This window comes from Sander lucioperca, chromosome 11 (genome assembly GCF_008315115.2).
Source record: "Sander lucioperca isolate FBNREF2018 chromosome 11, SLUC_FBN_1.2, whole genome shotgun sequence".
NCBI lineage: Eukaryota > Metazoa > Chordata > Actinopteri > Perciformes > Percidae > Sander > Sander lucioperca.
Window position 1 is genome coordinate 13,054,131 of NC_050183.1, and position 123,107 is coordinate 13,177,237.

The 123,107-nt window shown below is 39.8% G+C and overlaps 8 protein-coding genes and 1 long non-coding RNA gene across 14 annotated transcripts; 3 read left to right on the forward strand and 6 right to left on the reverse strand.

Moving 5' to 3' along the window:
* Positions 1-723: 723 nt before the first annotated feature.
* On the reverse strand, positions 724-13,279 carry arrdc2 (arrestin domain containing 2). 2 transcript variants are annotated; one of them, XM_031303900.2, is made up of 8 exons: positions 13,085-13,279; positions 11,307-11,561; positions 3,962-4,179; positions 3,756-3,858; positions 3,401-3,657; positions 3,113-3,275; positions 2,490-2,650; positions 724-2,117 (listed from the first exon to the last, which is right to left on the reverse strand). In XM_031303900.2, the coding sequence occupies exons 2-8, from the start codon at positions 11,554-11,556 to the stop codon at positions 2,064-2,066; spliced, it is 1,206 nt and encodes a 401-aa protein (XP_031159760.1). In that variant the 5' UTR covers positions 11,557-11,561; positions 13,085-13,279; the 3' UTR covers positions 724-2,063. The 2 variants fall into 2 exon arrangements, with proteins under 2 accessions (XP_031159760.1, XP_031159759.1); XM_031303899.2 differs by lacking the exons at positions 11,307-11,561; positions 13,085-13,279 and adding an exon at positions 5,956-6,394.
* A 2,198-nt stretch (positions 13,280-15,477) lies between these two features.
* Positions 15,478-19,926, reverse strand: LOC116053038. Of its 2 annotated transcripts, XR_004105727.1 has the most exons (8): positions 19,024-19,926; positions 18,700-18,809; positions 17,545-17,633; positions 17,121-17,221; positions 16,562-16,680; positions 16,213-16,402; positions 16,058-16,137; positions 15,478-15,718 (listed from the first exon to the last, which is right to left on the reverse strand). XR_004105727.1 is itself a non-coding variant. In XM_031303901.1 (7 exons), exons 1-7 carry the CDS (start codon positions 19,541-19,543, stop codon positions 15,693-15,695), a joined length of 1,167 nt encoding a protein of 388 aa, XP_031159761.1. In that variant the 5' UTR covers positions 19,544-19,926; the 3' UTR covers positions 15,478-15,692. The 2 variants fall into 2 exon arrangements, 1 of the variants encoding a protein (XP_031159761.1); XM_031303901.1 differs by lacking the exon at positions 16,058-16,137 and having other exon boundaries at positions 16,201-16,402.
* A 1,179-nt stretch (positions 19,927-21,105) lies between these two features.
* uba52 (ubiquitin A-52 residue ribosomal protein fusion product 1) lies at positions 21,106-23,131 on the forward strand. Its single transcript, XM_031303913.2, has 5 exons — positions 21,106-21,221; positions 21,659-21,770; positions 22,053-22,139; positions 22,372-22,474; positions 22,975-23,131. The coding sequence occupies exons 2-5, from the start codon at positions 21,668-21,670 to the stop codon at positions 23,066-23,068; spliced, it is 387 nt and encodes a 128-aa protein (XP_031159773.1). The 5' UTR covers positions 21,106-21,221; positions 21,659-21,667; the 3' UTR covers positions 23,069-23,131.
* Positions 23,132-23,445: 314 nt separating this feature from the next.
* On the reverse strand, positions 23,446-26,194 carry LOC116053046. Its single transcript, XR_004105728.2, has 2 exons — positions 25,355-26,194; positions 23,446-25,193 (listed from the first exon to the last, which is right to left on the reverse strand). It is a non-coding gene; the product is annotated as an uncharacterized LOC116053046 (long non-coding RNA).
* A 1,430-nt stretch (positions 26,195-27,624) lies between these two features.
* homer3b (homer scaffold protein 3b) lies at positions 27,625-70,431 on the reverse strand. Of its 2 annotated transcripts, XM_031303908.2 has the most exons (11): positions 69,993-70,431; positions 67,128-67,173; positions 53,075-53,231; positions 51,130-51,261; positions 50,343-50,450; positions 44,679-44,687; positions 42,393-42,529; positions 38,368-38,524; positions 31,822-31,932; positions 30,394-30,474; positions 27,625-28,068 (listed from the first exon to the last, which is right to left on the reverse strand). In XM_031303908.2, the coding sequence occupies exons 2-11, from the start codon at positions 67,148-67,150 to the stop codon at positions 27,883-27,885; spliced, it is 1,101 nt and encodes a 366-aa protein (XP_031159768.1). In that variant the 5' UTR covers positions 67,151-67,173; positions 69,993-70,431; the 3' UTR covers positions 27,625-27,882. The 2 variants fall into 2 exon arrangements, with proteins under 2 accessions (XP_031159768.1, XP_031159769.1); XM_031303909.2 differs by lacking the exon at positions 67,128-67,173 and having other exon boundaries at positions 69,993-70,430.
* A 3,473-nt stretch (positions 70,432-73,904) lies between these two features.
* Positions 73,905-81,135, forward strand: ddx49 (DEAD (Asp-Glu-Ala-Asp) box polypeptide 49). The gene is made up of 13 exons (XM_031303907.2): positions 73,905-74,180; positions 74,860-74,983; positions 75,879-75,964; positions 76,123-76,244; positions 76,324-76,511; positions 77,195-77,335; positions 77,735-77,810; positions 78,214-78,290; positions 78,472-78,569; positions 78,672-78,746; positions 79,456-79,544; positions 79,813-79,884; positions 80,375-81,135. Exons 1-13 carry the CDS (start codon positions 74,066-74,068, stop codon positions 80,549-80,551), a joined length of 1,440 nt encoding a protein of 479 aa, XP_031159767.1. The 5' UTR covers positions 73,905-74,065; the 3' UTR covers positions 80,552-81,135.
* A 469-nt stretch (positions 81,136-81,604) lies between these two features.
* Positions 81,605-99,710, reverse strand: LOC116053040 (regulator of nonsense transcripts 1). 2 transcript variants are annotated; one of them, XM_031303906.2, is made up of 24 exons: positions 99,298-99,710; positions 98,793-98,935; positions 97,523-97,612; positions 96,892-97,059; positions 95,051-95,231; positions 94,636-94,797; positions 94,125-94,209; positions 93,739-93,837; positions 93,457-93,565; positions 93,009-93,168; positions 91,789-91,907; positions 91,504-91,668; positions 90,361-90,475; positions 89,811-89,954; positions 88,478-88,691; positions 88,218-88,335; positions 86,618-86,774; positions 86,262-86,404; positions 85,730-85,904; positions 85,540-85,618; positions 85,218-85,379; positions 84,299-84,519; positions 83,929-84,051; positions 81,605-83,480 (listed from the first exon to the last, which is right to left on the reverse strand). In XM_031303906.2, exons 1-23 carry the CDS (start codon positions 99,466-99,468, stop codon positions 83,932-83,934), a joined length of 3,300 nt encoding a protein of 1,099 aa, XP_031159766.1. In that variant the 5' UTR covers positions 99,469-99,710; the 3' UTR covers positions 81,605-83,480; positions 83,929-83,931. The 2 variants fall into 2 exon arrangements, with proteins under 2 accessions (XP_031159766.1, XP_031159765.1); XM_031303905.2 differs by having other exon boundaries at positions 94,122-94,209.
* A 515-nt stretch (positions 99,711-100,225) lies between these two features.
* LOC116053044 (pyroglutamyl-peptidase 1) lies at positions 100,226-108,335 on the reverse strand. Of its 2 annotated transcripts, XM_031303911.2 has the most exons (6): positions 108,144-108,300; positions 107,417-107,489; positions 106,228-106,280; positions 104,388-104,504; positions 103,014-103,246; positions 100,226-102,518 (listed from the first exon to the last, which is right to left on the reverse strand). In XM_031303911.2, exons 2-6 carry the CDS (start codon positions 107,451-107,453, stop codon positions 102,323-102,325), a joined length of 636 nt encoding a protein of 211 aa, XP_031159771.1. In that variant the 5' UTR covers positions 107,454-107,489; positions 108,144-108,300; the 3' UTR covers positions 100,226-102,322. The 2 variants fall into 2 exon arrangements, with proteins under 2 accessions (XP_031159771.1, XP_031159772.1); XM_031303912.2 differs by lacking the exon at positions 107,417-107,489 and having other exon boundaries at positions 108,144-108,335.
* Positions 108,336-108,817: 482 nt separating this feature from the next.
* lsm4 (LSM4 homolog, U6 small nuclear RNA and mRNA degradation associated) lies at positions 108,818-112,950 on the forward strand. The gene is made up of 5 exons (XM_031303958.2): positions 108,818-108,997; positions 109,698-109,739; positions 110,303-110,401; positions 111,216-111,396; positions 112,168-112,950. The coding sequence occupies exons 1-5, from the start codon at positions 108,995-108,997 to the stop codon at positions 112,284-112,286; spliced, it is 444 nt and encodes a 147-aa protein (XP_031159818.1). The 5' UTR covers positions 108,818-108,994; the 3' UTR covers positions 112,287-112,950.
* The last annotated feature ends 10,157 nt before the right edge of the window (positions 112,951-123,107 follow it).

Consider the following 123,107-nt stretch of genomic DNA (forward strand, 5'->3'; position numbering starts at 1 on the left):
GCAATTTGGTCTGACTAAATCAACACAAAGTATTTTACAAGTATAAAACCTTCTCATTGAATCTCTAATCCATCCTCTGCGCTGCACATCTCGCTGTCCTCCTACTTTAAGATGTTTCAGTGAACAGACCCCAGAGTTTCTTCCGCTTGGCCTTCAGCCATGTTTATAGCTTTGTGTGACACTGTTTACTTCACTGAGCTGCTTGTTTGTTCCTATGTGCTTATATGTGGCAAAAAAAACTGGGATCTTTGTTGAATATTCATGTAAACAAGGAACAAACTGTACAAGAGGACACTTAATGAGATCCATATATGAGCTGAACTCAATGTGGCCGATGATTCAGTGGTGAGAAGAAGCAATAACTTTTGTTTCTTGTTTTTTTAAGGGGAAGAAAAAACCCCCCAAAAAAACTGGATTGTGTGTGTGCTCAATATTAGAGCTGTCACTAGTCAAACTTGTCTGTAATGGATGTTTTGAACCAGAGTGTAACGTGTTTCTCCAGTGAACCGTGTCCTTGGCAAGGATATCGTTTAACTCACAATGTTCAAGTGTACATGATGTACCAATCCACTGGCACGCAACATGCTAAACAGAGGCCCTCTACTATTACCCTTACAAAGTGTGTACAGCTTACATACCAGTCAAAGTTGGAATTAAACACTAAAGACAAACATCATTTCAATCTTTTTTTATTAGAAAAAAAACAATTACAAAACTTTGGCAAGATTGTGAATCAACAATTTGTATAAAAATATGTTTGTTTTTTTCAGTGCGTGCCAACAAAAATCACACAGCTGACCCTGAAGACTTCTTTAAAAACAGTTTAACTTTTTGGAAGTTGAGGAGAAAAAATAATCCTCAAGACAGTTTTTGGAATGTTCTTTGTCCATACATTTTAGTGGCATCTCCAGTTTAAGGCACGACTTGAACGCTGAGCACTGTGCTCTGGTTGAGCTTTAAAAAGCGCCCCACAGCACCAAGGCATCTGGCTTCCATCAAAAGCTTCAGACCACATGGCTCAGAGGTCTCCATCTCCTCCTGCTTTGTTTAACAGCTGGGAGAATTAATCTATGAGCCTTGTGCAGCTTTATACACAAACTGCTCATCCTATTTTATCACTGTGCTAAAATCAACAACCAAAGCTTGACACTTCGGTGCCTTAAGCCTTGCATTAACATTACACCTCTCTTGGAATTCATCCACATACCATCCAAGTTCTTGCAGAATACATTCAGCTCTATTCATCTCCATGAGAGAATGACTCCCTGAAACTCCCATGTAAATCTTCAACTGCAGATAATTAAGGCATACGTATTTTTCCCTTTTACATTATTGTGACCTGCATGCATAAAATACATCTACATCTGCTACTTGACTTGTCTGCTCCACCATCACACCTTCAGATACAGTATATGCTTAAGTAACAGTAGAAACCACCAGGCACACGGCTGAGTCACACAATGCGTAGCAATGTACGGTGTTCAAATCTACTGTGTTGCCAGGACAAGGAGAGTTGGAACGTTAAGACAATAATTGCACTTTTCTCTTTACGCCACTCAAAGATGATAATGTGCTTCTAAACATGTCAACTTATCAAGAGTGCTTTTCTTCAAACATTTGAACACCAGGTGCAACTCCAACTCTCCTACTGACAAATATCAAGTGAACTTTCCCCCCCCAATATGTCCCCAAATCCCCTTCCAAAATTCGCTTCACATGAGGGAATCGTTGATTGGGAGGTATTTGTAGCTCGCCTCCTAAAAAGGAGCCAAAAATCACTTGGGGAGGACAGGAACTGATGTGGAGAAGTTACTTTCCTCGGAACAGAACAGGAAAGTGTCCACTTTTCTTTATGACCTGGAAACAGAGTGGCCGCTCCTCCACTGACATCCAGTTCCTGTGAGCTCCGTCTCCTGAACTCTCCGTGGAGCTCCAGTCCCTCTCCACGAACACTCGGTGGGACCACGTGCCATTTATCGGAGAGAAGTAATCCAGGAGAAGACAAATCTCTTGATTTGTTTTTTTTAAGTTAAGTCGCTTGACGCTCAGGTAGGGCTCATGGTTCAACACGTCATGCAGCGAGGTCTCATGTTTAAGGGCTGAGGATTGGGGTCAACCTGTAGGCAGGAAATGGAATTAAAGACACATTAGATAAAGGTTAAGTAAGCAGATAATTTAAAAAAAATTCTGAGCAAAGGACTAGGATACACTCTGCATGTAGTTACTACAATTATATATATATATATATATATATATATATATATATATATATATATATATATATATATATATATATATATATACACACACACACACACACACACACACACACACACAGTATATATACATACATTCAGCTGTGATCTCAAGAGTTTTTTTTGGCAAGAAAGAACATTTTAAATATATCTACACAAAAAATACTTTTTATGCCAATCAAACAACAAATAAAGGTTTTAGGTGGGTGTTATTTGCAGTCTTTAGTGACTCACCTCGCTGTATATCGGCGGAGGTCGGAAGCGAAATTCTTGGACAAAAGCCATGAGGGGGCGCTCCAGGATCCCACTCAGGTCTTCGGCGGGTTGCAGGACAACCGTATTGTGGCGCTGCACGGCCTCCTCCTCTGTCACCACGGAGCTGTAATCTGGAGGGGCTGCAGGGAAAGAAGCAGGATTAGTCTACTGGTCTGACTCAAAAGAACAGTACAGTTCCAAACACTAAGCTGCTGAGTCATCACTGCAGTTAAAACTCTTAAAAACCCACATAACATTTGTTGCCTTTTGCACCAACAAACACCGATTTGATCCAACATGAATCTCTGCTGAATCAAAACCTTTGTTTATACATCTTGGCATCTGACCCGGTGGTATTTTGGCAGTCAGTGCTCATAAAAATAAAAGACGGACCTGGCCCACAAATGAATAAAGCTTATAGAGGCTCTTTTAAGGCAAAAAGTAGCAAACTATTGATTTAGCAGATTATACTCTTTGACAAAAAGGGAAAAAGGACAGTGACAGTCTTTCTTCTTCCACAACAAATTCTACTGTTTAACCAGAAAAGAGTCCCTATGCACATCTAGACCTACACATCTCTGTTGTATTAAAAGGACACTTACGCTCAGGCTGCTCGGGGATGGCCATGCGCAGCCACTCAAGGTTGACGCTGTACTGGCTGCTGACGCTGGAGGTCCGGCTGCCGAAGGGATGGAGGGGAATGGTGCCTATGACCAGTGGCAGCTCCAGACACATCTTGGATGTCCCAGGAACATCAACACAAACCTGGTGAGAGGAAAAGAGGACAACCTTTAGTGACATATGTGAAAAGTGCCACAGCAGTGTGCATGAAAAGAGGGAATAAATCACTAAAATTCCTGAGAAATAAAGCAGTTGTTGACCAAGCTCACCTTGAGCATGTACTCCACTTTGATGATGCGGCATTGCAGGATGGAGGGACCCACAGGTGGGATCTTAATGGCGCGACCGTGCCACGTCTCCCTGCATCTGGCCCCCACAATATCACCGCACAGTGTGGCCACCACCGCGCGCTTCTGCTTCATGGTGCCACGGGCGATGAACGTCTGTGTCTGAGTGATGTAGGCTCTGGGTACAACTGATCTGGAGGTAGCGTTGTCAAATTCCGCAAACACAGGTATCATCTCACCTGCGGAGAGAGAAAGTACGTTAGAAATTGCGGACACTTCTAAACTAGCCTACAAAGACTGTTTTTAGAGAGAGTGGCTTTAGCTGGTAGCCTCTCACCTGGCGTGTAGCCTTTGCGGTCGATCTTTGCAGTTACAGACACCTGTCCAAAGTTGCGGTACCATGCTCGTGCCATTTTGTCCTTCGTTCCAGCCTGTGGTGCCTGGGAAGGTTAAAACCAAATGAGCCAAGTGCCTCAAAAACACCCAGAAAATCATGAAGTGTGCAATGACAGAATCATGAAACGTGAGGGCTAAGATGCTTACTAGTAAGGCTGGCGTGTTGATGTCAATGGGCTCGATGACTGTAAACTCCTTCTTGATCTTCCTAACGGTGGCCCACGGCCTGTGTAGCTTAACTTTGACCCAGTAACGGATGCTGCCGTGTTTCCCCTCGAAGGAGGTGACCAGCGTCTCCTCAGGCAGCTGGAAGCTGAATGGAAATTCATGTCTGCCAGCAGGAAGGACTGTCACATCACCGTTATCTGAGGGGAGGAGGGAAAAAAGTAGAACATTTTCCATTTTGTTCATTTGATTTCAAGAGCACAGGACAGTGAGTGTAATATCCAATTCCAAGATGACCAGTTTCTTTCTCTTGGTGTCATAATGTGTACATAAAGTTATATTACACTCATTCAGCACAACTGAATAATAAAAGATTCTTAATCTTTACTGGAACCGATTAAATTATTCTGTGTGAGTTTAGACCACAAAAATGAAGGCGGCTAATTACTTTATTTGAAGGAAAAGAAGTGATACTGATAAAACTATGCTAAACCTGCACAACTAGTTCAAACTTTTAAAATACACATCAGTATTCTTTAGAAATACACATAAATAGAGTTGACTTCCTAAGAGAGTAAGAATAGTGTGACTCTTGTTGAAATAGAAATCTCTCTGTCTTTCTCCGCAATCACAAGGCTTCTCTTCTGTGCTTGTTCAAAGGGGCGGTTCCTGCTCCATTGTGCTGACTGAGAACATGTTCTCCTCTGTATAATATACAGCCCGTCTCAACGGCTCTGTTTTTTCTCTCTCTTGCTGCACAGGTCCAACAACATATGTTTGCGTTTAACAGACTCGATGTGTTTTGTGTCCCTTTTGTGAGCTGGAAACTCCTTCTTTATTTATATAACAATATTGTCACTGTTTAATCCTCTTAATGGGTCAAGTGGATTGTTATGAGCTTTTTCCTGTTCTGCGGTTTGTACATGGTCTGCAAAATACTTTTGAAACATCACCAAAATCTTTAACCTTGTGTTATTTTATCTTGCAAACAGGTTTTTTTTATAAAATACCAAATCAAGCAGTGAGACTAAACACTGGAGGAAAACATCATTAATTAAGCTGATGAAGCCCTGGCTGTGAATTTCCTGTCTAGCAAAACAACTCCGTGCCAAATGAATGAAAGCAGAAACCGGAAGTTCTCCCACATCGCTGTGGAGAAAAACAACCCTGGAGTTTCTTCGAATGAGGAAAGGTCTGATTTCAGAACTATTTCTTTCAACAGATACAATGATAAAGGAGTGCAAAGACAGCTGTTTCAACATGTTTGCTCTTTTCCTACATAATGAGGGCTTTTATACTTCTATCTTATCTATACGTATACTATCCAGTTATGACCAACAACAAAGCTTCTTATATGGCCGAATAAATAACAGTCCCCTAAAAATGACTGGATGCCTGAGTACTTGTTTTGTGCATTTCCTGAATCTGGATGTTCAGTTTTACCAAAGAATTTCTGGTTTTACTTCTTCAAGGAAGTAGCCACAAACAAAGAAAACATCTCTCGAAAGGCTCCTGATAAAAACATGTGAACTCAAGTTTGACTTCATTCACAGAGATGAATTATTAACTGTGCATCTACAGCAACAACACGTTTATAAATCATGGCATAGCCAACAAAACATCTCAGATGTGAGGAAAACATCTCACTTCCAAAAACAAGTTACAATTTGACTGAACTGGACACTAATACAACCAGAAAAAAGCAGGACCATGTTCACGATCCGTTTAACTCGCATACTAAAGCCATGAAAACAATAATATTCCCAGTCTGCTGACAAACAACCAGTCCAGTGTCCCAGTGACAAATAAACCACTTTCACTATTGTTTCATTCGCTTGGCATAAGCTCAATGAGAGGAGGCTAGTTTTGCTGTTTTTGCTGTTTTGATCCCCTACTAGCTGACACTTTGATAGGTTTACAGACAGGATGCACCCCCTGTAGTCTTCCTCATCACCGCGCCTGCACAGCGGACTGACCTGCCTGCAGCAGCACCTCTCTCCGGTTCAGGTACTCCACTTCGTCGCTGTAGTTCTGGGTGTATGCGGTGCTGGAGCCGGCGGACCGGGACTCGGTCCAGTGCACTTTAGCGAATCCCTCGGCGTGGAGCTTCAGTGAGTCCACCCGACACTCCCCGGACAGGTCCACCACCACCCGGCCGGACACCACGTCCCCGCTGCTGAACACCGGAGGACAGTCCCCCTCCGGAGAGTCGAAGACGATGTCAAACTTCTTCAACTTGTCGAAAATCATTTTGCAGGTTGTGCAAGTCCTTTCAAACGCAAACGTGAATGCTTCCTTTATTCTAGTTCCGCAGTATATTAAAGAGTTCTGAAGTGTATTTTGAGACGACTTTCATTCACTTGTCTAAAGCTCTACTGTGAGCACTTTCAGTCTGCAGCATTATTTAGGCTGAGCAAGTGGGCGGGATTTCTTCATTTATTATGTAAGGCCTCAGGAGAGGGTTGAAGGCTGATGCTGCCTTCAGGGGCTCCTTCCTTGGCTCCGACTTTTCATTGCTGCACTTTTATTCTAAGTAAGACATGTAGCGGGGGGGGGGGGTTGTACTTTTGTTTAAAGCATCATAACACAAAGGATAATGTTCTCATCAGGCCAAAAAGTATATTTCTTTAATTTACTGATCAACCTTCAGGTATCACCAGCTACAAAACATAACAAGTCTGGACAAAGACTAAGAACAAAACCACCTCATGATGTCAACATTAACAAACATGATCAAGATCAAACTAGAAAGAAAGAAAACATAATGTATCACATCTTCACAACGTTTCATGACAGTCACCCACCTGCGAGTCACATCTTTCAGTCCTAGTTACAACTTAGTTGGGTAACTTTGTGCAGCTCTTTTCATAACAACCATATTTCCGTACTGAGCTTGAAGGCAGCATAATAAACATGCAGACAGGGTGTGGAGGCAGCAGAGAGGAAAACAGGGCCTGCTGGTGATTGATGGTTACAGGTTCTTAGAAGAAAACAGGCTTACTGAGCATGCCTCCATCTGGCAGAGATCCGCCCCGCACAGCTCAGAGGAAAATAGTTTCACTCTGGACCAAAGCTGTTTACTCCTCTTCTTCCATGTCACTTTGAACATACTGTACATATCACATGGAAAACACACAGCTATGTACAAAGGCATTCAAATTATGCCACCAAATAACTGCAGTCATTCTAACGTCAATAATAAAAGGATCCCACACAGATATCACAGGAAAAGTCCCAGGATAAAGAAAACGTGTGCAACATTGCATGAATTAATAGCACCAATGCAGCCTTTTCTTAACACATCAAATTAAATTTCAACATTTGCAAACAAAGGCAAATTAGTTTTTGTCTCACAAACTCTGCAACCAAACAAACACTACCTCATTTCTCAACTGGGTTACTCTCCTCATACAATTCAAAAGTCCTCAGAACAAAAATCAAGTTTGGCCTGTGAAAAACAAAGTTGTTTACTCTTTTGTTCCCTGGGAGTAAGGAGTTAGCGCTCCAGTGCCACCAACAGGCAATGTGGAGGAAGTGTGCACAGCTGCAGGACTGCCAGGATGTTTTTACACAGCCTGACAACTGGACTGGAGATTAGTGGGAATCTAGGAAGAGTTGTAAGACTTTAGGTAGATGGTGCTCGCAGAAAACTGGGCCTCTGGAGGGGCTTTCCAACTTACTATCTTTCCAACTTACTATCTCCTCACTGTTATTTTACTCATTGCAGGTTAGTACAAAAGTAGAAACTACTAGAAAGGAGGTTTCCCTGCATCTTTCCTTGAGTATAATCAGTTCCTTCGCCCAAAGAAATGTGAAATTATCAGCAGAATTATTTTGTCATATTTGAGAGGTCAGTGTTCCAGTTTGAATCAATTTGTCAGTTTTTGCTCAAAATACATTCAGGAAGTTCTGGCCTTTGGTAAAATAAAGCCCAGCATGCCACCTGCTGGTGACCAGAAGCAGCAGCCTGACACTACCAGTTCCTGCCTCGGTCTTGATAAGATGAATGCGTCTCTGCACAGAATGATGGGCCTGATAAAAAGTCCTGCTGTGCAGATGACTCAGTATAATCACCCTAATCATGGCTAAAAGCATGTTACCACTGCTGCAGGCTAAAGTAAACATATTTATCCATGTGAGTTTCTCTTTGTTTAACTAAAGAGCTGCTGAGTGCACAACATTGTAGAACAAATATTAGCAAGCCGTATACTTTAGAGCAAAAGGGGGGCTTGAGAAAGTGTCATTCTTCAGTGGTGTTTGCATGAGAAGCACATAAAAAAAATAAATAAAAAAAACTCACAAAAAAACACAACAAACCTCTCCACTGAAACCAAACTGACTCTCAAATACATTCCTGTCTTTAAAAGGGAAAAACAATTGTTTATGAAAAAGTTAAAAGATAAATGAGCTGATCATGATACCATATTGTTAAATGAATGGAGAGCAGCAGCAGGCTGTGTGGTGGACGAGGATGGGGCCAAGGGGAGCCACGTGTTGTTTTTGTGGTTGCTGCGGCGACGCAGCTTGCATTTTTTAAACAGCCCCCACCCCTTCCTTCCTTTCTCCTCTGTCTTTCACTTTCTCTTCATTTGTTGTCCCAAGTAAATGATACCCAACACAACATCCTTATTTCTACTTTTTTAACATTTATATTTACAGCTTTGCCCAATCAATTGCACATGCAACCATAATAAAAGTGATTCTGTTTCTGAAAGGATTTGGAGTTTATATGAGAAGGTTAAAGCACTGTTATTTCCTGGACAGATTCTGCAGTTAACATTTGTCTATACAGAATGTCGGTCTGAGAGACATTTACAGGTCAAACCACCCACGTACTGACGGCTCCTTAGCCTCTCTACTGGTAGTAATTGTCCACAATCCAGAAAACAAAATTGCCTGTAATTTGACAGAAGAGTTCAAGCTCCATTTATGAATCAGTCACATTCATTTTTTAGATATTATGTGTAAAGGGACAAAAGAGCACAACGAATACTGGTACACTGTATTTGTTCATAACAACAGAAGCATATTTCTATACCATTTGTTTTGATTATTTTATGAGATTTTATTTGACTTTATACATTTCATGATTAATCTCGAGTTTTGTTACTTTTTATAGAAGATCTTATATGGTCTATCAGAATATTCTTAATATAATATTAATATCCTATCATCAGATAAATTTGGTCATTTTGGGTGAAATGCTGTCATATCTCATTTGTATTAGTATTTGGTAGCCATCTGCAGTTAACACTGTATTAAGCCGACCAGTACTATTGTGCCTCCAAACCCCCAGACCCTGACCCAAAACTGCAGTATTGAGAAATCCTGTGTAGTGACACCAAGTCTAGTTTAAATACAAATCAAAGTACTTCACCACAATGATGCAAACATTATGTAAAAATCCAATATTGCCATAAAAGAAATCATATATTATCAGAGATATCAAAAGGGATAGATACCATGGCATAAATGCTCTAGCAAAATGTCTGACAAATGATGATTGATATCATCTTATGGTATATAATGTAATATTTCCCCACCTCAATGCTTGGTCCAGATTTTCCTGTTTCAGTGCTTAAACAATTACTTGATCAACATAAAATTGATTATAACATATTATATTGTAATATTGATGAACTATTAACTGCTGGTAATTCATAAAGTAAAAATACCAACAAAAAAATATTTATGTATTTACAGATAATTCTTCTACATCTCTTATCAAATTAAAACTGTTGTTTAAGTGGTGGTCTAAGTTAGAAGTTGGTGTTAGTCTGACTTTTCAGATGTAGACTGTGGGTATAAGCCTGCCATTGGCCACATATTTCATGCAGCATTCTCCTCCCCTTCCACTGTCTATTTTGCATGGGCACCATCGCTGCATCCTGGGCTTAGCGCCACCCAAGACCATTGTGATTGGGTTGTATTTTTTTCCTATAGCAGAATAATAATAGGAGCAACAGCAGCCAGACCTATCATATTTGGTAAATGGTAACTGATGGTAAATGGTATATATGCCTATTTAAATGACATGTTAAATATTTCATACTAAATAATAAACATAAAAAACTGATGGACAATCCATTATTGAAATATTTGTTAGTTGCAGCCCATTAGTACAGCATCTCAGTTAATGGGTGATATGTTACTTTTCTGTAGTCATTGTTTAGTCTGAAATGTGGGCTAGATATTAACATACAAAACCTGCCCAGTGCACCTTTAACCACCGTGCATACACAGCTGTTGCAGCAGCAAATGACGTGGAACTGAGACACACAAATTATATTCTAGATTCAATTACTCTGCAACTTGTTTGGCTGTGTGCATTCTGCGAAAGTGACGACAACAACAACAACAACACAAACCCTGCTCTTATCTGAGACTCAGCCTCTCACCTCCATTCATGTTTACCTGTCCAACCACACTGGGGAATCAAACCAAGTATATTGTTTACAGAGCATCTAATAAAACATTAACCACTGGTTACAGTTTATCTACTTAGCTACAATGGACTATATTCTCTGCCTGTCTAATTTTAAGCTGCCAGTGCCTTCCACACCAAGGGAATTTCACACTTTACAGAGTTATGTCCTGTACAACACAGCACTTAGTAAACCAGTTGTGTTTATTTGGACTCAGCACTAATGGATGTGTTTAATGTTAGGATTAGGTTATCGGGCAGATGTATCTGGACGACCCAGAGTCAACTTGTCTCCCAGGTTTCCATGCAGCACATTTGGCCCAGGTGGCTTCATTTTGCAAAGTGCAGCGACTACAAGATACAGTGGCTACCAGCTGGCACTTGGAAGAGCAAATCAGCAGTTTTACACCACAGAGAAAGAAGTTATTCATCAACCCGCTGCAATACATGCTGATGTACAGTTACAATGTATATCACAGCAAAGCTACAAAGGATGAATTATATTTTACAAGAATACTGATACAGTAGGGGACAAATGAAAACACAAAAACTACAACAAGGTCAGCACAAAAAACAACCCCATTTTTATAGAAGTGAAAGCAATGTTCTGCATTTTCAAATAGTCATTGTCAATATTTTATTTCTAGTCACTTTTGTACACCTTTTTTTTTAGCTAAATAACTAATAACTATAAAATAAAAATGTAAGAACATTTTACATGCAAAACATATGACAATTTTTATTGAAGCAACCTCACCAGCTGCAGCTGTAATTCACCTTGGTTTTACATGTGGTTATTCTACAACCAGTCTAATAATTAAACACAGTAAGTATAAATACTGTAAACACATAGAGTATGAACCATTTAGGGGATTAACACCATCTGCAGCCTTCACCACTGACCTCGGATCAGATGCTGTCTCTTCCTGAAGTATGTGATCTTGGAGGTGTAGTCGTTATAGACGGCGTTCATGCCACGGTTCTCCAGCCAGTGTGCTGTGGCCACCCCTCTGCCCTGCACCTTCATGGAGTGCACTCTGGTGTCCCTGCGGAGCTCCAGGACCACCTGGCCGGACACCACCTCCCCTCCGGTGAACGCTGCATCAGCCGGACCATCCAGCTCCAGCTTGAAAGACTTAATGGTGTTCACCATCGTTTCTATGAGTGAAGACAGTTAAACTGTTTGACAAGGCTGAGGGCTAGACACGAACTAATACTCATAGGAGGTGTGTGTAGAACTGGTTTCAGGTGCTTTAAAAACCACACTGCAAATATCCAGAGCCAGCTGGAGGCATGAAGGATTTAAACATCTAGGGCTCCAGGACACCCTAACAAGCAAATTATACACGTGAAGTCCTGTAATAACTTTTCAAATAATAGTATGCAATGTCCTAGACTGCTTTTAAATGTGCACTTTCCATTAAACAGAACATAGGCTACTGTTGATTTTTGCTATTTGTTTGTTTGATCCGAACCGAAATTAGAGGTGTGAAACCTCCCCCGGACCACGGTCCGGATCAAAAGACCAAATTTTGGTCCGATAAAAAGAGGTGGTCTCAGTCCGGACCAAACTGAACCATGGTCCGGTTCGTTTATAGTGTGAAAGCATTTTTTGGATGGTTCGGATTTTCGGACCAAATACAAGAAGCTCTGGCAGGCTCTCCTTGTGTTACAAGACCGGGGAATAGCTCCTTTAAGGAATAGCTCGGTGCTTAGTGTGTAGGCTACATGAGAGAGTGACGGGGAATGCGTTCAGAGCAGACAGCTGTCGGCTATCAGAGCAGAGAATACATCAGCAGTTTATTTGTTAAGTGCTAGTAAATGTACAGTGTAGGTTTCCGTTTGTCTCTGAATAAATGCTCCAGAAAGAAAGTTCCCGTGTCTTGCTTCTCAACATCACAACAAAACAAAAAGAGCCGCGGCAGTAGAGGAGAGCAGCAGTCAGCTGAAAAAACTCCAACACAGAGAGAGGAGACGAGAGGACGGGGAAGCCCGTCTACAAACCAATCAATTATAAGTATCTGGAGACGCAGCTCACGTATGTGATGACGGCAGGACGTAGTTTTGTCACGTTTAGATCTTTAGTGCGCTTGCATAACTGCAGTGTGAAACCAAAACTTACCGGATCAAATGTATACAATGTAACAAAAACATGAACCTTGGTCCAGACCTTGGTTCGGACTTTCATGTGTGAAAACACCCTAAAACACGTTTTGGAAATGTTCGATATCATGGTGTCAGGTGTGATCTTTAACAATACAACAACGTGGTTATAAGGTGTTACAGTAGCCTATACTAACCTCTTTAATATGCAGACAAACGTTTACATTACACCAATACCAAACAAATAAACAAAAACATTTTTATTTTTATGATTTTAAATGAAATTCTGTATCAGTGGCCGGATATGAATATAATACAAATATTCATACACATAAAGGTCAAATAACTGAAATTCTACTTTCAGTCAACAATATGTAAATAATATTGTATTAACAACTGACTGTCATGATTTTGAAATAGTTCTGTTACAACTGTTTCTGTGGATCTAATAATATTTACATTGTCCGTTGTGCGGCCGGTTTATCGTGCATTTTATAAACGGCTATGTGGGGGTCTCAGCCAATCAGGATTGAGAACCGCGACAGTTTTTTAAATACAGTGGTGAACGTTAAACTCACCGGCAGGACAGGAGCAAAGTAGTGGTCTTCTCAAAGACGAGGTTTATGGTGAAAAAGCCAGATTGTGTGTTCACCCCGTCTGGACGATGTTCAGTGGAAGCTCAGCCTTTACAAACGAAGGTTTCAACGCCCAGAAACACAGCATTACACCAATGAGCAACAGTACGCCCGAGGCACGCCCGCCCCCTTTAACAGGAGGAGGACCTTCTTTTTCTTCTTCTTCTTTTTTTCTTTATTTAAAAATAAAGAAATAGAAAAAAATAGGAAAAAAATGATAGGCTACAAAAACAATGCCATAGTGATGATTTTTGTGGTTGCACGTGGGCTTTTATTATAAAGGCAGTGTGTCTTTCAGTTTGGTATCTCTTTTTTCTTATAAAAAAATACATAGAAAAAGAACAAGTAGGCTACGTAGGCCTGCAGAACATATGATGAGATAGGCTACTTGAATTATGTAAAAACGGTATTTCACAAAGTAGTTAAAAAATGTAAAACCAAAAAAAAAAAAAAATTTTTAATGTAAAATATATTTTAGAGGAGAATTTCAAATCACCTCAGCAAAACGTAGTGTCTCTGTTTGTATGTGTCTAATTTGAAAGAGTTCCTCACATTATCATTACGCCATATGTTGGCTTAAACTAAAGTTTATGACATTGGGTGATCACTGAAGCAGCTGTCTTTGGAAAACCTTACAGGAGTACCTATTAATAATAAATTCCATATAGTAAATACATGTAATCACTGGAGAATTCAGTAAGAAATAAACTTCCTTTGTATAACTTTAAATAAACCTATACGGAGACATTTGCATGTAATGTAGTCAAATATCTATAACTATTGTTCAAATTAAGCCTTTAGAAGCATGTCCTTGAGCAGGTCTTACTCACCCATTAGATGTTTTTAAACGACAAGGTGCACAACAAACGGCATGAATATGAATATGAATATGAATATGAATATGAAAGTGAATATGCATTTTTCATACATTCCATGGTCTTAAATTAACATATCTCTCTGAAAAATGTATCTTTATTTGGCATTTCTCTTGGCACAACAAAAGGGCAAAATCAAAGAAGAGCTGTCATGTTCCTGCAGGTTGCAGCTGTACCCCACCTGAGCTTGTTGGCCAGCTGACATTCCAGCCCACACCCGGACTGCTGCCTTTTCACCAGGTTGATGACCTGGTTCACTAGATTCACTTTATTCATATCTGCTTGCATGACAAGAGAGCCTGCATCTTAGGGTCAAGGCTGTGTTATTGGCAGTGGTGGAATGTAACGAAGTACAAATACTTCGTTACTGTACTAGCCTCCATTTTTCACGTATCTGTACTTTACTTAAGTAGAATCAATAGTGCATACTTTTGACTTTTACTTCGTTACATTTTGCAGCAATTCTATACTTTCTACTCCACTACATTTCTACAACGTTCCGTTACATTTTCCTGACATTTTCTGATCAGTTTTTCCCCCTGCCAAAACGTCTTCCTGACCGTCACACGTTTGCAGTCCGCAGGGAAGCCTTCAGCAGCGGCTCCTGCACGGCCACGCCAAGACCCGCCCTTCAATAGCTTTTATTGGCCAGGCGCGTACCGCTCCCGGTACTACCGATGCTCCCGTTACTGCTCCGTTCACATAAGGTTAATATACAACCCATATATTTATCTTAAAAACACTCCCGGTCCTCCTCAGCTCGTACAGCACGTACTTGTCCATGCCCGTGTGTTCTCGCTAGATAAATGTGTGCAGTAGAAATAATGCAAAGTCGAGAATCATGCAGATCACCCTGATAGATAACCAGAATTGTAAGTCAGAATGTAAACTGGGCCACAGATGGTAAGCACAATTAAATTAACCTAAACTAACTTAATTAAAATGCCACAGGCCATATGCCTACTGTTTTTTTTTAAAATTATTAGAATATAGACATTAAGAGAATAAATCGTTATGCAAAGTACTTTTACTTTTATTACTTAAAGTACATTTAAAATCAGGCACTTTTTACTTTTACTTAAGTAGGGTTGTCATTGTGGCACTTCTACTTTTACTAAAGTAAGTATATGTCTCTGGTTATTTGTACTTTTTCTTAAGTACTGAGACTCAGTACTTCCTCCACCACTGGTTATTGCTACAACACAGATTGTTTTCACAGTTTTGTGGTCAATCATGCTTGAGAGAGAGGATGAGAATCTTTCTGCGACATAGGCACTAACCTTCTTTTTAGCAGTTATCGTTGACAGTGTAAACAAGGTGGAAGTAGGACAGTCAAGTCCATGGCTACTCCCCCCTTTGGCCAAAATAAGACAGGCGAGGAGAAGGTTTATGTTTAAGCCACCTAACTGCTAAAGCTGCACTTGCACCCTGCTTCAACATTACACAGTCTGATGGCCCATGTACTCTTCTAAGTAAAAATGTTATTTATTAATCAGCCCAGTAAGATTATGAGAATTATGCAGTTCATTAAAAAAAAACACAAAACTAGGGGGTGATAACAGAGTGGCTTTAGTTACAGCATGACAAAATGAGTGCTGAACTGGCTGTAGGCAGGTGGCTGCAAGATCATAGGTTTGGCCGTGTAGTCTTCACTGTGGGAGGTGCAGAAGTGCTGATCAGCCAGTGGAAACCTGATGTTGCTCTATGATTAACAGAAAAAGAGGCAGACAATATCATATTATTATATAATATTATGCTGAATGATGAGAAAAAATATGAACCCATGTACAAAGAGATGGGGACGCATCACATTCTTTTTCAGGAGCATCAAGTGCTACCTTCTAAAATGGCTGCTGGTTCTCCTACTCTTTCTACTTCTGATACTACCACAATAACTATTACTACCAATAGTATTGCCATATTACTATATGCTATACTATGACAACAACTACTACACTGCTGCTGCTGCTGCTGCTACTAATACCATTACAATTACACAGGTGAGTGGGAACATTTTTTATTTGTGTTTATAATCTCTCACCCTCTGCTGTGACAGACAAGGTGTCTGTCTGCAGGTCTTCAAAGGGAGGTAATCAGGCTTGATAGTTCAACACTCATGTTCTGCCAAACAGATTAAACATATTTAATATCTATATATACTTCCATTTAAACACACAAACAGACCTGTTCTGTCACCTGGTCCACTCAGTATGTTGCTCAGCAGCTGAATGGCTGGTCTGGCGCGCTCTCCCTCCTGTTTGCTGTAGTGTTGTTTGGCCGTGGATGTGTAGTACAGGCCCGACAGATGAGGTGGGCTGAACTGTACATGGCTCTTGGTCATCAGGTCAGCCCCGAGCACGTGCACCGGACGCTCTCTGTGGTTCAGCTACAGGGAGGAAAATAGTCAGCATGATCAAATATGACACATCAAAATCAACTCGTAAGTCTAAAGGAACATGTGTGAAAAATGTTCACTTGATTAATGTAATTATGTACCAATGATATTACAAAAACAAATAACTATGTAGAAGATATGTGATCTCACATCAGAGAAGGAGATTCTGTTGGTGGTGACATACATCATCTCTTTGTTGCACCTCGTATCAGTGTCCCCCTTGGGTAAGGAATGGCAATTTTGGTTCCTCGTCACAACAACTGGATCTCCTGGGATAAAAACCAAATAGAATAATCCAGGAAGGATAACAGAGACAGATTAATAGAGTAGCATTTTATCTGTATCACAATGCTGTGTAATCTTAGTTTGATTGGTTTAAAATAAAGGTAAGACACATTTACAAATAGTCAAACTGTTAACATGTAAGCACCCATGTTTTTTAAATGTGCACAACAGTCAACAAAAACCATAATCAGTTTTAAAACTAACTGTTCATTACAGTTAGCACAAAACAAATTTAATTAACAAAGGATTTTACTTTTGTTCTTTGCCCATTTGGGAAATTCTTGGTATTTGAAGGCCCTAAGCAGCTGCTTAGTTTCTTTATAGAATGGAAGACATCCTCACCATGGCAAATTAAAGTAACAGATCTGAATTGTCAGTTTGAAAGAATGAAAATTGTCAGGACACTAACACAGGAAACACTCACCTAGCTTGTGGTGACAAAAGGCTTCTCTGGATGTGGACGACCATAAGTCCTTAGAGAAATTTCCAAGACTGAGCTTCAAACGCTCCTTCACCACAACTGGCCTGTATCAAAAACACATAAATGCTTTTGTTATATTTCTGTGGAGATAAACTCAACACCAAATAATCTGAACTTTCAAAGAGTGACAATAATCATTTTGAAATGTAATATTTTAGATATTAAGGCCTGTGAGTTAAATGTCAATGTTTGCACCCAAGACACCTCAAACATCCTTGCATCCCAAATTTAAGCATGCAGTGAAACCAAGAGAGGTCTGAAAAGAGATCTGAAAGATTACACCAGGCCCTACAGCCATGGTTCCTTCTACTGTTTGACATCTGCTTGTATAGGAGAAAGAGGACAGTGATGGCAGAGAGCTGCAGACCTGCAGACAGTGGGCCAGCTGAATGACGCAGCGTGGGTCGTCTCTCTCTCGACAATCTTCACAGGATCACCCATAGTCACTGAGGAGTGCTGAAGAAAGATATTGTTAAAACAGTCAAAGTCACAGTTTTGGGCTAATAATACCCATTTCATAGAAAGCTTCATGTAAAGGTCAACCCCTGTCATGCACTTAGCTGAGCTGCATTCTATAACCTGTCTGTCTGTCTGTGAATTCTGAGAAAACGTCTTCTCTGGAAAGAGAATTTAAAGATTAACAAACCATTTAAGATGGTTCCGAAATCTACTTCTGTGCCATGACTAAACCAGTAGTAATACACCAAGGGATGTAGACAACAACAATACAAATTTTGGGGTCAAAACATTTCAAATTTTGATTATGCCTTTTCAACAATATAGGGGAAATTATGCTTTAGTACCAGTGATTAAATAACGTTTCAGATCTTTTACTCAAGTAAAAGTAGTAATACAACAATGAAGTACTCTATTCAAGCCCTGCATTTAAAATCAAGTGACACAATGTCAGCAAATTGACTTAAAGTATCAAAAATTAAAAGTACTTGAGCCCCTGAATGGCTGTTGTCATTATTGTTACTGATGCAGAATGTGAAGCATTTTAATGTTGTAACTAGTCTAGGTTGAGCTACTTTGAATTATATTTTATATGTTTATCATATGTTTTGAATGTAAAATCGTAATCTTCGAAGAAACTAGTGGCTATAGTTGTAGTTCAAATATAGAGGAGTATAGGTCTAAGGTAGGAGGAAATGGAAATACCCAAGTTAAGTAAAAATTAGCTCAAAATGGACATACTTACAGAACTTGAGTAAATGTAGAATTTTTGATGCAGTTTTTAGTCTCAAAACTGTTGATGTTTTAATTAAAATGTGGAGTGTGTCTGCTGCTAATTCTACATTTGATCAAATGAGTATACAGGGAAGATTCTGGATTATATCTGAGCTAAAGCAGAGACATGAGGATGCTAAGTAGAGTGTGACAATTTCTTTTTCTTTCATTGTGACTTTTAAAATCAGTGTTTGAGTCTTATGGCAACAGTTTCTCTCAAGAGTTGAAATGTTTGGTTGGATAAAAAACCATGATAGCTCATGATGACCAACATCTGCTGCTGCCATGTTACCTTTTCTACAGGTTTAGCCACTCTGCTCCAGGCTCCCTGGAAGGTGTTGTTGTAATGAGAGACAAAGCTGTGACTGCGTCTGTCCCCTTTGATTGTGGGAAAGCCCTCTTCTACAGAGAAAATATAAAATGTTATTACACAGATTCTCTCAGTGTTATTCATTACAACGCGATGATGTTTGAAGGCTTACAGTTAATTCCTAACTGAGTTTGACGAATGTTCACAATAATCATGTGTGGTTCAGCTCTGAATCCATAATCTAGTATGGATTTATCAGTTTACTCAGAAAATGCAGAGACATTTTCAGAATATGCTTTCACTAACCTAGATGTTTAGCTGTGGCTTTTACAACAGGACAGCGACGATGTGGGGTGAAGGAGGCTTTGTTGGTGCTCTCTGGGAGCTTTTCCACGTGTTGGGTCTTCTTGTTGGCCTTTGTGTGTCGGATGAGAGTGGGAGGAGGCTGGAAGGGCTGGGGCTGGAAATTCTGGGACTGTGTGGTGAGGAAAGCAACCTCCCCTGGGTCTGTTTGCATCTTGAAGTTGGTGTGAAGTGTGGTCCAGCGTGGGGTGCGGGTGATCTGTAGCATTGGGTGAGGGTGGTAGGACACCATCGCCTCTGTCAGGTACTCCTTGATGTGCCTCAAGTCCTTGTGATCCAAATGGGCTTGGGCGGGCGGACGGAAAGGTTCTGCCTTCTTGGAAGAAAAAGGCTGGAAGTCCTTCTGGGAACATGTTGAGAAGGCATCTGGATTGTTCCTGTCCAGAAATGGGATGTTGGTAGACAGGTGGAAGTCTTTGCCCACAGAACGGGCTTGGGCCAGTGTTTTTGCCGCTGCAGTCATATTGGATACTAACAATGCCCCCCTTTATTACTGTAACCCTTTGGTTAAGCCAGCCATCTTCTACTGCAGCAGGTGAAAAATGCTACAATGCCTCACCATGGAAACCCCTGTGCTGTGGAACATGATGATGATACTGTTGCAGCTACTGCAAGAAACAAATGCATGGCTGGTGTCCTATTACATGGCCAGGTGTAATGAGTGGACTGGATGCACAAAATTATTCAATTGTAACATTTTGTAACATTCAATTTGACACACAAACAACTGCTCACACTTAAGTAATGAGCCTTGACAGAAAATAATTCAGATCTTCCCGGTTCATTGAGAAATTGATTGTATAGCTATAAACCTATCTGGTTTTGCTGGTATTACTAAAAGGCAGCTTGATAGATAGATAGATAGATTTTTTATTGATCCCAAAAAATGGGAAGGTTGTTGCAGCAGCAAAATTTCAGACACACAGCACACATACAGAGTAAACATTAAATAATAGGAAACAATATACATGAAATAATAATAGAATAATACACTAGCAATATTTAAAAATATATACAATTTGGATATAGGTTTACTCACCTATAGGAACTTCCTAAATATTTGGAGTGGACACGCTTCCCCTTTTCAAGAGTCTTATGCATATTTCAGCATTACCTTAGATAAAATTACAATATCAACTTGCAGTAGCATGATTCAGTCTGCACTTGAGTGCACAATGCAATTCTGTTGAAAGTGTGTGGTGCCTGTCAAATAAAATAAAAATAAATCACACATACCGGTAGGCCTATATGTGCATGTAGTATAACACCACATTAAAAGAAAGACCTGGTTAGATCTAAATTGCACGTTATATATGGAAATGTATGTATAAAAGATAAAGTAGGCAACATCAAATTTGTAGGCTACAAATAACAATTGATACATTGTATTTGCTGGCTATACTTGTACAAATTCACACATTTGTTTTGCTCATGCATGTTCACAATGTGGTTCAACATTACTTCCATCATTACAACAGCAGGTGTCAGTCAAACTTCATTTTGGAGCAGTCCAGCGCAGACACGGCCTACTGTGGTGTATGACTGACTTCTAAAAATGAAAACCAAATAATTTAGGTGCTCAAAAATCAAAATGTGACTGAACACCGTTTCTCAATTATAACATTCTGTTATATTAGGCATAATGTTTTATTAAACTGTCCGCTTTTAAAGTGAATCATACTGCTCGCTGCCGAACTCTCGGTCTATTTTTATGACATAACATTCTGGAATATAATTTAATAATAATAATAATAATAATAATAATAATAATAATAATAATAATAATAATAATAATAATAATAATAATAATAAAATTCTGGATCATAAGTTGAACTGTGTGGTTTCTCTCATAATGTGTCTTGTAGTTTTATCTTTTACTGTAATTTACAACGGCTGTCCTCATTACATTTTTATTTTATTAAAGTTAATTATTAACATGAATAATGGCTAAATAAGATGAAATGTTTCTAATTAATAATTTTTAATTAACAGAATTTAACCTTTTGGTTAAAATCGTTTAAATCATATGGTCAAAATACACTCCGGAGCTTTCATTCCCAAGGAAACAAGCAAAAGGAAGTGACGTTTGACAGCGTCAGCCTTTTCCGCTCTCTTTTCATTGAGGCTCAGCTAGCGGCCGGGTGGGTACACGTTTTGTCCAGTATATATTTATCGATTTATAGTGAACGTTGATTTGTTGAATGCGATTGAAACAATACATTGATCGTCGTATGTCGTCAGTAATTGTGTATTAAGTATTACGGGCTCATTTTCAACGTAGAAAATAGAGAAAATTGTGACTAACCGCCACGCTAACATTACGTGCATGTGGCGAGGCCCTGCACCGAGTTCACTCTGTTGCTAACATTAGCTAACACACATTGTTAGCTGCTTACCAAAAACCAGGAAATCTTTCACGATTAATACAAATGTTTAAAACGTTACCATTTCGGTCCTAATATATGTGGATGACGGATCTCTTTGTCGTTGACTTGTCAAGATGGTGCCTGCCAGTTATCGTGTTGTCAGCTATTTAGATGCACGTTAAACTTTGAGCTAACGACAGTTTTTCTCTCAGCCTGCAAACATGCAGATCTTCGTGAAGACGTTGACGGGGAAGACCATCACCCTTGAGGTTGAGCCCAGCGACACTATCGAAAATGTCAAGGCAAAGATTCAGGATAAGGAAGGTGAGCCGTCACATTTAAGTCTCAACGTGATGGGAGTCTTGACAGTTTGCTAGCTAGCAACTTTGACTACAAAAACGTCTTTGGAAGCCATTTACCTTCAGGTTGACTATTTATGCAGTGTGATAGAAAGGTGTGTGTGTTTAAGTATAGGTATTTTGCTTCAGACCAAGCCAGTATATTTCGTCTTTTTTTTTTTATCCACTTGGCATGTCTGCCTCTTGAACTAAAATAAAAATAGTTCATGGTCAAATTGCAGTTTGGCTGAAAGTATTGTGTTTGCAGGAATTCCCCCTGACCAGCAGCGTCTGATCTTCGCTGGCAAACAGCTTGAGGATGGACGCACACTGTCTGACTACAACATCCAGAAAGGTAACTGCTTATTTCAATTCAAGCTGAATGTGTCAATGGTCACAATAAACCATAGACAAGATTCTTATAGTGAAACAAAAGTTTTAACAGCAAAAGATAAGTTAAAACAGGAGTCTCCAAGAACTGTACGCTTTTACAGTGTACTTGGTTATTGTAAAATGCTTAGGTAGAGACGGTTTGCTGTTGTGACTGAGCTTGAGATTGACATCAAGGTGTCTTACCTGTCCATCAGAATCCACTCTGCATCTGGTTCTGCGTCTGCGTGGTGGCATCATCGAGCCTTCTCTCAGACAGCTGGCCCAGAAATACAACTGCGACAAGATGATCTGCCGCAAGTAAGTCTTTAAAATCAGCCAGCAGTCTATTTAACTTTATCTAAGATTGTATGATACTGCAGTTTACTGTGAAGTAAGTGATGAGGTTAAATTTAAGACAAACACTTTAAATGGCACCACAATCAGTGTGGTTTGATCAGTTTTATAAAAAAGACGTATTGAACTACATGGATTCAAAATAAGATGGAATAGTACTGTAATTTGATTGCAGAGTGTCAAATTCAGTCATTCTTTTGTGTAATTAATGAATGGCTATGTAGCTATTAGTGTTAAGTTTTTTTTTTTTAAGCATTAAGCCAGTGTTTCACAAGATTTAGTCTTAGGCTAAAAACTGATTTAGATTATTATTTCTTTCTCCAAATGGTGGCAGATCATAAATTTGTTAGCACCAGAATTAATCTGTTTTCGCAAAAATTGTACATTCAAATTCTATTGCAGAACTTTAATGTTATTTCAGGAGATATTTCCTTATCGTTGGCCCCTGACCACTTGTTTTGCAGGTGCTATGCCCGCCTGCACCCCCGTGCTGTCAACTGCCGTAAGAAGAAGTGTGGACACACCAACAATCTTCGCCCCAAGAAGAAGCTGAAGTAGACATTTCGCAAGAATTGGCTCTCTATGCCATTTTGTGTTAAAATAAATGTGAGAAAATGATGATGCTGCTTGACTGACTTGTATTTTTCAGTGGCGGGAAGAAATTGTTGTCTGGCTTAATTTGAATTCATGTGTGCAATCTGAGATCTTACGGCTGTGCAAGGTCAATTTAACTGCAAGAAAGAATTAACCAGACTGACAAGATAAAGCTGGTGCAATAAACTCCTGAACTGTTTGCTAAATTCTTCCAAAGGTAGATAAGATATTCATGAGAAGAATTTGGCAAGTAATTGACGTTGCAAGCCTGTTCATGGAGGTATCTGGGTAATTCAGTAAACCTGCTGCTTGGAACTTCACTTTTATTTCAACATGGCACACAAAATAGCACATGCTGGTTGTGTTAGTCTGAATTGATGGCACTGTGCGGCACAATATCGTGTGTCCGAACTGCATCGCTGCAATACCGTAATAAACCTCAGGCAGCTGGTAGTGGATGACTCACAAAAACGACAGCAGTGACTGTATGACTGAGTTTTAATGTTGAACAGTTCTATACAAATATATAAGGAACTTAGCGCACTGTCAAATTCCATACAAACACCTGCTCTTCTCAAATTTGTATTCTTGTGAAACAAAAATCATAGCCTTGAATTCTCACTTACCAATACTTCAATGAAACTAAATGAAATATTCTGAGGTATTTTGAGTAGTGCTGAAATGTTTTAGACTGAGCAGTTAAACTCAAAACGTACATTAAAATTTAAGAATCTGATTGAGATGAACTATTATGCAGATGTTTTTTTCCAGTTGATGTGGGTTTAGCATGACTGGTGCATCTTTGGTACTCCGTTCTCTCAGCTGTAGCTTGTGACAGGTTTTAAAAAGGCCTTATTCCAGTGTACATAAGGAGGAATCCACCCACTGATAGTCAAACATTGTTTATTGCAATGTTTTGTTTTTTGATCTCCCTTAACCGGCATCTACTATTTGTGCTTCAGCTGGTGATTTCAGCATTTCCCAGAATGTATTCTGATATCCCCTCCCCCCCAATAAGGGGTATGAACGGGCATATTTGAACAGAATATATACATCACCAGCAGGTCCCTAAATAGTCTCAAATATAAGGTGGATTCCTTCTTTAACCTGTTAATACAAAATAATATTAATGGTCTAATTTACATTCTATTGTAAACTACAGCACAGTAGTATACCTTAAATGTGCTGTTACACTCTTAAGTGTAAGTGCAATAATCCCAAAAAGCGTCCTCTGTTGCCCCCACAACTTCTCAATAGAGAGGTCAGATACCAGGGCGGAATGTTGGGCCTTACTTTATTATATGTATATGGAAACAACAGAAACATACGTTAGTTAATAAGGCTGTTTTGAAGCAAAGTGTTTCAACCGTGAGGAGCTGATGGCCTTCGCATTTTCTTTATGCATGATAAATGGCTGGTAGCATTCTGTCATAATCTGGTGAAGTCAAGAAAAAAAAACCTGTTTAAAATGGATGAGAACAGGCTTTACAGAGGTCTCCTTACCTACAAATTACTTGTATTAACTATAAACAGGCATCTATGCTAGAAACATTATTGCTAATTGTGTGATGCTTGCGTGTAGCAGCTGAAGCCAGAACTTCCACAAAGTGTAATAACTTGTCAAAAATATAAAACGTCAATCTTATTGTAGGTATAATATAACCTCTTAATGTGATCAATAGCAACATAATGCAGTGAGATATTAACTGCCATTACTGTATTCGGCTTGTTGAACTGTAGAGGTCTTTTTTTTTTTTATCTCAAGCAATAATATAAATTGTGGTTATAAATAAACCATGAGTTGAAAATTGTATAACACTTACAAAGTAATGTTATAATAGGGTTCTAGTACATTATCGCTCATTACATTAAGTTTTTTTTATTTTGGCCAGTTTAAAATCACATGTTGGCATGTTAATGATTCTGGAAGTTACTGCATCATCAGCTGCAAAAGACTGCATCTTATTTGTACCTATATTGCCTTTATATGAAGAAATCAATAACTCATTAGGGGGGTTGTCTCACTCATATATACACACACACACACACACACACACACACACACACACACACACACACACACACACACCTTGGCAGGTACAGGGCTTCTGCAGAGCTCATGCAGTGCTCTCAGTGATCTATACTCTGCTGAGCCGCTCTTGAGGGTTATTAGACTTGTAGTGTTGAGCAACACAGAAGAAGTACATAAAGGAAAACTGTATAATTTTGTTAACACTGACACATGTAAACAAAATCAAACTTGGCACAAACAAAATCAAGTGCAACCTCAAGTTCAACTAAACAGGGTGGGAAAGTGGCATCTCTGTCCACAGGCCACAGTGACCCATCTGGATCTTTCCTTCAAATGCGGAGCTTCCTGTCAAAGTGGTGGAGAAGACAAACCTACCAGCCGCAGATTTGAATTCAGCAGAAATTTCATCTGTGATTTCCCATCCTGACTAAGTATGAGTAGTACCCATCGATGAACATGAATAATAGAATAAAGTGAGAAAAGAGCAGTCCTCATAAAACAAACAGTTGTATGCTGGCGATCCTCAGAGGACAGAATGGGAGCAGGTTGTTCTTTGAGTTTATTAATGTTCTGGCTGGTGTGAGACCAGCCCAGGCTGCTGATGGTGAACTGGAGCTAACTTTATTCAGGGTCTTTGCCTCCATGTGTCTTTATCCTGACTAAACTTCTACTGGGTGCATCTCCACAGCTTATTCATAAAGGACTAATATGTGTGGGCCTCATGCTGTTTAATGTGTCAAACTGCAGTGAACAAAACATATATGAACAGTCGCTTGGTTGTTCCTATCAACCAAATGTCCAGAATTATGATCAAATATTTATGTTTAATTTAACTTTATTGTCTAACCATCTCAAGCACTGATGCAAGTCTTGCTGTTACAGGACTGAAGTTTTACTATCTGTGCTCAGACATGGTTGAATGGTTGGGACCTCCAGCTGCACCTCTGCTGCACCTCCGCTGCACCAAACAGCACCACTGGCTTTTATTAAACATCATCAGGCCATTAGCTTTCAATTCTTTCCTAGTTTTACTGCTACTCTTGCCTCTTGTTCAGTAAAACAATATTTTAATACAAGTGGATTGCTCACTCTGTATTGAATAAAGTACATTGCACAAAAATAGACTAACAAGTAGAAAATCTTTTGATATCTGTTGGAAATGTCTACTTTTGCAATATAGCAAGCCTAAAATCAGTTTTGGTACAAGTCCTCTTTTAAAGGTTAAGTATTATTTTCTGTCAGTAAATCATTACATCAGTCCTTTTGGGACATCAGTATTATTACCATAAACAACTGAGACCATCACTGCAAAGACTGTCAGCAGCCACTACTCAGCGTTTTAAGCCTCTGAACACCCATACAGGCGATTTCAGTTTTTGTGGCTGATTAGACCACTGCTCAGGTTGAAGATGGGCTGGAGCTTAGATGGGAATGTATTAGGTCACAAGTCTTTTCTACCAATAAGAATGGTAAATCTGTCAATCTTCCTGCCCTAACTGGTGCAACAAGGCTAACAAGAGACTCAGAAACATGTCAATCAATTAGTCTAGACACACCTACACAGTCCTGGGAAGCGGTCCAATTAGCCTTAAAGTGCCCATATTATGAAAAAATCACTTTTTCTGGGATTTGGGGTGTTATGTTGTGTCTCTGGTGCTTCCACACACATACAAACTTTGAAAAAAATCCATCCATGCTGTTGAGAGTGAGATACAGTTTCTGAATGTGTCCTGCCTTCAGTCTCTGGGTGAGCTGTTCAAAATCGGCACGGCTTGTGACGTCACAAGCCGAAACGAGCAGGCTAACCGCAACCATTAGCTCGTTAGCATGCTAATGCTAACACTAATGCTAACGCTAGCATGCTACCTCGTTCTCAATAGCAAAGCACTGCTACAACACACACAAGTTCACCATAATCTACAAAAGAACTACTTACATGTGCGCCCTCATTTAGAAGTCTCCCAGCTAATCCTGCCTTGTAACTGACCGAAGTTGTAGAAACAGCCTTTCTTTTACTGTCTATGGAGCTAGCTAGCTGACATGATCTACATCTGAGCTACTGCACATGTGCAGTGCAATCAAAGATAGTACAGAAGAAGAAGAAAAGAGGTCTCACTCTGTAGCTAAAACCAGAGACCAGGTGAAAAGAGGATCTGCAGCAGTGAGAGAGAGCACTGCAGTACAACAAAAATATGGTGTTTTTTGAAAATTAAACCATGTAAACCTATTCTGGTACAACCTTAAAATACAATTATGAACCTGAAAATGAGCATAATATGGCTGCTTTAAAACACTTGTGTGTATGTTCAGGGCCTTCAAGTACACTGGATTGCAATGTCATGGAAAAGGGCACTGTTCTTCCAGAACAAATTCATCTAAAGCTAAAGTTTTCGGTGATGGCAGATTGTGAAAAGAGTAAAAATCTTATGAGGATCTGAAGGACATGCAGCTGCTGGGAACTATGATATGGAAAACAAGTAGTAGCCAGTTAGACCACACTGTCAACTGTTTATGATAATGACATCCACCAAGATTGCAGTATGAATGGGACAATGATTTTTTATTTTGTTTCTGATACCTGCTGTTTACCTGCACTGATCTTAAAAACACAGATCCATAAACCTCTACCGTTTCCCACCATATTGCTTTGATTGTTGCTCTGCTCATAAACCAGTAAAACACAAATCAAGGCCGCATGGGTGGAACAAGTGCTGATTGCGGAGATGCAGCCCAACTGCTGCTGTGGCTATTTGTCGATGAGTTTTGCCAGGCTCTGTCTCAGGTCGTTCAGGTCGGCAATTTTGACGTCCAGAACGTCGATGATGTGTCGGACCTCAACCTCTGCCTGGTCCTGCTCCTCCCGGTTAGATGCCAGCGTCTTTTCAGCACTCTGGACACGATTCTCCAAGTCACAGTTTCGTCTCTCTAGATCCTGCAGACACATTAACTGTTGTTAATACAGTTAACTCATCTAAATGCATTTCTGGATTTTTTTTCTGCATGGATTTGGTGTCCAAATGATATGCTTTCTTTGTATTTAAGCATGTAAGCATTTGTAAGTAAGCATGAACAACCAGTGCTCTTAAATGTTTAAATAATTTTGCAGAGTAGTACTGTAAATCACTCTGGTCAAGAATGTCTGCGAATGTAATCCTGGAGTAAACTGTTTCTTGCGGTTATTTCTGTCACCTGTGTCCATTAATGTGACCCGATAATAAAAGTTATAATGGGAAAGAGCGCCAACAATAATGCACGTGGGCTTTGTACATTGCTTTTCTTCTGCCAGTATGGTTCAAGATGGATCACAAATACTTTATCAATAGGATATTTTACACACGTTTATATGTGCAAACTGAGTATAACAATCAGTACAATTTATCCCAGTTTATGTCTCCATGCCTTTACTCTATTTTGCCTTTGCAGTATTTGTGTATTTCTGTCCATTTAAATTCCAACATAATATAGTACAGATGCATACAGTATTCAATACTAGATTAACCATATAAACTGGACTGCAGTACAACAGCTTTGGAGCAGGTACAAGTAAAGCATTGTGGCCCGTTATTTCTGCAGGATTTAACAAGAACCGGTTCAGCTTTTCTTAAATGCATGTAAATTCCCTCCTTGTGTGGCTGCTGACTGCAATAAAGTTTATTGAGAATGTCACATCATTTATTTGCTTTAAACTGTTTATACCACATATTTAAATGTGCAATTTTGTGCTTATGAGGTTATTCTGTATGTTAAATGCACCAATGAATAGATTATGTAAGGAATACAGGGCAGCAAAGGTCAAATATGAATATACATAATTCACAGCTGACACCACCATTAAAAATGATAGAGGACCTAATTAAGGCTATGCAATATGCATCAGGTACAATCTCCTGAATTAGCATGGAGACTCAATACTATTTGTTTTCTCCTTGAAGTCCTCAGTTCTCCTGTACCGATTCTCTGCTGCAGGTCTGAACTGTGCTGTCTCTGTTATAGGCACAGTATCAGTGCTTTGTTTTCCACTAGTCGGCTGTGTGGTTGTTTGGCTTGGAAAACAACAGAAAACAGCATGTAAGCCGGTCAGCACTCTGCAAGCCTTTTGCTTTCCTTACCAAAAGGAAGCTTCTAGTCTAGCATCAACACTTACAGGGGTGAAATTGGCCAGGGCTCACATCAGCCTACTTCTATGTCATGTCATAGGTGCCATAAAAATGCTTTTTATTTCATGTCAGGATGCTTAACTTAGCACATCTTCAACAATGTATATATATTTTTACACTTTTCTCTGTCTTAATAATTCAAATAATGACTAAATCATCTTTGTAGCTGTCGAGAACATAGTCTTAAATGAGGTGATGTAAGAACGTGCGAAACATCAGAACTTCTACAGTGTTTCATGCGAGAATCACAGGACCACATATCACACGGAATTCCAAAGCGTTTGTGTCTAAACAACCAGCTGTTGGACCGCGTCCTGTGCGGAGCTAATGGCAGCTACAGGCATGGTTAAGGTGTGTGTGACGGCCACTACTCGTTAAAAAAAAAAAAAACAATGGTGGACGTGATAAACAGGTGGTTCATCCAATCACCTGTCAGGTATTCTTTAAAAGGGTCGTCTAACCTTGTTATATATTTATTTGCAGCTTGTCAAATGATTTTGTAGTCTATGCGCACACACATGCATCCATGGCAACCCTGAAACCAAAGATATTTTTGTGATATAATACAAGTTTACAAGTTTAGTAACAATGACAATGGAGGTGAGGAGAACCAATTTGTGCAGCAGTACCACCAACCAGTCCCATTCATCATGTTTTGTACGGGTTGTAGCCTTGAAAATCACAGGTCTGCTAAAAGTCTGTGAAGTTTTTCTCCTCAAGGAAGATATACAACAAAAAAAGAAAAGATTTGACAGTTTACTTATTGAAACTACAATTTCACAAGAAATGTAATTAGTTTCCATTGTTTTGTAAATTCTCGTACTGAAAGAACCCAATCTATGGGTGAACGCTAATTGTCCCCTCTTTTTGTTTATTTGTTGTGTATTGTTATTTGTCTTGCTACTGTATATGTTTACATTTTTCTATTTGAAAAATTTTGTAATGTAAAACTAAAACACATTCTTTGACCATAAAGCCTGTATGAAGCAATGTATGTGCCATTTTCCAGTAACACGAGTGTACTGGATATACTAAAGTAGACTGCAACATGACATTTTACAGAAGGGAGAAACAACCCACTCAGCCAGTTGTCATCTTACCTGGAGTCTCTGCATGGCCTCCTCTCTCTCTTTCTCCAGCTCACCCACATCGGTTTTCTTGCTTTGTAGATTGTGAATTTCCTGAAAAAACAGTGATTTCAAACTGTCATAAGACCACTTTCACACCGCCTTCCCACACATCCGCCATCCCTATTTATCAGAACATGAGACATTCATCTCTTGTTTTTCACTAAAATACTTCATGTGGTTTTAAAATATCAATCAGTTGTTGATAAGATTTAGGACACCTTGAAGTTTCCAGCGAGGAGGGTGATTCTGCCCCCGGGGAAACATACCACCGTGACCTTGCACAAATCCTGTTGCCAAAACTGAAACTTGTTTAGACGACGTGACAGACATGGTTATGTTAATCAGGCCGGAGGACATCAGTGAGCTGCTTTCAAGGAATATTTCACTTTAATGTCTGTTTATTTATTCAGGAGAAATGGGTTTTGGCTGAGCGTGTCTTGCATGCATTTGATAGACATTAACTTGGTTCAAACAAACAAACTATTCACAAGGTGATACTACAAGGGGCGGCTGTGGCTCAGTGGTAGAGCGGTCGCCTGCCAATCGGAAGGTTGGTGGTTCGACAAGGGCAAGACGCTGAACCCCGAGTTGCTGCGCATCGGAGTGTAAATGTGTGTGAATGTTTAGAGCAGGTGGCACCTTATACGGCAGCCTCGGCCACAGCGTATGAATGTGTGTGAATGGTGAATGGTTCCTGTCCTATGTAAAAGCACTATGAGTAGTCGTTAAGACTAGAAAAGCGCTATATAAAAACAGTCCATTTATATTCCATTTAGTTTGGTATCATTAAAAATCACATTAAAGCATGCTTGGAAACAGTTATGAAGGTGAGTCAGAGTGATTTGGTGAGGTGAGTGATTTCACTCCACATGTACTATAGGTGGCAGCTCTGGCTATGTTGTCTGAAGCCTGTGGTATTTTATGAAAGCTCTGAATCCACAAAAAGATTTACAGTTGCTTGAAAATAAATTAAGGACTTAGTAGAAATAGACACTAGAAGGGCATTAGTAAAAAACCCAAAGCACATTCTCTTCTCAACATTTTGTTTAGTTATTATCTTTTGGTTGAGACAAAAACAAGATTATTAAACCAGAAAGATCTCATTAAAGCCTTAAAGATGATTTAGAGAATAAATACTCCAACTGGCACTTGTACCTTTCCAGCTCTCCTGGCTTAATACATTTACTATATAACAGTTTTACTGATCGTTTCCGTAGTTTTTAAATGAATATCAGCTGGCGATTGAGGCTCTATTTTCACAAACTGAAAACAAACATATCCAATTGATTACTGGAAATATATTATGTTTGCAGGTGTATCTACAGTATAAGATGGCTTTCCACACTGAGGTTCCCTTTAGGTTGGTAAATGGATTTGGGCAGTGAACTGGTGTCTTGCCTGATCTTTGGCGCTCAGCAGGGCTTCCAGCTCCTCCAGTGAGCGAGTCAGCTCCTCTCTAGCAGTCTGCCCTGCAGCAGGATGCCCCAGCTGGGCCTCAAGCTCTGCCACCTGGAACACACACACACACACACACACACACACACACACACACACACACACACACACACACACACACACACACACACACACACACACACACACACACACACACACACACACACACACACACACACACACACACACACACACACACACACACACACACACACACACACACACACACACACACACACACACAAAATGAGCATGATATGGGAAAAGGGTCCACAGAAACAGAAATCCATTGTAATGAGGAGATGAATGTACTGGGATCTCATTTGAGCGGTTATCCAAATGAAAAGCTTTGCATAAACCTGTGTGGGGTCATTTTATGACCCTTTCCCTTCAGCGAAAAAATGGAAACCATATATCAAAATATAGTCACATACAAATAGTTTGATGATTACTACTGATGGAAATGAGGAAAACCAACAGAGGGTCATCGCCTACACACGATGACTCATTCTATCTCATCTCTCTTGACCACACACACACACACACACTTCTGTTGATAAAAGTTTTACTGCCAGTGGTCACAGTGCTGAACTCTTTCGCCTTGGAGATTTTTTTTAATTGCTGGAGGAATGCGACTTTGTGGAAATGCATGAAAAAAGTTCCCAATCTGACCCACTTTTTGTGTTTAACATATTATTAGAAAAGCCAAAGACAGTGAGTGAGAGTTTGATTAAACAGGGACAAACTATTCAGCCTTTGAAGTCTGAACGTGAAGTACTTATCCATAAGTACTGATCCCGCAAGGGAAAGTACAATTGTTTCACTCAGTTGTTAGAACACACATTGTATTGCGTGACTTTGGTGAATCCAAACTAACCCTTTAAAACACCAAAGTCACACAATAACACATGGAGGCAGCAGTATACCAGCAACTGCCGTGTTCTGCGAGGTGAAATTACTGTTTTTGTCAGGAGTCTGGAGGCTTTAAAGAGCACTGGGACTTCAAAAAGAAAAGAGAAAAAAGAAAAACAATATACTGTCATGTTTGCATGCTGTGAGAGTAATCAGATTAAGACAATAATCTAATTGTGTCCCCAGTGTTTACCAACAAATCCTGTTACTTCAAACTGTGTAAACGCTTTTCACCATGTTTATTTAAAAACTGATAAGACTTATATTACATCAGGTTATGTTTTCTAAATCAAACATTAGCTCTACTGACCTCTGCACAGTTTTAAAAAAAAAAAATCGGAATAATGTGTTTATATGCCCTAAAAAATAGACGTATTGTTAATAAATCTATAAGAGATAGGTCTAACCTGAGAGATCCCCCCCCATAAAGATAATTAGTTAAAAAGGTTTTAATGATAGTCTGGGTTTTCTGAACGTTGCATTAACTGGATTAAATGGATCAAATGTGCATGTCAGTATGTACTCATTACTGTTAGCTGCTGTAGATGAAACCTGACTTTAGTCGTGATCACAGCTGACAGGTGAAACATTTGTTTGCTAACTTACACTTGGGATGTTCATCTTTTACACACTGTTATTTATAATATCTAGAATAATCTTACATTTCCCAACTGCAGGCCAAATGTTTAACTGTGAGGAGTGTAAGGATTGAAATCACAGTACTGTATGAAACTAAAATGATTAGTTAATCGATAGATTTACACTTCCAGTTTCTCAAATGTGAATATTTGCAGGTTTTGGTTCATATTCTTTGATAGTAAACTGACTGACTGATATTGGGGTTTTTGATCGTCAGTCAGACAAAACAAGCAATAAAAAGCTGATGCCTTGGGCTTTGGGAAATTGTGATTTTCTGCAATTTTATAGACCAGACCATTAATTAGATTTGAGAAAAAAAACAGATTAATCAATAATGCTAATAATAGTTTGTTGCAGATTGTAATAGTTAGAAATACTGCTGGCTCCTTGTATGTATTATAGATAAGAGTGTGTTAAAGAAATCTGAGATGAAAAGTAAAGGAAAACAGGAGAATTCAAACAAACTCTTGACCTCTTTCATATTGGTGTTGAGGAATCATCACAATGCTTTTTATTTCTTACATTTCAATTCACCCTTGATATCTGTGTCAGATCAATGTCTGAAATGTAAATGTGTGTGTGAAGCGAGAGAGGGTTTCCTGCTCCCATGTAATTATTTCCCTTTCCCTCCCTTTAGCATCTCCTCTGCATTTTCACAGACAATTTGTGTGGCTCTTTATAGATTCCACACTACGCAAAGTTGCACGCCATCCAAGCTGAGCTTCAGAAAACCGCTGCGGGTTGAAGGGGGAGGTCCACGTGATCCCAGAGGACTCAACCCCTTCGTATCCACCGAGTATATGACAGCTACTGTCCCCAGAGGCACCAGCTCTATGTCTCTGAACTCCACACAAATAAACATGAAGAGAGAAACACACCTGTGACACCATTGATTTCTTTCTAACTTAATGTTCCCAGGAATGCTTTAATCTCAATAGATTGACAGGAGATTGAAAAATGATGATGTGATACATATATATACACGGTATATACATCTTATACATCAAGGAGCAGTGACCTCAATAAAATATCAATGCAGATGCAGCAACATCTCAACAAAAAACAGATGGTGACTGTCAAACAGTTGCTTTTTAATGTATTCATTATATTCTACAAAGTTACATTAGGAAAGCCTATCTGTCTGGGATTTTTACCGTACGTTCATCTCTATTCATGGAAGTTACCACTGATTCCAATGCTGACCCTGTGTAAAACATAGCTAAAAACTCAACTGCAACATTAACTGGCAACTATTTTGATAATTAATTAATTAATTCTTTCAGTCAAGCAAAATGCCAAATATTCTCAGGTTTCAGCTTCTCAAAGGTGATGATTTACTTATTTTCTATGTCACATATTACAGTAAATTGAATATATTTAGGTGAGCTCACCATCTTTAGACAGTTTATGACTACAGTTGGAGAGTCTACACAATGTTTATTTATGGAATTAGTTGTATTCAGTGTCTAGAAATTTGATTTCCATCCAAAAATCACAGTTGCCAAAAAATCCCCAAAACTCAGAAACACAAACCAAAAGGCAAACAATACAGTCACGTTGGAACTATGGTTTTAGATTCAAATCACATTTCTTTGTATTTTATATTTTAGCTCTTTGTCATACTTTTATTCTAGTTTAGGTTGTGGTTGTTGTTTGTCATAATTCCAGATTTCATATAAGATTTCCATAATTCAAGACCTTACAACAGATACAATTAGAAATGCCACAATCCAGCAAAGACCTACTAGTAAATGTCAAATGAATTACTAAAAAATACCAAACATGAACAAGAACAAAAACACCTATTCAAGTATCCTACAATTAAATACAATATATAACCTACGTATTGCACTCCACGTGTTGCTAATTCTCGTTAAAAATGAGCAGGGGTCAGAGTCAACCCAGAAAATAAACGGTCTGCTGTGGATGAACACAAACATAGCTGATGCCGGGAGTGTGACGAGGGAGAAAAAGCCAGCCAACCGCTCTCCTTCTGCACCTATGATGATTTATCTTCTTCCTCTAACTGGGGCAGAGAGGAGGGAGGAGGGTGGGCAGTATAGGGTGTCCTGTCCCAAAAAAAAAAAAAAAAAAAACATCCCTGCCCCCCTCAACACCCCCTTGCCAAACCCTGGAGGCCTGCTCTACTTCCAGCCACCTGGTTGACTTTGCTGCAGTGTGTGTGTAGCTGTGTGTGTGTGTTTGGGGGGCGGTGGGGGGTAACCTTCACCTGGGCTCGTAGAAATAGATGAAACCACAATGTGGGCTAAAAATAAAAGGGACAGTTTTCGGTCACTGGTGGTAATAATTCCATTGCAGAGCGGTTTGCGGCAGCACTTAATTCTGTCTCATTGAAGAAGCCTTGTTAAGCTTGACCAAGGGCATAATTTTCCCTCTCTGAATCAAAGATGAAATGTCTGCGTTCTTCTGGCCCTGCGATTATCACGGGAGCCTGTCAACAGAAATATCCCAAGGAGGGGGGGCTGGATGAAAAATGCATCTGCAGTTTGGAAGAGACCAAGTCCACGTGGGGATTTCAGTGTGATAGTTATAGATGCATGAATAAAAAAAAAATCTGCATAATATCCAGTTGCTATCCGAGTGGTCACATAGTGAGGGAATGAAAGGAAAATGTTTCATAGAAGCAAAACATACTTGTATTTCTGCTTTGATTTTAAATAAGAGTTTTTTCTTCTCACCTCATCGGTCATTTTAAACCATATGCATACATATGCGTTATGTCATATGCTTCCACCTAAACAATTATTAATTAGTGACAATGCAAGTTCAAGTTAATGTACTGATCTACTGCATATCTAGTTTATAATTCCCGCAGTTATGCAGAATAATTATAACATCTACAAGATTTTTGTGAGATTTATTTATATATTAGGTTTACAGTATTCAAACTACACTGAGAAGGACGACATGCAGCAGATGTAGATGTCCTGAATAAAAGACAAAATAGTTTATAGAATAACTTGTTTTGGAGAGATTAGCTGGAGAACATATTTCATCCTTTGGGCAACATGACATCATGACTTCGCGTAAACATACACGCCACTTTCCTAAAGCCAAGTGGCGTGTTATCTGTACACATTTTGAGCTATCCCCGTGTATGTCAGCGCTGTACACAGTGGACGGCAGTCTGCAACATCACAGCGTAGCCACGTGGCGTGTTATCGCGAGGCTACGTTGGGTTTAGGAAACATTACACGCGGGTTGGGTTTAGGAAAAGAAGAAATGGTTGAAAAGAAGAAACGGTTGGGATTAGGAAAAGAACAGGGTTGGGTTTAGGAACACGTGGAAAGGAAACCTCACATGCTGGACACGAAGGAAATGTCACACGCAGGACGCGATCCCCGCTCTCCTGGGTGAAAGTCCTGTGTTTTACTCATCCACCACCCCAACCAATCTCCCTATATGGATTTTCGCCCTTTCATACAACTTTCTACAGCGTCAATTCACACACAATCGCAAGGTAATATAAGTCAATGGAGGCCAAACGGCGTTGATAAACACGTTCAAAACTGAGTATGCATATGGCATACGAATTGGCGTGTCATATGTACGCCACTTCATGAGATCAGTCTGCTTTGGGTGTGAAGTGATTGACAGGAAGCAGAGTATCACCTATCCTGTTTTATGCAAGTTGTCATCTTTGTATTTCTTTAAATGACCTTTGGAAACTAAAGTGGTTACTATTGGACCTCCTACTACAATCTACACCAAGACAACAGAAAAGATTGTTTTGTGGTTCATTTGCAGGTGTAAAAATGGTCCCAGTCAATAGTTTAACTATGGTTCTAAATTGGTACTCTAATGGAGTCAATTTTACATGTACGTTATACAACCAAAAATCACAAGTTTGTCTAAGAAGGCGTTACAATCTACACAACAAACAGCATCATTTAAAGTGCCCATATTATGAAAAAAATCACTTTTTCTGGGATTTGGGGTGTTATTTTGTGTCTCTGGTGCTTCCACACACATACAAACTTTGAAAAAAATCCATCCATGCTGTTTAGAGTGAGATACGGTTTCTGAATGTGTCCTGCCTTCAGTCTCTGGGTGAGCTGTTCAAAATCGACACGGCTTGTGACGTCACAAGCCGAAACGAGCAGGCTAACCGCAACCATTAGCTCGTAGTTAGCTTTAGCATGCTAACGTTAATGCTAACGCTAGCATGCTAACGCTAGAATGCTACCTCGTTCTCAATAGCAAAAGCACTGCTACAACACACACAAGTTCACCATAATCTACAAAAGAACTACTTCCATGTGCGCCCTCATTTAGAAGTCTCCCAGCTAATCCTGCCTTGTAACTGACCAAAGTTGTAGAAACAGCCTTTCTTTTACTGTCTATGGAGCTAGCTAGCTGCTTTAAAACCCTCAATTCTGATTGGAGAAATAAAAAAAACTTTCAAAAAAGAGAAGAAAATGAAAACCATATACTCAAGGTATAGTATTTTAAACTGCGGGTAACCATAGCGACAACACTGATGCTCCATGCTACTCTCACTTGTAAAAGTAAGCTCACAATGGGAAAACAGATTACAAACAATTGAAACATAGCCTCTTTTTGCCTTTAGTCATGGTTTGATAATACACTTTGAAGTGTCCCGAAATAAGAAATAATAATCCTCTGATACTGGGTAAAATTGTTATGCATTATTATTTGCATCCAGTCTGAACTGCTGGTGCACCAGTTGCAAACACTTCAAAAAAATGATGTGATGAGGCACGAATAAACTCTCTAAATTGTGTCAAGTAGAAACATAACACTTCATAAAACAACCTCAGAAAGAAGAACGGAGTTGAATCATCAACACCTCAACAGTGTCAGCCTTCACCAAACATTATGGATTGCACTACATCGTTATTATCTGCAGGGATAATGTGATATGAGGTGTTCATTTGTTCACACTCTGTACGTCACCTGGTCTCTGAGGCGATCGGTCTCCTCCTGGTATTCAGCCAGTTGTTTCTTCCACTGCTCCACGCTGCTGTTGGCTTCCTGCAGTGCTTCCACCAACTTGGAGTTACTGTCCTGCAGGGTGAAGAGTTCAGCCTCCAGGTTTATCTCACACATTGACCTGAGGGGATGTCACAAAAAGACACAGACACTTAACGTAAAGCTGGAATTATTTACTTTATTTTAGTGGTGAGAAGGTAGTCAGTTTATTAGAGCTTTGTTTTTATCGGAGCTTTCACATACTCATTTGATCTATTGTTAAAATACAAAATATAGATTACATTTATATCATGCTGCACCAGCTGTTTGAAGAAATTTGATATTTGACTTGTATTCATTAATTTTAAGCAATAAAGCCATGTACTGTAATGTCTGAGACAGAAATGGATTACTCTCTGTAATAAGATTGTCTCTTTTAATCTATCCACTGACTTGTAAATTACCCTTAAATGTGACTTTTTGTTAGCTTTATTATAAATTTTTTATTATAATTTATTAAATATTCTATCTCTCTTTGGTTTCTCTTTTGTCATTCATGTCTTTGAGACGCACCTTACAATTCAATCCTGCACAAGGGGAACTATTAACTGAAGTCCAACATGGCTACAGATGTTCTTGTCCAGGATTGATGTGAAAATAGTTATCACCTAATGAGTGCAATAATTACCAGTGTAGTAAAACAATGTTATATTACAAGTTCAGTCTCAAAATAATGTTTCACATTAGTCAATATAGTAGGTTTACTCAGGTCTTGGCAAGTGGACTTTTTAAAAACAATGTGGCTAGGCTGGGTATCGTTCAAAATATTCAATACCGGTACCAATACCATTACCGTGACTTCCATACCGGTTCCTAAATTATACTTTTTCGATACCAATTTCATACACAAAAAGAAATTACAACATTATGGCAAAAATCTTTTCATTTATTTTTCAGCTCCTACAACGTGGGCTTCTTCTCTGTGCGTAACGTCGAGTTTTTCCTGCCTGCCTCTGCGACGTGTAACGTTAGACAACCAATCACAAACATTGTTAGATCTTGGTAGAAGCATGCTGCATGCTTACTGTGTCACTGTCGCTGAGGATATTTACTCCTTAGAGTTTGAAATTGGGTATTGAATGAGGCATTTTTCAATACTCAATACTTCAGATGCAATTCGGTCAGTGCCTAAAAAGTATTGAATTCGGTACCCAGCCCTAAATCTGGTTTATAACCTTCAAAAGAACAGAACAGCATATTCCTTTATTAGTGGAGAATTACAGAGACACAGGGTGTTATGGAAAAAATAAACCAACACGGGTGAAGTGCTATCATTTATCAACATGCGGGAAAGATGGATCGGGTCCTGTGTGGCGGTAAATGTCAGGATTCAGTGGGTATATTTACTAATCCAGAGAGCTTTCAGACCAGAAGATGGAGTTTAGGAAATGACTACCAAACAAACAGCTTGGCAACCATAAAACTACTCACCATAGCAACAGGAAAAAAAAAACCTGCATAGGCTTATGACAATCATAAAATAAAACCGGATAATGGGTTGTAAAACAGCCGGTTAAGAATGTTTTTTTCTGCTTCCTGGTCACAGATCAATAATGGCTACTGGGATCCATCTTGATGATAATTATGCTGCTTAAGTTCAGTGCCAGTAGGCCTGCCTGGTCTTAAGACACAGGACCCACACACACACACACGCATGGACACATCACTGCAGAACCAGGCAGACTACATGTTTTTCTTTGAGGTACATTTTTTTAGATTGACTCATTGGTGCTCTTCAAGTTTATCAATGCTGTTATTTTTTTTTTAAGAACTGAAAGTGAGCTTTCCTCACGCAACAGTCTGTGATGCTTTGCAAGAAAAACTGAGGAGAAAGGAAGACAATCTCCAAAAAAGCCAAGCTCTAAATATCATTGATCAGCCTACCTACACTGCAAAATTGGTGCTGAGTAGATAGTTTACGGTGAGTTGTTAGAGCTACTTCTCTGAAACAGCTCCCTACCTGTAAATATCGATCATGGCCACTTAGATTTTTAATTTGGATTCACTGTGTGAAAAAGAAACTAGAATTTAGTCTACAACGTCTCAGGTAGTAGGGATGTGATGCTCCTCTCTGCTGCAGCTACACCTTACTGAGAATCTTTCCAGTTTATAATATATTTTTCATTTTCCCCTGTCAGTTATGTGTCATTTTTTCAAATAGCAGCTCTCATTTCAGAAAGAAACCCCTCAGCTGCAATGGGTACCAGCTCGGCTCTGTGGATGGATAACAGTATGTGTTGTTTACAGAATAAATCCAGAGTTCTGCAGTCTCTACAAAACGTGTTCCCTGTGCCAATGAGGTCATGTTTTCAGCTTAGTTTGTTTAAAAAAGATCTCAAAAAGATATGCATGTAAAATAAAAATAAATAAAGATATTATTAAAAAAGATATCTCAAAAACCTGTCAACAGCTTTCAGTGACTTTTGGCAAAAAGTTGGGCCATAGTTGAGGCAGAGAAAACATTTTTGGTATTTTTCATGAACTACTAAAATCAATTGAAAACAATTCAGAAAAAAGCAATGTGATGCAGAATAACATTTAATAAACATTTGTTTTGTTAAAATAACAAATGTGAAGAATTGTGGGCCTTACCAGAGGTACGCACTCTTTAAATGCTTTGCATTTTAATGGTTTGTAGTCGTGAGGACAGGCTTTTAACACTAAGTAAATTCCATTCACTGTACAGAGCTCAACAAAGTCCTCTGGTCATTTCGATCTGCTCATGTAGCCAAGCTGGGTGTCAGAGATGGGATTACAACCTTTGTAGTAAACTTGTTCAACTCTATCGGATAGAATTTCCATTCCAGTCCTCCCACACACTCACATCTGCTGCTTTCCCTGTTGTTTTATTTTAATGTGTACTTTATGTCTATGCGTTTTGTGTATTATTGTTATTGCTTTTTCTTGTTATTCTTATGCCGTATGTGTTGCTGCAGGCCAAATATTCTTTCATAAACAATCCAGAAACCAGATCACACTGAACATACCATGTACAGCTGGCCTCAGAAACTGCACAAGCTAAACAAAAACACTGGTCTCTATAGGTGAATATTCATTATACTGTATTGGAGTGGACTGGAATGTTTAAAGTGTGACTATACAGCATGGATGCATGTGCAGCATGTTGAATAAAATAAAAGTCTTAAAGTGCTGTTAACAATGAGATCCTCTCAGAGTCTGACCACATGTTCTGATCATTGCAGGTTATTGGTTATAAATGCAAAACTTAAAGGCAGTGGTGGAAAGTAACTATATACATTTACTCAAGTGCTGTACTATTACTGTACCATTTTGTTATGCTCATGAATATTTTCATTTTATGCTACTTTATACATTTCAAAGGGAATACTTGTAATTTTAACTCCACTACATTAATTTGACAGATATAGGTTCTAGTTTTTACATAAAAAAAACACATGATATGCTTATATGATATAAGGCAGTAGTATACCCTGTAGTATACAAAGTATCTAAAATTGGCTCCCCATTGAAGGACTAACATTAAAATGCTCTTACGTGTATTTGCTAGTGATGAAAACAGAATAATATAATATTCTATAATAATATAAGTGAAAGGAGCCATTTTGCATAATGAGTACATTTACTTTTGATCTTTTAAGTAAAATTTTGAATTCAGGACTTTTACTTAAGTAAAGGATCTATGTACTTCTTCCACCACTGCTAAAAGGCTAATTAGGTAACAAAAAACTAAAACTACAGAAAGACTAAGAAACCCAAACTGAAGACTAAACTTGATAATGTAAGACTACATTGAAATGTAAAAAGTATTGAGTGTCTTGCCCATGAATCTCAAATACAAGAGGGGCTTATCATGGCCTTGAAGTCATTAAAGGCAATACGCTTTATTTTCTCTCCAGACAATAAGCCTTGTGCAAACAGAGGCATGAGGGATAAACTTCTTGCTGAAGTAAAAAAAACATTGTCATTACCCTTCAGACAACATCTTTTTGACCCTCTCCTTCTCTGCCGTTAGCTCCACTTCGGCACTTGTGCTGCGAAACAGCTTTTCCTCGCCCGGCCCATTGACTGCGAGCAGCGGCGGAGAATGACGATCCTCCGACAACTCCTGGACCAACAGGGATGACAACAGGAACAGGACATGAGCTCTGTTGTAAAGTTAAAATTAAATCAGTAGCAGCTCTGTTAATACAACATTCATTTTATTCTGTATCGGCGCTAAACCTGCTACTGGAAAACCAATAAAGAAGTAGAAGGTTAGACAGACCAGAGTCCTCTAATATAAAGTGCCCATTTAGAGGACGAGAGCACTTAACAGGGTACAACTAGTACATTTTCTCTGCACTACATCATTTTATTCAGAGTGGGTGTTCTAAATTACATTAAGTGTGCCAATATGCCAGCATACCCATGAATAGATTTTCGATTGTGAATGTTACACTTTTCATACAAGATTAAGCACAATTTACTTGGCTAAGAGGTTTAGGTTGGAGCTGGTGACAGGCCCATTACTGTCTCCATATCCAGACCTGTCATCAGAACAAAACGGACAAGACAGCAGCGGAACAGGACAGAGCTCAACCTGTCAGTGCTCGATATGTCCCATCTGTGCTCCTGTAAACAGGCTCCATGCAGAGCAACCAGCCATGTGTGGAGCCCAGCTGTCTTCATACAGCCTCAGATCTGACTGGCCTCTGATTCAACAGGAAATTACTGAGGTACAGGAACTAGGAACTACTGTAGATAACTGATTAGTGATCCATCTGACTGTTTTGTCTGTTTAGAAACCACTAGAACTAACTAGGTCCTTCATGATATCACTAATAAAATAAGTAGTGGCTAATAATTGCTTGTTAATATTAACTCATACAGTTAGCTTGAAACAAGGGGGCTTCAAACAAGACAGTTGGTGTTTGATACAACGAGGAAGGTTCAACTCGTTCCTTGGGAAATTTGTAAGTCAAGTAAACCACTACTGTATATCTGCAACATAAAAGTCAGCAGCCTTTGCTTTTTCTTACGTATTTAGGAGTAGCCTACAGTATAAAATAAAGGTTAAATAAACTGAACAGTACAAGAAGAGCCATTTATCTTCCTCTCATGTCAAAAAGAGACTTTGAATGTGACAGTACAGCATGCAGATGGCTTGACTCCAGCCTGGCACAGTCAACTCTAACCAATCTGCTTTCATATTTTCCTTTCCTGCTGCCCAGAAATGGGTTCAAGCGTCCTTTCACAGTGTTGTGAACCATTTTCCTCAGTTTGAGGCTGTGGGCTAAAAGACTGAAAGAAAGTCTTTTATCAAAAGCACGCAGATGAATTAGCCTGGGCACATTTCTTTACCCCCGTCTACATCTTTCTTCTTCTTTCTGTGTGGTAACCTAAACCTGAACTTGTCAACGACCAAGTGCCTCACTGAAGCATTACAACCCTGCACTTATTGTATAAAAAAAAAAAAAAAAAAAAAAAAAGCTTGTATTATTAATTTGTGCAAGCCTGAGTGTATTCCCCTGAGGACGAAGGTTTATTATATATAGCTGAGCAGCTCTCTCTCTGACCTTATGGATGGATATGGAAAAAAAACACACAGCCGACTCATGTGGATGAGCACTGTGTCCAGTGAAAGGAACCCAAGAACGGGAAAAATCAAAGCTAACACAACTCCAGTCCGGCCCCAAAGCCAAGGGATCGGCTGTGCGCATCTCTGAATAATTCATACTGTGGATCATGTTTAAGTCATAAATGGGATTACAAATTTACAGCAGTTTTTCCGTATGTTGTTCGCTAACAGGCCGAGTGGAAACGAGGCAGAGACACTAGAGTACAAGCCTGCGACCAACGACTAATTAGGCAGAGTTCAGAGGAATTTTCTACTTTTAAAAAGGACAATTCAGCGCATTGTCTGTTCTCAGGGGATATTTGATGAAGTGTGCAGTCTGGATCTTCTCAACTCTGATGAAGTAAATTCAGATGTATTTAGCTGCCATATTCTGTACATCTTCGATAGAATGTACAGATTAAAATTACATTTTGTGTTGTTGTTACTGTTGTTAACAAAACTTTACTTTGATATAGCAAACACCAGCTGTGCTTTGAAGCTAAAGTTGCTCTGAAGTCAACTTTGATCAGACTCCAGATGAATTATTGAGCACAATAGTCCATACAACACTGAGAAGCATGACTACGAACACCGCAGTGAAGATGGTTGTCTTTGGATAGCTTTTTGATTGTGGAGTGGAGTGTGTGTTTTTACGCACCTGGGAGAGCTAAGATATGAAGATGTCCCGTGGTGCATCAGAATCAGGGAGAGGCCGATGAGGAGAAACAGAGAAAATAGTTACTAGATAATTAAAACCATGCCGTTATTTCAACCATACAGTGATCCATCCTGAGCTCAGTTCATGAAAGCTTTACCATTCACTATTTTCAAGGGGTCTTTGTCTATGCACATGTATTCATTCATTGTATGTGTCTGGTTTGTTTAGAGAGAACAGAAGAAGAAGAAGATCATCAGCAGGAACAGTGACTGCAACTGAAGGCTGAACAAAGAAAAACTGTTATCAAAAGAGTACAAGAGGTCACAGTCCCGCCCACATTTATTTGAGTGACATGTGATCCCTGGGAAGTGAGCAGCGAGTGCTTAGCAACACCAATAGAGACCAAATATAGATGCTGATTGAATACATTTGTTCTTCTATTCTTTACTTTATCATCGACTACCTAAAATACAATTAAAAGACCATAAAATCCGAGAAAAAATAAATGTGTTTGTGTGGACATGCATGTTGAATTAACCCCAAAGCAGCAACTTAAAAACGTTTCTAGGTCCTGAGAGGAGGCTTGCTTTGTAATCGATGGAAATCCCAGATACTTTAAATATTCAACGGCTTTCCTGAGAGCTTTCATCATGACGTCTCTGTGCCACTGTTAGTCTTAAGTACATCTACAACGTTTACTTATTTATCTGAGCATCAGTCCATTTGCTCCCTTAGCTTTATAAAGCTCCTGTTTCTACACTGTGTTTCACGGAGACCACACACCTGATTTATTTATTCATGCATCAGAGGTCCATGCTCAGGCTTCCCTTGAAGCACCTGTCCTTCCGACTACACAACAACACACACAGCCCAAAACCCACCCTTGTTTTTAGCTGGTTGTAATGCCAAGTCTGTGGTTTAAAATATTGACGACTGGCATTTCTGTTTGCCTCTCTGCCTGTGCACAGATGCCATGTATGGGAGGAGATAGCGGAGGAAAAAAGCTCCAATCAGCAAGCGCAAATAAATGACATCGGTTACCTGTCAGAGAAGGAAAATGGCTTATGTGTCCTTATACTGTTGTTCAGATGATTTATGGGCAGATATGTCATTTCTTCTACACTCTTTTTTGGCATGTATGTACCATTACTGTGTGGATCATTGGTTCACAACCTTTGTTTGGTCACAAACACCACAGCCCTGCAAGATGAGCTCATCAACACCACACGTCATGTTCCCAAATGTGTTTTTTGAACTGATATTAAACTGGTTATTCAACAATATTCACTGTACTAAAGACGGATATTATTACAATAATTTGTTCATACAAGACACAGTGCTCTTGGAATTGTCCATGTTTAGGCTTTGTCTCTATTTTTCTTTTTTAAGTAGAAAAACAGAAGATACTACCACCACTTAAACTGGCAGAGGCTTGTCATTTCAACCTTTTATCCATTACTTTAAGCAATCTATTCTGATTTCTCTCCTCGCTTGCTAATTTTTCAGGCACTCTCAATCAATTACAAAATGTGCCTACCAGCACCTCTAAAGCTCCCCAATTAAAATGTTATATTTCGTTTGTTCAACATAAACCAAAGAAAATAAAAGTGACAGTTTGCAGTTTTTCGTGGCCAAACTATTTCTTGGCTGGGACCAGTAACTTCCTGGAGTCTCCTCTGGTTGCCTGGAAACCTTGGCCAATAAGTAATCTGACACATTTTTAACATGTCATAAATCATGTTTTATTTTAAGTTTTATTTGTTAATTATTTATTTGTTCTATTATTGTTGTTACTATTGTTCTATTTTTTGGGGGGGATTTGGGTCTTTTAAAACAAATGTTAACTCACCTGTGATGCCCTAGTGGGTGTATCCTCTATTCATTTTAATATGTCAGTGATTCAATTAGCATATTATGACTATTTATCCTCTTGACTGTTGCAAATTCTTAAAGAATTAGAAAATTAATATATTTATTAATTTTAAAAAACTAGAAATTAGCTATATTATACTGCACAACACATGACAAACAGCAATGGTTAGAGTCAATACTAAAACCCTTAAATAAAGCATCTACTAAAATATTTAATATATCCCATAAATATTTCATGGCATAAAAATGATGTGCGTCTTTGCACTTGTCAGTTCTGCAATGCTCTCTATATTGCTGTTGATTATTCTTCATTTTTTATCTCACTGGACTGCACCATCTCCTCCTTTATCTTATCTCTGAGCTCTGCAAATAAGCCTGAGAGCTGAAGCTTTACTGCATGCAGATCCCCTGCTGCCATCCACATATATCAGAGGTAGAATATGCTCTGTAGAGCTCAAGGCTGCAGAGACAGCTCTGCAATACTGTAGATGGTTACTGACCACGACTGTTACTGACCAGCTGAATGGGATGCAAAACCTCCTGATATAGAGGAGGAAAATAAAACAAGACAAAATACTGCAGCTTCCCTCCAGCATTTGCTGTAGGTTCAGTGGTTTATTGTGATATAAGGTTTGCATATTTTGCTCCCAGTATTATTCAATTACCTTCCTTTTCTTCTACCTCTTGACTTTTTGTATGTAGAAACAAAAAGGTAGTTCCAACATTTAACTCAAGCATTGTAGTTATTGTCTATACTTAAAACTCCAAAAGTCAGTGATTTTTACAGTTTTCTTTTCCTTTACAATAACGATCAGAGGTTTGTGGAAAGCTTTAAACAGTACTCACATGTTGATAAATAAAAGCCTTAATGGAGCTTTTAATTGGCATTATAGCCATCAATACTCGGCCGTACGTCATACGTACAATAACCTTGTGTACTCACACTCCATAACAGCTTTGATTGGGTATTATTTCTATATTACACAGGTTCAGACAGTCAGCACTATGGTGTTTTACAACACGCAGCAGTGAGTCAGAAGATGTGGTAATAACCTCAACAACACCTCTGTGTTTGCCCGACACAAAATCAATGACTGCTGCTGTGTTTCTAGAAATCGGGGCAGGCTGCTTGCCCCAGTCCGACCTTACAGCTCTGTCCAGGTGGTGTTTCTGCGTGTGTGTTACCCAACAGGCAAACAGGTCTATGGTTGCCATGGTAACAGGATGTAACATCAATGCTTGCTGACCCTGACCTTTGACCTCTCTGTGTGCAGTTTGACTCTACACTGAGGGCATGAATTCAGCCGTTTTATACTTAATTTCTTCACCGCCATTGACAAATTCATCCATTCATTGTTATCCATTTTTATTCCAACATAGGAACACTAATGTTTTAGAGTACTGTACTAACTCTTCCTGGCCAAAGCGGTGTACAACTGGCAAGTATTGCAATATCAACATACAACTCATGTGTGAAACAGGATCGATTCATTCAATCCATCCAGCTTATTACGTTATCCGTTTTTTTTTTTTCTTCTAATTTACAAACATTTAGATCTCAAACTAAGCTGTTGTCATTGACTCCTAGTCTGAAAAATTAGAGATAAGATATTAGAGTGATTGAAAAGAAAGTAGCTGATCAATGTCAAATACACAAGCATTAGCAAACTGAGCCCTAATCTGATCTGTGTTTCAATTAAAAGCTAATTTGCAACCATCAAAAGGACTTTTTACACTTCAGACTCAATCAACCTAAAATATATTTTGATTAAGAGTAGAATGACAGTATTTCACTTAGTTTGGGGAGTTATCTACCCCAGAAATCTGGGGTACTTAACTACATTAAGTTAAAAGATGGAAGGTGATTGAGGGGAAATTACTGATTAAGATCTTTGACGTATCATGCCTGCTTCTGTACAGCTCAGTCCAGCATCAATACTCTGAGAAAAGTGGTCCCCTGGCCTTGATTAAAACAATATTTAATACAACTTTACCATTAAATGACAGCTAAGTTGATGATTTCTTTTGTTCAGTTTGTGCAACAGACGTCTTGTGCTGTTGATTTTCTTGGTATTAATGCTCTGTTTTGTCGTATCCAGCAGTGTTTTCTCTCTGCTCTTGCTAAATAAATAGACAAGACAAACCATCACCTCTTACACACACACACACACACACACACACACACACACACACACACACACACACACAGTCTGTTAAGAATCCATGTCACTTGGACACAACTAAACACACTCTTAATGCTAATACTTGGCAGACTAGATAAACAAGACTAGCAGAGCAAAAAAATAGCAATGAGACATAGTTTCCTACATTTTTGAACAATTATACTGCAGTCGCCCAAACAGGGTGTGTCCTAGTAGTTGATGTTGATGTTGTAAATGTCAGAATAACTGCCCCAGAAACAAATATAATTTGTGTCGTGTAATCTACTTGTAATGCCACTACAGTGTGGCTTGTTTTGTAAGGGGAAAAAAGTTGAAGGACGAAACGTTTTCACTTCAGGTAAACTTTTACTTCTCCAACTGAACCTCAAAGTTATCAAGTCCACCAAGAAATCACCAATGCTGGCAGGATAAAAGCTGGCCATTGTCCTTTCAGCAGCAGCCAGATTCTCTTCAATTATAGATGACTCAGCTCTCCTCCATTCTCCTGATCCCTCATTCTTCTTTCTCTCAGCCCCGGCCATTACTGCCCCTCCAAACACCTTCAGCGCCAGCGTTTCTTTCTGCCTACCATATCCATTTGTCATGCATGAAATCTTTTAATGGAGTTAACCAATGGGAGAATAATGGAGTGGCCAGATGGGAATATATCTAATCCCTTGTGATTCAGTATATGTTTAAAATAGAAACAAAGCCACTAAGTTCATTGGGGTATTACCACTCTGCTCTGTTGTAATGGCCTGGGGGTTACAGACACCATCATGTCCCTTTAAGGTCCTGAACCTGAAACTGTTGACCATTAACCCTATTAAGGTTAAGGCCATGGCTAGACCTTTTCACGTTTCAAAATATTATATTTATTCTAAAGTCTGATCAACAAACCTTTCAGAATTTTATAGAATAATATTAGTGGTTTTTGAATCCTTACCAACAGTGGCAGTTCACTGGTGTCTGCACACAGTGGACAATTTGCTTGTTATAATGGTCACACTATTATAAAAAAAAAATCCTATTTTTATTACTCCTCATTACCCCTAATCTTCTTAATCTCTCTTTAAATTGGAATGAAAATATCCTCCATGCAGATTGTTTTGGTTTATATCCATGCCATTTGAGAATTTTTCCACCACTCCAGTATAACAGCGGTAAACAAACATTAATTGTAGTGCTCAAAGCATCTCAAATATCAATTTAAGAAACTTAACAGTAATGTATTTCCAGAAACAATGTCCTGATTACTTAGGATAATCCACAACCCCCCTGTGGGCAGTTTTCAACACTTTCTTTTCCTTTCCAAAATAGTTCCCACTAAATGTGTTTGCAGTGAGGTCTGCAGTAAAAGGTTTTTTTTAGATCAGCAAATGGAAAAGCTTTCATGGGGTGATTTATTGTTATACTATACAACTACTAATAAATAAGCATAGCAAATGTATGTATTACTATGTAAATGTTCCCTTATTAACTTATTTTGGCTAATTAGGGCTTTTGTCAGATCTCGATGATAACTTATAGCTTTGGTTATTTTGAGTATATGGAGTTTCCATTTTCTACTTGGGGAATGCTCTAATCAGACAAAATAACAAAAAAAAACTTTAAGAAAGTAGAGTTTTACCTCTGGAGCTGCAATGTTGAGCGCAGGGTTGGCTAATTCAAACCTCTCCTGAGATTTCTCTCTAGCCAGACGGGCCGTCTCCTTCACCTCCTTAAACTGCTCTGCAAACTGCAGGTGGAGAGAGAAGACAGAAGTTATACTGTCAGCCAAGATAACCTGGAAACTCAAACAACATACAGTACCTACAGCATCCTTAAATCTTCTTGTGGTACTTGTACATGATAATGTAAGTTCATTTAGAAAAATAAATTTGACTTCTTGGCTGTATCACTTATGTATCATGCAGCTTCATTCTGGAGTAACACAAATATTTGTTCCATTTATTGTTGAGGTGCTGTGACCTCGGACCCCTTTCTGTTCTTCATCTGTAATTTCATTATAGTAATTTAAGCATAGTTTACACTCACTCTTGAAGTGAAGAAACATCTGTGTGTGACAGATGTTCTGTTTTCTCACAGTAAAATCCAAATCTTGCAGATAAATACAATAATAATAATTATTGTGGGAGGAAGTGTATGACAACCTGCATCATGGTTAGGAAAAGATACTGGAGACGTTTTGTGTCTATGTGTAAATTAAATCCAGCTGCATCAGACACTGACAGTATAAAAGATATGTTAATATGAATTGAAAATGGGGGAACATCATCACATCACTGTACTCTCCTACTACATAGTTCCTCTTTTTCACCCTCACCCTCTCTGTGTAATATCTAATAAATGAAAAACTCTTAAGTATTTAAGTATTTTGTTTGAATGCTGCCGAGGTGTGTGTGAGCTGTGTTTACCTGCTGCAGCTGCTGCTCCGTGGAGAAGCCCAGGCCATAGACGGTGTTGGCCCTGCTGTCTGCCCACTGGCCAAACTTCTGGGAGGTTTTGGTGAAGGTCATGTTGGGGGTGATGGTGCTGTTGATGATGGCCTGACATGACAGACAATAAAACAAGTAATAAATAACATGAACAACAAAAGTTTTTAAGGTGATTCCAGTGGGAAAAGTGGGACGTTGTTGTGATAAAAAAAAAAAAGATCCTGCAAAGAAATACAGGATATATACATAAAAGCACAGCAAGAACAGAGAGTAAAAATAAACATGTTGTATTATCAATATGCACACTGGAGGGTGTTCAGCCACAATCTATAGAGGGTCAACCCTAACATAAATCTGACATACAGATAGAAGAGAAATTATTGTTATATTGTTACATTTCTTTTTATGATTTATACTTAATCTTTGCTACAAAAATAAAGTAATTTCTTCACTGGAACACATTTATTATTCATATTTATCATTTTTGTTTTAATATTATTTTAAAAAAAATTAAATCACATTTTTGATATTTTCTTCAACTGTATTTGTTTTCACTTCATTCATTTCTTCAGTATTTGAATTTTTAAGTAAATCTACAACTACATTAGCTGTGATGAAGGTGCATTAACTGCTGGGGTGCTGCAGTTCCATGTTAATCATATGCATTAATCAAGCTACGTCACATGCTTAAAATACCTTCAAAATGTCATTTTCAGAGACAGAGTATTCACAATATTCAGAACCAACAAGAACATTAATAATTTATGTCACCTTTAAATGCCAAATTTATTTCAGCTCATTGTTATTTTTCCTTTTCATGTACTTGAAAATATGCTGATTTTCATCTGATTATCAAGAGGCCAATTATTCACTGTGCAGCAGCTGATTACAGTAAACAGGCTGGTGTTTGCTTTCAGTTTTATGGCTTTCTTTAGGATCATTAGCAACAATAAATAACACGGCAACATTAATTCCACAATTCACATTTAGATAATGTAGTCGTCCGAATCTGCAGTTGTATCCTTTACAGTTAAAAACATTATAGAGGTCTACTGGAGAACAATGTGTGCAAAAAAAGACATCAACAGCCAGGCCAGAATAAGAACTAAGTGAAAAAGCTTGTTGTGGTGTGCGTTGATCTGTTCAGAAATACTCTCTAGCGAACAGTCTGATGAGGTGGATTTGTTGCCAAATGTAGATTTCTTTGGTCTCTTCTCCAAAAGCCTCAAGTCTCAGGGAGCTAAATTGGCACAACTGGGTGATAACTACAAAGAGTTTTCATTTAGGTGCTGCTAGAAGATATGCTGTCAGTGCTGGGACTCCCGGATGTGTTACTGTTCTTGTGGATGCGGTATTACCGATGACGGTGTGTTATAAAGATTCTTGGACTAATGCATCCACACCTATAACAGCCACAACCAAATGGAAAACAGATTTATTTACATTTATCTGAAGAATCTGCAGGATAGGGTGCACAGAGGGAGCTAATGGAGGAGGATTTGATACAGAAGAGTCCCTACACTAATGTACTAATACTAATATAATACCATATGATAAAAAAAACTCAATGCTGCATGCAGCAAGCTGCAGAATGTTACTACAGATGGAACAGGCTCAACAAAAGCTTGATTCGAGTTTTCATGAAGTCCCTTGTGCTGGCTTTATTTGACAGAAATACTATAATCAATTTTAAACACAAACCATTTAAGAATTAAACAATGCTGAAAAAGACTTAAAAAAAATGGGTGGTTTAAAGGATGATTTATTGGTACTTAACATTTCTCGTCTTAAAAGAGTAAGCAGAATGACTTGCCTTTTTGTGTGTCTTGACCTGAAAACCAAATATCAATATGTGTGATGTGAACATATGAAGTAGCATTTATACATATGTTTCTGTGCAGTCATGTCTGTGGTGGGCTCCCACCTTTGTCCCGCCAACACTGATGATGCGGTAGACACTACGGCTGGCATCGTAGAAGAAGGACACAGTGACGGCGTGTTTGCTGGCCGGCAGCCAGTTGCGCTTAGTGGCCGGGTCGATCTGGAAGACATGAGCTCTGGCGCTGAAGATGGGCTGCTCCCTTAAAAACACACAACAGAACTTAATGTTACAGGTGATTTAGTGTCACGTTCATTTACAAAAAACGTCTCAAAAACAACTTCATTTATGCTTTATAGTGAAGAAAAAAAATAACTGAACTTTGAGGAAACAGGTTTTAATAAATAAAAGACTGACACTAATAGAACAATTGAAAACCTAATATGACTGTAGGAATTATGAAAATACCTTTTGGAGAGCATCTCATTTGGTGAAATGTTGTGCTATTAATCATTTTGTAACAGCACGTGTCACTTTTTTGAGGGAGGTGAATGAATCTCTCTTCTGCCTGAAATTTGTCACTCAGCTCTGTCACAAACAGTGAGGTGAGCCTGAGGTCAAGTGTTACACGCCTGAATTTTAAGAAGCATAAATCTGCCTGCATGTGACAGTCGTCGCTGAGCCAGTTTCTCTGCGGAGAAACTCACCTCAGGGGCTCCGAATATAAAGATGAGCGAGCAGACTGTCATCCCAAGTCAAATGCAAACTGTATCCATCATTATTATACGCTGATCTGAAAGTTAGTTAAAAACTGCAAAATAACTTTACCATTACATTTTTGAAATGTATTTTTCAATGCTCTGAGAACCACAACTTCCATTCCATTTTATTGAGGTGGTGGGAGAAGTATCAGCAACAGATATCTAAAAACCAAGACAAATAAAACCAAACTTTAGGCAGAAAAACTGCTTTTGCGCGTGCCGTTATACTATTTGTAGTGTGTTGTGAGTCACACACTACACCAAGCCCAATGTTTTGTCGTCAATATTCTCCTATAACGTTTGCTTTATTCATTTTATTGACAGCATGTTTATAAATATACTACCTAGTATAGGTATATTTTTGGATGGTATAAGTTTTCAGAAAAAGCAATACATTTCAGTTAATAAACTTTCATGTGCTGCTTTATGAAATAATTAAGGCAACAATGATAAAAAAAAAATACATTCACAGTTATCCTTATGAGCTATGCAATACTTGGAAAATATCACACACAGAAAACCCCTTTTTTAGTACACCGATCAAAGCCAAAGGGCTAAAACATATATACACATCACTAAAATGAATGGAATATTATTATCATCTTGTTCATCTGTTTGAGTGCAAATCATTGACTTTTTTGGCACTTTGAAGGCCCCATTAACGATAGATAAAACTATAGATAGGGCAAAAATAGACAAATAGACAAAAATAACCAATTTCCGAATGCAATTGCGTTTTTTTAGGAACCTTGGGGTCACTGATGTTCTGGTGTAATGAGGCTATTGGTTCAAATGAAGCTGAAGATTTGCTAACCGCTAGCAGTCCAATTAGCCATCCTGCTCTCTTTGAAGAACCATGCTGTGGGGCCTCTAACCGTGGATAGAGGCTCACAGGCAATGAGGCACTATGCGGTGAATTCATGCAACATTACACAGCTAATAGAGTTTGCATAATGCCAATGTATGCAATGAGCCGTTCCCATTGCAAGTCAATTATATACCGACATTAATGAGGATAATGTGTGCAGGGAGGAGGCTCTGTTCTTTGTCTAAGCAAGAGAAATAACCATGTATATAGGTCAGCACTGTCTATATGAAGCATTGTTCCCACTGGGTTTGGTTGGAATTACTGTATATTTGCATACAAACAATAGTTGATATTGTTTCAAAACAGATTACTGAAGCTACAATTGACAATAGACAATAGCAGCACAGCCAAGGAAGCAGATTTAGGTGTCAGTCAGGTCCAGATGGCAGCAGCTAAAATACAATAAATACAAATATGGGTCTAAGTTGACTGAACAACACAGAGTCACTGGACAAAAAATACCAATGTAGTTTGTGATACACAGCAGTTTTGTTTCAATTCAAGTATTCTGATAACTCCCCTTCCAGTTTCTCACAGGAGTTACAGACTCCTGTTTGGTTGCTGCCACATAAATAGGATTCCTATGCTAGTTAGTCAAAGATTGAAAGCTGAAGACTAAAAGGTTTGATTTTTGTTTCAAGTTCAATCAGAGCACACTAGTATTACTTTAATTAAAAAAGGTAAAACAATGATTTTTTTAAATGAATCTTAATGGATAAAGATTTTGGGTGCACATCATTTATAAAGTAAATAGGACAACAAACTCTGGTCAAAGTAAAAGACAATGTGTGTTTTTTTCGTTTATTCATAATCGTTGAGTTAATGACATCATGGGAATACAAGGCTCGTACCTAACTAGCTTAGCTTATTATGTCTTTGACAAACTGCATTTAGCCTGGTCTACTTCACTGGACAACAGACTAATTAGATTACTGCAGCCAACAGCAGTTTTGTTTCATGTTGCTTAGAAAGTTGCTTTCAGCCTTGTGAGCTCTTTTTATGGGCCTTTTCCACAGCAGATATTTTGACGCAATTAGCAGGAAAGGTAGCCTGGAAGAGACCCAAATCCAAAAGATTAAGGGTCTGGCTATGAGTAATGAAAATGGCCCAACTCGAGGGGCAGCACCAAGCATGCATTTGAAAATATCACTGCACGCAACTGGATAACACTACAACCAATGTTTACTGACTGATTCCGGACTTTTTAGCTCGCCTCTGGCCCGCCTATATCAGATACACCGATGCGATTGGTGCAGCTCGGCTCCAAGGGCATAGGTAATGAACATCATTACTCATTGTCAGAGTGACTCGCTGAGCAAATTCAAATTGTGCGCTCGCGAGAACTCTGGATTTCCAGGGTACAGGAAAGGTGCAATCAATAACATTAATAGTGTCCCACTACTGGGTATGCTGGCTCTCTGTCATGACTAACTAGGACACCTCAATGGAATGAAGCCAATAATGGTTTCATTTACACCTGTGTTTCTCCCTCTACAACAAGCCAAAATGTCTACCACCAATAAAAACTACCACAGCCATAAACAGGGAGGTGTTCAGCGCTGCCTCTTACCAAACTTTTCTTTTAAATATCAAAAGGTGCTGCAATAAACATCCTGCTGTTGCAATACTGTTGTTGCTGTTATAGCAGCGAAACAATACAGTTATGTGTCCTGTTGGATTAAATCTTAGAACATTGCCAATGCCAATTTTTTACTGCACATTTAATTTGCAATACATGCTTCATGATAGCATTGATAAAGAGTTTGGACTGTAGTTGACATGTCACTGCTGGGTTTTGGGTTTTCTTCATGTACGTGTAGGTTTTCATGCCGGAAACACCCATCGCAAAATGTGAAAGGCTGTTGTAAAGTATTGTGTGCAATGTTTTTCAACCAGAAAACATGGAATATGTTGCCACTGCAGAACTGTTGTCAGGCACTTCTAAAAAATAACATGGCAGGAGATTAAAAAGTCACAGTCCATCATCACTTGGCCAGGAAAACACAGATTTTATTTGGTTTTTAACTCAACCACTTGAATTATTTCTAGCTCTAACCTCTGACCAATTATGCCCACAAGAAAGGTTGCCGTAACCTAAGAGTTCAATCTGCATCCTGACAAAAACAATAACCAAACACTGCTACAGACAGGGCATCTGCATATTATTCACCAGCTTGAGCATTTCAGTGTATAGACAGTAGAGTTATCATCTCTATCACCTTTAACAGCCACTGTGCTATCGCCCTTGAGCAAAGCCATTTTAGCAACAATTTATAAAGTGAAAAAATGTTTTGGGTAACAGGAAAAATTGCTGGTTCTTTCATAGTCTCTTTACCAATTTTAAGAAAGAAAAACAAGTTTCCATTATAGTGTAACACAGCTTTTCAGGTAGGAGAGTTTGATCAAAAGGTTTTTTGGTAAACTTAAACACTTATCTTACTTGCAAGAGGTAAAATCCGGCTTAAAATATCAGACACAAATCAAGCAAAGTAACAGCAAGAAAGTGCTTAATTATGCTCAATAAAACTAATGATCTGGCTGCGTAGCTGATAACCAGGACGTTAAAGTGCCCATATTATGAAAAAATCACTTTTTCTGGGATTTGGGGTGTTATTTTGTGTCTCTGGTGTTTCCACACACATACAAACTTTGAAAAAAATCCATCCATGCTGTTTAGAGTGAGATACAGTTTCTGAATGTGTCCTGCCTTCAGTCTCTGGGTGAGCTGTTCAAAATCGGCACGGCTTGTGACGTCACAAGCCGAAACGAACTGGCTAACCGCAACCATTAGCTCGTAGCATTAGCGTTAGCATGCTAACGCTAATGCTAACGCTAGCATGCTAACGCTAATGCTAACGCTAGCATGCTACCTCCTTCTCAATAGCAAAGCACTGCTACAACACACACAAGTTCACCATAATCTACAAAAGAACTACTTCCATGTGCGCCCTCATTTAGAAGTCTCCCAGCTAATCCTGCCTTGTAACTGACCAAAGTTGTAGAAACAGCCTTTCTTTTACTGTCTATGGAGCTAGCTAGCTGACATGATCTGCATCTGAGCTACTGGGCATGTGCAGTGCAATCAAAGATAGTACAGAAGAAGAAGAAGAAAAGAGGTCTCACTCTGTAGCTAAAACAGATACCAGCTGAAAAGAGGAGCTGCAGCAGTGAGAGAGAGCACTGCAGTACAACAAAAATATGGTGTTTTTTGAAAATTAAACCATGTAAACCTATTCTGGTACAACCTTAAAATACAATTCTGAACCTGAAAATGAGCATAATATGGCTGCTTTAAAGGAACACGCCGACTTATTGGGACTTTAGCTTATTCACCGTATCCCCCAGATTTAGATAAGTCCATACATACCCTTCTTATCTCCGTGCGTGTTGTAACTCTGTCTGACGCACCCACCGCTAGCCTAGCTTAGCACAGATCCTGAAGGTAAGCGGCTCCATCTAGCCTACTGCTCCCAATAAGTGACAAAATAACGCCAACATTTTCCTATTTACATGTTGTGATTTGTATAGTCACAGTGTGTACAAATAAAAAAGGTCACATGAGACACAGCCATCTTCTAACCATAAACATACTGGGAACTATATTCTCAGAAGGCGAAGCATTGCTGCTTCTGCACTTGGGCAAAGTGATTTGCTCGCAGCACCTGAGAAGCCCCGGTGAGGAGCAGAGAGTTCGCTCAGTTGATTGTCACAGAATAAGCCTGGCTGAACACACTTATCACGGACGGCAACTAGCAAGGTGCAGGGCGAGCTAGCTACTGGCAGGATAGAGACAGGGTAGGTGAATTTAACAAATGTCTGAGTTGAAAACGCATCTTGTTGTCACGTAAGGGCCCTGTTCATGTTGCACAGACATCTAGATTGCATTTTGTGTCTGTTAAGGGGCACAAAAGTACTCTAAAACCTGCCCCGACAACTGCCGTTTTAGCTCAGTGGAAGCTCGTAGACGTAGCTGCAGCTACTCCGTGTTGACTGCACCGATTTGGCTCGTTTTTTTTTATTATTATTATTTCTATCGACTGTACTCGCATATTTATAGCGATCAAGATTAAGAATTCTCCTTTAATGACAAACAATGACTGACTGCTCATCAGCTCCCATGCTGTCACAGCGGATCACACAGAAATGAACAAGGCATTCATTTGGCTCGTCTTAATGTTGCTAATCAGCTCAGACAGGATGCATCCTGTCGAGGTTTGATGAAATGAGCAGATTAAAACTGGATAAAATTTTCCTCCCGAGGTGAGGGTGAGCAAACACTGCACAGCCACTTGACAGCCACAGAAGCTGTATAACCTAACGCAGAGCAGTAGAGAGGAGTGTAGTCTGATGTGGTACTGTACACGGACCTGATCCAATTACCATGAACCTGTTGTATACACTCAATGCCATGAACGTGTGTAGCCTTTTATCAAATCAGGTGTTGTGAAGGTAAAACCCTGCATGACAAAAAGAAGAGAGCTAAAATTAAAGAACCTTGAATCAGCCCAACATATTTAACCCCACAGGAAGACAAGTTACCACATTTAAGTCTGATAAAAGATCAAGATATGATCTGAATAGCTCCACTGGTTGTGCAATACCACAATGTAAAAATGCTCAATTACAATCAAACTTCTGCATATTTTAAAGTAGCCTACAGAAATTTTCACAGCAAAATATACTCAAGTAACCAAAAGGAAAACAAAAAAACTCATACAGCCATCATTTTATCATAACTGAACATTACCATGTACACAGAATGATAATGTTGGGGCTGGTTGAAGTGGAGCTACTTCATATACTGTTTGGTAGTCATCAATCTATTCCAGGTCAAATATACATTGGCCCATCCCCCCTCCGTCATACTGTACACACTGACTGCTGCACATCAGTGTGTGAGTGGAGGGAGAGCTATGTTCAGATTACAGCTCAGTAATTAAATGGGTCAAAAACATGTTTTTTGAGGTGTAAACTGTTTCAGGCACTGCGTCACATTTTTGTTTCCCCGGGATTGAGAATCAAAACTTCAATGTCTCTGTATGTCTCATAGTGTCTTACTTAAGCCTCTAAGATGAGGTCCTATGGGGAAGCTGATCAACTTTGAAGTTAAGCTATAAACATACAGAGGTTTAATATATTATGGAAAAACAAGGTACCACGACAAACTACTCAAATCTGCTGGAAAGGTGTCATTTAAAACGGTATTTAAAAGCTGTGTGTTTCCATTAAATTTCAGATATCCGTGTCCAAGATAATTGTACTATGAAAATTTCATATGCTATCTGTCCACTTAGAAACCACTCTGACCTCCTAATAAACAGATTAAAAAGTTTTTATTTTGAGATTATTTTTTTGGGGCATTTGATGCCTTTATTTTTATAGGACAGATGAAGACATGAAATGGGAGAGATAGGGGGAATGACATGCAGCAAATGGCCGCAGGTCAGAGTTGAACCCGCGGCCGCTGCGTCGAGGAGTAAACCTCTATATACAGTATGTGCGCCTACTCTACCAACTGAGCTAACCCGGCCACCAGATTAAAAGTTCTTTAAAGTATTTTGAGGGCAATAACAAGCCACAACTTTATAAAAATGTCTCTGTGTTTTGTTCTGTGGAGGAGCACTAATTACAAATATTACTTTTAGTCTATCTTTCAAGAGACATGTGGGAGGTTATTTCATAATTAGAAAAACTCACCCTCAACTAAAAGCCCATCACAACAAGTGCCTCAGCTGTTTTCAAACTGAATTCCTCCCTGCTTTCTCAGCGTAATGCACATCATATTATACGGGAATTAGAGCCAAGTAATGATTATTTCAATCATTTAATAATACATCAATTATTTTCTCCATTCAAAATCATTTGGTTTATAGATTGTCAGGGGAAAAAATGAAAAATGTTAGTCACATTGTCCCGGAGGTCAACAAACACTCCAAAACTAAAAGATATTCAGTTCATAACTTGACAGACAGAAGCAAAACAGAAAATCCTTCCAATTAAGAAGCTGGAACAAATTAATATTCAACATCAAATGAGATTAGTCGATTATCCAAATAATTTTCTCTCTAATTTCTACATTGTCTCTAGAGGGAATACCAGGCCAAAAAAGAGAATTGTCTTCATTTTTAGTGGCAATAGTGCTGGAGATGTGCTAAAACCAATGTGAGTTACATGAGAAGCCTTTGGGAGCTGGTTTTGTGAAACACTGGCAGAACAACCACTTTTTCAATGAAGAAGAACAACTAGTTCTCCTTGGGATTTAAAAAAAAAAAGAAAGACATACTCAGTAAAACCTGGGAGACACATAAGAGAAAGCTCTGCTGGGATCAGAGCCCAGGCAGGCAGGTCAGTGGGGGAAACAGAGGTTTGAGCTACACTTGAGGATACAGCCCTACCAGCAAAACAACTTGTCATGCCTCTCTGGGACATTTTATCTTCACTTCTTCTGCACGTCTTTATATTCATGCACCACACAAGTCTGCAGCGGACGCAGGGGGCCGTCACTGCTGCATCATCTGATGATTTTAATGTGGTGCCAACTGACGGATTTATAACTACACTTTCCCTCAAAAAGACTTCTGAGAGTTTGCCTTGAAAAGAACCTTCTTTGATATTATGCCATTGTCAGAGAATGGGAGAGTAAAAAAGACTGAGTCTGAGCTGATGGTTGAAGTTTCTTTAATCCACTAACCGTCCTCTACCTTCTCCTTAAAAGCACACAGCAATGACATCAGACAGAGGCTGAGGTACGCAGGCAGCCTTGAGGTCGTCATCTACATTCCACCCTCATGATAAGTTAACTGGCATTAAGCATCAGATGAATTTTGTGGTTACATACTGGATGAGAGATCTGATGAAATGTCAGACCGAGCCAAACAAACAGCCCTCTAAGAAAGGCTTCTACAGAGCGTGCAAGCTCTTTCTCAGATTCACATCCATACAGATCAAATAATTCCTCTCAGGGAAAAATTACAACTGTCTGCAGTAAAGGCCATAAACAGAGGGACTTCTATGATAGCTCCATCTGGACGACAGACGTACGGTACGAGGGCTGAGCTTTCTACAGGGAGCCATGAGAGAACAAGGCTTAATACACTTCCTCTGACCTACAAGGCTGCATTCACTGCATGCTCAGTTTCAAATTGCTACTCGGGCATCTCTGATAACAGTTCATTAGCTCCTTTGGAATATAAACCCAGATAGATCTAAACTGACGACAGGGATGTAGGAAAGACATTAGGGGTGGGAAAAAAATAATCGATTCTTAGATGCATCGCGAGTCTCTCTAGAATGATTCGATGCTCGATTCTGATAAGTTTTAAATGTGTTGATTTTTATTTAAAAGTTACTGTCTCCATACAAGTACAAATCAGAAAACAGAGTGACTGAAAGACTTTTTTTTTTTGTATATATATATATATATATATATATATATATATATATATATATATATATATATATATATATTGTTCATCTACTTTATCACATTACATCTGACCACCTCATGTTTCATGTTCTAAGAAGCCAATTATCCACCTTTAAACATGACTGAGCCTCTGACATGGAAGATTACTGGGAGAGAAGGTGACTTTCACCAGCATGTTTAAGGCTTAAGCATGGAATGACTACCAAACAAAAACCTCAGTAGACAAACATTTCAACAAATTTTGTCAAAACTTGTGTGTGACAAATACTGTATATGTCAAAATCTAAGCTTTGTCTAGCTGCTTTGTCTAGGAAGTGATTAGCAAACTGAGTAGCAAACTCAGATTTATATGTATATTTTTTTAAATCACGCATGGAAATGTACATAAAAAATGTTTGCATCGAGATGCATCGAAAATCGGTTTAGAATCAAATCGTTGGCCTCTGAATCGAATCGTGAGGTAGCAAGAGATTCCTACCCCTAAAAGACGTGCCAAGTTCAACTAAATCAAGACAACTAGTTTCAATCTACACATGGAGAGGACACAGATGTTTCATTTTATTCTTTTTACTGTTGTATCAATAGACCGATTTGTCGTATGCTGCCTTGAGCAGCTTTGTGGGCACACGATTTAGCCCAGAACCAATGTCCCAAACAAAACCCTAATCACTGAGCTACAGACACTGAGCGACACACACCATGGGTGTCTGAGTGCAGGATGGTGCCAAACACTAACAAATGGGATGGCACTTTGTGAAAACCGCGTTACCTGGACATAGAGATTTCTGTGGGCAGGAAAGTTTGAGGCTGTATGAAGTTCTTGTTTTTCTAATCCTCTCTCTCTGCTCTCCTCTTAACTTCAGGAGCCATTCACTGGCCTGAATCTCTGATCTGTGAAACAGACACTGCACTGTACTGTCTGGCCCTGCAGTCACACCCAACCAGTCGCTTCTGTAGTTGAGAAAATACTCCTCAAACTTCCAATAATGGAGCTCTATAAGCTTGGTAAGCTGTAAATAGCCTGGGGGGAGGGTGAAGCTGAAAAACTTGCTTGCCAAAAATCCTATTGGATGTCCTTAAAAGCTGAATGTTCACACTTGAAACAGAAAATCAGACATCCTGCAGGAGATCGGATGAGGGGGGAGATGGCAAGAGGTGAAGGGTCAAAGCGAGAGCAGTTCCATAGAAATGATCAGTAATGACAATTGTGTAGGAAGGTCTCACAATACTGTTGCTATTTAACCTGCTTTTTTCTTTCATTTTTAAATTAATCAAAGAGATTTTTGGGCTTTTAAATTTCTGTGATTTTTACTGCAATGTGTAACAGATTTATACCTTAAAGCATGTTTAGATGATGAGGAAACAAGAAATCACTGATTGTGATTGGCTGGCAATCACTTGCAATATTGTTGTTACACTAGAGATGTAACATTGTAAATATTGCTGACTGTCTTATGTTAAGATTATTGGATTTCATCTCTTTTTTCAGTCACCTCATAAAAAAGTGTATCATTCAGATTCAAATATCTGTCCATTTGAGAAGAGCAACTTTTATAGTTAGTTAGTTATATAGTTGATGATGTGAAATAAGAGCGTCCGCTGAGTGCTTTAGCAGAGCATCATTTTTCCCCATCTGTGCATTAAGACATCATAAAACTAAAACTCTGCTGTGGTTTTACAGCCTCTGGGGACTTCAGGTTCCGCATTGACAGAAAAAGGTTGTTGTTTACTTTTGTCAGTTTCTCTTTGTTCGTCTCAAAGCATTTCTCCTTTAAGGGTCTGCTTTCTCTGACCTCTGAGAGTAAGTCGCCTCGTGTCCACATTCCTGAGCCAGCGAAAGTGTCTGGTCCAGTCCGGCAAAACATGACACGCTACAACTAAATACCAAAATAGCACAGCGAGGGGAAACGCTAACTCATACTGACGCTTAACAAGTCACTTTATCTGCAGCACAAACCAGAGCCCAACATATATGCTGCCAAGGCTTTTTACACTGGAAAGCTTTGGAGAAAAACAAGGATTATGGTTGTCAGTTTTTCAGAAGATCTCAAACAACTCACCAAGCATCTTTTACACTAAATAGCCACAAGCCTTTAACTGGCAAATTACTTGGAAAAATGCCCGAAACATGAGCTCTGGTTGTGTTCAAAGACAGCATGGCACTTCACTTATCTGAAGGTCAGCTCCACTGACTGATAACTTACTGCTGTCTCACACTGTGAAGGTGACGCAAAGCTGGAGTGTTTTCTGTATTCAGGATATGAAGGTATGGGAGAGACACACAAAAAAAAGAGACATGACTCATCTCGACACTGCGAAGGCACGGTTATTACTTTCATGCCAATAAAACATGGTGAAATGAAGTGAACAGAAAGAGAGTGAGCCGAGATGAATGTTTATTCATGCAATTGCAATTGTCTCCAAAACAGCAATTAAGAAGCTCTTCTCCCCACAGAGCAGCTGGTTTCTCCTTGGCCAGTGGGAGGATGCAGACGCTGAACAGCTTTTGATGGTTTTATTGCTGCAGATTAACTAATTATGTTCCAGCTGAAAGTTTAGACGTCCTCTGGGCTGCAAAGGGAGGCTGCACGGTGATGTTAAGACAGATTTCAACAGTAAATGAGATGATTTGGACAGCACTATCATCCTCCAGTATCACTCTCTGTAATTATAGATAGACCATCATACTGTTACCTACCTTGCCACATACTGTATTTAAACAGCTGTAACAAGCTATACTGCAATTGTCTTATGTGTTTCAGAGGGAATAGTTCAATATTTTGAGTAATCCTATTCACTTCTTTTCTGAGAGTTAGATGAGAGGATTGATGCCACGATCTTCTCGTCTAACTTTTGGCAAGAAAGTGAAATGTCGAACTATAATTTTAGTTATTGTATCTTTTGTGTATCAAACTTAAAAGGTAGCTATAAAATAATAAATGCATTTTACGGCACACAATGGCTGTGGTTAGCTTGGAGTTGAGTCAATTGCGGTATTAGTATGTACTGTATGTACATCCAGAATGCAGTTCTCCCACACTACACATTGACTATTTTGCTGTGAATGGCTAAGGCCGATCCTACATCCAGGACAAATGCATCCATGGTCAAACCGCACACACCAGCCTATCCACTACGCTCTGCTACTGCTAGTCGACTTCCTCCTCCCTCACTATGAAGGGGCTAGGCTACTGCTCTTCTGGTGGAACACACTCCCCATTGACATCAGGACAACAGAAACTCTACACATCTTCCATCGCAGACTGAAGACTTTTTTTTCTGTTCAGAACGGACCTTTGCCCATAAATTAAGAAAGTAAATCTAAGTCAGTCATTCTCTTATTGTCTCTAAATAGTATAGAAAACTTTGTTCATCCCCATAGGGAAAATCAGATTTCAAGCAGCTCCAAGAAGCAAAAAATGTAGCACTTGAAACAGTTTAGCATATTTGCTTAAGTTGATGTACTCGCATGATTCTTGTAACTTTTGCGTTGTACCCACATGGTTGAATGCGTCAAACTAAATGAATGTAATGTGATGTGTCTCTTGAGGATTTCCATTTATACTTATAATCCACAGTTCGGAAAACTGTCTCTTCTCTGGAGTGGTTGTCAGTGGAAAGGTATAGTGCAGCCAGGGAGCACTGGCACACAGAGAGAACAAAAAAAAAACAGATTTATACTACAGCCAAGTGCAAGATCTCGCACTGAGGAAAGTCCAATATGGTTGCACTTTTTTCACTGTCCGTACAGCCCTGTAATGGATTAAATACAAACATTTAAAATCCAGATTCTAGTCTGAATCGTTTTTTTTGTTCTTTGTTTACTTTAATCCACTGTATGTCAGAGGGTAACATTGCATTTATTTATTTTACATCACTATAGTGTATATCTTTGATGGCTGTAGTTATTTTAAAAAACAGTTTTGCATGCAAAACATAGCAACAACGTATAAAATAGAATGCACTGGTAAAGAGTTTAAACCAGAGATCTTCAACAGGGGGTCTGGGCCCCCTCAGAGTTACTGCAGGGGAACCACCAAAATATTGTTAATTATTAAAAGTCTTTTCAAAAATTAAAATATCTTAACATGAATCTAAATATCAGCCTATTTGTGAAAAAACACAATGATGATAGGCTCACTAGCCTATAAGTAAGGAAATCATTAAGGTAGCCATACACAGATACAGTTAATCGTAAGGATTCACCGTGCCACATTCATTTTTAACATTAAAACATGATTTATAGAATCATGCCAACAAATATTTTAATAGCTTTGTATTTTATGCACTAAAAAGGTATGTATAAAGGTTTTAGGTTACCCACACGTTGTAGGCTCAGTTTATTATGCAACTTAATTGTATACAATATGTAGTACGGGGTTCCTGTTCCGTCTCTCTCTCAGTTAAGGGGTCCGTGGCCTAAAAAAGGTTGAAGACCCCTGGTTTAAACAAATCCAACAGCATATGGAGCAGTGGAGCAACTGACAGGGGGATGATACGATGAAAGAGACACCATACAACAACAGCAAGAGGAGGAGAGCGTGTAAACAACATCTGCACATCATGACAGGCTGACACCTCTACTGTGTGAATCAGATCTCCCAGTTAGCAGTATCCATAGATACTGAGGGGAGGATAAACATTATGGGGACGTGATGAAGATGCATTTTGTTCAGAGGTAGGTGAAGTAGGGATGGGCGGATTGACCCCCAGAATATCAATCGTACAGATCCTGATGTTGTATTCTTGGATATCAAACGGAGCCAAAGAGCATAAAAATATCTTTCTCAGTTTTATGATTTAATTTTCCATTCAAAGCTGCCGCACTGTATCGTTAGTTCTGTTATATCTTAACATTTGGAAAATGTCCTTGTTTTTTTAGCCAAATAACAAATCGATATTCAGACAAAGTCATGCATTATTAATAAATACTCCAGCCCAAGCTGGCATTTAAACAGCTTTTTGCTGATGGAAGGTACAGGCATCGATAACAGCTTCATCTGATGCTAAGTATCATTTGGGAGGAGATCAAAAACTAAACTTGAGTTAATCGCCCATCCCTGCCATGCAGAGCCACCACACAGAGACAACGTAGGTTTGTACCTCTCTCGGTGTAGCGGGAACATTTTACAGCTCACAGACAACTTCTCTGCAGCAGAACAAGAGGAAAGAGAATACAAGTTACACAGTGAAAATAATTACCTGTGGAGCTTATCAGGCATTATTTAGTGATACCCCAGTGAAGTAGCTGCTGATACCAAATGCTAATCCAATAATGACATTTTTCTACACAGTGCAGCTACACCTCATACCTGTAGTGGACTGAGGTTGGAAACTGTAACTCAATTTAGATCGAACGTGCTTAGCAATTGAACAATCCATAAAGAGAACCAAACCTGGATCACAGCTATGTTTTGACCGATTTCATTAACAAAATAAACAAACTACACAAATATCGTAAGTAGCTCTTATAAATAATGGGTGGACAAGGCTGTCTCAGTCCAGAGGCTTCTCGGTCTGACCAAGAAATGCTGCTTTTTATGCACAAATTTGGAGGACACCTCCAGTGAATCATTCGCTGCCCAAAGCATCCCTTATTCAAAAGCACAGTGTTCAGTCAGTGCATCCGATGGTCTTTAATTCAGATATGACGTGGTCACTGTGTGGTTAACAGGTATTTGCGTTCATGTGGTCATCAGTTTCTGATATCAAATTTGAGTGGATGAATGGAAAACCTGCTGCAAGTTGTAAATGATAGAAGCCGTCAGCAGCCTGTCTGTTACAGAAAAATATTAGATCTCCATTAAATCAAGACTCTCTCCATCAAATTACATATTCTGTTAGTACAAAGACCTTAATGGGCCAACATGGTTAAGTACTTTAAGACATCACTCATTTTGTTTATGGACCTGAAGTGGCTGTTAATCAAGACCCTTCTCCTCCTGGTGCTCACTTCTTTTAAGAGGGTAGAGCACCTGCATGCTGTCTGTCAAGAATTGTGCAGGTTCCTGTCTGAGTGTGCATCATCGCCCTGCGACTACATCCAGAATATCCTCCAGAGGTCCTTCATGACTTTCATGTGATTGAACGTGGCGTCTAGTCACCACAGAGGGATAATGCAGAGTTGATGTCTAGTCCAAACTCTGACAGTAAAAGCATCAAACACAAGCCATCAGAGTTTGTGTCGAGGCTACTGTCAAAGGCTCAGCATTCCCACTGGATTACAGACGTTATACAGCCGACAGAGCCAGTCTGACTGAGATGTGCTGATACCACCCATCCCCATACATGTGGAATAAATATCTGGGTACAATAGATTGGGGCTGAAAGGTTAACATATTGATGTTTGAGTGACGTTTAGAGGTTGCTTAGAGACCCACTGACAGTTGTGTGCTCAGGCGCTTAAAAGCTGTGTGAAGTCAACTCACAGATAATTTGTCTTAAAGTACTTTAGCCTCTTTACCCAAACAGAGATATTTCCCAATAACCAGTAACACTGTCGCCAATTACTCATGTGTTGAAGTGGAACAATTAAACTCTAAATAAATGTTATATTTACCACTTTGTTGGTTATTTGAGTAAAACATCCAGGTGGTAAACTTGGAAATTTCACTTTACAAGTTGTTGAAGACCACCTGAACGCACCATTAGTTTCCATGTGTCTCATTTGAGGAGGAGACGTAGTTTCAGCCTGGTCTTAAAGGGCATTCGAAGGACACACCTTCATGTTTTTTTGAGGGATCCAGCAGCTGATTTGGGATGCAGCTGTTGTTTCAATTTAGGCAACAAACAGGTGAGCATCAACATTATCCTTCATCAGTGCAGTTTTACAGGTCTGAAGAATTTGGAAATCCCAATTACAGCACTTTAATTTTTGAACACCTCCATACAGAGTTCAAGTTGTAAGTAATAGACCATAAGACTATGATAAAACAGCATTTTGCAAGCAATTTATGCATTAAAACCTGTCTCCGTTTGATAGCGAAGTGTACATTAATACATGTAGAACTGGCCTGCAATGTTTCTTTTCACTGTCACTCTAAAAAGGGAATACAGGCAAAACTGCAAAAGTGTATTAATAAGGGTCTTCCAATATATATATATATATATATATATATATATATATATATATATATATATATATATATATATATATATATATAATATTTAAACCCCATTAAAAATAACAGAGTACTGTGAGGGTGCTCTAATACTGTTCTCATGCAGTCATTTGAGCATCTCAACTAATGTGTCACTAAACCAGTTAGAGGAGGCTGACAGCATTGACTCTGGTAATGTGAGGAGGGTTCAGGTGTGTCTGAACCAAGCTGAAGGCCTGCATGTATAATTCAACACACAAACTCTACACACACACCTAGCTACTGAGACTGAGCACAGCTTGACACCACGAGCTTCCCAAAGCAACCCCATCCAGGATCCCCTGCACAGCAATCGACCTGGAAGTTGTCCAGTTGAAGTGTGTGTGTGTGTGTGTGTGTGTGTGTGTGTGTGTGTGTGTGTGTGTAGCGGAATAGAGAACAGGAAATCACAGTAACTCTGTTAACTGCAGGATGCATGAGTAATCTGTCCGTTTTTATCATATGGCCATAAAAGAAATTGCCAACCTTTTAAACAAGTTGTCGGTGTATCACCCAGTATTGAAATTATAAAAACATGTAAATTTGACCTTTTTACGGTCACACGTGTCATTACGGTGTAAACGGACAATAGACTGGGTCGACCTCTACGGTTCACAAATAAATAATTCCTCTCTCGATAATGTCTATCAGAATGTAAACAAAGAAAATAACGCAGTGACACATTATGTCAATATCCAAACACAATCCTAGAAAATTCCCACAAGTCACCACAAAGTTCACTCTTAAAGCATTTCGCCATTTGAACAAATCATTTCCAAACAGCGCGACTGTGCAAACTGTACATTTCAGACACAAATGTCTAACTTACCCCATGCTCCGAGAATCTGGATGTTGTTTGGGGAACTGATTCCACTCACCACTCCACTTTCTGTCCTTTTCTCCTCGGTTTGCAAACTGATTCGCTTCTTCCCCAAAATCCTGGGGAAAAAAGACAAATCACTTCCGACTCCAGATTTCTCCCGTTACCCCTCCAACAGTACTCCTCTCTTCTCAAATCAGCTGTTGTACTCCAGCCTGTCTGCCTTCCTTTGTCCGCAGCTTTCCACGGCGAACAACCACGGATATATCGTCCCTGTGCGTAATTACGCACCGTGAATCGTTTGGCTCAGTTCTGCGGGCCAGACAGACGGAGGTATGTCGATAAAAGTCGGGCACCAGAGTGCTTTTGGCTCAAACCTCATCCAGGACTTGTGCTGTGCTCCCCTCCCGCCTCTGTGCCAAATCACACTGGGATCCCATTCAACTCTCTCGGTGGGACCGAGGAGCCTCTTAAGCGCCATCTGATGGCCATAATGCAAACTAAAAACCCGCCCCTCTTCCCTCCACCTCATCCCCACCTACGTGTCAGAATGTAAATTACTACATGTAGAAATGGTCTTAAAAGCCCTCAGTGCATATTTATGAGATGCAGCGTAAAAAAAAACTTGAAGCATCTGAAATTACTGGTGGAAGAACAGAAGCCAATTGGCTGTTACAAAAAAAGATTTAGCAAATAATCAGTCAGATGTACAATCATGCACCCCCTGACTGTGTTGATCTCGCGTTAATCTCCATATTAAGCTGTTCATAAAGAGCTATATGGTAATCCTATCAAATCCCTACATGAATATTATGCATTGGCATAATGATTTCTTTCATTAGGCAGTGGAGCACATGACATGGCCTTGTTCATCTCTCTGAAAATCACAATATGAAAGATAGCAAAGATATTTCTTTAAACATAACTGAAAACCTGCACAAATATGACCCTTTAAATATCACACAGAACATCTAACCAAATCAAAAAACAGAAAAATATGCTCACAACAAGTGATATATATTGAAGGTGCTCATGAGAATATAATATGATTGTTGAGTATAGAGTTTATAAAATGCTTTGCATATTAATGCATAAGATCAACAAACTGGTTTTAAATTGCCTTTTCTCATTTCACTGATCAAATGTATAAGGTTTATTAAAACAAAATCTCATTTGATGCACATGTTTTTTTTAGTTCTTTATAAATTTGACTTGATCTGACAAACATCAAATACAAATTAACACACATGCACATATGCAATTATGAACATTTTAGATATTGTATGGAAGATAGCCATTTACCCCAGAAATAAAATATAGAATAAAGTGCAATTTTTTAAATGTAAAACTTTTATGGACTAATTGGCAAAAAAAGACAAGAAACTTGGCAGACATTTCACCCATTTACTTTTTCATATTATGGTTTCAAAACTTTCTTCATAAAACTGTTGAAAATCACACAACTTAGTTTGAAGTCAACTCTGTTTCAAAATAAACCACTTATTTGCATGAATACAGGGTGAAAATGGGAGAGTGAAGCATTAAATTTAGCGGAAGAGTGATGGGAGCAGCTCCTGTGCATTAATTGTGCTGCTCAGTGGCCTGTTACAGTGATGCAGCTGACTGCTGCTTTGTGCTGCAGGGAACATCAGATGTCCGCCTTACATGCAAACAACCCTCATGCTCATTTAAAGAGATACTTCTCAGCTGGTCCGAGGCAGTTTGCAGCACAGCTGGACGGTCTGGGCAGGATGGAGCTGAACCTCCAGCCCTCTGCCTTTAACACAAAGAGTATTAATCACCTTTGGCAGCCCCAGTGTGCACACACAGATGGGTCTTCTTGGAGAAGATTTTTCTCCTTTTCCAAGTCAAGCAGTGACTGAATCAAACTCATAGTGTCTTCTTCACGCTCACTGTGGCAGACCTATTTGTGGCAAACAAAGCATCTGCACCAGAAATAAAGTCTAGACAGAGAATCAAATCATAAATGATTAACTTTTTTAAAGGAGCTGTTTTACAAAAGAATTAATCTCATTGGCTGGACTTTAATTTTAAAAAGGTAAAAAAGCTTGTGAGTGCAATCCTTTTGAATGTCAGACCAACGCATACAAATCAACTTCATAAAAATCAGAAGGTCCTTTAAGTCTAATTATTTCATGTCAGTCAGAGGAACAAGTCAGTGTGGTCAGCAGGAAAGCACAGGCTGCCAGTAAAGACTGATTAAGGCAGCCACCAGTTGCTGAATAAAAATCACTTACATGTTTGGGCTTTTACAAGGTAAAATTAGGGTCATAGTAAAAAAAGGAATACTCACACTGAAATGATGTTCGGATTAGAAATAAATATTATTTGTATATCTGTGATTGATCAGTGGTCATTTATCAAGTGGGAAAATAGACCATAACATGAACAACCTGACACCTGATTCCTCTGTCTCATGGAGAAAGTAGGTTTTTATTGATCTGAAACTCTGTCTTACTTCATCATCAAGATCTGAGTGGTGAGACTGTCAGACAGGAAATATCTATCAAATGACTGAGAGGTTTAGTTATACACATGGGTCTCTTTGGATAAACGGAAAAGAAGAATTGCTTTTCCTCCCACATGTTCCTATATTTTCTGTATCACAAATAATAACAATTAATTTTGTCCACTGACCAAAAGACACCAGCCAAAGGCCAGGAGCAGATAGAACAGGTGCATGCAGCACTGAAGGGCAGGAAAAGCTGAACCAGATCAGATCTAGAGAACTGTGGAGGTGTATATGTGACCCATTAGATTATATAACACTGTACAAGGCTGGATTACTAACTGCATGGGCAAAGCTGGCAAATGCCCTATCCCACTGAGTGAATGGTTTGTGTTCATTTGAATAATTGCACATTTGTTTGTGAATATGCACCACTAAATTACAATATTGAAATGAATAGGGGCCCACAGATCCTGTAATCTTGAGCCCCAAAAACTACTGTTAATTATAGATAGTGCTTACATGGTGCATATTCCTATATTCAGCTGATCAGCCTATGTATGTGTGGAATACATACACAACGCACAACAAGATGGTGGTGGGGTTTTTGGTAGGGGCCAATAGCTCATTTATGCCGCAAGGCTCCCAAGTGAAGGGTCAACTATAGATAAAAGATGTAGGGTGAGGAGGTATTGTACTTAACTTCCATTTTCTGCTACTTTATACTACTACATTTCAGAGGGACATTTTGTACTACATTTATTTAGTAACTTTATGTACTGGTTACTTTGTAGATTTAGATTAGTAATACAAAATATAATAAATGACATTCACAAGCAACCTGACAGTATACTGTATATATAGTTTAAAAAAAAAACAACCAACCTTTACCAACTGCAATATTAAAAAGTGATGTAATAATTATAATTCAATAATAATTATAATTCAATAAAATAATAAAACTTATTTTGAAATGGGCCCTTCTCCATAATGAGTAGGCTACATTTACTTTTTGATGCTAATCCTTTTGTATTTTTAAAGCACAAAGTAAAAGCACAAAGTAAAGTTTGAATGCAGGACTTTTACTTCTAACAGAGTATTTCTACACTTCGGTATTTGTGCTTTTACTTAAGTAAAATATCTGAATATTTCTTCCACCAGTGGACAAGACAGCCCTACAACCATAGATGTAGGCTATTAAGAGAACAGGCTACTACCAACTTTCAGTATGTGACCGTATTAAAATACTAACCTCGGTTAAACGTATGGGGGGGAAGCTCATTGGTTTATGATAAAGGTGGGGTCAGCCTATCAAAATATGTGACCAAAATTTTTAATTTCTCCAGGGCCAAAAAAATACTTGTTTCATCGTTTTGATGACAACACCGACATTTGCATTTGACCAGCAGAGGGCAGCAACGCGCCTGCGCAACCTCAAGTCTGCCGTAAATTTGGAGAAGAAGACAGTGCTGTTACGTAACCATACGGCGACATGTAACACACGCACGAGGATGCTTTACTCTACGTTAAACTTGAGTATTTCAGTGATTATTTTGTAAAGTAAAGTACACAGAAATTGTCATCCAGCCTCAGAGAACGAGATAAATCAGAAATGGCTGACTTTTCGTCGCTGGGTCTCTCAGACTGGCTGGTTAAACAGTGTAAACAGCTGGGGATCAACAAACCCACTCCTGTCCAGGAAAACTGCATGCCGCCCATACTAGAAGGTAAGACAGCTTTTGTTAAATCACCCTGGCCAGCTACCTGTAATGTAACTATCAGAATGAGCAGTCGCGACAGGTAATGCAGATCTCTATTGAAACATTTATCAATTTAATGGTCAGTGATTATCAGGCACGGTAAACACCTGAAGGAAGACAAATACTCCAAATTAGCAATTGAATTTCCCCTTGGAGATGAATAAAGTATCTATCTATCTATCTATCTATCTATCGTGTTCTGCATGTAGCTATGATAAACGTGCCGATCAGCTCTTAGTTCAGTTAAATTACTATTTGAATTTATTATTATTTTTTAACTGGGAGGTACGATTCAGAAGTCAGGAATAAGGCCACTGTTTTCCCATTACTCTCAACCTCAAAATACACATTAGTATTAGTAGTCAACTGTAAAATGTTTTTCCACATCTGACTGTCGCCAAATTTGCCAGAAAAATATATGGATCAGAAAATGTTTAAAGTTATGATCGGATCCATGTCTGTGAGTTTGTAGATACGCAAAGATACAATACATGATCTGACATTTTCTCGTGGAGTTTGGGATGGTCATCAATGATGAGAAAAGTATTGTTACTAAATTAAAGTATTTCAAAATCATTTGAAGTCCCCACAAGGGTACTACTCACCAGAGTTTAGATCAGGTGAATGAAGGTGTTTTTCCTACCAGGTCGGGATTGTATGGGCTGTGCTAAGACCGGAAGTGGGAAGACAGCAGCGTTTGTGCTGCCGGTGGTGCAGAAACTGTCAGAGGACCCATATGGCATCTTCTGCTTGGTGCTCACTCCAACCAGGTCAGTGTTGTGTAGTGTCAGAGAGCAAACTGGAAGACCCTGCTACACTTTTATTGGGGGGGGGGATGGCTATTCTTCCTGTCAGATTGTGTCATTTCCAGATATTCCTAGAAATTAAATCTACTAGGGCTGTCCTCGACTAAAGAAATTCTTAGTCGACTAACACTTATATGATTTTGTCGATTAATCGATTAGTTGATGTAATCGACAGAGCTGTGCTCTTTGAGAGGTGATTAAGACTAGAAAAGCACAATATAAATGTAGTTAATGAACCATCTGTAAAACTGTGTTTCTCCACAATTAATCCTGCAAAAGCACCACTTTAAATCTTGTGTTTACCAGAAATGTGCTCATAAGTTTCTTGGAAATGAGTAATTAAGCATGAATAAGCATAAAAAATGACTCATCAACTAAAGAAATCTTAGTCGACTAAGACCAAAACGACCGATTAGTCGACTAATCGACTAAGAGGTGGCAGCCCTAAAATCTACATGTTTATGTGATCTGAAACATCAGTGTAAAGGACAGGTCAGTCTATCAAAATAAAAGCACAACGACTCTGACTGAACAATCTTAATATCCAAGTCCTTTGCATGTCAGATACACATATAAGCCTCAGATCCTAAATAATGTATACATCTGTGGAAAGAGTTTTATTCCAAAGCTACAAATTCAGGATAATGAGTTTCCTTTAAAGTTTATCAGCCAGGATTTAAACACAGATGGTTTTCATTTTAGCTCAGGACGACAACAGAATACAAAACATGTTTCAAATGAATCTTTGTTTCTATCACATCTATAATGCATGTGTTATTGATACTTAAGATTAATAGCACTGTAAGAAATATGTTCCCATATATCCAGCTCATGGTGTTGTATATGTGATGTCATGCAGGGAGCTCGCCTATCAGATTGCAGAGCAGTTTCGAGTCCTGGGGAAGCCGCTGGGTCTGAGAGACTGCATCATCGTCGGTGGAATGGGTATTTCCTTTATTCTGAGAGTCTGATGGGGTTTTAAAATCCCGGTGTTGCGTTGCTGCTGCAGAAACTTAATGAAACACGGCTGCCAGTTACTGTTGAATTCTGTCTGAGCCTCTCCTCTGTGCTGCTGATGTTGTCGCTGTTGTGTTACTTAACAGACATGGTGAGCCAAGCCCTGGAGCTGTCCAACCAGCCACATGTAGTCGTAGCGACGCCCGGGCGGCTGGCTGATCACATCCGCAGCTCTGACACCTTCAGCATGAGCAAGATCCAGTTTCTAGTGAGTTCAGGACAGACCACAAACTGAGACTTGGACAAGGTTTCAACGGTTTGTGACATCGTCTTTGTGTGTTTGTCAGATTCTGGACGAGGCGGACCGGCTGTTGGAGCAGGGCTGTACTGACTTCACCAAAGACCTGGAGACGATCCTGGCTACTTTACCGGCTAAACGGCAGACGCTTCTGTTCAGCGCCACGCTCACTGACACCCTGCACGAGCTGAAGAACATCGCCATGAACAAACCTTTCTTCTGGGAGAGCAAGTCAGAGTGAGTAACCTGCTACCACTTAATGGCTGTTTATAGAAATATTTAGCAAATGCACAGGACGTTGCAGGTGTAATTTTCATCCGTTTTAAACTTTATTTGCAGAGGTGTATTCAGTGTATTTGTAGGTATCGGGCCTACGTATTTCAGGCCATTAAAAAAAAAAGAAAAAGGTGGACATAAAACACTCAGCGTCACATTTGCTGAAGCTTTTGTGTCTCATTTCAGATGCATTCTGTGCGAAAAATCTTCGTTATTTATAAAACAGGAGCACCAGCCTGGAAGATCAGTTTGCCTTGTCATCTGATCTGAGGTGCAACTAATCGCCGAAGCATATCTCTCGCACAAATGCCTTTTGCGTGCGAGGCAGAGTCGTGCAAATAAAGGGAGTTAAGTGTGGTTGAATGAGCCATCTGCTGGGTTTATGAATCATCAGACCGTTTGCAGCCCAGGACTCAGATATGCGCAGAAAGCAGCTACAAACTCATGCAGGTGTATCCAGTGTGGAACTGAAAATGTATCCAACATAACGTTCAAATCCATCTTGCACGAATCCTGGTCTGAATCCATACCAGCTCCAGGTTTGCTGTTCTGTACTATGAAGTCTGACCTCTCTGGCAACGTAAAACCTATCTATACTGTATATATCTATAGGAAACAGTGAAAGATCACAATGTTGTTAACAGGACACGGACAGTGGAGGAGCTGGACCAGAGGTACATCCTCACTCCAGAGAAGGTAAAGGACGCCTACCTGGTCCACTTGATCCAGACGTTTACTGACGAGCATGACGACTGGTCTATCATCATCTTCACCAACACGTGCAAGTAAGAAGCCCAGAAGTAATTAAAATGTACATATATAGTACATGCCAGTACAATCTTACCCTAATGCGATGAAGGGTTTCTGAAGCCGCTATGAAACTTGTAATGTTGCCAGTGTGCTGTTGATACAACTCCATGATGATTGTTGAGGCTGCAGTTTTGGGTTGTGATTAGTAGTGTAATAGTGGGACAAAGTATGTTACCAATAGCGTACATTTTTGTCTTTTGTTTTTAAATAGGTGACCAGAAATTTAGCTTATAAGGTGAAATTTGATGTCTTTGAAATTTGAACCTGAGTGTGATCAGCAGCCAGAAGTCTCTGTGCATGTACATGTTGATTTGATGTGGTTCATATGAAAAAGTACATTTGTTACATAAAACAATTTGTTGTTTCTTACTCAGGGACTGCCAAGTCCTCACCATGATGCTGCGGGAATTTAACTTTCCAACCATCTCCCTGCACTCCATGATGAAACAGGTGAGACTAGTGCAACTCATAAAATTTGAATTTAATCCATCACGGACAGAAAACAGCATTAGTGATTTTTAGTACCGGAGGCCTGCTGAAGTATGTTTTCAGGGTTATGAGGGACCCTGCATCAGAGAGAGTCTGTATTAGAATCTGTTTTACTGGTCAGTTAAGTTTGTACATTCAAAGAATTTGACTTTGCTTTTGTGTGAGAGAAAGGTGAGAGCAGAGATTTCCTCCAACATGGTGTTGTGTCCCTTATCGCCGGTCCTCAGAGCTCATTAAAGGGACAAAGACAGAAACGTATAGCGAGCACAAAGCCATTGTGATAATATAAAAAATGTCTGTGTAAGGGATTACAGCAGATTAAATGGGGCCTTCAGAATGAACAACTGCTCTTTATCTTCTACAGAAACAACGATTTGCAAACCTCGCCAAGTTCAAGGCCAGCGTCTTCAAAATACTGGTTGCGACAGACGTAGCTGCTAGGTAAGAAGCTCTGCTGGGTCGCTGCATGTCTCAGGGATGATGGCTGTCTTCATTCTTTTTTTTTACCTTTTTAAAAGTTGACCATCCACATTCTATTCTTCCTCAGGCTGTTAAACCTCAGTTTCAGACTGAGAGATTCAGTCTGAAATCACCTTGTTTTGACATCCTTTCTGATTCACAGGGGTTTGGATATTCCAACTGTCCAGGTCGTCATCAACCACAACACCCCCGGTCTTCCCAAGATCTACATCCACAGAGTCGGACGAACAGCAAGAGCAGGTAACCTTAAACAACTTTCAAGTAAATGTTAACTTTCGATAAGTTCATTAGACCTCCAAAATAAATGCAGCTCGTACATGACAAGGTTTCCTTCCTCTGCAGGGAGGAATGGAGTGTCCATCACACTGGTGACGCAGTACGACATCCACCTGGTCCACTCTATTGAAGGACAGATTCGTAAGTTACTTGGTTATAAAGACTGAATTAAAATGTAGTACACAGGAAAAACCTTTTCCTTTTGGGCGTTTTCAGAGCTCAGCTAAACTCTGTTCTGACCTGTACTGGTGGCTGCAGTGTGAACATCTGTTCTACTTAAAATGAAGCTTGTTGCAAAGCCAGTGTTCAGTCACACAGGATAGAAAAATCCTAATGTCAGCTGTTATGTGTCAGTGGAAGATCACTAGGACTTGCCTGCCCGGTGACTTTTTATACCGATGTTCTTCATTTCTCGTTCTCTTTTTCTGATCATGAGCTACAATGTTAACATGTTCACTTCCAAAACATCGATATGGCCAGTAGCTCCTTTTAATATAAATATTTAATAGTTCCATGCCTTGTGTTTCTCACTCCTGCTAACGTATTGTTCATCAAACGTGACATTACAAAAGCATTTCGTTTTCACATGCGGGTGCTTAGCTAACGTTAGCCAACATATTTATTTAAAAAAAAAAAAAAATCACATTTGAATAGTAATTTCAGCATTCGAATAGTATTGATTTTTTTACTATTCAAATTATATTCGACTTTCGGAATTCATTTCAACAGCCCTGGTCTTAACCATCTGACAAGATCCCCAAGAAGCTGGAAATACCAATGTGTGTTGTGTAAGCCTCCAGTATTTAAAGTGTGGTGTATCTCAACACAAACTGGTCTGTTGTTTTACTAGAGACAAAGCTGAAGGAGTATCCTGTGGAGGAGAAAGAAGTCCTGAAGATTCTCACCCAGGTCAACGTGACCAGACGGGAGATTGAAATAGTATGGACGCCTCTTATCTTCGTATTCAGTCACCTCTTGGTAGTTTAGCAACTTTGTTTTATTTGAGTCCGTCTAGTGTTCAGGAGACTATATGATGGATTAATGATGGATCCGTCAGAACCAGTACATAAAACCTTTTTCTTTCTTTGACATGACTGACATATAATGTAAGTCATTGCTGTTTATATTTTTCAGACTAGACCCTTTCAGATTTTCTCACTAAAATGACTTGTAATGTTTTGACGGTAAACTCCTTTCTGCATTGTAGAAACTTGAGTCAACAGACTTTGATGAGAAAAAGGAGATCAACAAAAGGAAACAGCTGATCTTGGAGGGGAAGGTAAGTTTCCCCCCCGCCCCTCCCCCCCACACAGTTGGCACATTTTATCAAAGCCAAGTTTGTGTAAATACTACCAAGATGAAGCAACAAAACGTCAAGTTCAGTTTATTTTAGAGTGATTTCCTAGAGAGAAACGAATATGTAGCTGTAAATTTCTGTTAAGGTTTTTTGTAAAGTATTTGGTACTAATTATAGGTAAAATGGAGACTGTTTATTTACTACACTTCTTCAGCTGAACGTGCAAAAACATCAACACATGGTAAATTAAGTTTCTAATACAAAATTAATAAATTTACTGGAGAAGTTCTTTCAAGGAAATTTCTCTGGAAATCAACAATTTCTTATAACCACAACTTAAGTGAAAGCTTTGTCTATTTTCCCAACAATCAGTACCAAATCCCCTGGGATGATTAAATGATATAAGGCTTCTGAGAATCTGACCATGCGAGTTGAACTGGCCTGTTGATTTGTGGTCAAACTACTGTTTCAGGATCCAGACCTCGAGGCTAAGAGAAAAGCCGAGCTGGAGAAGATCAGGAGCCAGAAGAAGAAGTTCAAACTAAAAATCCAGGAGAGCATTCAGAGACAGAAACATGGACAGCTGAAAAAAAAACTGATAAAGAGAAAACAGTTGAAAAAGAAAAAAGCAGCACAAGCAACAGCATGAAAACTGCTGTGACCCATGTATATACTAAATATGTTGCTGTACAATGTCTAATAATTGTCTGTGTGATGATCTGCAAATAAATTTGAACTTGTGCTGAATTTCATACCATCAAAACTGCTCAAATTGACAGCCTTTATTGATTCAGTTTAACAAGAAACCATGTTGTGATGAAACTTCACTGCAAAGATAATTCAGATAGGTATTTACATCACATTGAGCTCTCAACCTCTGCCTGTTGACAAAGAATCAAGGGTTTCATTCACAACTGAATCACTTCTTTAATGATGACTGCACATGTTGCAATTCATTGTGGCTCAGAAGATGGGAAAACACCAAAGCAATAATATCACGGCAGCAAAGCTATAACATGTTAGGATCTCGGTGGAACAGGTTCATATGTGAAACTAATTCATTGCACAAGAGATTTGCACTATGTCAACAAAACAATTATTTCTAAGTCAATTAAACATGGCAACATCTACTTGTAACATGATTGTCTGCTGAAATAAGAAGCAGGTGAGAAACAGCAGTGGAGTACATTCTTACTGTGTTCAGAAAGCGTCTTTCCTGGAAGAGTTAAAAAACTACAATTCCTCGGAGAGTTTGAGGAGGAGATACAAAACTAATGAAAGGAAACGGCGTCCGCCTCATTACTGTTGTCAGCAAGTTGCTACAAAAACAGATTTTAGTAAAACTACGCAAAATGGCTAAATAACACCCAGCTGAACAAAACATGACACACACAAAGCTGCGAATCCTCTGACAAAAGCAAAGTTTGGATCAACTCAAGGTTCAGGTTCACACAGGTCTCCAGGAAGAGGGTTTAGGAGCCACATAAATCTCGAGAGGAACTCTACAAGGAATACATAATGCAGGCAAAACAGCTTTGCACAAATCAAAAGTCCACAGAAGGAAAAATAAATTCTACCAGCCTTCGTTTTATTTTACTCCACAGAGAAGGAAGGTGGCTTTTTTTTTTTTCTTCATCCGCCCATCCTTTGAGAAACAACCCAACTACTAAACTCATCTTTACCTGGCCTGATCATTTAAAAAAAAAAAAAAAAATACAAGTCCTTTTTTATGAGGGTTTTATGAGCCCTCTGATGTCTGGAAGGTATTATGCTGGTAGTATGATTATTAACTACATTCATGCTTGTGCTGCAGCTGTTTATCTGATGGTGATTGGTTATAGGCACTGATTCAGGTTTCTCATTCACTTTCCATTAATCGCCTCGTCGTCATCAAGTCAGTACTGATGGCATTTTCACTGTGTAACTGGGGTTTAGTAAAGTTTAAAACAATTTCATCCACAGGAACCAAAGATCTGTCAGATTATGTTGATTTTTTTTAAATTATAGGGTTTTGTGGAGATTCTACACGCATTTCCTTTGTGAAAGACTTAATTCTCCACCCCTGATTATATTTAGATTTGTGTGGCTGGGCAATACGGCCATCAGCCTGGCCATATTGCTTGTTGTGTGAAAGGACACTGGGTTTACAACTACATCTAATTTGGGGTCATCTAGTGGGACTGAACAGTCCTAAAGCCACGTTTCCCTTAACATGTCTAACCCCGTCAATGACCTGAACTCATGTTCCAGATGTGGAAACTCAAAACCTTCTCTTCCTCAGCCACCTTCCTTTTCTACTCCTTACCTGTGGTGGATTGATTGCCACGACCGCCTGTAAGCCTTGACTACCATCATCCTTCTTCCCTCCTCGTTTGGTTTTTTTTCTCCTCAAGCAGGGATTTGTGTGATGAGTGTGGACAGTCCACAATCCCCTGAGGAATCGATCAATGCAAAGCATTCAAGCATTTGCCAATCTAAGCGTACACTGAGTGTTTTCAAAAAGACATCTGGTCATGAAGCACAGCAGGACATCAACAACTCCTGCTTTCAAAAGACTTAAATAAGGAAAAGCCTTCGCTGAAACATCAAATGACTGAGTTGAATATTCAATGCTGGTCGTGTTTGATAGTTTCAATGACTTTTTTGCAATTTTGTGCTCTGTGATAAGAAAGGTACTTCAGAGAAGGAAAAACTGTCCCATGATGATCGCGATATCGGTGGGATATCGTCATGTCTGAAATCCCCGTGCTGTGCCACCACTGACGTGGTCGAAACCACCCTGTAAAAGACCTTGTGAAAGAGCCAGGGTTTCTCAAGGCGAAAGGTATTTCAATTCAAGGCTCTTTATTCTCAGACTCAAGCACAGAAACCGTGTTTTTTTATTTCCTCTCCGAGAGTGTTGACTGCTGCTTCCTTCAGAGGCTGCTGAGGTTTTTGGGCCCACTAGAAGATTGATGGTGCCGCTCTCCTCCCATGATAAACCAAATTTAAGAAATACAGGTTGAGAAACCAACCGACTTTTAGCATTGGGATTTTGTGTTTCCTGTTCGATGGCTTTCTGTAATCATACGCCCTGCAAGTTTGGAGACCAAGTTCTTCAAATTCAGCTGGAAAGCTTTCGATCCCCATCTGAAGTTAAGATAGCTTTCCTTCGTTTCCTGGAGGCTGTGGGTTGAAGGGGCTGGCTGGATTATTTTGTTGGGAGTTGAGCCTCATTTGGATTCCCACGAGAGACCGTTGAGATCTCCCCTCCGTTTCCCTCAGCAGCTCGACCACACGCCGCCATCTTCTCGACTTCCCTCCTTCACTTTGGACGGGCATCGGTCCCTGCCTCTCGCTTGTTCACTCGGCCTCTCTTGCCATCTCCATGCCCGTCTGTTCGTGCCCTCTTCCGTCTTCTACCCTCTTATTTCTCTCCCTGGTCATTGGTTTCGTTTCGCTATCCCGTCGCTTTCACTTGGTGGTGCTTCGGTTGTAGCAGAGGAAAACAGGTATCCATTTTATGTTTTTATTATTTCCCAGATTAAAAAGCTGATGAACTAAGCTCAGCTCAAGCCTAGCTCCCTTCTTCAAGTGACCTGCAAGACACAAAACAGGTGTATAGCCTTTAGTCCACAACATAAAGATGATTTTAAAAAAACATAAGAGATCAGCAATACTGGCTTCAGCAGAGACAGTCAGATGTCTCTAACTGAAAGAATTATTTCTGTCTCCGGTGAAAGAAAATAAGACACATTTAATACAGTACTAAATATCCTTATAATCTGATAAATTGCTTTAACTAAACCTTCCTGAAACTCAGAATCATTTAAAATACACTGTCACTAATTCACAGTCACATGCATCAAAGACAGTGAGCCTAATGATCTAAAAATCATCAAAAGTCAATTTAATTTCTATAGAGCTGAGTAGGAAAACACACAGACACATTCCTTTCAGTAAGGAAACATGATAACTTCCCAAACCTTAAATGTGCTATGCTGTTACTACAAAGACTATGTTTTAAGGTTATGTCTATGTACTTACACTTTAGAATTGTGACAGTCCAGTCACCCCACCATGTTGGTATGCACGTTCACCCTGGTAAGTCGAGTCCTGGGACAGAGCCACATCGATTTGGGACTTGAACTCATCGCCCAGGTAGCTGTCCTGGAGAACAGGAGGACAGAAACATCATTGCAGACACATTTCTCACATCATCCTTTATCTAAATCTCTTCTAATGCAAACATATATATTTGATCTAATATATATTTATATTATTCCTTTCATATTTTTTACTGGATTTGCTAAATTCAGATAACGAACAATGTGACCAATTCAACTAAACCATACCGCTTAATATTGATCATCTTAAATGATAATTCTTCTTTCACTAAGTGACAGTGATGCGTTACCTGGGACAGCTCTGGCTGGGAGAGGCCAGGCTGGCTCATCTGAGAGGGCTGGCTCATGGATATGTAGCCTTGTGTCAGCGGCCCCTGGGAGAAGGGCTGGGAGGCCCCATCCTGGCTGGCCTGGCTGTTTGGTCCGTTACCCTGACTGGCACCCTGGTGTGCTGATCCACGGATCCTCTGCCGCCCGCCACGCCCAGGCTTACCCTTCATAGCTCCACGACCTTGATAGAAAAAAGAGAGATCAGGACAACAGTAACCAATATGCTTTTGTTTGTGGCGCAGCAGGACAGACTGGATAACATGGGCGTGCAGTGTGTTCCCGGCATAAGTGTTGATAATATGTTATTTATACTAGATGGTTGAGAGGAACCACAGTAAGTGAGGCTTGGGATATAGTGGGGATTATTGCTGTTGGACAATAAAGACAAGAGTGTGATTTGGACCCTGAAACTTGTGGATTGTCAGCTCTAGCAACAGTGAGTAACTGTCAGTTTATCAGGGACACATATTCTTGCACTTTCATTACGGTGTTTCATCGTAGTGAGTAGGCTACGTTTTGAATTACTGTTTGCACTGTTTATAGCCTATTTGTTAACCTTTGCCATCTGATGTTAATAATCTATGTCCTTATGACAGCTCATTCCGCTGTGTGTCAGCTACTAGTGATGCTTTACAATAAACAAATAACATTTATAAACATCATGAAATCTGGGGACATTCATCCATAATAGAAAATTAAACACACAAGTCTTTTACTAGGCAGCTAAAACAATGGATGGTCAATACATATACATGTCAGCACTAAAATTATTTATTATGTATGTATTCGGTTTTGTGCCAAGTTCTGTTTGTGGACTAAAATGTGCTCATTTTCAGATTATGTAAAGGTTCAGTGGACCATCTTAGTGCTGTACTGTACCTGCAGCAGGGCCGTTGGTCTGACCCAGGTAACTGGGCGGAGGCATTGGTGGCATCACCAAGTTGAAGGGTATGGGAATATTCATAGCCATGTGACCGGGGCCTGCCCCAATCATCCCAATCTGGTCGTGAGTTTGAAAGTACATGTTGGACGGACGTCCGGCTGAAAGAAAGCACGCAGAACAAGACTTGTCAGTTTTTTCCCGAAGAAAACCTTTTACCACGAAAGTCTGGTTTTGCTGGACTGTTATACTGTAAACGTTTGTCATTTATTATTATCTTGAGTCAAACCACAAGATACTAAATATATATAAAATAAATACCACTGCTGCGGTCATAGGCAGAGCCAGGGATGAGGGCCTCACGGGCATCGTACATCGCATTGCTCATAAAACGTCCCCCCTGGAAAACACCAGACAATCGCTATTTCATACAGTTGCATAATTCACAGATTTAGGGCTGAAACTAACAATTATTTTCACTAGTGAACCTTACAGTAGTTTGTTTACTCACAGGGTTGATGGTGTTGACCAGTTTGCGTGGCTTGCTGAACTGCATGAGGCTCTCCCTCAGGTTGTTGAGGGGTCCCTCCACGAGGACCTTTTGCTCCTTGTAGTTGTTCAGCAGGTTGTTCCACAGCGGCTGCTTGGAGAGGGCCTTGGGGTTTCCCACGATAATCACGCCATACCTATATTCACAACACACACAAAACTGCTGCTCAGGAATGGGATAGAAATTTTGTATTGAACAAAACTGTGTAGAAATATTTCTTGATAAACAATTGTCCTGGCACAAGTTCTTGTTTATAGAAATTCTAGGGGTCTGATTATTTCTACTATACACACCTACATACAAATAATAGACACATCTAAATTGTCAAGTTTGTTACAAAGTCACCAAGCTGAATTTTTCAGTCTGGCTGTCAATTGTATCTGATTTGTTGGATTGTTAATTAGCTTTCTTCATGGGAAATCTAAATAGCTCATCATAAACGAATGAGCTAGATGTGTGCTGTGCCATAATGATCCACTGTGAAGGTTTTTACTTGGCTCTGGTCAGCGCCACGTTGAGACGACGTGGGTCATTCAGGAAGCCAATGCCCTGGTGCTCATTGGCACGAACACAAGACAGGATGATGAAGTCCTTCTCTCTGCCCTGGAAGGCGTCCACGCTGGCTATTTCCACTTGCTATAATGTGACAGAACAAGAGGAGGATGAGGGGGAGATTGAATAGTAAAAATCGAAGAAACAATTTTTTTTCAACACCACATAGCAACCACACTTATCATAATTAAAGTTTACAATAAATTTGAATTTGAATGTATTCTCAGCTCAGTGAAATGCAAAGGATAAAGTTAAGATACATCTTCAACCAGGAGGTTACTCAGATGTGTGTGCTACCTGATAGAGTTTGGTGTGCAGGGAGCCGCTAAACTGCATGTACTGGACTAGGTAGGAGCGCTGTCCCTCGTATGGGGTGATGATGCCGATCTGGTCAGGTTTGGCTCCAGCCTTCAGCAGCCTGGTGGTGATCTTCTCTACGTTGGAAGCCTCCGTCCTTTAAAACATCAGCATCAGTTTAATACTGCATTGCTCAGTCCTAATTACATCTAAAGTTAATTGGAGTAGACTAATGGTAGCTTAAAAATGTCTATTAGGGGTGTAAAGATTCACCGATACGAATCGGTATCTGGTTGTATTATCACAGATATGGCTACATCGATACATGGACCCCTGCATTGGGCTAAATGAACCAAGGTTGGCCTGGTTCTAACGTTACGAAAAAATTCAACGAAGCTGCTGCGGTGTGTGCAATGCTGTTGAAAGAGACGGGTGTGTGTTTATATGTGTGGGGTACTTTCCATAAGATCATCTCTCAATGCAAATCAAACCAGCTATTAGGCTAACTGAAATAAAACCATGCCAATCTCTAGGTATGGTGAAGGGTATGTGATGATGTGGGGCTATTTTAATTCCAAAGGCCAAGAGAACTTAATCAGGATGCATAGTATCCTGGATCCATGAAATAACTGGCCTTTAAAAATAAAAATCTGCCTGCCTTTATGGGAATTTAACATAGGGGTGTCTATACTTATGCCCCCTGTATTTTAAGGAAGAACATTTATTTATTTACGATACAATATTCATTCACAAAGAAAATTGGTGTCCTTAAAGGATGGATTTTTCCTAATTTTTTTTAATTAAGGCATTATGATCAATTTCCAAAAGATGATTTTTTATTCCTCTTTTTAGTCAACTTTAGCATGGGTGTATTCACTTATGCTTAGCACTGTATGTATTTGGGTGTGTTAAGTTTATATTGACATTTCAGTGTTTCCCACACATAGACTAATGTGTGGCGGTGTGCCGCACTATCAACACCGGCCGCCTCACATTGCGTTTCGTTATTATTATTATTTTTTTAAAAAAAAGCTATTTTTTTTATATTTTTATTATATTAACTGTATCCATCAGATTTAATCGTATCTCATCGTATCGCACCAAATCGTTTCAACATCAAATCAAAATTGCACTGAATCGTTTCATATTAAAATGTATCGTCCCTGAACTGTATCGTAGCCCATGTATCTAGATACGTATCGGATCGTCCTATTAGGGAGAGAGGCACACCCCTGTCTATGGTGCCTCAACTTTGCACACCCTGCAAAATGAGGATCAGAATTATTTTACCTACTAAAAGCTGCAATAACATGAACACCAATTTGTTTGGGTGATGTTCATGTAACTTTCATGGTTTAAGAAGAAAATGCTACTAAAGAAAAAAAAAAAAAAACACAACTGCACCAGTTTAATCTTGCTTCTCTGGAAGCCCAGCCCCCCCCCCTGGGAGGCTGATACGAGCACCCCATAGTGTTTGGCTTCAGCTAGCCCTTTCCCTTGCCCCAAACAACTGTGTACAATGCACTTTGTATTGTAAATTATGTTTACTATTAAATTAGGTAAATTATGCAAATTAAACCAAGAAAATGTGTGATGTCACCTATTAAGGTAGGAGGTTCCAGAGCTGGCAATCTCCTCCTGACCCTGAGTCACGTAGAAGAACATGGGCTTGTCCGGCTGTGGCCACTGGAAGTCAAACCCTTTCTTGATGCGGTCAGCTGAGGAGAACATGAAGATTTTGTTACAATTTTAGTCCTGAATAAGGTTTTTGGTCATTTTACCTGCTAATGTACCAGCCACAGCGGCATTTAATTTGCTCCTCTATCAAACCAGATAATGAACTGCTAAAACTTGACCAACCTGCAGTGACACCATTCTGCAGGGAGCCCTCATAGAAGATGTTGGAGGGGAAGGCGCTGAGAGCCGGGTGCATGCGGTACTGAACCTGCAGGCGAATTGGCCGTATCCCCAGAACCACCAAGCGTTCAAACAGGGACTGGGACAGACCTGCTTTAGCTGCTTTCTTACACATCACCACAGGACCCAGCTGGCAGTGATCACCCACCAGAATGAGCTGGGAGGAGGAAGATGAGTCACACAAGTGTGTGAATTGGGTTAATATAACAGCATAAGAAGTTTTAGTTTCTGGATGTTCAGGGCAAATCATTTTGCTTAACTCAACATATATATTTGATATTGTTAGCCACATAATTTACTTGACATGTTGATTGAAAGTTATAGTAAATGCTGACTAGGGATGCAACGATACACTCAACTCACGATTTTAAGTTCACGATACGATTTTTTCACGACTTTTTTTAACAGAATGAAAATGAAAAATATTCCTTTATTTATATAAACTGGGCAAAACAGCAGATGTGTCCTCTATCAAAAGTGCAACTGAAATAGGATTTTATCTTAAATAACAAAAAATAAATAAAAAATTAAAGAAAGGCTTGTTTATTGCTGAGGCCATATGGTTCAATTTAAATGATTTATTTAAAATGTAATAACAATAACTTTTTTCACCAGTTGTTTGCTGTTAAACGATAAAAAGACACTAGATGGCTGAAAGTGTATATTACAACAACACTGAATGCAACACAAGCTTAGGGAGCCAGACCCCAACGCAACACCAAAGTCCCATCACTGTTGATCCACAGCGGCAGTGTCCATGCTGTCTGAAAGTGCTGCTAGTCTCCTGCAGACTGCTGTAGTCCCGGTGTTGGAATCCTTTCCAGTGAAATACAGTCACACTTTACACCGTTTAGCTGTCAACATTTTAACCATGTTTAAGCCAGCTAACATTACTAGCTAAAGGCAGGCTAACGGTAGGCCTGTTTGTTAACTAGCATCACACCCTAGGCTGTTTAGAATCGCATTGCGATTAATTTTTTTTAATCTCAACTGGTTGTAATCTTTACACATTTAAATCAATTTTTAACCGATTCCTGATGCATCGTTACATCCCTAATGCTGATGAGTAGCAGTTACAATTGGTATTCCCAATTGTGTCTTGCTGCTTCAATGCCCTGATTTCAACGGAAATTCATTCACTGTTTTAGTGAAAATATAACATGGGGAAATGCGGGGTCATATTATTGCTGAGCAACATAGTTTTACTATCTGCCTCATTCATTGAGCTGTAGGGATGGAGATATGTTGTTATTTAGCTGCGTAAGTGTATGTTTACCTGCTTGGCTCCAAGCACCACGGGCACCATGCACTCTGGCTCTGTGGCCTGGGTGCTCTCATCAATCAGGATGGAGCGGAACTGCATCTTGGCCAGACGAGGGTCTCCAGCCCCGACGCAGGTACAACAGATAACGTCAGCATTCTGGACGCATTCACGGAGGAAGACAATTTACAATCACCAAACAGAAGAGGGAGCCAGGATACAGTTGTGAAACATAGGGGACCTTCTACGATGATTAAGATGACAAATGATCATCCTGTCAGGTGGAATAGTTTCTATATTGAGAATACTAACAGGTCTGTACTGACCAAAAGAAAACAAAAACAAGATCAGCAACAAGCTTGTGTATAATATAATAATATAAAGTATATTGAGATGGTCATAGCACTTGTACATATATGATAATTAGAACAGTCAGAATTAGTTTTTAATTGTTTGGCAGAAACATGTTGCATTAACAGTGCCTGAAAAGCTGTAGCCGGCCTCTTTTTAAGCAGAGTTTTAGCCTTGAACTATTTTGGTTTAACACTTTGAAGCTCCCCCTCACCATGAGCAGCTCCCTCTCAGCTGTGCGTTTCAAAGCCCTGTAGCGTTTCTCATCAGCAGACGACAGCTCACCGGTCTCATCCTTCAGCTGCTGTAGTTTCTGAAGCTCCGGCATACTAGGGAGTCAAAAACACATCAGGGTGACTACAGAAAACACAGTTGTAAACTACCAATCTGTGATTTGGGGGGGGGTGGCTTTGGGTGATGTAAACAGGATGGATAATGTTGCAATAGAGTCAGTTAATTAGCTGCAGGCTGCAACTTGAGCTTTTTTTTTTATTTCAGTGTATGTGTGAAAAGTTTATTCTCAGACAGTTTATTCTCAGACAAGTTCTTAAGTTATAACAAGCATCTTTTTGTATGATTTTAAGCAGTTTTAAGGGTGCTAAATAATTTGGATGGACTAAACATGTGTGTAGTGTATGAAATAGGAATCCAAGGAATACAAATGTTGACACAAATTGCAGCAAACGTGAACTAAGCTGTGACACAATCATCACAGCTGCTGACTATTGGTGAGCAGGCCAAACTACCATAAATACCTTTCTATTGCTTTTAGAACTCCGGAATGCACCTGTCCCTTTCACCTTAAACAATACAGTATATTTGCCTCATGTCTCTCCCTCCATGCCCCTCCTCCCCCTCACCCATGTCCCACTGTTGAGGCGCACCTAGCAGGTTGAAAACTTCTGATCTAAGGACTCCAAAATACATGCATCATGTGGTGGCAGCCTCCTAGCATTAAGAGAAATTTGCTTGCGACTGCAAGATTTCAGACTCAATATTCTCAGTTGCGGAAATCACCAGTCAATCACCCATTTTAAAAGATTTGGTTGTCCTTGTTGGCAGACATTTGTCATGCCTGACCTCAGATTTCCTTCTTCTACGGACCTGTCCTCCAGGTATCAATTACACAATATATAGCTAAAGTACCAGGAATGCTGACAAGAGTAAGTATGAGTAAGAGAACATGGTGACATTTGAGGTCAATGTGACAGAGCAGGATGAAGATGGAGGTGTAAAAAAACAAAAACAATGATTCTGGTGCTTTGTCGACTAGCTATGACATGAGTGTTTGTACAAAGCAGCAATCAAGTATAAATAACTTTTGAGTCCAGAGTCAATTCCCCTACATGCCACTGACCTGTCCATGTTGCTGATCTGGTTGTGCAGAGCCAAGAAGGACACTGGTGACTCGATGGCCTCACGGCTTTTGGCACAAAGCCTGACAACCTTCAGTCCTGTCTTGTCAATCTTCTCAGTCAACTGATCCACGGCAATGTTACTGGGCGCACACACCAGAACTGGTCTGCAAACATACACACCGCACAGAGCGTTAGGACAGGAACAGTAGTGTAAAACACAGTTGCTGGAATAACAAAAATTAAAGATTTCTTTAAGTATTTAAGTAATGGAAGATATTTTTTACCCGTTGCCTTGTCGGGACAGGTGGTAGACGATGGTGGCAGAGGTGACAGTCTTCCCAGTGCCAGGAGGACCCTGGATCAGACTGAGAGGCCTCTGCAGCACCGTCTTCACAGCATACACCTGAACATACAAGTAACAAAAAAAAAAGAGGATTTAACCAAGGTGAACTGTTGCAAATACATCCAGGGCTCCAGACTAACTTTCTGCTTTGGTTGCACTGGTGCGCCTAACTTTTTTTATTTAGGTGCACCAGCACAAAATTTAGGTGCACCCAAATTTTTCCTCGCGTCGCCGTTAACGCTGAATGGGGATACACGATATATAGCTCTGTATTTTTTTACCAAGTGGGCTAAATGTTCAGTTTTAAGTCAAAGCCACTTTTCACAAGCTCTTTTATTAAAACAGATTGTGATTAAAATAAAATGCAAAGACAGGGTTTCCTTTACCAGTTTGAAAATATACAGCTGCAACACATTCAGAAAGTTATCTGAAATAAATAGCTTAGGATATATTTAAAAATATATATATCTCTGAGAAAGCTCCTTCACTTGTTTTCAACAACAATAACAGACGGATTAAAAGAGAGAGAGGACGCCCGGATAGCTCAGTTGGTATATATAGAGGTTCGATTCCGACCTGCGGCCCTCTCCTGCATGTCATTCCCCCCTCTCTCTCCCCTTTCATGTCTTCAGCTTTCCTATCAAAATAAAGGCCGAAATCTTAAAACAGAGGGAGAGGGAAGTGCGATGGACTGAAGCGTACGCTACTCACAGAGTGACGGCTGACTGGGTCCAGCACGGGTCGAATGCGCTTTGGCAGGTCAGCGGCGTTACACGTCTTGTGTAGGTTATGAAATGTCTGTATCGTCACTGCGCTGTATTTTTATGAACTATGATATTCTGGCCATGGGTCACATCTCTCGCCCAGGTCCAGCAGGCTCCATCTCACGCTATTACTCAACGAACTGAAGTTAGTTGCATTTAATAACTTCTAATGTGTTTTTCGCCGTGGCGGCCGCAATAACATAGCATATATAGCTGTGTTAATAACAATTAAAACTGCTGCAGGGGTGCCGTGTGTGAGTGAATGGGGGCGGGGCAGAAAACGGGACAACTCAACTCATACTTTTTCCTGCTGTCATGTCTTGAAGACATAAGAAGAAAATAAAATAACAAAATAACAGGAGGAATCACAGCAACTCAGTCTTTAGTGAGGTCTGACCTGTGAGTGATTGAGGTCGGGCAGGCCCTGGGCAGTGAAGCGCTTTGGCAGCTGGCACTTGATGGTGACATCCTCTACCTCGTGGCCCAGCAGTTTGTGGTAAATGTAACCAGACACGGAGGTCTCGTCCACTGCAAACGTCTTCAGGGCGCTCTGCATCCTGCAGCAACACAAATGTGAGCCATTTTCACTTATTCATCAGTGAACCTCCGTCCTTAATACCAAGAGGGTGAATTTGGCTGACATCTTTACTTTACAAATGACAGACATGCCAGATTTACATAAAAGTACCTCCTGTAAACAATGCAAATAATTTAGTTATGTGCACTGTTTCTTATAGAGAAAAAAAAGCACATTCTGTAATGTGGAGTAATACGTTGAATTAAGGGCAGCAAAATTGAATGTTTCCATCACATTAGGGATTTGGGGGTATGCAATTTCAGCCTACCTGTCAAAGGACGTGGACTTCCACACAAAGTCCACCTGGAAGTTATGGGGGATTTCAACAGGTGCTCCAACACTGCTCCGCAACTCAATAGCAATTTCATCCCCATAGTCTTTAAACACAGGCTGTTAAGGAAGAAAACATGTTGTCTATACTAGTCTAGTTTTATAGTTAAGACTATACATTCACTGCTATCTGGGCTAAGTGCCCAGTACTGAGCCTGACTTGAAGACACTGTAATGCAATGGATGATACACATGCAACTGCTAACAGCGTAAAAGATACTGTCAGGGACTTTGATGACATGACCAATGCCTTTCCACAGCGGGGCCAGGTCTCCCTTGTACCTCAAGCAGATCTCGTCACCTTGCATCAGCCGCATATCTGGGATTGATACAAGGACACAAGTTAGACACCCTTCTATACTCAAAATGACCCAAAAATACACTAAGGAGGATGGGCCATGTTCATACATCAAAGGATACAGTACCGTGTGCGCACAAAAAAACACTACAAAAACAGAGGCAAGGACAAAACCAAGCACACATGCTACCAAAAGATGCAGGATTGGGGGAGGTTGCGTGCAATTCTCAGGAATGAAGGGGGATGGGGAGGGGCTCTATCTGTACCACAGAACCACTGGGAGGAAATCAAACTCAGAGAATTACCACCTGAATCCGTCTTGGGCAGAGTGAAATAGGCAATCCGCTTTTTATTCAGCCCCAGGTCCCACCTGACTGTTATATTGTCTTGGGTCTGCAAAAGGAAAATAAAAAAAAAAATAGATAAATATAAAAGCAACTCATATTAAAAGAGGTCAAAGACATAATGTCACACCAACAGGCATTATTTCGGTAACCCTAAAGTAAGACGCTATTTAAAAAATTACAAAACAGAGCTCAGGCAAAATGCCTCGCACCAAGAATACGTCTCAATGTGGTCCGGATCATAGCAGCAGGAGAAGAGCATTGTGGTGTGCTTCACTTTTTAGACATCCAGTGTGACTGCAGCATAAGAATAAAATCCTAAATGTATATTTGAAACGTTATAATGGATTACTGGGTTTGTGAACATTTTTATGTCACCTGCATATAAAACAACCATGGGCATTAAAAAAAAAAAAAGAACGAAAACAAGGTTCTGAGTTACAAAGTGTCCTACTTAGAAGTGCAGTTCAGGTACCTGGGACTCCTTAAGCTTCTTGTCGTAGTCAGCCTCCAGTTTGACCAAAGGGCCAAAGATGTTTTGGTACTGGTAGGCGTCCTCGTAGCGTAGCAGCACATGCTGGGGCTCCTCGTCCACTCCAGGTTTCTCCAGGTCTTCCAAGGTGGCAGTGGGGTTGTCCTGAGAGGAAACAAAGTCAAGCAACCATCAAATCAAAGTACATCACACATCCTATCACAAACTCATATTCCACACACAAATTCTACAGTATAGTTGCAGATGCCTTTTAAAACTGGTAAGCCACAGGTGGATACCAATCCCTGTAAGCAGCTGTCACTTACAAACCTTTAGCCTGTGCTTGTCACAAGTTTACACTATTCTGGTAACAACATTGCTCTGAACATGTAACCCTGAAGAAAATGCCTCTATATACCTTCCAGAGCTCCTCCAACTTGTTGATCTGCTGGGCGGTGATCTGACGAGCCCGAAGCTGCTCCTGCTCCGATGGGATTTTCACCAGCCAGGACAGAAAGCAGCGATCCTGGATCAGTGGTTGCCACTGCGAGCTGTCCCAGTTGATGTCCTTCAGGCTACTCTGGCTGGCACAGGGCTGCCTGCATGGAGATACAAGGTTCATTCAGACAGAAAATTAGCTTATGTATAGTTTTTTTGAATAATTAAACTATTGCAGAGGATGTAAAAAACGCTATTTGTCTTACTGCCTGAAGTTGATTTCTCACAACACTTCTTGCTGCATGTTCATGTGACCACAGAAAGGGTTAAATTAATTTCCACATAGCAGGAAGCGCTAAATGTCGGTGCAACAGTTTCAGACTAAATAGCCAATTACTTGCTCTGTCACATTTTGGGGGAATCAAACAGGTTGTTCAGGGTTTCCCGCAGCACTTTGCAGTTAAGGCGGCCGCCTAAGCAAGACGCGCCTGCCGCCTTAACTATGTCGTCAAAAAAATAAAAAAAAGGTATTTGAGCTATATCTGCCGTGTTACTCGGCGTCCTGTAGCCTGCAGGTGGAGGCGGTGGAGACAGGCTCGGACATACACGCCGGTGTCAAGCAGTTTCAGGAAAGTGGCTGCATGTGTCCGACAATGCACAAAACATCAACACCGGTACAATCCTACAGCTGTCTGCGGACACGGAGTGCGGAAAGTGTGTCAGAGCCTCCCGGACGGTGAACTGAGACTCTGTTACCTGCTCGTCGGTCAACAGTTAATGATTGGTTTATTTCATTGTGCTTTCTTTTGGAAGGCTGGCTGCCAAAAATCGCCACTTACTAGCTAATTAATCAGCCTGAGGTAAACGCTAGCTATCAGTAAACAGAGGTGATGTGGTGGCTGGTGTCTGGTGTGTGCGCCAGTGTTTGTGCGTGTGTCGGCCCAGCCCCGCGAAACTCCAACATGCAGACAGCAGAGGAGCAGAAGAAAGTAGCTGCACCTTCACCACAATGAAGACTGAAAAACAGAACTATTTTGGTACAAACATTTACTCGCCATGTGGCAGATAGCCACATAGATAGATATAATTTATTAATTATATATTATTTAAATTTAATAAATAATTGTTAACCCTCAACACACACCCCCCCCCCGGTCTGGCGGCAAACCCCACCCTACCACCTTAACTAACACATTTTCTGTGGGAAACCCTGGTTGTTGAATAAATGTGATTTTATTCAGTGCAAGCAAGATGCCAGACTAAGGGATCCAAATCTGTCGAGTTCCAGTTTTAAGTAATATCATAACCACACTGTCCTATATAAAACAGAAGTATATTTAATTATATTTTGGTATTTTGTAATGTTTCATCTAATTTTAATTGAGAAGATTTACCCTACAGCTGTTTTGGAGCGGGCCTAGCTTTATGTTTGAATAAAAATGTTTATTTATTTTATGTTTTGATTGTCTATCACTGATGAGGGAATGTTTTTGTTGCCATAATCTTTCATCGACTGGCAATTTTTTCTATCTGGCTGATTATTTAGGCATTTCATGGACTCCACACCGGTTTCCTAAGCATTAGGATGCATGACAACTCATGCAGCGTAAGGTCTGAAACCTGAACAAACGTCCTGTTTCAAAGCAGGAATTTGTATATTTATCTTTAAGTTCATTCTTCAGAGTAGCTGATAATGACTGTCAATCATTGTCAATGCTGTCCTCAAGGACACTCTCGACAGAACATATCCAGTATGTTCTGTCTTGTGGGCACTGGTTACAGGACAGTCGGTCTATGTACCTATGTATGTATGTCCCTTACCTGCAGAGTAGCACCACCACGGAATCGGCCTTGGCTGGGATGAAGCCCAGGAGGAAGACGTTGCGACAGCCGCAGTTGTAACACTCGAGCACCGTCTCGCCCAGCGGCCCATCTTTATGCAGCGTCACCTCTTTGCATTTGGCTCTTACCAAGTGGTTCACAATGTGACTGGAAGTCAGAGAGCAGGAGTCAAATGGTTGAGAAAATAATCAGAAACACTTTGATCTCTGTGACATTTGTCCTGGTAGCATTGCTGCAGAAATCTATTGATAGTTTGCATAACAACACATACTGACCCACAGTACAAAAACAGGAGAGACAAAATAGACTACTTCACACAATGGTAAAAGCTGACAGGACATAAACTTGGACCTCCACTTTTTCCTACTAATGCAACTGCAATGAAAAGGTCTGTAGACACTACATTTTACAGATCTCTCTTCACGCACATTTAACATGTGAGGCAAAAGTCTGGCTGATTGTAACGTGGCTGAAAATAGTAGAATAATAATGTTTTTTATTATTATATAAAGTTTAAGTGAGGTGTTTACATTTTTTGTTCTACCTCAGTAGCTTCATGTTCTGGTGTTTATATGTGAGGTAATCAGGTGAAGAGGAGTAGACTACACACCTGCCAGATGTGTTGCCACGCCCATTACAGAACCACTTCTTGCTGGTATTGCAGTACACCACACACGCTGGATCATGGATTCCACAGTAGCTAAAAAACAACAATGTAGCAAAACAGCGTCAGAATTACTGCAGTATTTAGTCAAAAAGACACATGAAATTCCGAGGGCTCTCTTCAACCATGCAGGACTCTTACACACTCCCAGTTCATTTTCAATAAGTCAATTGCTTGTTGAAAACTCAAACTTGAGTGTTTGTTATCTTCAAAAATAATATGTGCCAGGAAATTCTAACATTCCTTATACAACACCTATATCGGTTTAGGATTTTCATCTAAACTAGCTATCCCAAGGCTGAAACACAAATATATTTGTAAATACAGTAATAACATTTTACGCCATTTTTCAATAACTTCTAAAGCTCAAGCTTTTCCACATGTATATTATTGTATATTTAGTATCATGTTTTTGTATGCTTACAGGAATGCAAATTATGAAAGTTGTGGATGATTTTCTGATAAGATCAATAGAATGGGCGCTAGGGCTGGGCGATATGGAGAAAATCAAATATCAGGATATTTTTGACCAAATACCTCAATATCGACACAGCAACGATATTGTAGTGTTGACTATTGGTGCTTTCACAAAATATTTACACAATGAGATTTTTGATAAATAATCATCAGTAATGTGGATATAATGACGAAGTGAGTAAAGGCAAATAATAGAACAGTTACAACAGTCTGGTAAGTTCAGACAATGACATAACTTTACTGTAATGCAGCCTTTATATCCAGGAAAAGACAACACTTAAGCCATATTACGATATTACGATATCCAAAATCTAAGACGATATCTAGTTTCATATCACGATATCGATATAATATCGATATATTGCCCAGCTCTAATGGGCGCCAGAATTTTACTTCTAATAATGATCTGAAAACTGTCACTGCAGCTGGCTGGTGTGTTAGTGCATCATTAGTGATATGTGCAAGTCTTAAATGAGTAGCTACTACTTGTAAACTTTGACAGTATGCTGTGCTTTTTAGAAAATGTGTAACTGTTAGGGAGGATAATGAACATTGATGAACTTTGGGTTCTGTATGCCCTGTAAGTGGTGTGAAAGATCAGGGACTACACACAAAATAAGTACTACAAATATAGTATAGTGTTATCGTCAAGGAAAAAAACCCACTAATGTATGGTAATGACTTCCTCGGTGATCTACCGACATCCTGCATGGTGTGGCTCTTGTCAGTGTAACGTTACCTGCATGCGTGCACAGGCAGGTCTTTGGTGTAGTACGTGTCTTCTTCATCCTCCTCAAAGTTGAGCTCGGCCAACAGCTGGCTGGGTTTGGCCACGGGGTCATCCACTCCACCGTTGTGAAGACCTTCATCAGGACCATTTACCTGTGGCACAACACAAGCTTTCACAAACTGAATGCTAACGATTAGCAGCTAGCGGCTAGGAGACAGACAGCGCGGAAATGGCAGTTAATTGTGAGATTGTCAGTGCTGTTATCTTTGGTATTTGAAATTACACCCGTGTGTCTGGTTTGCTTCGAACTGTTCAAAACAAACGTGCTTAAACACCTAACTTTCCTTCAGAATTTGAGTTAACGTGCTTGCTAGCTAGCAGCGAGCTAACACGAAGCTAGGTAACGCTAGATCCAGTAATAGCGGGCTAGCATGCAGCTCTGGGTGAGCTAACCGAGCTAACGTCAGTAAACCGCGCTTTATTGTGCCTTCCTGTAAAATTGAAAGCCTCAGACCTGGCTGTCCAGCTGGCTCTGCGTCTGGCCTTGAGTTTGCGTCTGGCTGGGAAGGGTGAAGTCGGTGAAGTCGTACTCAGAGCCCTGGGTGTCCGCTCCGAGCAACTCTGCTTCCTCGGTGTCCAGGAAGGTGAGGGTCTGGGAGCTCGGCCCGTACGCCTCCACACTCATCTCGACTCTCAACTTTCGCTTTACTGCGCGGTTTCCGGTCTTCGTCTAAAGATGAAAATCCTCACGGTATTTGTTTATCGAAAAATGGCTTAGAGGCCGACGCTCAAAGTCTGCATTTGAACCAAAACAAAAATGTAACCGAGCAGAACCTCGAAAGCTCCAGCGGCAGCAGGTCCAACAGCGACGGTGACGAACTTCCCTGCGCCGTTCAACGTGTGACGTTCACACTGTAGGCTGTAGAGCCCGATCATCAATGGGGAGTGAGCTCTCACTCTGATCTTATTTCCGGGTATTAAAGCAGAATCGTGGACCTTTGCAAGGCAAATGTAAAACACCCGTGTTGGAAAGTACCAAAGTGCATTCACTTAAGTACTTCAGTAGAAATTTGAGGTATAATTAATCTTCTCATTTAAGTTTTTAAGGCAGTTGGCATCCTCAATGTTGCACTACTGCCTGCTTCAGCTAGATCACCTTTATTAGGTATTTTTATTGGCATTATACAACATTCACTGTGAAAAACAATATTGCTATTGCTAGACTATTTTTTTTTGCATGAGCTATTTCAGGAGTGCAGATGTCAGGCAAATAAATTACGACACAGTGGTGCTTAATGGTAACATCTGTGATCTTTGATAGGCTTTTTAGGCCAATTCTACCAACCTTATATTAGCACAGTTGGCAATTAAAGTACATGCTTTTAATAGGTATAACTAATAAGCTGTGGAAAAACACAGAGAAATAATAAAAGACACAAAGATGTTACTTATAATCCTTTAATTCTCTTTTTTTCAAAGCCTTTCCTTTTAAAAGCCAATATTATTTATTGTAACAAGTGCTTTGTTAATGTCAGAAGCAGAAAACACCTTTCAGTGGATTCTCCCTAAACAGAGAAACTCACAATAAAGCCATAATGTTATTGTACAACGGAGCACACCAAGATAAAAAAGTATTTTTGAGGTAGCCACACATCTGACTGGACAGCATCAGTAATATATCTTTTAACTGACCCACTGAGTATTTTTAAGGCCTTTTCATAACCCACATAAACAACAGCAAGGCACAGGATCAGAGGTCACCTCACATGTAAACTTGAGGATTTCACTTTTGTGAGCAGACATTTTCTGGGCAGCTCCTCCAAACCCCTTTCACTTCTCAGCACTCACAAAGCCACACATTAAAATATCAGCACCGGCAAACTCAGAACCCAAACCTGCCCTCCATTTCAACAAGATTATAAGAGATTTTTAAACCACACACAATTAAGAGTTACATTTAAAGATGCTACTTTGTGGTACAAACCATGGTGCTGAATAGCAATTAAAATGACACACTGCTAAAAATAATGCCAATCTACTCAAACTCACTGGCAACAACTTGCTTAACTGAGGAAAAACCATTTAATTAAAAACTCAATGAAAGGCCAAGAGACCACTACTGCTTCAACGCTAAGCACAGTGTTAGTTTGCTAAGACTAACTGGGACAGTTTAAAACAGACATATGGTTTCTTTCTGGGGATATGCAGAATTCTACTAAAACTGATCCAACTGAAGCTGTGTTGGGTGTCATGGGCTGTTCTGGCGTCTCAGCAACCAGGGAAACACAAGACAATCCAATAAAAAAAGGATTCTAAAACAGAACATTTACAGCTGGGAGAGGCACTATCACAAACACAGTGATGAAATCTGCTGCAGTTCATTTAATAGTTCAGAACAAACCAAAGCTCAGGAAAATAAAGGAAAACTCCCCTATAAAGCATACCTCACATGCATAAATTATTGGGGGGGGATTGAAAATGGATGTCTGGAAAGCTACATATTTTAAGTTAAAGTGACTGAAAATAAAAATGCAAGCATTCACATGACTAAAATTGCTGCCCATATTCCAGATTAAGTAAAAGATGTAAAATCAAAATAAAGAAAGTGCTACAGAAATAAAATTTCAGGCCCAACTCTGACTGATCTGAGAGTCCAACTTCATAAAATCAAATCCTCAGGTAAAATAGCTATATCCAATTTAATGAAGATAACAACAGAAAGCTTTTATCAAAGAATACAAATTAGGCCGCACAAAAAAGAAAAACTTGAGATTTTGCAAGTTTGGTCTTGAAATGTTGCAAACTTTTTAAACAATTAGTTTAAATGGCAGGTATTCTAAACAGTTTAAATGAACAAGAGCGACAAGATCTACTATTGTTCAGTTATTTCTAAAGAATATCAATGGATATACAAATTAGATTGTATACCATATTTTGTGTAGTTACACAACTTCATAACACAGCTCCTTCAGAGGAAACTGTTAAATTCAATCTGAAAATGTCTGTGGTAATAATTGCAATGCTCAATATTATCACAAATAATTGTGCAACCATGATATATTTATGATAAACCTATGAATAAACCACTGAACTTGAGATCTGTACAATAACATTGCACAACCTGGGGTCCAGAACTCAGTGGGGTGGATTTGGGTGTTCAGTCAGAATTGGGCCGACAAAATTGGGGGGGGGAATATGAGCTGGAACCAACCCGTTCCCTTATTTAAATAACCTTTGTAAAAGAAGGCAAAATTACAACTTCTTATAAAGAAAAAGGACTCAAGAAACAATTCAACGTCAAGTGTGAAACAGCACAGTTAGGCTTGAGACTCCCATTTTATCTTCTCACCATCGGGAGACATTAAAACATAACTGAGTCAGGGCTAGAAAAACATGAATCAAAAACTTAACACAAACAAATGCTGGAAACATGGGATATGCTGAAGTTTTCATTTTGTAGAAGTTTGGCTACTTGTGGTTAAGTGCAATTCCTCTTGTGTCGAGAGGGCCGGAGAGGCTGGTTGGCATCTGGAGGTCACTTAGTGGAAGTGCTGCTGGCAGTGGATTTTCTCTTCGGCCTGGTCTAGAAGCTCCAGCATCTCTTGGATGATGGCCTGCAGTGCACGGCCCAGGTCTTCCCCGCTGTAAGGCTTTCCAAGAGGAGGCACATGTACGAAGGCAGAGCGACCATGGCTCAGGTACAGAGATGTGTAATAGGTGAAGTCACATAGATACCTGTTAGGGAAGACAGCAGAGCATCAAATGACTGTACGTCTCTACATACCCACACCATAGATTTTCTTAGGTGGGATTTTTTCAGGTGGCTAAAATTCGTTTTGCTGGTGCCCCCGTCCCTCAAACTGGGGGAGTGCCGACCGCCATCTACTGTAGGTAATACACTGACTATGGGTAAGTACTTCATACAACCCCACTTCAGAAAATCAGAACTGTCCCTTTAAGCAATAGTACATCCTACCTTTACGCCAGACTTTGTACACTTTGTTGCACACCGTTTTACTTCTGCTGTCTGTCAAACTGAATGCAAATTGTCAAACTAAATACACCTCATAATGCAGATAGTACATATTGTGTACAGCTGACTTGTGTGTTTAACAAAGTGATATAAATGTGTTTTAATGCCCTATCCCTCAGGAGCTGTATCATGTGATCTAGAAGTGAGAGGAAACTCAAACGGCAGACTCAAAATGTAAAATAAAAGTAAATCATTACCTTCCAGCATCTTTGGAGACAGACACAGCTACTCCCAGACCCGAGGCCGTCACTCTCTTACAGACTGATTCCATGTCAATAACTGAGTTGATACAGTCCGGGCCTCCCACAATGCAACACTGCGAATCAGGACAGAAGCTGCTGTTGTCCAGGCCCTTGTAGCCATGATTTCTGCCACACTTCTCCAACGTGACGGTGGTGGCCATACCTGAGACTCCAACATGAACTACCAACTGTCAAACAAAGGAAACAATAAAAACACAAGTCAGAATTCATGAAATATTACTGCTCCAAAGTAAAAATTATATCAGTGTCAGCTCTCTTTGACTTCTCTGCTTGTTTGGACCCAAGGTGTCTAAGGGCCCTAACACACCAACCAGACGGGCCGACCGTCGGCAGAAAAGCCAGTCGGACTGATCAGTCGGGTCCCAAGGTCCAAAAAATGCCTCAGAACACACTGAGGCGACGCCGACTTGAGCGTACGCTCTGCGCGTGCGCGAAACGTAATACGTCTCCATACCAGCAGGCAGCGCTGCTCTGTATTGTTTCCATTAACAGTCTGATTATTTCCCAGAAAATGAAAACCGGCAGCTGATTGGACGAACGCGTCACGTGGGTCTGGTTTCTCCGGAAATTCACAGCCAGACTGTCATGGCGGCTTGTTCAGAATATGATCTCATATTGTACTAAAATAGTTCACCGAAACCTGTTTCTGAAAACATTTTAAGCGAGAAATAGGCCATGCAGTTTCTGAATCTGTCTTCATTTCAGATTGACAGTTTAAAAGATTTTCGTCAGATTTTGAGCGGCTCATCCGCTCCCCATTTCCGGGTGAGTCCCGACTGCCCTGTCCCCGACTGAACATGTCGGGTCGGCCCAAATGAATGCCGACGGCTCCTCAGACGGCCGACGGCACGGGACACACCGAACAGACTCGAGTCACGGACCTCGCCAGACGGCCCGACGCCCGATTATCGGGCTGGTGTGTCTTCTCTCTAAAAAGTAGCAGAAATCCACTTATATTCAACACAACACACAGATCTGAACCCAAGGAACCAGAGCCAATATGGACCCCTATAAAACCCAGGTATCAATTCCTTATAGAACTTGGGTCAATGCCACACTTAAGAGAGTAATTTGTTGCATAATTTGATAATTGTATGTAATTCAACAAGTGTTGCACATATTTATTATTATCTAATTGTTCTCACGGCCGAGCAGTTCCACTTATAACTTGCATTTGCCTTTACACAACACCTGAAACCTGTGGCAATAAAATCAGACCTAACCTGGAACTAAGGCAGACATGAGTTGTTGTATTGCTCTGTCAAAAGTTGAATAAAGTGGAGAGGTCACACCATGTTCTCCTCTTACCAGTGGATGATACTTCTTCCATAATGAAGGAACCAAACTCTGGACTGTCTGGTACTCTACAGGAACCTCGGATACATGCAAGTCCACTTCACCTCCCAGTCCGAGCTTCTTCAGTTCCTATCAGGACAAAACAAAAACATAAAAGCTAAAATACTTTTTTGCATTTTAATATAGATATTTTTATCTCAATCATCCTACAGTGATGAAGGTGACAATAAGTAAAGCTAGAAGTTTAAAGGACCTTTGAGTTTAGATAATACAAGTTATGAAACTATAGTAGATAACCTTGACAAACAAAAAGTCAAAGTGCTCATATTTTTTTATTGTTAATTTCTATTTTAGATGTATGATTCTTGACTTTTGCGGCACTTGTTTTCTGTTACGCACAAAAATACCAAGGCAAATTCTTTTTCAAAAACTTTTTTTGTTTCTGATTAATAATAATAATAATAATAATTTAAAAATATATATAAATAAACTATTCAGAACCAATGATAATAATCTATGGCCAAATGTTTCTGTGAAATGTTATTTAACTTTTAATAAATTTTAAAAATTGAACAGGAAATGTCAGTCCTTTTTGCGTTTTCTTATGGCCCGGACACACAGAGCCAATAATCGGCCGTTGGACAGTCTGGCGAGGTCAGTGACTCGAGTCTGTTCGGTGTGTTCCGTGCCGTCGTCCATCCGAGGGGCCGTCGTCCTTCATTTTGGCCGATTTGACATGTATAATCGGCAGTGCGGGCACTGCCGGCAGTCGGACTCAAATGACCCATCTGATTGGTTGAGTGCTAACCCGGAAACGCAAATCTGACGAAAATCTTTTAAACTGACCTTTGTTGATCTGAAATGAAGACAGATTCAGCAACTGCATGGCCTATTTCTCGCTTAAAATGTTTTCAGAAACACGTTTCGGTGAACTACTTTAGTACAATATGAGATCGTATTCTGAACAAGCCGCCATGAAAGTCTGTCTTTGAATTTCCAGGGAAACCAGACCCACGTGACGCAACTGCCTTTTCTGCCGATCGGCTCTGTGTGTCTGGGCCTTTAGGGAACAGATGTCTCTCACTTGCCTTGTCCTTTTCAAATAACATTATTTTGCACTTAACTTGAAAAAGGTGCATTATGAAAAAAACGTAACTGCAATACTCAACCGTCTTCCTAAATAGTATGATAAAAGCAAGAAATAAAAAATGCAATCATACATATTATAAGTAAGATAAATCTGTGTCAAATTCACAGCCTGTGGACCGACACCTCCCCCAATCTCAGGACAAGTAGCCCTGGACACTGACCCCCATTTGTATTAAAAAGAGGCTTGTTTGACCATGTTGGTGACCCTGCCACAAAGCGGCCTTTTGTTTGCCTTTAATATCCTTATCAAGTCCGTCTAGACACCCTGACAACCACCGTCATCCCCCACATGCAGTTTCCCCAGGACAAGCAGGACACAGAGAGCCTGACATGCTGCTGCTGCACGGTGGGAAGCCGGCCGGTAACTATCAGAACATCATGTAACCGCAACAAAAACTGGCTCAACACCAGAAATTAATTTTGGAAAAGTCACACCTGCTCTTATTTTATCACATTTACTAACAACTCAACATGAAGACTATTTATGCAGACTGTCAAGTCTTGGGTAAAACATGATGAGCTTTATTAAGTTGGTGATTAATGGCAATGTTTCTGTCCAAAATGAATATAAAGCATTTTGGAAAAGCTTAAGGACTTGTTTAGTCTAGTTTTACTATATTATATTTAAAAAAGGATACATAAATCACCACATTAAATATGATAAATCTGTGCGTTAAAACTGCAAAAGACAGGTAAAACACACCTGTACTGCTACCCAGCTGGCGTTGACCGCATGCTCTCCAAATGGCCCAAAACCTGCAAAACACATGTTATTTTGGTTGCTGTACTGCATTTACATTATGTAAACAATTACTGATTCTGTTTAAAGTAAAAAATTACAAAAAACTAAGCAAATAGATTTAATTCAGGAGAAGCAGATAGTGTATATCCACAGCGCTGTGGAGTAATTATTATGTAGATATTGTATGTAGTGTAAGATTTGAATAAAGATCATTTTAAATGGTTTATGGAACGACTGCTAGATACTGTCAAAAAAGTGTAATGGGATTAAATTGCAATATAAATTGTCAACAGTATACAGACATAAAACTTCCAAAATACTACATTTTCAGAAAACATAAACACTTTGATAAAAAAAAAGTCTACAGTGCTGCAGCATGCTGCTTTTCTTAAATTTTCAAATAAAATCAATCCCTATCACTAAAAGTCCTTCCATGCGTCACTCCATATGAACTATAAAATTGCAGCAGCAGACTATGGATATTCACTCAGGCTTGTTTATGTAGGGATCTATAACTGATCCTCTCCCACCACCCTACCGGGGGTCAGTGGGTCCCTGGGGGTTGGGGGGAGGGGGGATCAGTCTGTCTGACAGGCTGCTGAAAAGGAGCAGAGTGAGGGGCCGGCAGCTGCCAGCCGGCCCGCTATTGTGAAGGTGATGTTCCCAGGCAATGACACATCTTGTATCAGCTGGGACTGCGAGCTTCTGCGCCCCTTTGTGTCTGAAAAGTCACTGCTTCTTTTATCCTCCACTGATTCAATGTTCAAGACTGTAGTTTGTGCATTTAGAAAATATTATATCTACGTGTCTGGAAGTGAAGTTGCATTAAGTCTTATTTTGGGGAAAACAACCCTGAGTAATATATCAATATTCAAGGATATATTCATATCACTGTAATCATTACTTGGGATTTGTCTTATTTAGTTAATAGTGATGCGAAAATGTGTTTCCTAAAATGAAACATGCAAAGAAGCTTCTATGACAGATTGGTAGGATGCAGCAGGAAACATCAGGTCTAGGCCAGACTTTTATATTGTAATAAAGCAATGTGATTGAATCACAAATAAAATGCATGAGCTTCCATACAAAAACCTATACATAAATACTGGAACATAAGCATTAGTTGGTTATTTGTTATAATGTTATTTACTTTTAACCACTTTGTAATAGCTCTGCAATGACACCATGTCTGGACAGAGGCCTGGTGTTGAGAACAAGTCCAACTGTTGAGAAACTCACAAAACAAAGCCATGAAGAAGAAACACTCAGGCACTCGTTCTTTGTCAAAAACGCTGAACATGTTTCACTATCACTACAAAATACCTCCCTTAGATAGTCCATCTATAGCTCTGATATTATGATAATAATAATAACTAATGTTTGAGATAACTTTTGATTTTATTATCGTATGTATCTATGAATGACGGTCACATCTCGATTTTATTGACGTGTTTCGCAAAGAATTACACATTTGGAGGATCTGTAGAGATTCTACCAACATTACATTTCTACTGAATTATGTTATATTGGCTATTTATTCATGCTCAGCGTTACATGTTTACCCCTATTGTGTTTGATGTGGCCTTTGGCGAAAGACAGGAAACATCAAAAAAATAATTTCACCTAGCTTGTCAGTGGCGCTAATTATATAAAATATAATACACAACTGAATACCACTGTAACGTTGTTATTATTACAACCGTAAGCAGAACGATTCTTTAAACTGTCCACAAATGCAGCGGAGTGAAGCAGTAACAGCCTGACGCCATTAACGTTAGCAGCTGTCATCTCCACAACTTTTCCTCCACTTCACCCTGTTGTTCAGTCCGCCGACAAAGACGACAACAATCAACAATGGCTGGAAAAAGAAGACAAACCTGTAACGACCACAGTCCGTTTACTGTTATCCATCTCCCGTCCTGTTGCAGAGGATCTGTTGGCTTTTTTTAAGTTGTTTTTATGGACCAGTAGACCGCGGAGAGAGTCAATAGCCTGCAGAGCTGTCGGCTCCGTCTGCCAGACAGACACAACTACCTAAAACAGTCCTCTTTACTGCAGGCTGCGTGAGACGTGACGTGATGCGTCAGAAATGATACGCTGAATATTCAGTGGGGGCGTTCTTTATATGTTTTTGTTTCACTGGTATTTTTGATCTGTAGGCCTATGTGCTGTTTTTTTGTGTATAATCATTTCGTCAATAATAATTTAGAAAAAATGTAATTATGGGTAGTCAACAAATATATAAAAAAGTGTAAAAAAAAAAAAAGGCAAATAAATAACTAAATCTAACAAACTACACTACACACTAAATTACATATGGACAAAAAATAAAGTATTTAAAAATATTTTTTAATTTACAATCCTACAAAATACAAAATATTAGAGTAATGGTAACATCCCTCATATTTTCTTGAACACACATTAAAGTGACAGTAAATAACTATAATAATATCATAATCGTGATAATAATGACCATAAACGATTTTTATTTTGTGAAATACATAGACTGTAAAAGAAATAGGTGAAATATCCCAACTTGTAAGCGCTCCACTGTGACTGTTCTTGACTGTAGAGGGCAGCATCTTATAATACAGCCACGATTACACACCGCAACGCCGGAAACTCGTTAGAAGAAGACGAAGAAGAACAGTAGCTAGGTGGCAAAATCGTGTCAGTGAAGGGTCAAGACAGCAAGTGAGACGTTAAATCTTAAAGCTATTCTATCACAATGGTAAGTACTTAACTGTGGTGTTCAGATAAAACGTTAAGAGTTGTCTTTTAGATGTTCTGTAGCACGCCTGCTAACGGTTACTTAGCTAACGCTAACTGTAGCACTGTAGCGCTGGGTGACATAATGCTAAATTAAGGTAGCTAACGTTACTGTAACGTTAGCTAAGTTAAACACAATTGACACACAGTGGTTGTTTTCAAATGCGTGCAGACTTAACATGCAGCTACAGAAGACCTTAATATCGTGCTGGTGATTTACGCTTATTTAACTTTACAGTCTAGTGTGTTGCTTTGCAAAGCGGAAAGTACGGCGAGTATTATAAAGTAGCGCGAAGCTATAGCTACATAGTGTAGGCTAAACAGAAACCTTTTCTGAACTTTTGGAAAATACATAACGTAAGTTAACCATTAAAAGCTGCAAATAACAGATTTTGCCAAACACACTGCAGGACGGATTTTGGGTTCACTTTTACTGTGAACTTTTGCAAATCCAGATTAATATTTTGCACACCCTGCACAAACCCATACACCCTTAAAACAGTTACATTGTACATATTTGTTATAGTGTATTTTACATATTTTTATTGTAATACTTATATTCTATTTTTACGTTCTTGACTGTTGCAGTACTTTGCTCTATTGTTTAACTAAATAATGTTGATGAATTACTACGTGTGATCTGTTTTTCTGTCATTTCGCAGCTTCCACTATCTCTGCTGAAGACTGCCCAGAACCATCCTATGGTGAGGAGACACTGAAGCACTTAGCACTCTTGATGGGGCGACAACTTGACATATTTTACTGTCGATGATAAATACATTAATTGATTAATATTTAGCCTATAAACTGTTCATCATTATAAGTAAAGTGTATTTCAAGGTATCAGATCAGAAAGTGATCAGTGAAAAATTGCTTACAGACTGAAAGCAGAATCTTCTAAAGTATCAGATTTGATGTAAAACAGTTTTCCTATTATCTTACTATATATTGCATCATGTTCTATGTGCTGCTGTTGCTGCTTCAGCTCTGGTTGTCTCATTTCCAGGTTAAATTAGTTAAAAAATCATTCAAAAGCTACCTCCAATCTTAACTACTTTCTGAACTTCCAAATTTAATTGGATGAAGTTCAGTTTGTTTGTTTTTGCTGTTATTGTTTATTGTAACTTGAAATCTGTGTAGCCTATAATTGCTGTGTCTTGTTTTTTGGAGAAAACTTGCTCTAGCCTCTGTCATGTCATCCACCCTTGCGTTGTTTCGTCAAGACTCTAAAGCAGCATGCTGTTTTTTGTGTCCTTTCTCTCCTCAGCTGGTGGAGTTGAAGAATGGAGAGACGTACAACGGTCACCTGGTCAGCTGTGACAACTGGATGAACATCAACCTGAGAGAAGTCATCTGCACCTCGAGGGTAAAGCTGAGCTCTGGTCTCACATCTCTGCTATTACTTATACTGTAGATATAGTGCTTCTTACTATTAAGTAGGTAAAAGTAGACATCTCTGTGGTCCAGTGTTTACATGTTCAGTAGATTAGGCTGTAGCTGTCAGTGTTGTCTGCAGAGTCTGCTGTAGAGTAGCTACATCGCTCTGAAAATGTTACAGACCATTAATATCATATCGCAGCAAATGCTGTCTGCGTGGAGTTTTGAAAAACTGTAACCACACTTGAAACCACTTTATCGGCATCTCCGTGACTTCACCAAAACTGCAGAGCCGACATAGTTTGCACCGTCCGCAGCTATGCGTGTGTGTGTGTGTTTGTGTCAGAGCTCCGCTCTCTGTCAATTTTCAGAGAGGACAGATAAGCTTGAGCTTACACGCTCTCAGGTACCGAAATTTCGACGTCTAACGTGTAAAAAAGAGGGCAAATTTAGTGGTCGCACATGTGCGACTGGATGTAAAATTCAGTCGCACACACTCAAATTTTGGTTGCAAAATGCGACCATTTGGTTGCAGTCTGGAGCCCTGCACTCCCATGTACACATTATTATTATTTTTTTATTACACAAACAATTTGGGACATAAGAAAAAACAGACAACAAAAAATGACAATCACTCCCATCAAAACAGTACAATAGAAGACAATACAACCTAGCCTAAAGATATTCTACGAACTGAAGCTTGTTGAGCCCACCTTTTTTGTTGTTTTTTTACAAAACAACCTGTTTGACAAAAAGTGACATTATGTTTAGGATGCACTGACACCCTCACTCCACTCTAACAGGATGGAGATAAGTTCTGGAGGATGCCTGAGTGCTACATCAGAGGAAGCACCATCAAATACCTGCGAATCCCCGACGAGATCATCGATATGGTGAAGGAGGAGGTGGTGTCGAAGGGGCGTGGACGTGGAGGCACCCAGCAGAACAAACAGCAGGGCAAAGGAAGAGGAGGAGCCGGCCGCGGTGAGTGGAAACACTTCTGATGATCAGTTTTTGGTTGTTTCCAAATGTCTCTGCTAGTCCACACACTATCAGGAGCATCAAAGGTTTTGCCCAAAACACTTGTAAGAGGGCTCTTACAAAAAAAATCTGGCAAGTGATAATAATTAGGGGTGTAAGAAAAAAATGTCTACACTTGAGTATCGCAATATTTTATTTTGCAATACTGTATCGATTTTCAAAAACACAGTATCGATTTTTTTTTTTTTTTTTAGTTTACGTGCAAAAATATTCATGTGAAAACAGTGGTTCACGTTTATGTTGTGTTTAAACCCCCTACCACTAGATGGCTATGCTGAGACGCACCACTAGTGTCCTTGCCTAACAGTGCCTAGCAGTACCTGACTTTTTGCTAGAAACTAACAATGTAGCTATGGCTGAACTTTGGCCTACTTTAGCATATAACAATTTTGCTCACTAAGAACCTGTGAACCACAATCCCAAACTGGCAGTTTGATTTTCTGTGTACTGAATTGTTTACCTAAAGTAAACGTCTTTTGACTTTTATGCACATCATGTCTTTTTTTTAAATATTAGTTTTTCTAAAATTATACTTATAACAAATCCCAATATATTGCCTTACGCACACTATCAAAATATATTGAATTGTGACCCATGTATCGTGATACGTATCGTATCGCCAGATTCTTGCCAATACACAGCCCTAATAATAATATAAAAATGAACGGACCATTTCTCTTTATATTTATCTTGCTCTCGTATTTCTCTCTGTAGGTCTGTTTGGCGGTCGCGGCAGAGGAATGACTGGTCCTGGTCGGGGCCAGCAGCAGCAGCTGCAGCAGCAGCAGGATAAGAAACCGGGCAAACCACAGGGAATGAAGAACCAGCACTAACATCACACCTTCAACAACACATCCTGTTAATCAGAGTAATTTCTCCTTCAGTACATGAAGATAAAATTGACTCTCTGGTGTTTCCTTCTGCTGTGATGTTTTGTCAGGACAGACCATTGCAGAAATCACATCGGGAGACGTTAAGAGAAGCTGTGCTTTTGCACTAAATTTTGTTTTTCAGCATCTGTAAGTTGGTATTAACACTTTTTTTAGTATGACCATGCACCAGTGTATCAGTCAGAGCTGACAGACTCCTTCTTTAGAATCATTCATCATAATATGTCATCACAACTTTGCAAGAACATTTTTTTTATCATAAATCACATTGTATTATCCAAAAACAGTTTCCTATCAGTTGGTACACTGGAATGAGGTTTTTTAGTTTTAGTTATTTTTGTCAGCTGGTCTCCTCAGATGTAGTTTTCATGGTAAAGAAATTGCCTAGCCCCAACTTCTGTTGCATGAATATTTTTTTAACTTGCTCTTTATTTTTGTGTTGTTTGTGACTTTCTGTGGTTTGTCTGCTGCACCGTACTGTCCGATCATGGCAGGTAGACCAGTAGACTGGCAGTCGGGACAAGAAATTAGTCCCTGAAAATTTACACTTTTGTTAAAGCATTTGTAAGATGACACATTACGATCATTAGGATTTCCAGAAAAAAAAGATCTGAAATCTGAAATGGATAAGTTCAGTGTGTGTCATGTTGGTTGTTTCATTTTATTTTTGTAACAAAAGACAATGTTGTAATTTATTTACATTAGAACATGAGAATAAAACAACTTTTGTTAAAACGGTCGTATTTATTTAGAACAGTGTTCTTGTCTGCTATTGCAATATTTTACTGCTACACTTTTTCACTTCCCTTGGATAAGTGTGTTCTTTAAATTATATAGAGATAATTCTTGATTTATATCCAGGTTTAGCTAATGGTGGGTTTTAAAGTCCATAACAAAAAGAACTGTAATGAATAAAAAAGGTCTATGTGGACGATATGCTGTATAATCAAGACAAAAGTTAAAACCCCATGGGGATTTGCAGTCACTTTGTTCACATAAACAAGTTCATATCTTGAATGGGACCAAGACGGAGTAATTTTTTTTTTGGTAGCATTAATCTTACAAATTGTCTTTAATATGTAAACCTGATGAAATGTTGAACTAGATTACCAAATCCCAATCTGATTGACTACAGTCTCATTTACAGTGAGGAAAATAAGTATTTGAACACCCTGCTATTTTGCAAGTTCTCCCACTTAGAAATCATGGAGGGGTCTGAAATTGTCATCGTAGGTGCATGTCCACTGTGAGAGACATAATCTAAAAAAAAAAAATATCCAGAAATCACAATATATGATTTTTTTAACTATTTATTTGTATGATACAGCTGCAAATAAGTATTTGAACACCTGTCTATCAGCTAGAATTCTGACCCTCAAAGACCTGTTAGTCTGCCTTTAAAATGTCCACCTCCACTCCATTTATTATCCTAAATTAGATGCCCCTGTTTGAGGTCGTTGGCTGCATAAAGACACCTGTCCACCCCATACAATCAGTAAGAATCCAACTACTAACATGGCCAAGACCAAAGAGCTGTCCAAAGACACTAGAGACAAAATTGTACACCTCCACAAGGCTGGAAAGGGCTACGGGGAAATTGCCAAGCAGCTTGGTGTAAAAAGGTCCACTGTTGGAGCAATCATTAGAAAATGGAAGAAGCTAAACATGACTGTCAATCTCCCTCGGACTGGGGCTCCATGCAAGATCTCACCTCGTGGGGTCTCAATGATCCTAAGAAAGGTGAGAAATCAGCCCAGAACTACACGGGAGGAGCTGGTCAATGACCTGAAAAGAGCTGGGACCACCGTTTCCAAGGTTACTGTTGGTAATACACTAAGACGTCATGGTTTGAAATCATGCATGGCACGGAAGGTTCCCCTGCTTAAACCAGCACATGTCAAGGCCCGTCTTAAGTTTGCCAATGACCATTTGGATGATCCAGAGGAGTCATGGGAGAAAGTCATGTGGTCAGATGAGACCAAAATAGAACTTTTTGGTCATAATTCCACTAACCGTGTTTGGATGAAGAAGAATGATGAGTACCATCCCAAGAACACCATCCCTACTGTGAAGCATGGGGGTGGTAGCATCATGCTTTGGGGGTGTTTTTCTGCACATGGGACAGGGCGACTGCATATTAAGGAGAGGATGACCGGGGCCATGTATTGCGAGATTTTGGGGAACAACCTCCTTCCCTCAGTTAGAGCATTGAAGATGGGTCGAGGCTGGGTCTTCCAACATGACAATGACCCGAAGCACACAGCCAGGATAACCAAGGAGTGGCTCTGTAAGAAGCATATCAAGGTTCTGGCGTGGCCTAGCCAGTCTCCAGACCTAAACCCAATAGAGAATCTTTGGAGGGAGCTCAAACTCCGTGTTTCTCAGCGACAGCCCAGAAACCTGACTGATCTAGAGAAGATCTGTGTGGAGGAGTGGGCCAAAATCCCTCCTGCAGTGTGTGCAAACCTGGTGAAAAACTACAGGAAACGTTTGACCTCTGTAATTGCAAACAAAGGCTACTGTACCAAATATTAACATTGATTTTCTCAGGTGTTCAAATACTTATTTGCAGCTGTATCATACAAATAAATAGTTAAAAAATCATACATTGTGATTTCTGGATTTTTGTTTTTAGATTATGTCTCTCACAGTGGACATGCACCTACGATGACAATTTCAGACCCTCCATGATTTCTAAGTGGGAGAACTTGCAAAATAGCAGGGTGTTCAAATACTTATTTTCCTCACTGTATCACAGAATAAAAAGACAATTATGTTAAGATTTTAGACAGTTGGTATTTACAATTAAGTATGCATACTTGCAGTACATTTGGAGTAAATTTATATTATTGCATAAACATTAAATTCTAAAAATAACAGAGTAACAAGTGAGAAAAATACAAAGCACACAGGTGCAGTGGAGAGAGAGGTATGTGTATGTGTGTGAGCATTTATGTGTGCCCTAAAAGTGCCAGGCCTTCTGATAAAACAGGTATGACTCCTTTCCATAGCCAAAGCCAAAGTAGCCTACACCCTCATCCTTAAACTGTTTCTGACTTATGACATGAGGCTGGTGGCCCACTAATATGTGACCAAACAGAATTGAATCCGAGGTCCTTTTGGGACACACGTATGATTTTGTCATGGCTGCTGCTGATCCATACTCCTTAATTCTCTGCCTCCAGCTCCAGAAGTTACTGAAATGTCATCTCCATGCATTAAAGGAACACGCCGACTTATTGGGACTTTAGCTTATTCACCGTATCCCCCAGAGTTAGATAAATCCATACATAACCTTCTCATCTCTGTGCGTGTTGTAACTCTGTCTGACGCCCTCACCGCTAGCCTCTTTCGCACTGCTACAGCTCCTTACCACGGCGCTTCTCAGGTGCTGCAAGCAAATCACTCCGCCCAAGTAGCAGAGAGTAGCAGTGCTTCACCTTTCTGATAATATAGTTTCCAGAAGATGGCTGTGTCTCATGTGACGGTGTTATTTGTACCTCTGTGACTATGCAAATCACAACATGTAAATAGGAAAATGTTGGCGTTATTTTGTCACTTATTGGGAGCAGTAGGCTAGTTGGAGCCGGTTACCTCCAGGATCTGTGCTAAGCTAGGCTAGCGGTGGATGCCTCTGAAAGAGTTACAACACGCACGGAGATGAGAAGGGTATGTATGGACTTATCTAACTCTGGGGGATACGGGGAATAAGCTAAAGTCCCAATAAGTCGTCGTGTTCCTTTAAATATTTCATCTTTTCAGACCCTGCCATTCCCTAACTGTCCAGCAGCTGTCCCTAGAGAACTTTCCTGCCTCTGCCACAAAAGCCATTCCCTTAACGCAGCCCAGTATTAGTCCTCAGTCAGTACCAGTACCTTTCCCTTGCCAGTTTGTCTTTGTCGCTTATGGGGCAGCACGATATGAGAAAGATATGTGATAGCCTATGCGATAACATTGTTGAATATCGCGATAAAGATACTACTTGCGATAAACAGAGACATTCAAATGTCCTCTTACATTTTAAAGTGTAATTACTATGGAATGCTATTTTATTAACCCTCCTGTTGTCCTCGGGTCAAGTGAAGTCTGACCCCTTTTCAAAGTTTCAGAAATGTGGGTTTCTTTCAACAAAATTGCCCAAAAATAACATGAATGGTTAAACGCAGCGCTCTTCGCAATTAAAATGTTTTAAAAAACGTCAAAGAATGTTGACTAAAATTACATAAAAGTGACAAAAGCGCCAAAAACATTGAAAAAAGCGACTAAATTGAAAAGCCTAGAAAACAGCAGAATATAGCTTTGAAAAAAGTGTCAAACAAGTCACTAACAATGTTTTAAAAAAGTTAAAAAAAGAAACTGTCAAAAATGTTGAAAAAAGTATCGAAAAATGTGTTGATTTTCAATTTCAGTTTTGACCTGGGAGGACAACACAAGGGTTAAATAAATGAATTTTACATAAATGAATACATATTCCTATGAAATACATCCTAAAAATAAACAAATGAGGCCATAAATATATACATAAATGTAAATATAAATGTATAAAGTCCCCTAAAATAAATAAATGTAAAACCCATTTATTTATTTATTGAACTACAGTGACTCATTTATATTTTTATATTTACATTAATTTATATTAATATATATATTATATGTATTGCCTTCATTTATTTCAGGATGTATTTTATAGGCATATTTATTTATTTATATAGCCTAATTATTCGTTTATTTGTATAAAATGGAATTCCATAGTTTTCTACTGATACTTAGTGTCAGTAGATAAATCCCTTAGTGTCTTTTGTTATGTGACACAGTCTTTCATGATGTGTTAATTGTGCAAGTTGATATCGTAATGACAATAAAAAAATTATTTATAGTAAAGCCCTAGTCTGCCTTGTCTGCCCGTTTCAGCACCAATGACCATTTGCCTGTCCTTAGTCTTCTTGGTACTGTGGCTTGTTCGGACTGATCTGTTGCCGACTTTATGCTTGACACTTGTAGGAGTAAAAGATGTTTTTTCGAATCCAATTCTACCTCCGTTGTCTGCATTTAGGTTCCAACATGTGTACAGATTGTGATGTCTAGTTGTCCAAGTTTACCATTAAGTTCTAAAATCCTTAATGTTATTACATCCATCTGTGCTTTGGAGTGTTGTAAACACAGTGTAATAAAGCAGCAACTTATTTGTCTAATTTCCTTTTTTTTTTTTTTTTTGGGCATTTTCAGTCTTTATTTGGATAGGACAGCAGAAGACATGAAAGGGGAGAGAGAGGGGGAATGACATGCAGCAAAGGGCCGCAGGTCGTAGTCGAACCCACTGCGTCGAGGAGTAAACCTCTATATATGGGCACCCGCTCTACCAACTGAGCTATCTGGGCGCCCATCTAATTTCTTTAAAAACCCATTCTGGATATGTACGGTTAATTTGGGAGAAAAATGTAAAATTCCTCTTTTTATAAAATAAAACAAAACAAGAAGAAGAAAGGCTGTAAAAGGTGACTGGGAGAGATATAACAGGACAATTGGAAGAAAAACTGCAGTAAAGAAGAGGACTAGGGAGCAGAACAACGTTTTAAGTTTAATTAAATTCAAAACTAAGGCTTTGCAAAAGCAGGTGAATTGCCAAAAGGTCTATTTTATGTTTATGGCACTGAAATAAGTGGGATGGGTTAGGGTTAGTGGGATGCGTTGAGTTCATGTGGGGGGAATGTGTGGAATATTTCCTCCCAAAATGCAGGCATGCATAATATCCAAGATGGCATTTGTGAGGGAGGAAAATAAGACCATTTTCCACTGCCTCTGAAGTCAGTGCTCAAGGAGCGTGCTAAATTATATCATCTCATTGCTAGGCTGAATTGTTGACCGTGCTAACAGTCTTGGACTGTGTGTGTGTGTGTGTGTGTGTGTGTGTGTGTGTTGGGGGATGTGGGAGCTAATCTCAGTGCTGGGATATTGAGTCCTCCTCCTCTTCTTTACCACCCACACATCTCTTCCACAGACACACTATTGCAGGCGCCAGCCAATCACAACCTCTTTTTCTTTCTATTCCTTTTACCTGCGTCACTCTGCATGTGTTGCCATGGTGATCACTAATGCTCCCCCCACACTTTGTTTCTCTGCCTCTTTGAATCCGACTTGTGGCTGATGATGCAGGCAGGCTGCACACGTCATCACTTCCCTCAGGAAGAAGGCCTATTTTTACCACTGGGCACATAGTATACCAAGCTGCCCAACATATTTATGGAACCGCATCTATCCCAGCATGTCTGGAAAAACATCTCTGCCCCCACACTCTGCATCTCTCTCTCCCTCTCCATTCATCTAACAGAAATGCTGTTCCTTCAAATGCATATTTTTATTCCTTGAATTGAGATGACAGCAGTAATGAAGGTTTTACATAATCTTGTTTTAGTATCTACACTGTTTTATCTTTGATACTGTCACCAAAGGGAGGTTCCATACACATACTCACCCTACAGGAGGAGGTCAGAGGTTAGTGGTCAAATTCACCCAAGGAGCACTAGCCTTACCACAGCTGGTAGAGTTTCTGTGTTTTGCTAAAGGGCACTTCAGCTGAGGACTTGCCTGTTGTGCCAGGGACAGATAACAGTGAAGGAAGTCAGCATGATATCGCTCACAGGTTTCTGACAGGTCATTTTGAAACTAGGAAATTGTGTTTACTATTAGAGCTATGTTGTAATTTTCGGAGGCAGAACTATCATAGTGAGGCAAGGAAAAAAATTAAGCCAAGTGGACTAATAAGCATTTACAAAGCTACCACATACTACCACAAATCAGGAATGTGCTGGATGCAAAAAATAAAGTGAATTGAAAAAGTCAACACATTGGACACTGGGTCTTTGCAATAGGGGTGTGCTGAGGTCAGGTTTAAATTGGGCCAGAGAAAGGTAGAGCTCAGCTCTATCTCCTTCAGTATCATATCACACTTCACTTTTAGTTTTTTATTCTCCCAATAACATTAACATGGTGATGTTATTGATGTAATTTACTGCAAAGACAGATGTTAAAGGGAAATTCTACAACCAAACTTATGTTATCAAATACTGATTAATGTTATCAATTGCTGTTGCGTAGTTGTTTTGGATATGCTTAAAAGGCAGTTAGAGGTATTAACCGCTAGGAAGGGCACACCCAGGTCACCTTATCAAACGGCTAGTCAAGCTTTTGTGAACAGTACTTTCAAATCTAGTGGGTGGTGCTAGGGCATCATATATGGGGAGGTTGAAATTCCCTGGATTTTTATTGTACAACATGAGGTTCCTATGGCTATAGCTAGTAATAGCACCTGTGACAGAGACCTGGCAGACAAATCCATTCCCCATAATCTGGAGAGCCTCTGGACAGGTGTCATGAGGACTTTCTAGTTGTTTTGTAGTCCGGTTGTTTTGCCTGGTTTGTTTTCTCTGTCCCTGTCTCCAGCCTCTGCTCACTTCCCCCAGGCCATGTACTCTCCTCTCACTCCCCAGACCTGCCACCCTCGAACCATCCACTAGATGCCCTCAGACTCTTGCCAGTCCACCTGACAGCCCCTACCACCTACACACCTGCTCCCCCACTTTCCTCATCAGCCCTGCAGTTACCTGACTTCCACCACCTACACTCACCTGTTTCCACTTTCCCTCATCAACCCTGCAGTTTATAACAATAGTTACGTTATTGTAACTCCAGATTCTATGAGTATAGGCGTAGCCCTCTAAGCCACGCTATTGGGTTTATCCCTTCGCGCGAAAGGAGAGAGATCAGCGCGTCTTGCCTTGGCGCTGACAGCCTGGCTCTCATGACAATCGAGTTTATGTCCACGCCCAGATAAACTATCGATTGTGTGGGAGCCAGGGAGCTTTTCTGCCAGTTTATGGCGAAGCCCAGCGTCTGCAGGTGCTGCAGAACTGCCACAGTGTCCAGCTCTCAACCGTATGGGGACAGACTCAGCTCAGTGGGTAGCTGTGTCATGTGGGGCCAGATGTTTCGCTGGGCCACAGTCTGCCACGCCATGACTCTGGACAACGCCACCGTGGACGCCGTGGTCAGGGTGAGGATTGCGGTCATAGCTTTGCCAATCTCCGTGGCTAGCTCCGGAGGAAGAGCTCCCGGAGTAATGGACATGGCGGAGACGGCGGAGGCTAGCAAAGCTATATTGTTCTGTGCCGCGAGACCCTGGGCCGCACACTGGTGTGACCGGTCAGTGACTTGAGCACATACCTGATCCTGGGGCGAAGGAGGCGTAGCCTTCGGAAGCAGGATGTACGCCAGGCTCTGCTCCAGGGGGGGACCAAAGGGAAGCCCGCTTCTGTGTCGCCTTGAACCCGGGTAAAAGGGGAGTAGCGAAAGATGGGAGCCTTCAGTTTCCCGGGCTGGGAGAGCGCCTCTTCCACAAACGGCCGAAGCTCTGTGAAGCGCGGCCAGAGTGGGGCCCATGAGGAGGGCGGCTCCTGAGCGTAAACATGAAAACATGTAAACTGAGCGGCTGGAAGCCTCTGGAGCGCTATGCCTCTCAGGTCTGCCGCCTTTTTGATGATCACCGGCAGATTCAAAAAGAGAGTCTTAGCGGTGAGCCGCCTGAGGCAGAGGAGAAGACCGCCGGAGCGGGGCCCTTGGCCATTCCGGAGATGGGGAGAGCCGCAATGGGAGGGCATCAATCCCCGTCTCGAGGTCCAGTTCTCCCAGGGGGGAGGAGGGACAGCCGGTGACGGAGGCGTTATCCGAGGGAATCGAGCCATTGGGCTCGTGCACGTCGGCAAAGCCTTCCTCCGGCGAATCCAGGGTGTTGACGGATTGACGTCTGTCTGCCCAGCTGCCATCCCCTTCCCCGCTAGCCTGACACTCCAGAAAAGCTTCCGCCCGCCGGTTAAGCTCTTTAGATGGCAGGCGGATGCAGAACTGGCAGGAAGCATAAGCGGCGCCAAGGCAGGTCTCACAGCGGGGATGGAGGTCCGGCGGCAAGATGCAGCCGGTCCAGCAGGTGGGGCAGAGGCGAACACCGCTGGAAGTCAAGCTTGTCTTCATACTGCTAGCTTGAAGAAAAAGTAGGAGCAGAGCAACGGGTCCGCTCTGTTTATATACAGTATTTGCGGACGTAGTTGAGGCCCGAACGGTACGCAAAGGCGGGAAAGAAAATCTTCACGACTGCGCATGCGCGAAGGGATAAACCCAATAGCATGACTTAGAGGGCGAAGCCTATACGAAATAAAACTGGTCCATTTCCACACACTCCTTGCCAGTTTGACAATGTTGCCATGTGCTTCTTACCTTTGCTTTCTAGCTTTTTTATACCTGTTGTCTGTCACTTGGAACCTTGTTTTTTGTAAATTGTTACCTGCCTGAACCTCTACTTTGGATTTCCTTTCCTGCCTCAAATTTGTTTGCCTGTATTCACCCCCGTAACAACAGGAAGCACAGACTGACAGTGTTTAAGAACTGAATAAGATATCAATAACTTATTTTTTTTATAGGCACAGCTGCTGCTCTTCATGGCAGAATTATATAATACTCACTAATACACAAATTTATATGTGTGAATGTGCTGCTGTTTGCCTGTTGTGGGGGTTCTGTACTTAACGTTATCTGTGCTGCTGGAGATTATAATTCTTGTATTATTATAAAATTTGTATCCAGGTTTAGCTAATAGTGGGTTTTAAAATCCATAACAAAAAGCAGAATTGTAATGAATAAAAAAGGTCTATGTGGACGATATGCTGTATAATCAAGACAAAAGTTAAAACCCAATGGAAATTTTCAGTCACGCCAGTTCTTTGTTCACATAAACAAGCTATATCTTGAATGGGACCACAACCGAGCTAATCTTTTTTTTGGTAGCATTAATCTTACACATTGTCTTTAAAGTTTTTGAAAAACACATTTACACGTAAGCCCGATAAAAGGTTGAACTAGATTACCAAATTCTAATCTGACCGATTACAGTCTCATTTATCACAGAATAAAAATACAATTATGGAAAGCTTAACAGATATGTTTTGAAAAACTGTTCTGATTGAGATCTCAGGCTACACATGTATATAAATTGATTTATTGATACACAAATGGAATCATTTCCAAATTTAATAATCATTTAGAAAATATTTACTGCTTGCAGATGTACAACTGTAAAAGATGACTTGCTTTTCCCAGTTTTACATAAAATCTGTATGTAAGCAGATATTGGACATCACTTTGGTATCTGGAACCTTGTAACACACATTATTTTTGACATTTGGGATTAAAAATAGTTGTTTCATTAATACAATGTTAAGACAAAGACTCTGAAGGTGTTTTGTTTTCCATTACCTGATTTAGATTTTCTAAAACTAGAAAATATCAGTAAAGAGTACATATACCCATTTTCAGGCTTTCAAACATCCCTGTCGTCACACACTACAATCATAGTTTTCTAGAGTCTATAACCTCAAACATGACCAGAATGAACAATTAAACATAAATCAGATAAATCTAAAACATCAAACAAACCCTCCAATCAATTCCATAACTGTCAGCTATATGTTCTTAAATGTGTATGAAAAATAAAATGTAAAGTATAATATTTTTTCTGTACTAGTTTATTGTACCACCATGTAGACCCATTACCCTAATTATCAGATTCTGGTGGTCAGTAGTGAAATAGATTTTAGCCCAAAAATGTAAAAAGCAATCCTGAAACAGATAATATAAAGCAGTTACACAGTATATTTTCCTGAGTAGATCCTGACATTTTCTTCAAATGAGGCTTTGGCATTGATTCTTCAAATTATT

What these genes read in the sequence shown, in the direction of transcription:
- arrdc2 (XM_031303899.2), bottom strand. Translation starts at nt 6,229, where the DNA reads ATGATTTTCGACAAGTTGAAGAAGTTTGACATCGTCTTCGACTCTCCG. An exon ending in TCAACACGCCAGCCTTACTA is followed by an intron (nt 3,859 to 3,961) that starts GTAAGCATCTTA and finishes TAACCTTCCCAG; the next exon opens with GCACCACAGGCTGGAACGAA. An exon ending in CTCCGCCGATATACAGCGAG is followed by an intron (nt 2,118 to 2,489) that starts GTGAGTCACTAA and finishes TCCTGCCTACAG; the next exon opens with GTTGACCCCAATCCTCAGCC.
- LOC116053038 (XM_031303901.1), bottom strand. Translation starts at nt 19,543, where the DNA reads ATGACTGCAGCGGCAAAAACACTGGCCCAAGCCCGTTCTGTGGGCAAA. An exon ending in AGCCACAGCTAAACATCTAG is followed by an intron (nt 18,810 to 19,023) that starts GTTAGTGAAAGC and finishes TTTTCTCTGTAG; the next exon opens with AAGAGGGCTTTCCCACAATC. An exon ending in AGCTGGCCCACTGTCTGCAG is followed by an intron (nt 17,222 to 17,544) that starts GTCTGCAGCTCT and finishes TTTTTGATACAG; the next exon opens with GCCAGTTGTGGTGAAGGAGC.
- uba52 (XM_031303913.2), top strand. Translation starts at nt 21,668, where the DNA reads ATGCAGATCTTCGTGAAGACGTTGACGGGGAAGACCATCACCCTTGAG. An exon ending in AAAGATTCAGGATAAGGAAG is followed by an intron (nt 21,771 to 22,052) that starts GTGAGCCGTCAC and finishes TTGTGTTTGCAG; the next exon opens with GAATTCCCCCTGACCAGCAG. An exon ending in TGACTACAACATCCAGAAAG is followed by an intron (nt 22,140 to 22,371) that starts GTAACTGCTTAT and finishes CCTGTCCATCAG; the next exon opens with AATCCACTCTGCATCTGGTT.
- homer3b (XM_031303908.2), bottom strand. Translation starts at nt 67,150, where the DNA reads ATGTTCCCGCTACACCGAGAGAG. An exon ending in AAAAAGATGTTGTCTGAAGG is followed by an intron (nt 38,525 to 42,392) that starts GTAATGACAATG and finishes ACATCCCCTCAG; the next exon opens with GTCAATGTGTGAGATAAACC. An exon ending in CCGATCGCCTCAGAGACCAG is followed by an intron (nt 31,933 to 38,367) that starts GTGACGTACAGA and finishes TGTGTGTTCCAG; the next exon opens with GTGGCAGAGCTTGAGGCCCA.
- ddx49 (XM_031303907.2), top strand. Translation starts at nt 74,066, where the DNA reads ATGGCTGACTTTTCGTCGCTGGGTCTCTCAGACTGGCTGGTTAAACAG. An exon ending in TTCTGGGAGAGCAAGTCAGA is followed by an intron (nt 76,512 to 77,194) that starts GTGAGTAACCTG and finishes TGTTGTTAACAG; the next exon opens with GACACGGACAGTGGAGGAGC. An exon ending in AGCTGATCTTGGAGGGGAAG is followed by an intron (nt 79,885 to 80,374) that starts GTAAGTTTCCCC and finishes CTACTGTTTCAG; the next exon opens with GATCCAGACCTCGAGGCTAA.
- LOC116053040 (XM_031303905.2), bottom strand. Translation starts at nt 99,468, where the DNA reads ATGAGTGTGGAGGCGTACGGGCCGAGCTCCCAGACCCTCACCTTCCTG. An exon ending in CCGACCTCAATCACTCACAG is followed by an intron (nt 91,908 to 93,008) that starts GTCAGACCTCAC and finishes TTGTATGTTCAG; the next exon opens with GTGTATGCTGTGAAGACGGT. An exon ending in TGGTCAACACCATCAACCCT is followed by an intron (nt 85,619 to 85,729) that starts GTGAGTAAACAA and finishes GGTGTTTTCCAG; the next exon opens with GGGGGACGTTTTATGAGCAA.
- LOC116053044 (XM_031303911.2), bottom strand. Translation starts at nt 107,453, where the DNA reads ATGGTGTCATTGCAGAGCTATTACAAAGTGGTTAAAA. An exon ending in CTATTACAAAGTGGTTAAAA is followed by an intron (nt 106,281 to 107,416) that starts GTAAATAACATT and finishes TGTGTTTTGCAG; the next exon opens with GTTTTGGGCCATTTGGAGAG. An exon ending in GTCTCCAAAGATGCTGGAAG is followed by an intron (nt 102,519 to 103,013) that starts GTAATGATTTAC and finishes CTTCCCTAACAG; the next exon opens with GTATCTATGTGACTTCACCT.
- lsm4 (XM_031303958.2), top strand. An exon ending in AAGTCATCTGCACCTCGAGG is followed by an intron (nt 110,402 to 111,215) that starts GTAAAGCTGAGC and finishes CCACTCTAACAG; the next exon opens with GATGGAGATAAGTTCTGGAG. An exon ending in AAGAGGAGGAGCCGGCCGCG is followed by an intron (nt 111,397 to 112,167) that starts GTGAGTGGAAAC and finishes TTCTCTCTGTAG; the next exon opens with GTCTGTTTGGCGGTCGCGGC.